Genomic DNA, 144179 nt, shown 5'->3' with positions numbered 1-144179 from the left:
GATATTTCATCATGGGATAGATGATACTTTGTTTCTCATTTCCATCTTGTGGCATATTTAGATTGTTTCTGGGTTTTCACTGTAACAAACAATTCTGCAGTGCTCATCCTAGCCTTGGATCTCTGGGGCTAACAGGACATTTTCTGTGGGGGCATCTCACTGAGAATGAAATCACTACATTGTATAGTATGCACACTTCCAATTTTTCTAGTATTTCCAATTATTCCCCCAAAATGGTTCTAGTGATTTACGTTCCCACCAGCAGAATCAAAGAGTACAATTTTCTCACTTCCTCTCTATCACTTGATGGTGTCAGATTTTTTTTTTTGTTGCCAGCTACCCTGGAGAAAAATAGTATACTTGTGTGGTTTTAATTTACTAGGGCTTTCTTTTGGTTGGAAGAGGTCTTGGCAGGGTAGGATGAGGTCAGTTGACTTAGAGCCTTATCCAGTTCTTCTGTCAACTTGAATGAGAGATTGGACATGCCTCTTGCCCTCTCTGGTATTCTACTGGCTGCTTGGGTCTAACGAGCTCTGAGGGCTATACAGTGAAATGGACAGGACACTTCTGACCTATGATGTTCAGTCTGCAATGACAAAACCTGCAGGTCCTTTGGCTTGGCACCTGTGCTGAGGGTTGGGGGTTACTTCCTGGCAAGGGCTTCATGAATGAATGAGGAGGCTCTGGGCCTGGGAATCAGGTGTGGGTTTTAGTCTCTGTGGTATGGTTGTGGATGGTCAGGTTCTAGCATGAATCTGCCTCAAGGGCTAGGAGGCTCACAGCAGAGGAACGTATGAAGAAGGTCACTTTCCTTAGAGAGACAAACACTGGACTAGCTGTAAGACTGGGTTTGAAGTGTGACTCAGGCAAAATGTATTTCCCAAGGCTGACTCTTGGTTTTAGCCAGAACGGTTTTTGTCTGTGAGGCAGAAAATGTATCTTTGCTTGAGATGGCTGCCTTGGTTTTGGCAGGAACTTGGTTTGAACCCCTGGAAACTTTGTGGACAGGATTGTTGGTAGCAAATAGAAATAATTTCTTTTCTTTTCTTTTTTTTTTGTCAGTCATGGGGCCTGAACTCTGGGCCTGGATGCTGTCCTTCAGCTCTTCAGCTGTAGACTAGCGCTCTACCACTTGACCCTCAGCCCCACTTCCAGCCTTTTCTGCTTATGTGGTGCTGAGGAATTGAACCCAGAGCCTCATGCATGCAAGGAAGCACTCTACCACTGAGCCACCTTCCCAGCCCCTAGAAACAATTTCTTGCTAAAAAGGATCCATTATTTAGGCAAACTTAAAATTTAATTAAGCATCCTGTATTTTATCTTGCCTCTAGTAAGAGGTGAGAGTCACTCACTGTAAGAAATAACTAAGGCTCTTGGTGCTGGTGTTTTTTGCTAGTAATCCTAGCTATTCAGGAGGCTGAGATCTGAGGATCATGGTTCAAAGCCAAGCTGAGCAGGAAAGTCTGTGAGATTCTCATCTCCAATTAACCACCCACACAAAGCCTGAAGTAGAGCTGTAGCTAGCACAAGTGGTAGAATGCTAGACTTGAGCAAAAGAAGCTCAAGGACAGCGTCCAGGCCCAGAGTCAAGCCCCAGGACAGGCAAAACGATGACGACGACAACAACAACAACACAACAAAAAGGATTTTTTTCCTATTTGAGTCAGACATTAAGGAGAAAATCCAGTTTGTATGTTTCACAGCACTAATAGTTAAGTAGGGGCAGAAGTGCAGACAGACAGCAGCTCATACTACAGAAAAGGGTCAGGGACATCAACACTGGGGCAGAGTTTGATGGGGGACCCTGAGCAGTGGTAAACAGCAGGGGGCTTCATTGAAGAACATCTGTGAAAGACCTTCATCCAGAGCTGTGGCCAGAGTAAGAAGACACAGGCAGCAGGCAGGCCTTCATGAGCCCTGGGCAACCTCCCCCCCCCCCCCCCAGGAGATGTCTGATTTGAGCAGCAGTGACTGTCCCATCCTTGGGGGCAGGCAGAAGCTGCAAGGCCCTTCTCGCCAGATGGAGGGATGACCTGCGTGATCTTCCAGGAGGAATTCCCTTTGGGACTGGTAAGCTGCTCCTAGGGTCCTCTATGGGTCTCAACACCAGTCTTCTTTGTGGCAGCCTTTTTACCCCTCCAGATGAGTAACTGTCTAGACATGTCTCATGACTGGGCAGGAAAGAGATTTTAGGAGTGTGTATTAAAGAAGGGAAAGATAAGGGGAAAGATGGAAACATCTAGCCCAAACCCTTTGTGCTCAGTAAATGGGAAGAACAACTTGAGTCTCTGTTCTCAGCCTTTATTGGCGAGGTTCATGAGTTTCACAGAACACACCTTGTTCTTGGCCTACAGGTCTCAGTGGGCATCTCTGTGCATTCATCTGTGTGAATGTCTCTCACATTTCTCTACCAACAGTTCCCGAGTTGCCTGGCTCTGAGGCAGTGTGTAGGGTCTGCTGGCTTTCCCAAAGGCTGCAAATATCAAGGCCATTTTTCTGAAATGGTATGATTGTCTCAGTGCAACCATGAGCTGAGACACTTTTCTAATAGCTCTCTGTTTGGCATCAGGAAACACGGCCACACCAGTTGGCTGTCTTCACGGGCTCCACTTTGGTAACATAACGTTGGCACTGTTGAATCTGGCAGCAGTATTTTGTCCAGGTTGTTAAAAGCCACATAAACATCTACCTTCCTTTTTCTCCCTCATGTTTCTGGTCTCTTGTTGTGACTAAACACATTAAATCTTCACTGTCATCACTGCTAGCTACAGTAATATTTGTATTGTACTTATAGCTTACAAAGTACAATCAACCCTTGGTATATCCATGGGACATTAGTTCCAGAACCTTTCAAGGATATCAAGATTCTTGGATGTACAAGTCCTTTGTATCAACTGATGTCACAGTTGGATATTATCTATGCAGTCCTTCTGAATGCTTCAAATCATAGATTACTTATGATGCCAAACACAGTATAAACACTACACGAACAGTTGCTCTACTACAGTTTTTAGGGCATAATAATGGTGAGTAAAAGGTCTGCACATGCTCAGTTGTGATTAAAAACCAATTAATCCAAGGTTGGTTGAATCCTGGAATCTGGAAGCCTGGATATGGAAGGTCCACTTACTTGCACAGAAACCAGAAACAACTGAAGGCATTAATTTTCTTCCTTGTAAAGGAAGTAATTATGGTAACCACCTACCCCTTACAGTGAACAACACTGCTTGTAGTATGAATTAAATGAGCAAATACATATAAAATTCTGAAATGGGTGTCTGGCATGTGGCTCACATTTAGTAAATGTGAACTATTTTCACATTTTTGGAGTAGGAATGCTTTCTCTTGAATGGAAAAGGTCAGACATAAATAGGATGCAGTACATCTATATGTGTAGATACTTGTGATCATTGTAAAAGGAAGTTTCTAAATGATTCAGAATTATTGAAGTGTATTTTTGTCTCTTTTCTGGTCTCTAAGCCCTGTGGCTTAGTCTTAGATGTAAACAGTTTATCCAGTATCAGCAGTCATAAGAGGACAATTAAACAGTGCAGAAGTTGAAAATGAAACATTTGGATTCTATCATTCTATCTGATAATTTGGAGTTTTCAGATATGCTCAAAATATATATAGATTTTTTTCGCTGCCAAACCCAGTGCCTTGTGGCTGTTAGGCAAGGGCTTGACCAATGAACCACACCCCCAAGCCCTATTATGTGCTTACAATTTCAAACAGAGAAATGGAATGTGGATTGGGAGCTAGGATATTTTTGTATGGTAAAGTGCAAATTGTAGTTTCTAAATTAAATGTTTTACTGAACCTGAATAATATATTTGACATCAAAATTTCTGTTTTGTAACTGCAAGCTGTTTTAAGACTATAAAAGAATGGATCAGAAAAAGTATGATTATTGCTGATTTATTTCATGATTATTACTGGAAATAGTTTGGCTGTGTAGCAGAAGGGGTGTGAAACTAGCCCTTCATTGGTAGATGTGCTGACTGTTGACCTTGATGGGCTTTTTTAAAAAAAATGCAAATTGGACACACAGGGTGGCCCAAAGAGGCGGGGAGGGCTTACTCTTTCTCACTGGTGCTTTGATTATCTAATTCTGTTAATGATACAAAACTCTAAGTACTGTTTATACTTGCACTCAAATTTACTCCCATTTTATTTCTACCTCATAAAATGTCTTACTACGGATGAAATCTGCAGCCTTCTTACTGTATGCAAAGCTCTCCACATCTCACCTGTGATGAAATCCTCTGGCTTCAGCCTCTTCTGGGGACAAAGTCCCCTTTGGGTTGCCTCTACTACTCAGAGGTTTCCAGTTAACCTTTCTGTGAGGGGAGAGGGGTGCAGTAGGTCTTCCATCCCTGTGCCAAACTGCTGCTAGTGACCCAGCTCTGGAGACAAGGATGTCTGTGCTAATTGTCCCCTTTGGTTGAGTGGACTCCATCCAAGAGCAACTAGGGCCACCTCAGAGCTGCTGAGGAACTACTGGCTGGACTCCATAGGAACAGTGCCAGCTCAGTCCCTAGCAGCTGGTACTTCCAGGCCTCTGTATGGCCTGGCATCCCAGCCACATGCCATCTTAGGCACTTTGGGGAGAAGAAGTCCTTTGGTTGTCCTGTCCTAGACCTTTTACTTTTTGCCTTGGGATTATGATGGAGACACTCATGCCCTGAAGGGCCAGTGGGTTTGGTCTTAGCTCCAAAGCTTGGATAGAAATCATGATGGCAGGGCTGGGAAGGTGGCTCAGTGGTAGAGTGCTTGCCTTGCATGCCTGAGGCCCTGGGTTCGATTCCTCAACACCACATAAGCAAAAAGAAAAAAGCCGGAAGTGGTGCTATGGCTCAAGTGGTAGAGCGCTAGCCTTGAGCTGAAGAGCTGAGGGACAGCGCCCAGGCCCAGAGTTCAGGCCCCATGACTGGACCCAAAAAAAAAAAAAAAAAAAAAAAAAAGAAATCATGATGGCAGCCATGTCTTTCTCCAAACTATGGCTGGTTTGATCTACCCCTACCCCCCAGTCCCCTAAGCACTAGGGATTAAATTTGGGGCTGCGTACATGTGAAGTAAGCACTTGCCACTTGACCCCACGTCCTAGCCCTGGGTTGGTCTTAAATGTATCACATATGAGATGCCAAGCTCTGTAGGTTCTTTGGTCCCATGGGCTTGGTCTCCCTGATTCAGCTTCTTCTTTGTAGATTCTTGCTGCCTCCCTGAGGTTCAGACCCATTTCTTACTGACTCTCCAGGTCTCCTCTCAGTCCTGGCTCAGGGTGGGTGGAGACCACACACAGACCATATTCTCCTCAGACACGTGAATGTTCCCTGGTGGAGAGCTATGCCACCAAGATGACTTTGTTTTGGCTGTTCTTCCACATTACATCCTGCACACGCTCACAGGAAATGAATTCAGAGACTTGGTGGCTTGAATTGGAGTGGGTGGAGAAAGTAGAGATAGCAAAGAGGTACTACAGAGAGGAAAAGGAAGACATCACTAGCAGGATGAGCATCCTTGATCTTAAATGCTCCAGAGTTTCTAGGCACTGAAGTTTCTTCAATTTGGGAATATGTGCATGGACTTCTCTCATTGAGAAGTACTAATAGAAAAGAAAATCCCTTCACCCTAAATCCTCCAACATCTGAGACCTTTTTTTTTTTTTAAAGACTTGTACTTTGAATTACTAATACCTTGTGTGTTTGTATTTGTATGGATATATGTGACTGAATTTGATCATTTTCCTTTAGTAAGTCTATTCTTTTTTTTTTTTTTTTTTTTGTTCCGTTGTGGGGCCTGAACTCTGGGCCTGGGAACTGTCCCTCAGCTCTTCAGCTCAGGGCTAGTGCTCTACCACTTGAGCCACAGCACCACTTGTGGCTTTTTCTGCTTATGCAGTGCTAAGGAATCGAACTCAGGACCTCATGAATGCAAGGCAAGCATTCTCTACCACTGAGCCATCTTCCCAGCCTCCGTCTGAGACCTTTTGAGAATCATGTTGACATTGAAAAATTTCAGATTTTGGATTTTCAGATTAAAGATGCTTAAAGTGTAATATCTCAGAAACACTATCTTATGACATAGGAAAAAAATTTGAGTGTGGGGAAGGTTCTGGTAATACTTTCCATCCTAATCTCTCTGTCTCTGTCTCTCTCTCTCTGTCTATCTGTCTATCTATCTCTCTGTTTCTTTTATTGGTGGTACTGGGGTTTCCCCTTAGGACCTTGTGCTGGCTAGGCAGGTACTTTACCACTTGAACCACACTGCCAAGCTTATTTTGCTTTCATTATTTTTCTAATAGAGTCTTGTGTTTATGCCCAGACCAGCCTACTATGATCCTCCTTTTTATGCTTCCTGTGTAGCGGGGATGACAGATGTGTACCACCTTGTTCAGCTGTTTTCTTTTGGTCATGGGAGTAGAACTCAGTGCCTGCCACTGTCCCTGAGCTGTTTTATTCAAGCATTCACTGTGCCACTTTGAGCCACTACTAGTTTTCTGGAGTTTAATTGAAGATAACTGCCTAGGCTGGCTTTGAACTGCAAAACTCAGATCTCAGCCTCCTGAGTAGTTAGGATTACAGGCGTGAGCCACCAGCACCCTGCCCCATGCTTAACTTTTATTGGATGAGAGAGGGCTGGGCAGTTCTCATGAACTTTTTGCCTGGGTTGGATTCTGACAGGAGTCTTGATCGCCACCTCTCAGTAGCTAGAACTACAGGTGTGAGCCACTGTGCCTGGCTTCCTAATTTCATTTTTTAAAAATTAAGTTTGCAGAATATATTAGTTTCTTATTGCTGCTGAAACAAATAGCTACTAATAAATCATATGGCACTCTGCTCCAAACACAGGTGTCTTTCTGCTTGAGGCCCTCTATGGCAGTAAGCCTTGGCTTGTGGCATTGGCTGGAAATACTTGGAGGCTGATGACTCTGAGAGTAGCTCTTAGTCAAGAAGGGATGGGAATTGGGAGATGTTTTATTGTCCTGTGGCTGTCAAAACAAATTGCCACAGAGAGGATGGCTTAAAAATGTATTCTTGGGCTGGGAAGGTGGCTCAGTGGTAGAGTGCTTGCCTTGCAATGCATGAGGCCCTGGGTTCGATTCCTCAGCACCACATAAGCAAAAAGAAAAAAGCGAAAATGGCACTGTAGCTCAAGTGGTAGAGCGCTAGCCTTGAGCTGAAGAACTGAGGGACAGCGTCCAGGCCCAGAGTTCAGGCCCCACAACCACCAAAAAAAAAAAAAAAAAGTATTCTCTCACTAGGTGCTGGTGGTTCACATCTGTAATTCTAGCTACTCAGGAGGCTGAGATGTGAGGATCACAGTTCAAAGCCAGCCTGAGTAGGGAGGTCTGTGACTCTTTTTTTTTTAAATTGTGAAAATACCATACAATTACATGAGCAAGGTAATGAGTACATTTCTTATCAAGCATTGTTGCCTCCTCCTTTGTTTCCCCTTTCCATCCCTTTCCATCTCCTCCACTCTTCCCCACACCACCCCCCTCCAGCCAAAGTTGTAAAGTTCGTTTTTCAACATAACAATTTGTATATCTCATTGTTGCAATGGGTCCACCTGTATCCCTATTTAAATGATTTGTTTTTTCCCTCCCCCTACACAAATTACACCAACATCAAATACAGTCAAAGAGGGGTAATACCGTGGGGGAGGGACATACAAAGCAACAAAGAAATCATCTTATAAATAAATATGTGAGAATCTTATCTCCAATTAACCACCAGAAAATAAAAAATGGAGCTGTGGCTCAAAGTGGTAAAGTACCAACCTTGAGTAAAAAGAGCTCATGGACACCCAGGCCCTGAGTTCAAACCCTATGACCTACTCCTACCCCCACCAAAAGTAGTCTGCTCTCATAGTTCTTAAGGCCAGAAGTCTAACATCAAAGGCTATACTTTTCATAGGGTTTTAAGGAAGGAGAATCCTTTCTTGCTTCCTGCCTTATGACTGCACAGCTCCATTCTTTGTCCTTTAACTGTTCAAGGTCTGCTTTTCTCTGTGTGTCTCTTGTAAGGACACTTGTCACTGTTTTAGAGCCTGCTTGGATAATCCACAATGATCTAATTTCAAGATCTGTAATTATATAGACCCTTTGTAATTATAAAATATAATTATAAAATTTAATAAAAATCATAACCCCGTTGTAATGATAAAAAACCCCTCCCCAAATAAAGGTAAATTCTGGGGGTTAGGACACAAACATATCTTTTTAAGGGTGCCATTCTGTTTGTATGGCAAACAAACACCTGGATTTTGGTCCTTGGGGACATATACAGGCATGCTCCGTACAACATCCCAAAGTGCTCCAAGTGGGTTGAGCCTGGCTGGGCCTGGTGACCAGTGTCATTAATGTATCCTGGATTGGCGGTCTCCACTCCCCCCATCTTCTACTCCTTCACTGTGCTTCATGGCTCTAGATCTGCCTGTCTGTAGATCTGTTCTTAAGAAACTCAAATCAAGATATACCTTCTGTAGCTAAGGCCCTTGTAGGTAGCTAGAAAGTCACATCTCAAGCTGGGTGCTGGTGGCTCACACCTGTAATCCTAACTACTCAGGAGTCTGAGATCTGAGCATTGAGGTTCAAAGCCAGCCCGGGCAGGAAAGTCCGTGAGATTCTTATCTCCAATAAATGACTCAGAAATCCAGAAGTGGCACTGTGGCTCAAGTAGAGAGTGCTTGCCTTGAGCTGAAGAGCTGAGGGATGGTGCCCAAGCCCAGAGTTCAAGCCCCATGACTGACCAGAAAAAAACGTAAGTCACATCTCAAGGGCCATCATGATGCTGTTGCACTCCTGGCTGATCTTTTTCTCAGATACTCCCTGGCCAGTCCTCTGGTCTCCGTGGCCCATGCCACCTCCCTGTCACATTGCCCTTGTGATTTCACAACCTCATCCCTCTCTCTTGCAGACCCCAGGCGACATGCAGCCTCAGCAGAGGGGAAGTAATTGCAAAGGCACCTGCTGCCTTAGATAGTGGAGAAAGTATCACAGTCAGCATGTGGCTTAATTGAATTAAAGGGAAAAAGCCCTGCTTCTATCTCCACAGTAACTCATTGCCCTTGACGGGCTGCAGACAGAGCTCATCCCAGAAGCAAGAGTCCAGGTCAAGAGGAAGCTGGGCTGAAGGATTGGCTTTAGGGAGCTTCCGGGTCTAGAGAAGGTGAGAGTCACTGCCCAGACCTCAGAAGCCTAAGAAGGCCTTGGTCCTGGGTGTGGAGGAAGAAGGATGTTGGAGGTGAGGAGAGGAGTGCTTTGAGCCTGAGTTGGAGAATATCACCCAGGATCCTAGAGGATAATGTGTGCTCAGGGAGACAGAGGTAGAAAGAGCTGGAGAAGAATGGCTGGAGGTGATGAACGTTGCTCTCCCTCCCTCTAGGTGGTCCACTCCCTCTGACCATCTGATTGCTCGCAGGCTAGGATGATGACTGGATCCCAGGGGCCTGGGAACTAGGCCATGGGGCCAGGCCATTGCATCTGTGAGGTGAGCATGTGCTCGTAGGCCAGCACCTCTCACTTGCTGATGCACTCCCCTAGGAATTTTCAGGAGAAAGAGGGCTCCAGGCTTGGGTCCTCCAAGTTCTGTACTGCGTAGGCCATCCCAGGGGCCCAGCTCATCTTAGCAGAATGGGGTGTTTGCATTCTGGAACTCTCCTGTGATAGAGTCCTCCAGGAATCCGGCAGGCAGGCAGGATTCAGGCATTTCAGGTATCCAGATGAGTAGCATCAGTACCCCCACTTCCATCCTTAATGTAAAGGTGGCCTGGAGGCTCCGTCTCCATTGAAAGATTGGGAGGTGTGGGACGGGTCCAGAGTGGTGAAGGTGAAGTGGTCTGGTTGGATGGAGGGAGCTCCAGGGCTAACTGAAGGCCCAGAAAACAGTCAAGGCATGTCATTGACTTGGGAAATAAACATACCAAAATTTACCCTGTGTATCCTGATCCCTTAAGGTCCTTGTGGTAGAGTAAGGCAAACCAGCTAGATGTTAGTCCAGTTAGAGTTTTTTTTTTTTCCTTCCTCAGTACTTGGTACTCAGTACTTCCTGGGTGGTCTTCCCTTGGTCTCTGCAAGAATCTGTGAGAAGCCCTTCCCCTGTCACACACCTGAAGGCCATTATCATCTTTTCTCAGTGGAGTTGGAGAGGTGAGAAGGAGCCAAGCTGAACAGAAACTTGACCTCCAGAGTCCGGAATGTCAGAGTGCTGGGCTTCATTTCAGTCAGCACAGCATTGCTTTACTTGCTTTTAGTAGGGACTCAGTAGGTACTTTCTTTCTAGTAAGAAAAAGGAAGGGGAAGGGAGGAAGGAAGGGGGAAAGGAAGGAAGGAAAGATAAGAGAAAGACAAAGGAGGAAAGGATGGGGATGAAGGTGGGGGCTTCCACAGGGACAGGCCGGGGGTGGTGATGTGGGTGAGAATGGTATCCAGGCTAAGGCCTGTAAGAACTTGGAGGTACCCCTAGCCTTTGGAGTCTGTGAGGAAGATGATTAAGAAGCACTGTGGGAGCCTGGGAAGAGAGCTACCTGGGCAGATTACACCTCTCACCTGGCCTCTGTTTGATTTCTAACAAGCCATGATGATCCTGGGATCCTGGGAGAAATAACAACGTATGCTCTTTTGAGTTTATTTAGAAGACAGAGCTGTGTGGAGGTGAGGCTCCCTCCTTCTGGGCCACCCCATGGGCAGATGGATGCTGGCGCATGTAATTACTTTCGGGGTCAAAGCCACGCAATCAGCTCTTTTGTCGGCAGCCGCTTTCATTGAGTAGTTTTATCGAGCGCCTGTGGGTGATTTGTTCCAGTGCTGGAGTAATTGTCCAATCAACCGTGGCTCCCTCGAGGGAAGGTGGTTTGAAGGAAGCATCTTGAATGTTTGTGATTAAGACTGGACAGCCTCTTTAATTATAATTCAACAAACATTCATTGAACACCTACTGTGTGCCGGGCTTGGGGCCAGGCCTCATGGGAGGTGCTGTGAAGGACGTCTGGATTGTTCACAGGGATCTACGAAATCACTCTGTCTCCCCTCATCCCAAGATCTCCAAGGCTGCCTTGCGATGGATAAGGCCGTCAAGGGGGGATGGGAGACATGGTGAGCAGGAGTGAGTAAGGGTGGGTGTGTGGGCTTGGCAAAGGGTGATTCTTCAAAAACTAAAAAAGTAAAGTGGAAAAGTGACCTACACAACTGACCACAGCAGGAGGAATAGTACGGGAAGGGACTGTGTGGGGAAGGACAGCAGATAAACATGGTCTCATGATTGACTTATGCAGAATTTGGGGTTTGACCCCAAGCACCATGGAAAGCCAGTGGAAGATGGAGGAATGGTAGGATCCCACAGTACCTAGCAGAGTGGGAAGTCACTAAATACTAGTTGGTGCTGTCATTACCCACAGTTCAAAGGCACAGTTCCTTTGGCTGTAAACTGGGGAGCCAAGCTGGATATGGGACAGCAGGCAGGAAGCTACTCCAATGGTCCCAGCCAGAGATGGAGAGATGGTCTTGCTTGGCTCAGAGGTAACAGCAATGAAGAGCAGTGTGACTGATTCCAGGAGAGCTGAAGGATATAAACTTGGCAGGTGATGAGAAGTAGCCAGGAAGATGGAAGAAGAAAGAAAAAAACAAGGAGGATGTCCAGGATCTGGGCTTGGGGTGATGAGCTGTGCCTGTAGAGAGGCAGGGGTTGCGGGGCAGATAAGGAGATAGTTTCTCACATGAATTAAAAAACAAGATGGGCAGTCAGTGTGCCATTGGGATATAGGGCTGGAGATCTGGAGGCCCTACCTCAGGGATTAGGAGCTATTTTCATTCCCTCCCTCTCTCCCTGCCTCCCCCCTCTGTTTCTTCCCTTCCCTCCCCCCTTCCCCCTTCCCTCCCTCCCTCCCTCCCTCCCTTCCTTCCTTCCTTCCCTTCCCTCCTCCTTCCCTTCCCTTCCCTCCTCCTTCCCTTCCTCTCCTCCTTCCCTCCCTCCCTCCCTTCCCTCCCTCCCTCCCTCCCTCCTTCCTTCCCTCCCTCCCTTCTTCCTTCCTTCCTTCCTTCCTTCCTTCCTTCCTTCCTTCCTTCCTTCCTTCCTCCCTCCCTCTCTCCCTTCCTCCCTCCCTTCCTTCCTTCCTTCATTCCTTCCTTCCTTCCTTCCTCCCTCCCTCCCTCCCATCCTTCCTTCCTTCCTTCCTTCCTTCCTTCCTTCCTTCCTTCCTTCCTTCCTTCCTTTCCTCCTTCCCTTCCCTTCCCCTCCTCCTTCCCTTCCCTTCCCCTCCTCCTTCCCTCCCTCCCTCCCTTCTTCCCTCCCTCCCTCCCTTCTTCCCTCCCTCCCTCATTCCTCCCTCCCTCCCTCCCTCCCTCCCTCCCTTCCTTCCTTGTACTAAGGTTGGTCCCCAGGACCTTATACCTTCTCAGCTTGCTTGCTCAGCTGGCACTCTAGTACTCCCTCCCTCCCTCCCTTCCTTGTACTAAGGTTGGTACCCAGGACCTTATACCTTCTCAGCTTGCTTGCTCAGCTGGCACTCTAGTACTTGAGCTATGCCTCCAGCACTTCTCTTTGCTGGTTATTTTGGAGATGGAGTCTCACTGTTCTGACTGGGTTAGCCTCAAACCAGCATCTTCTGGATCTCAGCTTCCTGAGAAACCAGGATTACTGTGTAGCTCTCAGCCAGAAATGTCTTCATGTGTGCAGTGATCATGGATTTGGGAGACTGTGATGGATAACTGAGGGTGGTTAGAGTTTGGAGTTGGTGTTGCATCCTAACAAAGAACCATTAATCTGTAGGAAAGTGATGGGACAAAGAGAAAGGAGTTTGAGCTTCCAGGGGCTGGAAGTTATGGGGAGGTCTTACTTATGGGGTAGCTAATGGTAGACCCGGGCTGGCTCACAGGTTTGTGTGCACTCTTTCCTGGCGCCATCTCATTTCTCGGTATAAAGCTGCGTCTCCTTCCTTGCCTAGGAATGAGGATTTTTCTACAGTGGGGTTTGTGCCCTTCTTTAAGGTAACTTGAGGGGAGGGGGTGGGCAAAAACCTCATCTTATGTCTAGTTTTTATCCAAGGCTTTCAGCTCAAAAAGGATCCTTGCTGGCAGAGTGGTGTATTTTGGAACAGCAAACCCTGAATCCCTTCACAGCCACACAAATCTGGAAGTGTAAGAAGGATGGAGAGGAGCCAGCAAAGTGTGTCACTGAGCCAGCAGCCACGATGGCTGAGTCCTCTGGGGGAATGGGAGTGGGGGTATGCCACGTGTGCCACAGACCCAGCGCACCCAAGAAGGGAGGCAATCGCATATGTATTTATGTAGTCACTGGATGAGGGAGCTCCTGGCAGTTCTTTGTCCTGGCCTGCCATGCACTGACAAGGCAGCTCTCCACTGCCCTTAGCAGAAAGGTCTCCAGGAGCAGAGACATAGGTGCTGGAACAGTGCAGGTCACTGGAACACAGTGACACACCCCAGGGTATAAACAAGACATTGAAAGAGCCAGTGACAAAGTAGTCCAATATATATGAACATGTAGATTTATAACTTAAGCTACCTACAAACGACTCTTCTCCTTATGTTATATTAGTGGAGTCAACTATAAACTCCAAGTAAAATGGCTCCAGATTAGGAAAACTGTATTCATGGTCCAGGGGGGTAGTAATGGGTACAGCTGTGATCAATCTACGAGCCTATACTTTATGCATCACTCAGGGTTCATTTGTTTGTTAGAAATGACAGTCTTTCTTTTCTTTCTTCCTTCCTTCCTTCCTTCCTTCCTTCCTTCCTTCCTTCCTTCCTTCCTTCCTTCCTTCCTTCCTTTCTTTCTTTCTTTCTTTCTGTCTGTCTGTCTGTCTGTCTGTCTTTCTTTCTTTTCTTTCTTTCTTTCTTTCTTTCTTTCTTTCTTTCTTTCTTTCTTTCTTTCTTTCTTTCTTTCTTTCTTTCTTTCTTTCTTTCTTTCTTTCTGCCTTTCTTTCTTTCTGCCTTTCCTTTCCTTTCCTTTCTTTCTGGTCTCACTATGAAACCTGGGCTGGCCTTTTACCTCTGTTTCCTGCAGTCTAGGATTACAGGTGTGTACCACATGCCAATCTAGAAATGAACATTTATTGCTCATCTATTGCCTCATGCTGAGTCCTTTACACATAGAATCTCATTTGATCTTTGTAACAAAAATTATGAGATAGCTATAGCTTATACCAATTTGATGGATGAGAAGAACTCAGGTTTTGTTTGCTCTTATTGAAACTGTTTACAATGGACTGAGCCAAGATTCGACCCATTTTCTTTCCTCCACCTTTGCTGCCTCCTGGCAGGTAGAAATTACAAGAGCAATCTGTGCTCAGGCTTTTGGCATATACTTGCATTCAATATTTATTGAAGTGCCTAGGCCCATCAAGTACTTACTGTCAGAGCTTAATAAGTTCTAAATAATAATGATTTTTCCCCTGGATGAGTATAGATGCTTCTGTCAGCAGAGGCTGATTTCTACCTAATTTGCTGGGAATTTGTGCTGCACAGCGATGAGCTAAATATTTATGCAGGAAGGATGTATGTACAAATCACATTTCCATAAGAAACACAAGGCAGATGAGTTCTCCACAAAAAAGTTTATTGATGGGGAAAGACTCTTTAGAGAATGAAACATTAGCCAGGATTAACCAGCATTATCGAAGAGTTAGCCATATTTAGGCAATTTAGCTTTGATGCTAGAGTAATGTCTCTAAAAAAGAGTTGTCAAAGATTAGTGGAGGAGAAATTGTTTTTGGTCCTCTGTGTTGAGGGAAACACTTGGAAATATGGAAGAGTTCTGTTTCTGAATGACCACGTTATCTTGTGGGTGACCCTGGACAGGTTGTTACCTCAGTTTCCCCAACTGTTGTCTACTAGGCAAGATTGGATGTTCCTTAAGGGTACTCTGTCTGCAGTTGTGTGTGTGTGTGTGTGTGTGTGTGTGTGTGTGTGTGTGTGTGTGTGTGTGTGTGTGTGTGTGTGTGTGTGTGTGTGTGTGTGTGTGTGTGTTGGTACTGGGGGTTGAATCTCAGGGCCTTGGAGCTATCACCTAGCTTTTTTGCTCAAGGCTGATGCTCTACCACTTGAACCATACTTTTACTTCTGGCTTTTTGATTGGAGATAAAGAGTCTCATGGACTTCCCTACCCAGGATGACTTCAAACCTTGATCCTCAGATCTCAGCCTCCTGAGTAACTAGGATTATGGTTGTAAACCACAGTGTTTGGCTCTCTATCTTTTTATTTGCATTGAGAAGCAAACTGTTGATATTGGACTATCAGCCCTGTTACTGAAGGAAAAGAAATAATGCTTAGATTACCTACTATTTCCTACTCCTAAAGCACTTAGCAGTTGCTTTATGTAAACCAAGTCAATACTCATAGCAGCTGAACACATGGAAATAAGGTTTCATTTCCATTTTATAGCTAAAAACAAATAGGTTGTAAACTAGAGAGCAATGTTACTTTGAGGGCTATGTTTCAGTTCTTCCTACTCTGCCTTACTAGAACAACACAGAGTTTTTTGTGCTTTTCTTTTTCTTTTTCTTTTTTTTTGGAAAAATCTTATAAAGGTGATGTATAGAGCAGTTATAATTACATAAGTTAGGTAATGAGTGCATCTCTTTTTGGACAATGTCAGTCTTTCCCTTGCTCTCCCAGTTTTCCCCTCCTGTCTCCACCCACAAATTGTATAGTTCATTTTTTAACAGTGTCTAGTGAGTACCACGGCAGCATTTGTTTACCCTTCATCCCTCCATTTCTATGCCCCCCTTACCCTCCCAAAGTTCATTCATTATATGAATGAACAAGACAAAAAGAAAACAAAAGCTCTTGTTTCCATTTTGATAAATATTGTTCCATGTGATTAGAGGCACAAAGGCATTGTATCTTTAACACAAATATTTTTAAAGGTATTTTTGTTTTGAGTTGTCTTCTAGATGAGTACCAAGAGGTAAAGAGCAAAGGACTTAGTGTTGGATAGGCCTGAGTTTGAATTCTGAGTGGATCATAATACTTCTCTAGTCATGTTTCCTGGTTGACCACTTACCCATGATCTCTAAGGAGCAGGGAAAGTGTGTGGACCTATGAGAAAGGTTGAATTCTTTGGTATCAAATTGAATGGTTGGTCATCCTAGGTTTCTATCCAGGGCCATCTGAGATAGCCATGCTCACTGGCTCTCCGGTAGAGGAAGGAGCTCTAGGTGAAGCTTGACCTTTCTCTCCATCCTAGCTCCCTTGAATTTCTCAGTCCTTCTCCAAGGATAGCCAGGTCTTACCTGACTTCTGCGTGTGTGTGTGGGGCGGGGGGGTGTATAGCAGGAGAGGTTGGGTCCCTACTTCTCAGCCACAACAATTTTACTTGTGTGACTTTGAATTGAGCATTCAAATGAGATAACTTGATTAGATTACTGGAGGAGAAATTTTCCAGGTACAACTTGTGGAGGGCATAGAAAGCAGCCAAGCAATTGTGCTGAGGAGCAGAGCCAGCCCTGATCTTGTTCTTCCACAGGTGAAGCTGAAGTAAGGAGACTGGCTCTAGGCAAAAGGCCTTGATAATAGAGGACATTCCTTAGTTTACAAATGTGTTTTGAATTGGTAAGTTCCAGGAAAGTCTTACTCTCCTTAGATGACTGGTTCTTTATGTCCCTTGATTGTGTCCACATTTGATTTATTTTGGCTTATATTTAACATCTTAGTTAGATTTGAGTGTTCACTGGTTTTTTATTTACTTTGACTGTGTTCACATCTGATTTGCTTTATACTTGGTTAAGATTAATTCCATGCACCTTGTGCAGTTTGGGGGCTATGTAAGCTGTGTGTTAGTTGTATTCAGGGTGATAGGGCTATGTGACAGGAATCCCCCTGCTGTCTGCCAGCGCTCCAATGAAGACTTCAAACCTGGCCTTTTAAGTGGTGGTTTCTCTGTTCTCATGACTGGATCTACCATACAACAGGCCAGGCCCAACCTCTGCTTGGAATTCAGCTTTGCCATAGCCAGACTATAGCGGGAGTCTAGAGCTACTTTCTTTTGAGGCCATTATGTAGAGTTCAGAAAAGTTGAAGAGTTACAGGAAGTTTATAGGTATGGCTTTCTGAGGGAATCCAGAAACATAGATATTTTCCATCTTCCCTTTTCTTTCTCTTAATCTCTCCTCCTTCTCCTCCCCTTTCTTTCTCTTTCTCTCATTCTATCTCTAAAACAACAATTTAATTGAGATAGAATTTACCTGTGATAAAATTCACCTGTAAAAATCATTCAGTATGTTCCAAAAAGTTGCATAAGTACCACCATTGTCTAATTTTATGAGATTTTAATCAACCCATTTCCAAGAAATCCTGTATCACTCCTTACTTTATACATCCCTGGCAACCATCAACTTACTATTTTTGTTGCTATGAATTTGCCTGTTGTGAACATTTCATCTGAATGGAATCATGGAATATGTGGTATGTGTGCTTAGTTTCTCTGCGTATGATGTTTTCAAGCGTCATCCTTTTATACCAGAGTCTACTGTGTGGATATACTACATTTTAGCTGATGGATATTTAGGTCCTTTCTACTCTCTTGGCTGTTACAAATACTGTTGTTATGACCTTTCATGTATAAGTTTTTGTGTGGGCATGGTGTACATTTTCAGTGATCTTGGGTATAGACCTAGGAGTAAAGCTGTTGGGTCTTATGATCACTTTATGTTTAACCTTCCCCACCTCCCCCTAAGTCCTGGGGCTTGAACTCAGGGTCTGGGCACTGTCCCTGAGCTCCTTTGCTCAAGGCTAGCACTCTACCACTTTGAGCCACTTTGAACCTCTTCCAGTTTTCTGGTGTTTAATTGGAGATAAGGTCTCATGGTCTTTCCTGTGAGGGATGGATTTGAATGGCAGTTCTCAGATCTCAGCCTCTTGAGTAGCTAGGATTACAGGAGTGAGCCACCAGAGCCCAGCTTGTGTTTAACCTTTGGAGAAACTGTCATACTGTTTTCCAGACTATTTCACAATACTGCCTTCAAATTCTCTATTTTTGTTGGTTGAAATTGTAGATGCTGACAATTTATTTGTACTTCAAGCTCAATTTAGTCCCAAGTCTCAAAGGAGCAGTGTTTGACTGATAGGATTGGATCGACATGATCAGGAAAGGCCTTCTAATGTTGCATCTACAATGTGGCACCCTAAATATTCTACAGTATAACCCAGAATCTGAGAGAATCAGGTCTGTGGTCTAGCACAGAGGAACACTTTAGATGTGTGCCTATCTTACCTAGATTTCCCTCAGAAGAGATCCCTAAGATAAAGATTGGAGTTTAAGTAATTTTACTGGGCCATGATTCCAGGAAATACCAGTCATATGGAGAAAGTGAGGCAGAGCAGGTAAGGAAGAGGGTAAGGGTGTGTTGTGAAGAGAGTCCTTACTGTTAGAACCAGGTTAAATTAAACAAATAGAGTATTAATTAGACCAAGGAAAAATGAAATTTAACTGGGGCAGACAAGTCCCAGGTAACCTGAGAAACGTAAGTACAGACCCTAGGAATGGGGCAAATTGAGGCCTGGCCTTTACTGAAATTTGCAAAGTGAGGAAGAATAAGGCCAAACTGGAAAGGCAGAATCTCTAGGTTAGTCAAAGATAAAGGTTTGAAGTGAATTAGTGAGTTAAACACCAGGCTACTGGAATTTGGAAAATAACAGTGAAACTCAGAAAGAGCCAGAAAACCTGGAAGGTGGTTTGATTTTGAGGTGTGATAAGTAAGAAGTTTGGAATGTGGTTTTTGCTTCAAGGACTTATTACTTTGCGTATAGAGACTGTAATTTTCTATATCACTAACTTGCTTCTTTGATGGGAAGCTTTGGGATAAGGACTTTGCCTTGTGACTTATGGCCTTGGTTATTGGAATGACTGGAATTGTAATCGCCATTTTGGAATCACTAGCTCTGCATCTGTAACTTGCTTCTTTGCTGATCACAAACCTGCCACTGGCCACTTTTGAGTGGCGCCCCCCTCCCCCATGGATCTTGCCTTTAAATATCTTCAGCTATTTGATGTTATAGCTGGTCTTTACTGTCTTGGTATAGTGGAGAGCAGACACCATGGCCATTAAATTATTCCTAGCCCGATTGACTGAGTGTTGGTGACTCCTTTTGCTGATTGTGGGTTTGAGTCCCACCAGCCCTGGAAAGCTGGGATATTTCACTTATCACTGGCAGCTAGAGCTTAATCATTTTGTGGAGTATGGGACCCATTGGACAACTTACCTTGGATGTATCTTCTAACTTAGACACAAGGAATCTAGGGCATTTATATTGAAGTAAGGAGGCCAGGTCTGGCCGGTGCCATATTGGCCACATGGTGGATGGTAGGGTCTGGTATCTTCATGCTGGGGGAAAGAACCCTGCCCTCCCTTCCCCCCACCCCCAATCACCTGCTTCCCAGGTAATGGGCATACCTGGTCCCCTGGAGGCAGGGGCAGGCACTTGGCTGATAGGTTACTAAATCTGTCAGTCCAGTGCCTGGGACTGGGAATTTCCTGAGGATCTGCCCCCTGCACCAACATATTTAGACCTGGACCAGCCTAGCCACTGGACTCCATGCTACGTGTGTCTCTGTGATGGTGTCCTGTGTCCTGTCTCGTCTCCAGTCATCATGGAGTCCCAATTCAGCTCTCCATTGGAGCTGAGTTGGCTTGTTGGTATTGTTTCTGTTATTTCTTTCCTCTTTAGCATGTTTCCTAGCTGTGTTTTGTGTATTTGTGTGCTGCAGGCCTTTGTAACAACTGGCGGCCTGCAGCCTGCTAACTGTATAATAAAGACTTCAATATTCTATATTTTAAAATGTGGCTTCTGGGATGATTTACCTTACAACAATATAACAGTCCTATTGAGCTACTTCTGGGGGTATGAACTCACCAGGATTTCTGGATTTCTCCATGAGCATGTGGAGGACTTAGGCACATAGAACCACATTGGCCAGAGAAAGATGGTTCACATGTCTAGTCTACCCACACCAAAAAGTTTGGATCAAAGCCAGGCGCTGGGGCTGGGAAGTTGGCTCAGTAGTAGAGCGCTTGCCTTGCATGCATGAGGCCCTGGGTTCGATTCCTCAGCACCACATAAGCAGGAAAAAAAAGCCAGAAGTGGCGCTGTGGCTCAAGTGGTAGAGGGCTAGCCTTGAGCCAAAGAGCTGAGGGACAGCGCCCAGGCCCAGAGTTCAGGCCCCACGACCGGTCCAAAAAAAAAAAAAACAAAGCCAGGCACTGGTAAGTCATGCCTGTAGTTTTAGCTACCCAGGAAGCTAAGATCTGAGGATGGTGGTTCAAAGCCAGCCTAGGCAGAAAAGTCTATGGGATTAACTCCAGTTAACCACCAAAAAGCTGGAAGTAAAGATGTGGATCAAATGGTAGAGCACCAGCCTTGAGCAAAAAAAGCTAAGCAAGAGTATAAGGCCTTTAGTTCAAGCCCTAGTAATCACATTAAAAAAAGTTCTCATCAAAATGTGCCATAAAGCTATGCTTGCTTACTTAAAGCAATGAAAATATGAAAAGCAATGAAAAATATGACAAATAAAATCTTTTCCTCCATCCTTCCCTGAGGTAGAAAGCACAAAGTCTCTCAAACATGGGATATAACACACACACACACACACACACACACACACACACACACACACACACACACACACACACACACACACACACACACACACACACACACACACTTACTTTTTTCCCCAAAAGATTGGAGTTTGAGGCATTTCTGTATGAAAGGGAAGAATGGGGCAATTGAAAGGCACTTGCTGAAGTAATCAGAGTTGAGAGGCAGGAATAGAAATGGAAATGAGAATTTGCCTTGAGACAAACTTAAGAGGATAATCAAGGGCTAGGAATGGTGCCAGTTCCCCACAGACCTAGCAGTTGGGTTCCATAGAGCCCCAAGCACAGGTTTAATCTTAGGCCCAATAGAAGAGAGGCCTGTGGAGCAGCGGCTTCCAGATGCCACTGGAGGCTTCACCCAGGGCACAAGGATAAAAATAGCCATTCGGGGTCTTGCCCCAGCATCTTGGGGGGGGGCGGGGATGTGGGAACAGGGAAGGTAGATTTTAATAAAGACCCCAAGATGTGGAAACTTCTGAAAGGAGGCAAGACTATTGCAGATAAAATCCCAGACATTGTTTTGGAAAGAGACAGGAACATAAGCAACCTACTGAGCACCCTTCCTGGCATTTCGCTGCAGTCCTATTAGATTGCATTGGTTCTTTTATTTCATTTTATTTTTGTAGATCCTTGGAAACCATGGGAGGTCAGACTCTGTGAGGCCCCACCTCAAATAATCAAGAGAACAAATAATCACAGACAGGGAGAGCCTACTCAGTTTTGAAAGGGCTACAGGAGGAGTGCTAATGTGTGTCCTCAGAAAATATGACCGTCCTTCCATCTCCCTTCACTCCCTGCCAGTCTTTTCTTGGTCAGTGTGATGGGTTGAATTATACCCCTCACCCCAGACTCTTGTGTTGAAGTCCTACCTTCTCTAGGCCCTCTGAATGGGGACCTCATTTGGAGAGAGGGTCTTCACAGAGGTTGTAGAGTTAAAATGAAGTCTTTGGGATGGATTCTAAGACAGTATGACCAGTGTCCCTAGGAAAAGGGGAAATCTGGAAGCCGGTACTGTTTGTAGAGAATGCCATGGGAAGTTGAAGCTGGCAGTTTGTGGGCCAAGGACAGAGCCCTTATAGAAGGAACCATGTCCACTGACACCTTGCTTTCTGACTACCAGGACTGTGAGGTGAAGTTCTCTAGTTGTAGAAGGCTAGTCTGTGGTATTCTGCTACACAGCTGCCAAATGCACCATTACAGTTAGGGCCAACAGTTAGTAGGGCCAACTTCTGGAGTTCCTCTCCATCCATTTTGATCTCTCCACCTCCATAGCTTTCATTGTGCTCCAAATCTCCACCATCTCCCAGGACTTAGGCTGTGATTCCCAGTTTTCTTTGTGTTCTCACCATTGCTCCCCCCATCTTTCATAGACCCGTGTCTGATTGTTCCATGCCCCTGCTTAAAGCCCCATCTGCTTTGAGGACAACGCCTGAAATCCTCCAGGCACTGTCTCTGGGAAGCTGAGCTTTGCCTCTCCTGCCCCTGCATGGTGAGCTGCTTCCTTCTTCTCCTCCGTTCCCTCACGGGGTCTTCTTTCTGTTCTGAGTGGGCCTGTCTTCCATGTCAAGAACACACCTCCCTCCCCTCCCTTCTCTTAGACCAGTCACCTTCACCAGTCAAGTCTCAGTTCACACAGCTCCTGTTAGAGCTTTTCTGTTCTACAGGGCACGATCCAACAGCACACATTTGCAATGAACAATTTGTGTCATGGCTGATTTCATTCTCTCTAGCAAGCATACCCTGCCAGGGTGCTGATCTGTGACTTGCTTTTCACTTCTGTGTGCCTAATCCCTGGAATAGTTGCCTCTGGCACACAGTAGGTGCTCAACAAAGGTTTGTAGAATGACACAATGAACAGTGTATCATCTCCAGAAGGGGACTAGCTGGCTTATCCTGTTCATTCCTCTTTCTCTAGTACCCAGAGTCAATGCTCTGCCAGGATTCGGGGAAGATGAAGGGGAAAGGGCAAGGGAGAAGGAGAGGGAGCACAGTGGGATGGAAGGGCTGAATCTTACCAGGCAGACATTCCCCGGGGGCATAGTCTATGTCCCTGGGGAATGGCCAGTTCCATGGACTAGAACCTCTTGTGAATGGCCCATGGTTTGGCTTTCCCAAACCAAGTGCCTAGGAGCTGAGAGTGTTCACCTGTGTGAGGCATATACTTCAGAAAGCAAATGCCTTCTCTGTCTCTGTCTCGGTCTCTGTCTTTGTCTTGGTCTCTGTCTGTCTCTCTTTCTCTCTTTCTCTCTCTCTGACAGTCATGGGGCTTGAACTCTGGGCCTGGGCACTGTCCCTGAGCTCTTTAGCTCAAGGCGAGCACTCTACCACTTGAGCCACAGTGCCACTTCCAGTTTTCTGGTATTTAATTGGAGATAAGAGTCTCATGGACTTTCCTGCCCTGGCTGGCTTTGAATCACGATCCTCAGCTCTCAGCCTCCTGAGTAACTATGATTATAGGCATAAGCCACTGGCGCCCGGATAAATGCCTTCTCTTTTAAGGCAGCCGAAAAGTACTAGGAATCTCTCTAGCCAGGCAGGCTTATTGTCCAGAGAGCCTAACACTCCCTGGCAACATCTTGATGAAGGACTCCCTTCCCTAGGTCACTGTTAGTCCCTCCTCCCCAGATTTCAAGGAGTGCCATTGCAATCCCAGGCTGCTTGAGTGTGGATCACAAAACAGTTAAAAATGTTTCAAGGGAGAAATGGGAAAGTAATCTCATCTCTCCCCCCACCCCTCATCCCACCAGAGCTTTCTTGGGGTGGGGGTGGGGGTTCCTGCAAACATGGCTCCGTCTCCAGGTGGGAGCCAGCCCATGCTGGCAAAGAAGTCTCAGCTGTTTCCCTAGCAGTTTTTTTTTAAAAAATATAATTTTATTGTTATTATGGAGGTGTTGTACAGAGGGGTTTCATTTTCCACATAGTGTCTACTGGGTCTCATGACTGCATTTGTTCATCTTTCCTCTCTTCATTTCTGTGTCCCTTTTCCCTCTCTCAAAGGACAAAAAGGAGCCACAACAATAACAAGAAAAACCCCAAAGCAAAAAACAAGCAACACCTCCACCACTACCACTAAAACAAACAAACAAAAATCCCCCCATGTTTCCATTTCCTGGAATTCATTTCCTAGCAGGTTCTTTTAACATCGTGGGGTAGTTCTGCTTCTCTGGAGGTCTCTAGCATCTTCTCTGGCCCTCTCCTGCAGTCATAGGTCTGCTTGATTCGTCAGGGTTAGGGGAGGGCTCTGAATTAGTAATTTCTCAGGCACAATGCCAATAAAATAAACTAGGAAGGAAAGTGTAAATGAGAAAATGGGAAGATTTACTTTATATTAAAATGCTTACTGTGGTGTAACAGAGACAGGTAGGGGAATTGAGTAGAATTCCTTTGGGCTTTAGTGAGGCTGCTACAGAAGAATCAGAAAGATCCAGCATTCTCTCCTTTGGTTTTTTGCTGTTTCTCCCCCTGCCCCTTTCCAACTATGTATCTTCTTGCCTGTGGCAGGAGCAGAGACCTGCCTTCCATTACAAAGAAGGAGCAAATACCTTTTATTGCACTTGTTCCCAGGCTCCATCTGTTCCAGGCTCACAAGAGATCTCATCTCCCCTGTGCCTCTGTTTCTTCATCCGTAAGATGGGCCAGTATTAGTACCTTCCCTCCTGGGACTGGTGTGAGGGCCATGGCACTTAGTAAGCACTCAGTATATGTTGGGACTATGGTTAATTGTCATTATCACAAATGTATAGAGGCAGAAGGGGAAGACATACCAAGGATCTGTTGTCAATCAGGGTTATCTAGAGGAAGAGAACCAGGAGAAGATGGTTGTTGAGTAGCGTGCTGTACTGTGATGTCTTGGTGAGCATGGACTACAGAGAGAACAGTGCTCTTAAAAGATGACATGAGGGGCTGGGAAGGTGGCTCAGTGGTGGAGCGCTTGCCTTGCATGCATGAGGCCCTGGGTTCGATTCCTCAGCACCACATAAGCAGAAAAAGCTGGAAGTGGCGCTGTGGCTCAAGTGGTAGAGCACTAGCCTTGAGCTGAAGAGCTGAGGGACAGCACCCAGGCCCAGAGTTCAGGCCCCATGACCAAAAAAAAAAAAAAATGACATAACTAGTGAGAAGTAAGCATTCTTTAAGATGTTCCCACAACAAAATCACCTAAGGGCATCCTGCTCATGAGGTATCCCTATTGCTAGGGACACGTGACTGCAGGGATATTTCATCTGATTGTGGAGCCTAGCAGGCGTGAACTCTACCGGGCATGCTGAGTCCTGGAACCCCCTGGGCTAAAGTGGATGCTGCCATCCTGAATAGAAGTCCTTATTCCTCTGGGAACTCTTATCTTTCCTCTTACTGCCTTGGGATTGATTGGATATGGTTCACCTACATTATAGAGGGTCATCTCTGTTATTCAAAGTCCACTGATGGTGACAGTTGTCTGTCTTCTAAAAAAAGTGACTCTACAGAAACAACTAGATTAGTGCACTTGAAAGGCTGAGGCAGGAGGATCACCAAGTTCAAGACCAAGCTTTGTTATAAAAGACCCTGGGTCCAACACCAAAACCTGCTGACCAACCAAAAAACCATGAATACTGAAGATTGAACTTCATATAGTTTTCACATGTCATGTTGCTTCTTCTGGTTTTGAAGCTGCATTTAAAAATAGAAACATTTTAAAACATAGCTTGGATGTTACAAGAACAAATGGCAGGCAGGGTTCAGCCAGTATGGAGGGCTTCACCGACCTCTGTTTTAGATGATAGTTTAACCAAGTGCCACTGGCCAACAAACCTATTGGACCTTCCAGGATAGATTTGTTTGCTTGAATAACTGGAGAAGAAAACTTGCTGTCCTTTCTGTATATGTTAACTAAACAGACATGAGCTAAAACAAAGCAGAACCCCAAGCCAATGATAGCTTGTGCTGATTGAAAAAGAATCAAATAAGGAGATATGACAAAAATACCAAAGAGTATGTGCCAAGTGAGTGAGGAGTGGAAGGATGGAGAGAGGCAGGTGCTGGCTTTGATGGCGAGGGGTCACAGCCTTTGTTTAGGTTTGGGCCCAGCTACAAAGACTGACTTGTGACACCCAGTTCAAGTCTGGCATTGGCCATTGAAGGACAAGCCAGATGGCTGAGTATTGGACCCCAGGCTGTGCAGGGTCCTCTTCACCTCCCTCCCCACCCTCCTGACTCTTGGAAAGAAGTAGAACCATGGCTGCTGGCCACTATTTAGTGCTGGTTGATGTGAGAAAGAAGAAAGCATAGCAAGCAACCTGGACAGCAGCCTGCTGGGGGGAGGGGGTCCAGCAGTGTCCACGCTAATGCCCAGTGTTTGTTCTGACTTCCTTGGCCTGCTTCCTTACATGACAGCAAACACCACTCCAGCCATATTGATTTCAGACCTTTTCCAAGTTCTAATAATTAGTTTCTTGGCCATTACGCTGGACTGAAGCAGGAATGCTTTAATGTGCTTATTTATATCTCATTGAGTGCATATATTCCTATGTAAATAAGGTCTATGGTCCCTGAAAGTATCAGCGCGGAAACTTTAATTGACCTATGAATTTCTTAGCTTGTCCCCCTGAAGGTCAGCCTCGAAGCTGATTGCATCTGTGTCACCACCTGGTTCATGGCCCTTTTACCATTGTGCTTTGGAGGATGAGGATTTTAGGCTCCTAAGTGACAGTGTTGGAATCAATTTGTGATAGCTTGTTGGTGAATGGAGGGCCTGTTCGTGCTGGGGTGGGGTTCCCTGTATTCTGGCCTCCAAGGGGAACTGTAGCCATGGGGTGGGGTGGGGTGGGGTGGGGAGCAATGAGTGAGAGTCGCAGGAGATGGCACGGTCAGGTTACACGGGAGGAAGATCGCTTTCCCTGCATGCTAGAGGTTGGTGGAGGGAAGCAGGGAGAACAGTGATCATGCTGGTATCTCCAAACCAGCTATGGGCCATCTTCATCACCGCAGAGCCTAGGGCAATGATGGGCAAAACATGGAGCATCTCATTAAAGGAGGAAGTACGATGGTATAGTATTCAGCACTATAAAAAAAGAAAGTATTGAACACTACAGACTGAGTCCCACGGGTGGCCCTTACCTCCTGTGACTGGTATCTTTGCAATTGTTGAGAGCAGGACACAGTATGTGTGTGCCCTCAGGAGAGATCGTGTGCAGACACATAAGATGACCCTCAGAAGCCAAGGAGAGAGGGTTCTGAAGAAAACAAACTGGGCCATCTCACTGACCTTGGACTTCCAATCTCAGAGGCATGAGTTATTCAGTTGTTGAAGTCACCTGGTCTGTGGGTCCCACCCAATCCTGGGTCTTTGCCAGGTATCCACTTCTTCATTCACGAGGACCTATTCCCTACGGGGTCCCAGTGTCCCAGCAGGCAAGACTATAGAAGGTGACTTCTAGTTGAAGCAAAAAAAAATATATATGGTTAAGTTCCTACCAGGTTTCCTACCAGATAGCCACCATGCTGGGGTCTGGCAGCAACTTTATTTACCCAGAGAGTTGGGTTATAAATTTAGTGGTGTTTATTGATTCCCCCTGGTTCCTGTGGAGTTACTGTCCCTGGGATCCCAGGGCCGCTGCTCCGATTCTTAGTTCCAGTAAAGGACAGTGGATTCACTAAGACGACTGGAAGGGCCATTCATAGGCCACTCCAATTCTTCCTACCCAGCAGTGCTTCTAGATGGTTGGGGTTGAGTGTGATGTGGTGGTTTCTCTGTCAGCACTGGACAGTGGCTTGAGGGTCTGAGTGGTGTCTGATTCCCAAAATACAGCTGGAAGCCAAGGCAAGTTTGGAGTCCTGAAAGCTTGGAGTTCCCACTCCAGCTGTGTGGCCATTCAGGGTCTTAAGTGCCTTCATGGGGATCAATACTGTCAAGATGCAGGGGTTTGAAGCTCACAATTAACACAATGCCCTGAGCTGTGCTAAAAGCAGAATGAAGCCCATCCCTTTCTGTGGGTTCAGCCCAGATGATGTGTCAAGCCTGGAAGTGATTATAGATGTTTCAGAAAGGCCAGTGCCAGAAACTGACTCAGCCCTCTGATTGGCTGAGCTGGGTAACTAGGAGCCAAGAAGACAGATGGAAGGGGAGGCAGGGGTCTAGGAGGGAAGGTCCCAGGATGGACCCATATCAATGACAGCTAGCTTCTCTCCAGGTTCTTCTTCTCTAGGCCAAAATTAGTTGTCTTGGTTACAACAGCCCATGTTCTTATAAGAGCAGAGGGCAGACACGTTAATATATATCCATGTCAAATGCAAGGGATAGGAAGGAAAGGGAAGGATTCTAATGGCTGGAGGTAGAGATTTTTAACTTAGTGGGGGTAGAGTGAGTCCCTGTATAATTAGGGAATTTGGCTTGGTCTTCATTGGTGTGTATATTAGAATAAAAGACACAGCTGCTCTAACAAAACAACCTGGCTCATAGAATAAACAACTTGTTTACATTAGCAGGTAGCTCTGCTCCACAGTTATTCAGAAGCCTGGGTTGGTGGTGATCACCATCTTCACCAAATTCTGGGGTTACATTGAATCCAGCCCATAGAAGGGGAAAAATGTGCAAACCCACGGCAGTCAGGTCTATAAGTTTTTGCATTTGACACATTAAAAAATAATTTTTTGGGGGGAGTCCGGTTGTGGGGCCTGAACTCTGGGCCTGGGCGCTGTCCCTCAGCTCTTCAGCTCAAGGCTAGCGCTCTACCACTTGAGCCACAGTGCCACTTCCGGCTTTTTTCTTTTTGCTTATGTGGTGCTGGGGAATCGAACCCAGGGCCTCATACATGCAAGGCAAGCGCTCTACCACTGAGCCACCTTCCCAGCCCCTAAAAAATAATTTTATTGTCAAGGTGATGTACAGACAGGTTACAGTTACATAATAAGGTGGCGAGTACATTTCTTATAGAACTTGCTATCCCTTTCCTTATTTTTCTCCCACTTTCCCTCTCCTCACCTCTCCCCTGCCCCCAAGTCAAACAGTTCATTTCCAACATATTGTCTTGTGAGGTGGTTTTGTTTTGTTTTTTTTTTTGTTTTGTTTTTTGTCCAAGGCTAGTACTCTACCATTTGAGCCACATCTCCACATCTGGATTTTTTGGTGGTTAATTAAAGATAAGAGTTTCACAGACTTTCCTACCCAGGCTAGCTTTGAACCATAATCCTTAGATCTCAGCCTCCAGAGCAGCTAGGATGACAGGCATGAGCCACTAAGGTTTTATGAGCTTTTTTTTGGGGGGGGGAGTAAACAAGTGAGACAGAAATGGTCTGGGTCATAGTCAGCCACCCACCCCACATCACCAGAGAAGCTGGAGAATACAGACTGTCTCAGGCCAGCCATGTGCCAATCAAAATTACAAGAAATAGTTATAGCACCAGCACTAGTCAGAGCAATGCTAACAGTAGCAGTAATAGTAACATTAGTAGTGATAGGAGAGTTATTAGTATTATTATTACTAGTAGTAGTGGTAGTAATAGAGGGAACTTGGGTGGGAAGCTCACAGTCTCAATAAGAAGCAACTTGCCACAGATGTAGAGACACAGAACCTGGCATCAGAGGATCTTGGTTCAAGTCTTGGCTTCCTTTCCTCCTAGCTGATCTCTGAGTACTTTTGCACTTGGAGCTTCCCCTTCTCCATGTGTGCAGTCACAACCTTCGCTCTGAAAACTTCATCGAGCTGTTTTGAATTTGAAAGGAGGTGACATGCGAACTCCAAAGTGTTGACATTTTTTGCCCCCTTATAGTCTGAACTGTCTGCACCCTGTCTGCCTTGATGTCCCTGTTTCCTGGGAGGCTGGATTCCCAGTGCTGGAGGTTTGCTAGGAACCAGAGAATCAGCTGGGATGAGGGAGGGAGGGTAATGTAATGCTCAGTGAGTACTCATCTGCTGCCAGCAAGTCGCCAGCCTCCACCTACAGAACTTTCCTCTAGTGGTGTGGAAAGGATTTGGGAAGGAAGATTTGGAGGAAAAGAGCTGGACAGACAAGAATCAGAGCGGGGATTTTTCAAGCTTGGGTCTCCAGACATTTGGAACAGTTTACATGTAGACAGGGTAACAATACCTAGAGAGTTATTGGGGGCAAACACTGGAGCTAACCATTCTATCTGTTCATTCTTTCTTTTGCTCATTCATTAAATAACAATCTACGTTGATCTCCTGCTAGTGATGCACCAGGCACTGGGTTGAGCACTGTCCAAAAGCAGAATAGGTACTGATGGTCCCATCACAGGGACTTTCCAGGTAGATGCAGAATGACTTCTTTGTGGGACAGATCTGCAAGGGCTTCATGAATCAGACTAGGATTTTGGTCACGTGGCGCTTTGCATTCTTTCCAGTCCATCCATATGGCCTTCCATGATTCATCTGTGTCTTGGCAAAGCTTCTCACGTGGTTAATTGCCTGTATTCCATGGCACGCCACTCCCCAAAGCTGCAAATCAAGGTTTTTGTGACATCTCTTCAGCAGTGACTTGTGATTAGGTTGTTGTTCCTAAAAAAAAAAAAAAAAAAAAAAAAAAAGGCCCATCCCTCATCATCTTTGCAATTTCCCCTTGATTTTCTTGTTTGGCAAATTGCAGTTCTCAAGATAAAGACTGGTTTGGAGTCTACTCACTTTCCCCCTTTCATTACTGAGCCAGAAAACACCTAACTCTCCTGTTGCAGGAAGGGACCTCAGAGACAATGTGGCCCAGTGATTTCACTCAAGAGATGGGGTCTGGGAAGAAGGAGAAATTGCTTGCTCAAAGTGACATGCTTAAAAAAAAAAACAACCTGTACCAGACTCTAACTCAGAGGTTCAGCCCAGCCCAGGCCATTGCTGAACTCTGTAACAGTTCACTGCCTGGAAGGAGGCAGTGTGCTTGGAAGGAACTATTTTCTTCTATAAGAGGACAGAATGTTTGGGTTCTGAATGACCGGAGGTGATTGGAAGTGACTACACAGTGGTAAGCACCAGTCAGAATTCCAGCTCCTTCCCTGATTGCTGTGGACCTGTAAATGTGTATGCCTGCTTCGCAGAGCACCAATTTCCACTTCTTCAAAGTGGGAATGATAGCCACAATAACTGTGTCATATCAGCAGGCTCTAGTGACAGAGGACAAATATATCCTTGTCACAGTCCTGAGGTTTGACTTCACTGCAACTCAGCGATCTCCTCTCCCTCCAAGTGGTCCCTTGGTCTTTCTGACATTTTCTTAGTCCTCCAATCATGCTCTGGTTTTCCTGTCCTAGAGCTTTGTCTACACTGATTCCTCTGCTATCAGTGTCCTTCTTACCTTATTTGTCATTGCTCATCTGCATAGTGCTTGGTCATCTTCAGATGGTAATTCAAGAGTGAGTTTTTTTTTTTTTTTTTTTCCTGTGCAGGTCCTGGGGTTGGAACTCATACCTTGAAGCTCTGTCTCTGAGCTGCTTTACTCAAGCTAGTGCTCTACCACTGGTGCTACAACACCACTTCTGGCTTTTTTTGAGTAGTTTATTAGGGGTAACTCTCATGGACGTTCCTGCTCAGGTTGACTTTGAACTGGGATCCTCCGATCTCAGACTCCTGAGTAGCTGGGATTACAGGCATGAGCCAGCAACCAGCACTTGGCTAGAGTGAACTCTTGTTAAACCTTCCCAGATGCCTTAATGTGATCAGGTTCCCCATTCTATCACTACATATCTCTGTAGAGCTTGTGTTTCAACATCCCAGAATAAGCAAAGAAAGTTGTCTTGTCATACATTTCATGGCTCTTGTGGAGGTAGGCAGTGCCAGGTGACTAGTTCTGGCTAATAAAATGTGTGTGCGTCATGTGACATTTCTGAGATAGCTAGAAGTTTACTAGAAATTCTTTCCTTGCCATGTGACTCTGGAGACCTCAGGCTCCAGGCCATGTATCTAGAAGATGGTAGAGACTCTGGCAGCCTGTCTGGCTGTGTAACAGCAGAGCCTTCATAGACTCACTTTGGATATCTGTCATGAACATGATCATGATGGTTAATCTTGACTGTAAGCATGACCACATTGAGGGCTAGATCCCTAGGGTGTGCCTTTCTAGAGAGGAGTGGATCATGAAGGCTCTGACCTGATCAATGGTTGAATCCATTGGTAGATTCAAAACTGGAATAGACTCTTAGGAGGTGGTAGAACTGTGGAATGAGCAGGTATGTTTGGAGGAGGTAAGTGTTTGAGTTGTTCCCAAGAAGGGCCTGTCTTCGCTTGGCCTTTCTTGTTCATCTTCTTAGCTTCTTGGCCTCCATGAGGTAAGAGGCCTCTGACACTCTCTCCCACCACTATATGCTGCTTTGCCTCAGGCCTAAAGCAATGGGTCTAGTTAACTATGGACTGAAACCTCTGAATCAATGAACCAAAAGAAACCTTTCTCTTTCAAACTGTTTCTCTCAGGTTATTTGTCATAGTCATGAAAAGTCTGACCAACACAGAGAGATAACTGTTTTAGGCTTAAAGCATCAAATTTGTGCTTGCTTGTTACAAAGCATCACTTACTTTAACCTGACAAATACACTTCCATTTGAAAATAAGAAAACTGAGCCCCAGAGAGGAGAAGTGACATGCTCAAAGTCCCATGGAGTTATGGTCAGTGCTGTGATTCTGCTTCTGTTGGGCTCATGGGGTGGTGAGGACAGAGGTCTATTGAAAACTACAAAAAGTGCTATATAAAAGATGAGATTTCCAATGTATTGTTCTAGGGGTTTCATGTATTGGCTCTGTGCCACACACAGAGGTGGAAGTAAGTCTGTGGAGATGTCACCATGGGCTGCTGTTCTAGAGGACTTCTACCTTCCCGCCTCAGGTCATTACCTCATAGAGATCGCTAGGTAGCAACTGGTGGTTATTACCAGTGTTTCTGCCAATTAGAGCAAACATTGGCCTATTCCCCCTCCCTTACCATGGAACTCTTTATCCTGAATGTTGCAGAATTTGAGATTTTGAGCTAGCAAGTCCAATAATTTACTGGCCATGCTATCTCCTAGGCCACATGCCGGGTCAGTGGCCATCCAGTTCATATGTGAACACCTGACTTGAGGTGAGTCACCCTATTGAAAATAGAGCTTTGATTTCCTGCTCACTCAGAGCAGAGGTCAGTCCAACCAGAAAGTTTCTCAAAACAAGTCAAGTGTATCCAGGCAGAAGAAACAGTATGAGCAAAAGCAGGGAGATGTCAGAGGGCCCGGGGTAACAGGGACATTAATTATGAATGAGTGTTTTTACATCTCCCCTGATTCTATGGGGGAAGAAATGGACCCAGCTTAGATGGCTTCTGGGCTTATCTTTGTTCTATAGACATAACCCAGGTAATGCATGAGATGGAGAGAGAGCACTAAAGATGTCAGAAGGTTAAACCTATCCATCTAATGAAGAGCTAGTATGGCAGCCTATTGGGGGTAAGCAAGGAAAAGCTTCAAAGCCTGAGGATTGAGAAAGGGTGAAGGAGACAGAGTCTGAGGCAAATGTTATTGAAAACCAGGATGAGAAGATCTTAAAGATGTTTGTTGCTGGCTATGAAGAAAGTACTTCTTTGAGAGACTGAGTAAATAGTTAAGTGGAGATGCTTCTGGATTTAGGATGAGGTTACAATCTGATAATCTCATCATTAAGTTGAGAATACCAAGAACCAAAAACACATTTATACCTAACCTGCTGAACTTCATAGCTCAGCAAACCTAGTGACTATAGCAGTTGGGGTATTCCCTTGATGATAGCACGCCTGCCTGAGAGCTAAATCTCGCTGTCACTTCCCCCCTCAATTAGGAGAGAAAATTAAATTGAATATGGCTCACCCAGGAAAACACAAGAACTTAAAAATCTAGGGTTTCTACTGAACGTGTGTCACTTTTACCACACCAGAAAGACAAAAGGCTGTGAGTCAAGCCATTGAAAGTCAAGGGCTGTCGGTATTTGAGTTACTTTTTGGTTGCTGGGCATTTCTTTCAACATAACATCTTGTGGAGACTGGTCCACATCCATATTAGGATGTCACAATATTTGGTGTTGGATTATTAGGATGATTGGGATGAAGACTATCAGTAGGTGAGGGTATAGAGGAGGATTTAAGTATTAACACCAGCACCAGACCTATTCACATTGTCTAGTTCACCCAGCCACTGGGACTGTTTGCATTACATGTAAGCGTGGGTGGGGTGATGGTAATTGCTCATACTTACCTCACTTACCATGTGTCGGCTGGATTCCTTAGAGCTCTACCTCAATAATCCTCACTTCTGTGAAGTAGGTAGCATTCCACTCAGAACTGGTGGAATCTGCATTTGAATCTTAACTGAGCTTTAATAATCCTCCCAAGGATCAAAGCAATTGTGTTTTTTTTTTAAGGTAGGAATGCCTTTGGAAATCTTTGCCTAAAATTTCTTATCTTTTTTCCCCATCATTCTTCCTTCCTTAGTTTCTTTTGTGAGGGATTTACCCTAGCATTATGTGAATTTATTGGATTTATAATATGGGTTACAGAGGCAACAGTTTCAGTTAAAGAAAATTGCTTTCCCTTTCAAAATGTCATGTATCTCATTTTCTCTTAGTATCTCGGTCTTTTTCAAGCTCCTCTCAGCTCCTAAGTCATTCAGAAGCATGCTCCACAATTAGAATGTGAGAAACCCTCACGCACCAATTTTGAGTTTTGCTGTTTGTTCAAAGGGACACTTAAAATAAACCCAGGAGTTGATTGTGAAAGGAGAGACATGAGCATTAGAGAGAATTGAAAAGGAAGCCAGAGGCAGGCAGTTGGACACCCCAGCCAAAAAGTGTTCTGTTCATTCGTCAATAAGCCATCCACTCCTCTGACCCCTTCCATGAGTACAGTTGTGCTATCTGTGCCTCCATCTATTCATCTAATCGCCCACCTAAATTCTCTTGTCCCTTCTCTCCTTTGTTCTTTCTCTCTCTGTCTTTATCCTTCCCCCTCTTCTATTTCTTTATTGATTTGCGGACTTATTCATTGACTGTTTGATTGAGTCATTCTTTTATTAATCATCAATGGAACACACACTTTGTTCCAGGGGCTGTGCTAAAGACTGAGGACACAAAAAATGAGTAAGTCCTGATTCTTGCCTATGAAGAAAGGGACTCTCTAGCAGAGAATACAGAACAAAATTTGACATAGCACAGCAGGCTGCACAGGACAATAAGGGATGCTGAGAATGAGGAAAAAATGAAGCCCAAGGAAGGAAGGAAGGGAAATATGAAATGGGGGTTCCAGCTTGGGTCACATGCCTCAAAGGAGTGAGATTGTCTATCTTATTTATCCTTATTATCCATTTAATCTATCTATCTATCTATCATCTATCTATCTATCATCTATCTATCTATCTATCTATCTATCTATCTATCTATCTATCTATCAATCATCTATCTATTCTCAGGTATCACCCTGGAATAGTTGACTTATTACATATTCTATATGCCTATAATTGTACAAATGACTTTTTTCACCTCAAAGGAGTGAAAATCACAGAAGTTAAGTATTTCTCTCCCCCACAAGTAATGAGAAGCAAAACAGGAGCAGAGAAAGTGAAAAGAGAGTTGGTGACTGGAACAAGTATTGCACAGCTCCTTTTGTCCTGAGGATACGTTGACCTTTCTTGGTCTTGCGGTGTGTGCTTTGCCAGAGTTTTGGTACTTTGGTGTTCAGAGTTTTTACTGGGGCTTCATTACATTGGCTTGGTTGTCTGATTACCTGAAAGATTGAATTGTCTCCACTGCTCCTCCCTAGAGTGGCCCACTGTGGGTCATCTTGTTAACGTAAAAGATCAGGAATGGTCAGAGAGATGAATACATCCATTCTATCACACAGGATATTTCAGGGAGTCAGAGGCTACCTCGTAGAATACAGGAACAAAAGCTAGATTTGTCTTTAGGAAAGACTGAATTCTTTACTATATAATAGTAGTTTGAAAGGTATTGACTTTAGGGAGAGAGGTGGATGCTGATTACTTTCATCTTCAGAAGAGAACTGCACATAAATGATCTGTTTATCTGGTTATTAAATTTCTTCCCTCCTCTTGATTCTCCCCCTGAAGGCAGGATTCTTTTCCTTTTTCTTCTGTATAAGTCTATGCAGTTATCAGTTTGGTAAGGCCCACCAAACTCTAGTAAATGTAACATTTAAAAAATATACAACAAATATATTGGACTCTGAAAGAAAGCAATTACGTTAAAATACAGTTATCTGAATGCTAAGAAAATTAATTTGTAATATTGTAATAAGTGTGCCTCTTTACTGACATTTTAAATATCAAGCTGGCAGAGGGTTTAATAATCACTGATTTCCAAGTAGTGTTGAATGTAAATACTTAAAATAATAAGACATAGGCAGTAATGGTTAGGAAAATGAACATATCCACATATCTTAATGATGAAAACTGTAGATCCCGCTACTGCTACTGTGGTTTGTTGTCTATATTCATAATGGAGGAAAAGGCTACATTTCAGTCAATGGAATGAAAAATGAAGATAGAACATTTTTCTTGTCTAGTGAATGGCTTACTCAATCCATCTGTAGACCTGTAAACTCCAGGTTAAGAACCTTTACTTCAGAGACTTGTATGACATATATACTTACTATTTTTTAATTGGATACTGAAAGACAATTCGATTTGTTTTGAGGCATTTTTGAGAAGTTTCAAAGAGCCATTGAGATAATTGGAGGCACCTTAGAATTGCACAGAACTTGAAGTGGGACTTGGTGTGCTGGTGTCTGAGGGATTTATGGGTAAGTGTGAATAGGGTTGTGATGTCCTGTAACTACCCGCCCCCCCCCCCCCCAATCTGCATTTTATGACATAGCTCAAAGGTAGGGTTGGCTTTTCCAATTACCAGTAATGGGATTTAAACATATTCAACCCAAAGCCCTGGCCTAATGCCAGGATGAGGATGTGAGAAAAATAAATGAAAATTAAGAAAAACGGAAAGACAACCAACTGTGTACAAGCTTTGGGAAATCCATTTGCAGTCACCAAGTCAGTGAGTCCATCTGGATCAAGCCAACGTTTCTACACTGTTCAGGACAAGGGATTAAAAAAAAAAAAAGGACAAATCCCAGGAGCAAGACTAATGTTTGAGGAAAAGGCACTTTGAGCATGACCTATAAAGACTGTGATTATGTTCATTATTTTTTGAATAATTCTCACTGGCACTTACAGAAGGACATTCCTCTCTGTTCCCTTTTTAAGGGTATGAAGGCAGATGCTGACTATTGGGTTTGGGCCAATTCTGTCAGAGCAACATTCCCTGGAAAGGAAGGGGTCAGGACCCTTTCTTATTTCTATGTAAGCTCCCAGGTGACAGATAGGTACTTGGTATGGGTCTCCTGTGGGTGTTGGGATGAAAGCTTGGTGGGTTTGCTCTGAAGCAATACACACTCCAGGGAGCTAAGGACTCCCAGAGCATTACTTAATCCCTTGTGATGGGCAGCTGCCCCATTAACCTGAAGTCTTCCATTTTCTAACACAGTCACATTGAAGACCAAGCTTCTAGCACACAAGACTTTGGGGGCTATACTAAACTCGATCCAACCTATAGCCCCACACAAAATCAATCCCAGGGAGTGTTTAATCGCATTTGCTCACCTGTATCAGTAAAACGCTATGCCTCCTGCTGAAGTCTTCTTTGTTCTCTGTCCTCCAACCTCTCCCTCAGGTTGATGGGTTCTTCCTATTGGTGTCTAAGTACTGAAATCATGTATGCTTCCATTGACAATCTTTCCATCTCTTTGATTTGTTAAATTTAAGAATCAACCTAAACAATATCATGCTGTAAATATTCTTTTTAAAATTTGAACATTATGCTTTTGAAATTGATCCATGCTGCTAACTTAGATCAAGTGCATTCCTTTAATCTGTTGCATAACATTTCTTGCATCACAATTTGCAAGAGTCTTTAGATTGGCAGATACCCTTCCTCCCTCCCTCCCTCCCTCCCTCCCTCCCTCTCTTCCTTCCTTCCTTCCTTCCTTCCTTCCTTCCTTCCTTCTTCCTTCTTTCCTTTTTGGTTGCAGCATTTTACTTTTATTGCAATTACTGTGTGACAGCAAAGATTATAGGAAGACCAAGACACATTTTTTTGGGGGGGGGGTCCGGTTGTGGGGCCTGAACTCTGGGCCTGAGCGCTGTCCCTCAGCTCTTCAGCTCAAGGCTAGCGCTCTACCACTTGAGCCACAACGTCACTTCCGGCTTTTTTCTTTTTGCTTATGTGGTGCTGAGGAATCGAACCCAGGGCCTCATGCCTGCAAGGCAAGCACTCTACCACTGAGCCACCTTCCCAGCCCCCAAGACACATTTAAGGCCCAGGTATAATAGCATATCATGCATCACAATTTGCAAGAGTAGTTAGGTTGGCAGATACTCTTCCTTCCTTCCTTCCTTCCTTCCTTCCTTCCTGTGAAGCAAAGTTTTGCTGAATGTTAAGCTTGGAAATGTAATACTCCAGAATGTTAGAATATTGTCCGCTAACTAGTTCAGATTTTAAATACAAGATACTTCACAGTGTTAAAACTATATGTAGAAAAATCCCATCGAATTGCAATTAAAAGAAAATGTTAAAATACTAAAATGAAAATAAAAGTAATACTTGCAAAAAAGAACAAAAAAGATGAAGGCCTAGGAGTGGATATAGCGGTTCCCACCTATAAGAGGCAGAGATTGGGAGAATCTCAGTTTAAAGGGTATCCAGGGCCCAAAAGCTACCAATATTCCACCTCAACAAACAAAGCTGAGTGTAGCACATGTGACTGTGATCCTAGCTATCAGGAAGGCCTTAGAGAACACACGGTCTGAGGCTCCACCAAAAAGGAACAGGAGATCCCATCTAAAACAATGCATTGCCTACAGCAAAGAGAGCTGAAGGTATGGCTCAAGTAGAATACCTGCCTAGCAATACAAGGTCTGTAGTTCTAATCCTTAGTATCACACACACAAAAAAGAGATAAAACATTCCTTTCTCTTCAGCAACAGAAATGTTTGTTAAAACAACAACAACAACAACAACTCCCCCTTGGGAATGAAACGTGGCCCCCAGAGGGGTGCTTGCTGGGAGCTTGCAGAAGGGTTATCTCAGAGGGCTGATATGCTGAGCTCTCGCCAAGCTTGGGGCCTGATCATTCTGCATTTATATGACTCAGGGAGATTAACTGGCTTTCTAAAGACCATGGCACTGTCAAGTCTCAGAAGTAGGACTTGAACTTTAACCTGAGGTAGTTCAAGGTTGCCCTTCTATGTGTCATACTAACAGCTCCTGCTCTGTCCGAGGACAGTGTCCCCAACACCTCTGCCTGGGTCATAACCTGGGAGCTCTCAATGCACAGGCCCCGTCATGTCCAGCCCTGCCCCAAACACAGAACGCTGAGCTGCTAAGCCATGATGACAAGGAATGAATGGGACGGAGGACCTCACAAAGGCTGAACTCGGCAGCATTTATCCTCCACCCACAGCTAATGAACCAGCGAGGAAATGGCATCAATAAGAAGCAAATTAAACACCAGCTCTAGTTAATTCGTTAGCACAGCTGCCAGCCTTCCTGTGCTCAATTTCAGACTCACATTATGAATTGCCTCCCTGGAGAAACGCACCCCTCCCTGTCAGAGAAGGCCTCTAGCCAATACCCCAACTTTTAATGGAGCTGCATCAAAGGACAGCAACTCATCTCTGGTCTTAGCTTGGTGGTGGCACAAACTCTCTGAGCTGCCCAATCTCACTCAAGGTTAGTAATTAAGGTATAATTGAAATGAAATTAATTGCAATAAATGTGTAATTAGTGCAGTCATTGATTTAGGACGTTTGAAATGCAGTCTGTGCATGAGACATTGATTGCCATGCTTTTTTGATAAATGTAATGGCAATTGGGGCTGGGAAGATGGCTCAATGGTAGAGCGCTTGCCTTGCATGTCTGAGGCCCTGGGTTTGATTCCTCAGCACCACATAAGTAAAAAGAAAAAAGCTGGAAGTGGCACTGTGGCTCAAGTGGTAGAGCGCTAGCCTTGAGCTGAAGAGCTGAGGGACAGTGCCCAGGCAGAGTTCAGGCCCCATGACCGGACCCCCCCCCCAAAAAAATGTAATGGCAATGATATCTTTTGTTAAATTCAGGTCTTTTTTTTCTCTCTCTTTTTTTTTTTTTTGATAATAAATTTCCACAGGAAAGGATTGCCCTTGAAGTCATCTGACTTCCTGGAAATCAGAAATAAAAAGAATATTCCATGGCCCAGTGACGGTGGGTATGCACTCTTTTTTTTTTTGCTGGTTGTGGGGCCTGAACTCTGGGCCTGGGCGCTGTCCCTCAGCTCTTCATCTGTAGACCAGTGCTCTACCACCTGAGCCTCATCCCCACTTCCAGCTTTTGCTAATTATGTGGTGCTGAGGAATCAAATCGAGGGCCTTATGCATACAAGGCAAGCACTCTACCGCTGAGCCACCTTCCCAGCCCTGGGTATGCACTCTCTTACCCACATTTCATGTAGAAATTATTTCAGGGTGGCCCTTTTGGCCCATATGACAAAAGATTAGGAAAAAGTATTCCTAAAGCTAAGCAGGGTGGTACATGCCTGTAATCCCAGACTTCAGAAATCAGATACAAGAGGATCTTAGATTCAAAGCCAGCCTGGACTACACAGTAAAATCTTATCTCAAAGATTAAAAAAAAGAAAATTAAAATAAAAAGAAAAGGTATTCCTACTGAGAAGATCAAATCCATGCTAGAATGAACACCTGGACAAATAAAGCATGGGCTAGATTTGAGCTCTCATTGTTCCACTCCACTGAACATCTCTGTACAGTGGACAACTTTTGCAACCGTGCATAGCAGACCTGGTATATTTGTTCACATAGAAGCAGGTGATAAGAAAGTAAATTCAGACCCAGTCATCTCAAATCTCACAGGAGTGTGGGTACACAGGTCTATGGGTTCACAGGTCTATAGATACCTTGATGGGCTAGATGCCATGTGGGAAGTGTTACCTACAGTTCTGGGACTTGTTGTCACCATAAGAAAAGAATGAGATTGAGCTGGGTGGAGCCTGAGGGAGTGGGCCTCAGCCCTTCAGCCTGATTGTGTTTTTCATCTGGGGATCAAACTGGTAGATGTACAGGGACCAGAAGGAGCAGTAGGGATCTCTGGCATGATCTGGGATGTGTGTGTGTGTGTGTGTGTGTGTGTGTGTGTGTGTGTGTGTGTGTGTGTGTGTGTGTGTGTGTGTGTGTGTGTGTGTGTGTGTGTGTGTGTGTGTGTGTGTGTGTCTGTGTGTCTGTGTGATTTGTGTACACATGCCAGTGTGTATGTGTGGACAGGATTGCCTCTGTGTGGTTGGATCTGAAGTGAAGCAGGAAGGTGAGAGGAAAGAAGGATTTTCCTACAGAGGCAAAGCCAGTCCCAAGGCCCTGGAATGGACAGGCCTTTCCTGTCTAGGGCTTTGGCAAAGTCTCCCAGGCTGCCAGCAGGAGTCCCCCTTTGCACTTTGTGGATTTGGTGTAAGGTGGAGGGAGGATGAGCTCCCTGTCTTCCCAGGAAGTGCTTCAGCTCCCTTTCCACGTGTAAAACCTACGTTCTCAGAACTCCTGCAAGATCCCTGCCTCTCTGAGCCTTCTTTACTTACCTGTAAGTGAGGGGAGGAATTAGGAAATCTGATTCCACGAGGCCCCCGCAGCAGCTTCTCCTCCACCCAGCCCCTCACTCACAGCTCTTAAGAGTCTCAGCATCTCTCATCTGGCTACTGCAACAGGTTTAATCCCACATCTCCCCTCTGCCCCCTTGGTTTTGGAGATACACTGGGCAAAGTTTTCTGTCTTTTATTTTAATAATCGACAAGATGTGTAGCATAAACTTGTAAGCATTCAGCTCAGCAGTGTGGACTGAATACACAGAATGTGGTAAATCTACTGGGCTCTTCATCTTGCTAAACAATCTCAATACTTACAGAAAGATACCTCCCTTCTTCCCCTCTTCCCTCTGCCTGCCTTTCCAACCCTTACCCCACCCCTTCTTTATTTTCTTTATCATCATCATCATCATCATCATCATCATCATCATCATCATCATCATCATCATCATCTTATGTGGTACTGAGAAATTGAACCCAGGGCCTCATGCATGCTAGGAAAGCACTCTACCACTGAGCAACATTCCCAGCCCCTTCTTTATTTTCTGTGTCTATGTATTGGATTGCTGTAAGTACTTCATATAAGTGGAATCAAACATTATTTTTTTTCATGACTGTCTCATTTCACTTGGCATAATATTCCTTGACTCAATTCATGTTATGCGTCAGAATTTCCTTCCTGTTTTTTTCTTTCTTTTTTTCTTCTTCAGTACTAGGGATTGAATCCAGGACCTAATGCTTTCTAGGCAGGCACTCTACCAGCTGAACTATGCTTTCAGCCCATTTGTTTTTGAGTTATAGTCTTGGCAACTCAAAATTGTGATTCTCTTTCCTCTGAGTAGTACTTGGAATTATGTAGGCTTGAATCAGCGTAGTACGCTTCCTTCCTTCCTTCCTTCCCTCCTTCCTTCCTTTCTTCTTTTTGAAGGATGACTACTATTTCATTGCATGTTTATAACGTGTTTTAAATATCCATTTGTGTTGCTTCTACCTCTAATGCTGCTTGATCATGGATGTGAAAACATCCCTTTACCACTTTACTTGATATGTGGCCAGAAGTGGTGTTACTAGATCATATAATAGTTCTATTTTTTTTAAGTTTTTGAGGAACGACCACACTGTTGGAAAGGTTTTGAAAGTATACATGCCCTGGTAGATACTACTCCATCAATCTGGGGAGGGGGAGAAGCTGAGCCCTGGGACCCCATGGGAGTCCTTCTCCCCTTCCTGTGGGTCTGCAGACCCAAGTCTGAATTCCTGAGCTTGGCATGCACATGCCTGGTGGTTCTTCTCTGATCGACCTCCTGAGTTTCCTCACCTGCCTCTGTTACCTCTCCACACTGAAGCCAGGGAAATGCCCATCTGCTTCTCCACTTGGGAAGCCTCAATTCATCTTGCAAAATTCAGCCTAGCAACTGCCACCTCCTCCAGGAAAGCCCTTCCATTCCTGGTCTTGGCTCTTCAGGCTAAGTCAGACCCCGGCAGAGGACAGAGCAGAAGCATGCTGGGACCTCCAAGGGCTACGCAAGAGCCTTTTCTTCATCTTCATCTGCAGATTTAGAACAAAGTTTGAACCTCACACATGCCATCGTTGCCATGGTTACGTTCTAAATGTAGATGATTATATAATCAGCCGGGATGACTCTTTTTTGAAAAAAAAAAAGAAAAAGTTTTGCCCCATCTTTTACAACGAACAATTCTTTTCCTCCCTAGGTACTTGAAAAAATTTTATTTTTGTCCCTGTAAGATTTGAAATAGTGGAACTGACTTCCCAATATTATATAGTAATATCAGTAGATTCTCTTATTTCCCACATTAGTGCTTCCCCCCACCCCCCATGGATGACTCTTTGACCCCTGGCAGGTGGTGACTGTGAAATGCGTGGATGACAGCACAATCAGATTTGCTGTCAGAGCATCCCAGGCCTCCACCCACCCAGGACAGAACTCTCATCCACAAGTGAGAAAACGGACCCAGAGAGGGAGAGCAACATTTCCTGAATACACAGAGAGTTAGAGCAGGTCCACAATGGTAGAGTGCCATGCAGAAGGAGCCCCAAACCTGACATGAGGTAAACTTGAACTTGAACCTGAATTTGAACTTGAATTTTAAAACTGTGCTATAACTGGCCTTCTTAAATGTAACAAATGATGATTGTTGTATTACACAATTCCACAATCACCATCACTTTTCAATAATAAAAGATTTGTTTATGGTTCAAGATGCAGTGCAACTGAGCATTTTGTTGGCTGATCTTGCCATGGGGACTCAAGGCCTGGGCTCCTTGGCTTTCATGACTCTGCTAACTCTAAGGATCTTGAAGTCTTCTAGGGGATTATTAGCATCTGAAGTGTAGATGGTGAATGATCTCCTTCTGTTAGGTAGATTTATATGATGACAAGGTTGGTGGACCAAAGAAGGAACAAGAGATAAAAGCTGTCCTTGCCAGGCACTGTAATCCTAGCTACTCAGGATGCTGAGTAGCTTTCCTGAGCAGGAAAGTCTGTGAGACTCTTATCTCCAGTTAACTACCAGAAAACCAGAAATGGTGTTGTAGCTCAAAGTGATAGAGTCATCAAGCCTGATGACTGACAAAACAAAACAGAACAGAAGCTGTTCCCAAGCAAGGAATACTGCTTGGGTTAATATGTTTTGGGGGCTATTTGTTATCATAGCCAAACTTGACTTGTTGTAATTAATATATAGGCTGATAGTGTCTGGAACATAGCAAGGACTTGCTCCTTATCTTTTGGGGTTGTTAAAGCCTTTATATACACATGGTTCTGCTCCTAGCAGGAGGTTGGAATTCATGTTTTAGAGAAGCCATAAAACATAGGGAAAGATCGGAAGCCTTGAAATCATATAAATCTGAATTTTATATTTCTTTCCACTTCTTATTTGCCATGGCATCTTGGGCAAAGTATTTATTCTATCAGAACCTGTGCTTCTTTACTAAAAATAGAAATAATAAAGATGTCAAGATTAGATGGGATGTGTGTGTGTGTGTGTGTGTGTGTGTGTGTGTGTGTGTGTGTGTGTGTGTATGTGTATGTGTATATGTGTTTTGTTAGTTGTGGGGCTTGAACTCAGGGCCTGAGCACTGTCCCTGAGCTCTTTTTGCTCAAGGCTTACACTCTATCACTTGAGATACAGCACCACTCCCAGTTTTCTGGGGGTTAATAGTAGATAAAAGTATCAAGGACCTTCCTGCCAGGCTGACTTCAAAGCATGATCCTCAGATCGCAGCCTCCTTGAGTTTCACAAGTGTGAAACCACTGGCACCTAGCTAGGTAGGATATATTTGTAAAGCATCTGGAATAATATTTTTCCCCTAGTAATGGTACTCAGTAACTATAACTCTTATCAACTCCCTGGTCTCACACAAAAATGTTTTTAGAATCCAGAGTCTGCTTCTTCAAGGCATACCTATGGCCTTGTTCCTGTGTCTTCACTTCTTTTCAGCTTGTCCTGGCTACTGTGGCAGGGTTTAAATAGAAGCTCCATTTCCTTAGGATTTTTTTTTTTTTTTTTTTACCTTTCTAAGCCATAGATTCATCTTTGAATGCTGCCAGTTTGAACAGGCCAGGGTAGGGAAGACGGATGATCAAGTCTTAAGACCCAGAGTGTTAAACGTTTCAGTTTCATTGGTCATCACAGATGACTTCATTTTATTCTAATCAGGACTAACTGAAAGGTGTTAACGGCAGGAGAGAAGGGTGGCAATTTACATTTTAGAACAGAAGAACTTTTTTTTTTCTGTTCTGCAGTGGAATGGTCTATAGAGTTACAGGAATAGAAGCAGGAAGACAACTTGAGGGACAGTTGAGATGGAAAGACTAGAGAGGTCTAAGAACTATTTAGAAGAAGGAATTGCAGAGACCCAGTGACGGGGAAGTTCTCAGGAGGAGCTGAGCGTCAGAGGGAGTGGGGCCGATAAGGCAGTGTCTTATAGTTTGGCTCTTTGCTGTCTTTCACAGGGCCAGGTGTTGGAGGTTGGGAAGCTGTGGAAACTTTTAAGAGGTTGAGCCTAGGGAAAGGGCTCTTGATTATTGGGGTTGTGTCGGGTCTTTCCTTTTTCTCTGTCTTTTACATCCTAACCATGAGTTGAGCAGACATGCGTCTTCCATGACCCAAAAGCAACTGATCTCATTGATGGTGGGCTGAAACAAAGTCAAAAGAAACCTTTTCTTTTCATAAGCTGATCATCTTGGTTCTTTTATTTGTGCAGGTCTTAGGGCTTGAACTCAGGGCCTGGGTGCTGTCTCTGAGCTTCTTTTGTTCAAGGCTAGCACTCTACCACTTAAGCCACAGCTCCACTTCTGCCTTTTTCTGAGTAGTTTACTGGAGATAAGAGTCTCATTGACTTTCTTGCCTGGGCTTTAAACTGTGAGCACTCAGATTGCAGCCTCCTGAGTAGCTAGGATTATAGGTATGAGCCACCAACTTTTCTTCTTTCTTCTTTCTTTCTCCCTCCTTCTTCTCCTCCCTCCTCCTCCCTCCACTTTCTCTTCCTCTTCTTCCTTCTTCTCGAAGCTAGCACTCTACTACTTGACTAAACTCCAATTCTGTCTTTTTGATAGTTACTTGGAGATAAGAATTTCACAAACTTTCCTTCCTGGGTTGGCTTTGAATCTTGATCCTCAGCCTCCTGAGTAGATAGGATTACAGGTGGGAGTCACCGATGCCGGCTTCACCTTGGGTATTTCTTACAGTGACAGCTGACTGACACAGAAAGAGGGAGATTCAAAAAATGTCAACTATTTCTCCTTTTGAGCAAGAGACAAGAATAGCAGCAATATTTAATGGTGCAGTGACAGCAAGGTTAGTTGAGTCAGAAAAAGACTGCAATCTGCAGCTCTGAAGCATTACATCGTAACTAAGGAAAAGAAACAATCCCCTAGTCACTGCTAGAGAAGATTTTATATTTTAAGGATAAAGAAACAATCCTACAAGTATCCTTCAAGGCAAGCATTCTAAAAAGAAACAAAGGAAGAAAAATCAGACGACTTGACAGTGAATTTCTCCACAATGTTGAATATAGAAAGAAATAGAACATCAGAGTCAAAGCTTTGAAGGAGAAGGTAACAGCCTCAAAATTCTGAGTTTGGGAAAGAGGTTATTTGTATTAGAAGACAATTAGAGACATTTGCATGTATGTAGAGATGAGATTGTAACATGTTATTAAAAAAATCTACAAGAAATGCATTCCAACACATCAAGGTATAAGACAACCACTTTAAAAATGGAAAATTGAGCATATCCATGGTTGTCAGTGGGAAAGGAGATTGTTTTTCACATAGCACAAATCAGATAGATTTTTTTGAATGCAAAGAAAATGCCATGAATAATTCTAGAAGGAATAAAATTAGTACTGCTTATGGAAGACTGCCTTATGACAAGGATGAAGTACTTGACCATATTGATTCAGCCAATTCTTGTCTATTTGCGTTGCAGGAGTATCTATCTATCTATCTATCTATCTATCTATCTATCTATCTATCTATCTATCTATCTATCTATCTATCTATCATCTATCTATCTGTGTATCAATCATTTATGGTACTAGTCCTGGGGCTTAAACTTAGAGCCTGAACACTATCCCGTAGCTTTTTTTGCTTATGGCTGTCCCTCTACTGCTTAAGTCACAGCTCCACTTCTGGCTTTTTAGTGGTTAATTGGAAATAAGAGTCTTAAGGACTTTCCTGCCTGGGCTGGCTTTGAACCTCAATCCTCAGATCTTAGCCTCCAGGGTAGCTTGGATGACAGGCATGAGCTACCTGTACCCACTGGCTTGGAACCTTTAAAACCGCTGTTTTATAAATGAAGAAAGTGAGTAAGAGAAGTTAATTTCCACAGGGTCACACATACATGAATTCAGGAAAGAGGATTGCCAGTCTTCATGACTGATTACGTATGCTCCTTCCCGCATAAAAGGAGGGAGAGGCAATAAAAGGAGTGTAAGGCTCACTCTGCAATTTGGGCAAATGAAAATTTGCATATGAAGATGTTCAAGTGAGAATTGAAGCAGGCTACCTGCTTACAACAAATGTATAATACTCTTGAAAGAAAAAAAAAGAATTAAAGTGTATTATTTGACCCAACAATGTTACTTCTATAAATGGATCTAAAGAAACAACCAGAAATACATCCAAAGAATAGATTTGCACAAGAATATTCATTGCAAGGGTATTTATGAAAGTAACACCAGTGACCGTTAATGCACTACAAATAGACAATGCCTTATACTTAATTAAATTGACAGTTTGGGGTTGCACTTGGGATTAAACCCAGGGCTTTCGGATTACTCATCAGGAGCTCTACTATTTGAGCCACACCCCTGGCCCCTTTTTGTGCTGGCTATTTTTGAAGTGGGGTCTTGCTTTATGTTCAGGCAGGTTTGAGCTGTAGGCATCCTGCAGGCACAGGACTGGTAGGCACATGTTAGTGTGTTTAGCCAGTGCCCTATCCTCCTATAGCTGGGTACAGGTATCACCATGCCCATCAATTGGCTGAGATGAAGTCTCACATACTTTTATGCTCAGGCTACCCTCAAACACTGATCCCCCAATTTCCACCTCCTAAGTAGCTAGAATTACAGTCATTAACCAGCTAAATTAAAACATTTTTACATTGAATACTCATGATGCAAGAACATATAGTCATTAAAATTATATTGTAGAGGAAGACTTAGAGTACTAGGATATTATTATTAGGATGTATTAAGGTATTGCTTCAGATGTTGTTAGGAAATCTCAAATTAGCTTGGTGCCAGTGGCTCATGATTGTAATCCTACCTATTCAGGAGGCTGGGATCTAGAGGATTTCAGTTAAAGGCCAGTCTAGGCAGAAAGATCCCCTAGATTCCATCTCCAAAATAACTAGGCAAAAGTAGCGCTATAGATGTGGCTCAAGTGGCAGAACACCAACTAAACAAGCAATCATGCTAGCTACCATGAACCTCTGAGTCCAAATCTCAGTAAAAAGAATGAAACTAACAATGAATTAAATAAGATGGAAGTTTATTCTGTCTTTCTATCTTGTTGCTCTACTTTCTGTCTTGTTACAAGTCTATTTATCTTGTTAAATCAGCTGTATGTCTCATGAGAGTCAGACTTGCTTTTGTGTATGTATGAGACTATTTGCTTAGTCTCCTGTGTTGTTCTCATGTAGAGTATGGTCCAAGATGGTATACTCATTTTCATTCCTGTTAGCTGGCAGTAGCAGAAGAGGGAAAGTCCCTCCCTCCCATCCTTCTTTCCTTCCTTCCTTCCTTCCTTCCTTCCTTCCTTCCTCCCTCTCTCTTTTTAGCCTTCTCTCTTTCTCTTTTTCTTTCTTTCTTTCCAACATCTGGGAATAGTGAACCCCTCATTTTACTAGAACTTGGCACATGGTTGCACCTAGTTACAAAGGAGGCTGGAAATGTAATGGTAAAAACTTAAAGACAATAACACAAAGCATTCATGGATGCTGTCACTAAGGGAGAACAAAAGAACCCTGCTCTCCACAGCAGACTTTAATTATGCACAATATTTTGGGGGGAAAAAAAACAGGGAACAGAGCTGGGAAGGTGGCTCAGTGGTAGAGCGCTTGCCTTGCATGCATGAGGCCCTAGGTTCAATTCCTCAACACCACATAAACAGAAAAAGCCAGAAGTAGTGCTATGGCTCAAGTGGTAGAGTGCTAGCCTTGAACTGAAGAGCTGAGGGACAGCATCCAGGCCCAGAGTTCAGGCCCCATGGCCTGAACTAAACTAAACCAAACTAAACTACATAAAAAATAAAAAATAAAATAAACAGGAAACAGATTAGGATTAACTTTACATGTGTCTGTGTAGCCACACATACAATTCATTAACTTTTCTATATAAACAGGGGTCATCATTGGGCATTGATCACCCTCAAAGTTGACCACTTGGAGAGGGATCATGGAGCATTCACATTTTCTTCATTGACTTTTTTGAGTGTTTCCTCAAATTTGTACAAATTAATGGGTTCTATTTATTTATTTATTTATTTAAGCTAGTTGTGGGGCTTGAACTCAGAGCCCAAGTGCTGCTCTTGAGCTTTTCTACTCAAGGCTAGCACTCTACCACTTTGAGTCACAGTGCCACTTCTGGTTTTCTGATGGTTTATTGGAGATAAAAGTCTTATGGATTTTCTTGCCTGGGCTAACTTTGAACCGTGATCCTCAGATCTCAGCCTGCTGAGTAGCTAGGATGACAGGCGTGAGCCACTGGCTTAATGTTTTTCTTGTAATCAGAAAAACAAACTTCACTATCTATGATTCAAAAAGAATTAATTTTGGAAGAATGTAATATGTGTTGACGTGTGTAACCAGCACATAGGGATGGTTTGGTATTGTCCGTGTGTACCTCAGATATGGAAGTGTGGCAGCTGTCAGTGAGTTTATTTGAATGTTACACAAACATTTTTCTTCAGGAACAAAAGCTAGCTTGCAACATGGCCCTACCTCTTCAGGGGGAAAATTAAGAGCAGGTTTTGGGGTTCTCTCAGGAGGGAGAGGCCCTTGCTCTAACATGGAGAGAGAAGGAGGGCTGTTTAATAAAGACGGGGTACTGGGAGGGGCAGAATAGAAGCAGAACCAGAAAGTACTTAAAGAGGCTATGTTTCCAGGTCCAGTTTGTATCCTAGAGCCTGAGTCAGAAAGAGCTTAGGCACGCACTGCTTCTTCTTAGAGTTTACCTCCTTAGCTGAAATTGTCCAGTTCTGAGTCCTCAAGTCTGGAATGGGCATCAGCTTGGCTTTTAGTCAATGACGGTGTCTCAAAAGAGAGGCAGAATAAGCACAGAAACAAGCGGTGAATGCTTCTATGTACCAGGTCAGTGTCTTCCAGACACCGAGTGAATACCGCCTGTATAGTGGGTATGTCTCCCATGTACCAGGCATTGTTCAGACCAATGATGGTCTAAGGTTCAAATCTTCCTTCTAGTTGTTGCAGGTGGAGTCCTTGCCTGTGTTATGCTTCAGTTTTCTGTCAGCTGTGGGGCAGAGGGGAGTGTTACCTCCATCTCTCAGGGTATGTTTGGATGGTTTGAACTCAGGGTGCTTGTGCTGGCTAGGCAGGTGCTCCACTACTTGAGTCATTTTACCTGCACCTATCTCTAGCTCTCAGGATGGATGAGAGAATAATTGAACTAAGGCCTGTGAAATGTCTTGCATGGTGCCAGGTACAGTCTAAAGCACCAGGTTCTTCTCTAGGGCCGCATAACAGGGAACCACAGATGGTGCCTTTTCTTGTATTTATTGTACAATTTTTTTGGTACAAGGTACAATATAATACAATGTATCTATATACCTGGAATTTATTGTCTCCCAGTCCTGAATGCCAAAAGTCAGACCAAGGTGTTGGTCAGATTCCTCTTGAGGGTGAAGAGGAGAGTAGCGAGAAGGAATATGTTCCAGGCCATCTTCTCGAATCTTCCACATCATCTTCCCTCCAGATGTGTTGTGTCCATGTCTAGATTTCTCCTTGTACAGACACTAGTCCCTTTGGGTTAGAAGCCTTCTCAATGGCTGCATTTTAACTTGGCTACCTCATGAAGATCCTGACTCCAAATGAGGTTACATTCTGAGGGACTCCAGGTTAGGACTTCTGGTCCTCATTATGGCCAGGGATTCTGTGAGTTTTGACAAGGAAGGCTGCTCCAGGCTACTTGGAGTTGCCATGGCACTGATTTCCTAGAAAAGGGACAGCACCCTTTGTTGCCTGAGCCCCAGTGCGGGCATTCCTGTCATTCTTGCCTGTCTCCCAGGGCTTTGTTCCAGACAGCAGGACCAGTGTGCTGTTTCTGCATCCCTGACTCGTTTCTCCTCCACAGGTCCTTGCGGTTCAGCTTGTCCTGAGGGCTGAAAAGTCCATTTGTTGAAAATGGAAAAATCCATTTGCCATGTTTAAATTAGCAACCACTTGACTGTTATGCTTACTTATATCTAGGCATTCTTTTTTTTTTTTTTTTTGTCGGTCGTGGGGCTTGAACTCTGGGCTTAGGCACTGTCCCTGCGCTCTTCAGCTCAGGCTAGCGCTCTACCACTTGAGCTACAGAACCACTTCTGGTTTTCTAGTGGTTTATTGGAGATTAGAGACTCACGGACTTTCCTTCCCCGGGCTGGCTTTGAACGGAGATCCTCAGATCTCAGCCTCCTGAGTAGCTAGGATGACAGGCGTGAGCCACTAGCACCCAGCTTAGTCATTTATTCTTTAAAAAATGTAATTTCATTGTTACTATTAAGGGGTTGTACAAAGGGGCTACCATTTCATAAGTCAGGTAATGAGTACATTTTTTGGGGGAACAAATGTGACCCCTTCCTTTGCTTTCCCCTAGTTTCCTCCTCCCATCTCTGCCCACAAATTAAGTAGTTCATTTATCACGTAGTGTTTACTGAGTACCATGTCTACGATTGTTTATCCTTCTTCCCTCCATTTTTGTGCTGCCCCTTTGCCTCTCCATGAGGCAGAAAAAAGAATAAACAAAATAAAACAATACAGAAAAACATAAACAAACACCATCACCACTACCAACATTACCAATAGCAGTAACAAAAACCCATGTTTCCATTTTCTGAAATTCATTTTGATAAATGGTAATTAATTAATTATTTTGCTGGTCCCAGGGCTTAAAGTCACGGCCTGGGTGTTGTCCCTGAGCCTCTGTGCTCAAGGGTAGTGCTCTACCACTTGAGCCATAGTGCCACTTCTGGATTTTTCTGAGTAGTTTATTGGAGATAAGAGTATCACAGACTTTCTTGCCCAAGGTGGCTTTAAACTGCGATCCTCAGATATCAGCCTCCTGAGATAGTAGGATTACAGGTGTGAGCGACTGGTGTCCAGCAATAAATAGTATTTTAATTGTTCAGAGACCTTTGGGTTCTTCCCGTAAGAGGATCTTCCTTTTGTCTTACTGTTGTGTGTGAGTACTTAGAGTCCTGTAGAACTTATCATGCCCCAGTGTATTTTAGCTCTAGCTTCTGCATATAAAAGAAAACGTGCTGTTTTTCTCTCTGAGCTTGCCTTACCTCACTTACCATAATTTGTTCTAGGTCCATCCATTTCTTTGTAAATGACATAATCTTATTCTTTCTAATAGATAGGTAAAATTCCATTGTGTATAAGTACCACATTTTTTGGATCCACTTATCTACTGTAGAACATCTGGGCATTAGGCATTATTCTAAGTGATTCATAAATATTAACTCATTTCATCCTCCTAATGACCCTGTGAAGCAGGTAATATTATTGTCTCTTGGACATGGAAACTGAGGCCCAGAGAAATTAAGGAAAGGGCCCTAAGATTTCATAACTTAGCAAATGACAGAGCCTGGATTTGACCCAGATGTTTTTCTCTGAATAATTACCTAATGAAGCGAGGAGAAACATAGACTTTGGAGTTTGGATTCTGATTAGGGGGCAGTACTAGACATATCCATGACTGCTTGTTCACTTCAATTGTATTTATCCCCACTAAGCTTTCTTCTTTCCCTTTCTTGTCGGACTCTATCCTCTCTCTTTCTCTTTAGAGCCCCTTTTGGTAAATTACTTGCATAAGAGTCCTCATCTCAAAGGCAAGTTGGCGTCCCAAGAAACAGAGACAGATGCCTGGACTCAACTGCTGCCCACTTTTAGGTTCTGTAAGATTTGCCTTGGGCTTCCTACCCTTGGATCAGGGGTGATGTATTTTCTTCACAGTAAAATAAAAATAGCTCAAGTTAGCATGAAGTCTATCTGTTTCTTGCAGCTAACCGAGGTTCTAATTACATGATCTCGGTATGGTTACTAAACCATGTCGATTCCACTCCATCTGAGAATGGTGTTCAGTGCTTGCTCTGGTGCTGTCCTAAGAGATCACATGTCATGCTTGCTTTCCAGCATTGTGTTTGGCTTAGTGCAAGCGTTCTGTTAATGAGCTCAACTTTCCTTCACAATATTTCCTCCTATTTTTCTTCTTCTCTTGCTCAAGTCAATTCAGGATAGGGAAACAAAGAGAAACTATATCACAGTGCAGGTTAACTTTCTTTGAAAGTTACCTGGAAATGAGGGAGTTCAAAGAGGATGGAGTTTAGAATCCCAAAGATTCAGGTTCATGTCCCCAGCTTATTGTCCCTCAAGTGATAACAATGTACAAAATCATCCAAGGATCTTGTTAACATGCTGACCCTGATTCAGAAGGTCTGGGTGGAGCTAGACATTCTGCCTTTGTTATAAAGCTCCAGGTGATTCTGCTGGTTCACAGAAGAGCAAAATCAGCAGTAAGACTGGGGGAATCTTTTTTGGTTTCAGAATGACTTTCCCTCTTCAAATGGTGTGTGTGTGTGTGTGTGTGTGTGTGTGTGTGTGTGTGTGTGTGTGTGTGTGTGTGTGTGTGTGTGTGTGTGTGTGTGTGTGTGTGTGTGTGTGTGTGTGTGTGTGTGTGTGTGTGTGTGTGTGTGTGTGTGTGTGTGTGTGTGTGTGTGTGTGTGTGTGTGTGTGTGTGCAGTTCCTGGAGCTTGAGCTTGAGGCCTGGGTACTGTCCCTGAGCTTTTTTCCTCAGGACTAGCATCCTACCACTTAAGCTACAGCTCTATGTCTGGCTTTTTGGTAGTTAATTGGAGATAAGCATCTCATAGACTTTCCTGCCCAGGCTGGCTTTGAACTGTTATCCTTAAACATTCTATATGTGTGGTAAGATCCTCCTTTCCTATTACACTTGGCACAGTCTCTGAGATGTAATTCCTGTTATTAAGGAGATCTCAGAGCTGGGAAGGTGGCTTAGTGGTAGAGTGCTTGTCTGGCATGCATGAGGCCCTAGGTTCGATTCCTCAGCATCACATCCACAGAACAAGCCGGAAGTGGCACTGTGGCTCAAGTAGTAGAGTGCTAGCCTTGAGCTGAAAGTTCAAGCCCTATGACAGACCAGAGAAAAAAAGGAGATCTTAGTGGTTAAAGCAACTGGGCAAGCCATCACTGGCCAACTGTGGTATTTCAAAAATAGACCTAATTGGAAGGGATGAGAAAGGCTTGAGAGTCTTCTTGGAGGCTCTATTGGTCTGTCATGCTGTTTAGATATCTCATGCTCTCTACCTCTGCTCCTTGAAGCAAAGATCACACACCTCGAACCCCAGGGATGCTGATTGTTTGGCATCTTATCTGTTATTCTCTGGGCCAGGGTCTAGATATGCTTCCTTCTGGATGAGAGCACCCACTCCTGAACCCAGCGTGTCCTGTTGGCTGTGGCCTTCCATCTCCAGCTCCTAACCCATTAGAAATCCTTGCCTGCTTTTCACTGATGCAGGGCTTGTTTTGACATTGCACGACTATAATGAAAGGGACAAATAGTACCAGCTATGAGCAAAAGGTTGGTGTTATTTCCACAACATTTAATAAATTTCATCTCATTAGAATCCTGGCCAAGTCCCTACAGTCATTCCCCTTTCCAAACCGAGATTGTTTTCCTTGTTCATTGCTGCCAGCAGCTGGGATAGGTTTCCTCCATCTGCTTGTTTGCTCCTTTGCTCTTCTCCATTTATAAAAAAATATTAACATCAATTAGTTGTACAAAGAGGTTTTATTTTAACATGTTTATTTATGTCTACAATGTATCTTGATTGGAATCACCTCTCTGTCGTTTCCCACCTCATCCCAGACCAGTCTCAGTGAGCTTTGTAGTTACATTTTCACACATTTTTGACCATCTTTGCCTCCTTCAACCTCACTGTTCTCCTAACCCCTTCCCACTAGCACCCACTTCCCAGCCAGGACATGTTTTAATTTCCTAATACTCACTTTCATTAAAGTGCATGCTAATTGTTAAAAGGGGTTTCACCACAGTGGTCTCATACATGCATATGACATACTTTAATCAGGCCACAAATATATATCTTATATGTATAATATATATGTATAAACTTACACACATGTTTATCATTTAGATCTAGCATCTTTATATGAGTGAAAACCTGTGACCTTTGTCCTTCTGAACTTCATTTACTTCAGTTAATATGGTAGTTTCTATATACAACCTGCAAATGGCATAATTTCATTCTGTATTTAAAAACAACTCAATAAAATCCAAGAGAACACAAACTGAATTCAATGATCCAAATATCAAGCTAAATAAATACCAAGGAAATGCAAATAAACAGCTAAATGAGCTCCAGGAGAATACAGCTAAATAGCTAAAAGAGATGAAAGAAGACATACACATGCAAACAAATAAAGAAGTTGATGAAAGATATGAAAAGGATCCCAATATGACAGAGAAATACTAAAAAAAAAATCAAACTGATATAGAAAAATACTGTGGATGGCCCATCTAGCACAGTAGATGATAAAGCAGACAGAATTTCAGGGTTTGGAGGTAGAGTACACATGGTAGAAAAAGTGGACAAAAAGACAGAAAAAATGAAAGTGATCTTAAAGAATTTGCAAGAACTTCAGGTCTCTAATTGTTTTTAAAAAGACCAAACTTATAAATGATGGGCATAGAGCAAAGGAAGGAGGGGATAGCTAAAGGAGTAGGAAACATACTCAACAAAGTAGCGACAAAAATCTTCCCAAATACTGAAAAGTCTACCTATGCAAAGGAGGCTTTCAGAAGACTCAACAGAGTAGGACCTCCTCACACTATATTATAGTGTAAACACTAAGTGCAGAGGAAAACAAGGAAAGAATACTGAAAGCTGCAAGAGAATAAAAGCATGTCACCCACAATGGGGAACACAGCAAACAATGCAGATTTCTCAATAGAAGCTTAAATGCTCACGGCACGTTCTCATTGCTTAGAGCTCAGTATATGTATGGGGTTCCCTCTACTTTGCTATCATCCTGATCCTTTGTTGTGTACTTATTGTTTTTTTTTGTGGTTATATTTGCTTGTCTTTTCATACTTCTTGTATTTTTATATTGACATTTACTCATTTGCAGACAATTTGTGGTTTGGGATTTTATTCACCTGAAGTATTTCCATCAGATTATTCTCTCTGATCTCACAGGTCTGGGTTTTAGCTGGATTGATGTACCATTTCTCATAATGGCATAGGAGTATATCTCAGCACTAACAAACTCACCACTTTAATACCCAAACAGAAATTTGAAAACTAGCTGGGTGCCAGTGGTTCACACCTGTAATCCTAGCTACTCAGGAGGCTAAGATTGGAGGATTGCGGTTCAAAGCCAGCCCGGGCAGAAAAGTTTGTGAGACTCTTATCTTCAATAAGCTACCCAGGAAACCAGAAGTAGTACAGTAGCTCAAGTGGTAGGGCACTAGCCTTGAGCTGAAGAACTGAGGGACAGCGTTCAGGCCCAGAGTTCAAGCCCTATGACTGACCAAAAAACCCAAAAAACTAAAAATGCCAAATACGTCAATAACATTACATACATAGCAGACATGATAAACATGCAGGGACTAACATTTTTACATGTTACAGTAGGGAGCTAGAAGAATAAGAATACTGTATAGAAGGCTTAGAACATAGTCATTAAAAATAAGGAGTGTTGTTGGGTGCCAGTCTATTATGCCTGTAATCTTAGCTACTCAGGGTGTTGAGCTCAGAGGATCACAGTTTGAGGCCAGTCTGGTCAGAAAAATCTGTGAGACTTGTATCTCCAATTACATATAAAAAAACTAGGTTAGAGCCATGGCTCAAATAGTTGAGTGCCAGTCATGAGTAAGCAAGCTGAACAAGAGTGTGAGGCACTGAATTCAAGTGCTAGAAATGTCAAAAAAAAGGCAAGGAAAGGGCTACAGAAGATGGGGAGACAGGGAGTGAAGTGTAAAGTCTGCAGGTTCATGTAATACTCTTTTTTTTTTTTTTGGGTCCAGTCGTGGGGCCTGAACTCTGGGCCTGGGCGCTGTCCCTCAGCTCTTCAGCTCAAGGCTAGCGCTCTACCACTTGAGCCACAGCGCCACTTCCGGCTTCTTTCTTTTTGCTTATGTGGTGCTGAGGAATCGAACCCAGGGCCTCAGGCGTGCAAGGCAAGCGCTCTACCACTGAGCCACCTTCCCAGCCCATGTAATACTCTTGAATAGGTATTTAATTCAAGTGTGGTGGAGAAAGTTAGGGTTTAGTAAAGGTAAAGGGATAGAAAAGTTATGAATAAGGGAATAAGGAAAAGAGGAGGCACTTGATCCTCAACTTCAGCCTCTTGAGTAGCTGTGATTATGCTTTTCTGTCTCAGCATAATTTCCAGCTATCTTTTGTTCTCCTTGGGTTCTGAGTGCTCTTCTTCAGTTTTGCTTTTCCAAATATAGTCTTTCTTTTGCTTCTCAGACTCTTATTCACAAAGTTCAATGAAAAAAAACCCCTCCACTTCTCCATTCTTTGCATCCTTCTTCCCTTAGGGTTGGAGAGTTGAGACATTGTCTCAGAAAGCCCATGGATAGCCTGAGAAGGGCTATCTGTTGGCACCCCTGTAAGTTTTCATTTACAGCCTAGAAGTAGACAAAAGAATAAGCCCTCAAATAATCCCTTGAGTGACACACTCTGAGAATCTGTATGTGCCAGGCATTGCTACGGGAAGAAGAATATAACAACTTTAGACATGGTTCCTGCCCCACTGGTCTAGGGACAATTTTCTTATTGGAGGCAGCATTTAGTGCATTGTGCACACATGTCTACACACACACACACACACACACACACACACACACACACACACACACACACACATACACAAGTGCACCCATATCCTGGTCTTATCTCCTGAGACATCTAGTCTTACTGTTGTCATGGGAATGGCTTTGGTTCTAGGCCCAAGTGATACAGAAAAGTTTGCCTCCAGCTGAGAAGAAGAGTCCTTATTTCTGTACAATTTTCAGTAGCAGCTTACAGAGAACTTTATGAGCTGATGTCTGTGTAATGACAGCTGGAATGAATTCAGCTGACAAGAGCCTGAAAACATCTCTTCACCACGTCCTGTTGTGACCTGCCTGGTCCATGTTTTTACTGTGGTCATGGCCACTATTAGAAAGCCTACAGAGGCCCCTCCGGCCTTTGGATTGGGTTTCTGCTTCATTGGTGATGGATATTGCTATGAGCTGCTGAGCAGGGAGTTCAGGAGGGTTGAGTCACAGGTTGCCTGACAAGGGAGAAATGTGCAAGGTGCCACTGGCTCTTATCTCTTGTACCACAAGGTGACATTAGCCCAAGAGCTACAAAAATGTGTCAGTCACCTTTCAAAGCTATCCAGGCCAGGAGGTATAGGCTGAGATCTGAGGAGTTCAGTTCATTTGTGCCTTTCATGCCTACAAGCCTCCTCCCCCACCATTACCCAGTCCATAGAGACCTTTGGGATGGGGTAAGCTGGCATAAGAGTTGGTAGGTGAAGGGGAGATCAAGTGTGGGAGCAGCATTCCAGAGAAAGAATGCTGCTGCTCTGGGGGGGGGGGGGGAGGGAGGGAGGCTGAAACAAGGGGAAGCAATGCATGTGGCAGAGACAGGAGGGGCCAGCAGAAGCCACAGTGTGCAGGTTAAGATACCAGAGATTTGGGGTTTTCTCTTAGGGTCAGTGAGATACGGTGCCCATGAAGAATTTTGACTGACAACATTTTGATGGATGCTTTTGAAATCACGCTCTGGTTTTTGTGCGAAGAATAGGCTTTTGGTAAAAGACAAGAAAGGATGGGGAGAACCAGTGAGCAGGCCATGTATCGCAAAGCTAGGATAGAGGCCACTGTTAGAGGCAGTTAGATTGTAGAGCTAATAGGATTTAGTACTGCATTGAATGCTAGTGGGGAGGGAATATAGGTGAGTCTGATTTGAACAGCTGCCAGGAAGAGGGTCCTCTTTGTGAACATAAGGAATGCTGGAGAAGGAAAAAGCAATTTTGGGCCCATGGATTGATGGTGAAGGTGTTTGCAAATCCACTCCCTTTCCCACTCACCTTCGGAATCTCCTGGAATTCCAGGGATGGATTACCCAATGGAAAGCTGATTTCCCATTGTGTTCAACTCTGCATTTACCTTAACTAACAAATTCTTCTGACAACTCTAACCACAAGAGACTTGGTGGTAAAAAGCTTTCTGACATCTTAAACATCACATCTAAGTTTGGAAGCTACATCAGTGCAAGTGGTGACACAAATTTGACTATTTAATAAAGCAACGTCTACACCTGATCTTAGCTAAAAGGAGGAGAAGCCATTATTCTCAAAGCTACTTCTTATTTCTTGACTTCTCCTGGTCTTGAATTCCCAGGCCTTCATTGCCTTTTAAAAAGTTCCCATATATTAAACTTTGAATATAGTCTCTTCTGACTTTTTCCATTTTCAGAGTCATGGAAAGTCAGTTTGCTTCTTTCTCCCCTTTTTTATTCAGTGGAGTGGTCACAAGCCACAGAACCCAATCAGGAAATTTGTGTGTGTGTGTGTGTGTGTTTTTAATATTGACTCATTTTTTTTAATGTTGAAGAACTGAGAGTTTGTTTTCTTGTGCTGATAATCAGGATATACTTTTATTTAAGAACCAATCTACTTTAGCTATTATTATGATTATTAATATTATTATTTTGTTGTGAGACCAGGACTCAAACTCAGTACTTGACACTTTGCTTTGAGCCACACCTCCACCTATTACTGTTGTTGTTGTTGTTATTATTATTATTATTTGCTCTGGGGGTACATTTTGAGGACAAGTAAGATGGGAATCAGAGGAAAGGTTTAGATCAGTTGTTTTAGGGAGCCAAAATATTGGGAACTTGTTTGTTGTGGAAGCTTCATCTGGAGAGTCTGAGATGGAGACGAAGGGTTTTCTAGAGAGATGGCAATGGAATCTTCCTGGGGCCACGTGCTTTAATACAGAGTAGAGAGGAGCCATCGCCCGAGACCTGATGGTGAGCAGATGATGCTGTGGTCCTTGAGGAACATGATTGTGCTCAGCTCCCTAATTCTGTGTTCCTCCATAGTTATATATGCAGTTACCCACTGAATGCCCAATGAAGGAATGCAGCTGCCAATGAATACATTTGTTGCTCATCAGATGGCACCATAAACCCAGCAATGATGGGGCTTATTAAAAACCTTCTTTCATTCTGCAAAAAAGCCCCACGTGTCCCAGTGAGACTCAATATCGAAGCTAATGAGATGGGTAACCAGTACACAAAGAGATATATTCAAGAGCAAATTAACTGCCTCAGGAATATGCATCATAAAGACTGCAGCCTGCAAAATAAATAGAAAGTGTATTGGGCAAATTGGCCTTGTGTTTAAGTGTGGATGGGTTGGACGTAATTGGTTTGGCTTCTTGATGGTGGTAGGTAGCATGGATCCTAGAAGGCAGACATGAGCAAGGTCCTTCTAGCTTCTAGAAATATGGAAAGGGATGAGAAGAAATGAACAACTATTTCTTTGTTCAGTCCTAAATGCCTGGCCTGAGTGTGTGTGTGTGTGTGTGTGTGTGTGTGTGTGTGTGTGTGTGTGTGTGTGTGTGTGTGTGTGTGTGTGTGTGTGTGTGTGTGTGTGTGTGTGTGTGTGTGTGTGTGTGTGTGTGTGGCCATCTAGTCATTAGATGAGCTTAAGACATCAGGATCCTATGTTTTTGGCCTCACTTGTATGTGATAATGTAAGGAGATTTCATCTTCTCTATATTGAAGTAGTAATATCTCACGAACTTCTGTCACTTTCTTTAAAACGAGTGACTCCCTTTTAAAGTTGTCCCAGACATTTCTTCAAGGGAGTGCTGGCTCCTGATTGCCAACGTTTCCCTGGCCCCAAATCAGCATTTGCAGGCCCTACCCACTTCCTGCCTCATTTCTCCATTTCCCTTCCAGACCAGAGGAAAACAGACACCTACAGGCTTAATGGCCATTCTTGCTCTGTGGCTTTAAAGTCCAGTCTGTCTAACTGTTGCAGCCCTCCTTCCCTCCTCATCCTAGTGACACACACACTGATGAGAAGGAAAAAGTGTGGGTACAAAGCCAAAAGGATTTGAACCATATGGACATGTCATCTCTGAGTCTCTATTGCCTCCTTTGGAGGACCTATTGGAGCACCCTCAGTTATTCTCGAGTTCTGACTATTCCCTGGGTTTCACAGGTCTTCCTTCATGAAGCAGCTGCATGGGCCTTCATGGGTATGGATAGGAAGGTCACTGTAGTTATAGCCCAGTTTCTCTGCAAAGGACCTGGCTCTGCTGATTTCACAAGCAGCAAGACCACAGAGACAGCAATCAGCAGCCGCAAGCACTGAAACACGCCCCCTGAGCTTTCTCAGCATTTTCATTAGCTTGATTATTATGATTATTTTTAAAGGAAAGCTAATGAATTGTTTGGACTTATCTCCGGACCCATTCTGGGCTAATGGACAGTAAATTTCTATTTGAATTAAATGGACTCTTAAGGGTTGCAAGGGCTGTGTACCCTCCTTATTTATTGGTGTGTTTTTCAGATGAGGCTGTCCCGGAAGCAGACCTGAAGACAGGCATGTGATTTTAAGTCTACTTGGGAGGGGGGAGTAGGATGGGGGGGGGTGTAGACTGAACAGGGTACCTTGCTGAGCAGCTTGTTGCTATTAGCAATGGAGATTCTTGTGGCGGGCAATAGAGAATACTGCAGTCATTGCACCAAAGGGTAATGGATCTGGGGTAGGTTATCTACCAATTCTGGTCAGTTACTGATTGAAAACTCTTTGGGGGGACATTTCCTTTAAATGTTTTCCCAGTACCATGGTTTGAACTTAGGACTTCATCCCTTACTTCCTCATCCAGTACTCTACCACTTTAACCATGCCTCCAGCCTGGCTTTCTATGTGCTGGTACTGGGGTTTGAACTCAGGGCTTGGGTGCTGACCCTTAGATTTTTGCTCAAGGCTGGTATTTTACCACTTGAGGTACAGCTCCACTTCCAACATTTGTGTGTGTGTGTATATGTGTGTATATAAGTAGATATAAGGGTCTTGTGGACTTTCTTGCCTTGGCTGGCTTTGAACTGTGATCCTCAGGTCTCAGCCTCTTGAGAAGGTAGAATTACAGGCATGAGCCACCAGCACCTGACTAGATATGGAATTTGGTGGGCTTTTCTGCCCAGCTGCCTTTAAACTGTGACCTTCCACACCTTACCTTCCTGAGTAGCTAGGGCTATGGGTATGAACCACCAGCAACCTTGATTTTTTTTTTTAAAGATAGGATCTCACTATGTAGCCCAGGCTGGACTTGAATCCATGATACTCCTGTGTCAGCTTCCTGAGTATCTAGGGTTGCAAGCATGTACCATTGTATCCAGTGGACATTTCCTTTTCATGCCTTCAGTCTGCATGCAGAGGATACCCAGGGAATTTGCAGTTGCTGTCAGTGGAAGCCATTACCTTGCAGAGGAAGGTATTTGCCAAGGATATGTGTCAGCTGTGATGGTTTCTACACAGACATAAAGATCTGGATCTCCAAGGACTTAATACATACAGATCACCCCACAATTACAACAACATGATTCTACATTTGTCTTTCTCTCCAAAGAGTGAGGTTCCTGACGGCTGAGGTATCTCTTGTTTTTGCTTTATTGTCAAGCATAAACCTGGCCCAGAATAGTCTCTCAGCAAATGTCTACTGACTGTATGAATGAGTGAAGGATTAAGTGGTCAAATACTTGAAAATCCAACAGGGACAGGGACTTCAAACTCAATGCATACAAGAGTCCAGGACTCTTACATGAGTAACAGGATCATTGAGAAAGAGGAAGAGAGATACCAGGTAGATAATGTTCTTTGTCTGGAGACAGTCCAGTGTTTCCAGAGGGAGATAGAAACTTCCCAGATCCCCAGACATTTCCATAGAGATGCTCCCTTGAATATTCATGGATTAATAACATAAAAAATAAGTACATGTTTCTTGCTGGGCACCAGTAGCTCACACCTATAATCCTAGCTTCTCAGGAAGCTAAGCTCTGAGGATCAAGGTTCAAGCTAGCCCAGGCAGAAAAGGTCATAGACTCTTATTTCCAATTACTCCCCCCAAAAGTTGTAAGTAGAGCTGTGGTTCAAGTGGTAGAGCATTAACCTTGAGAAAAAAAGCTGAGGGATAGTGTCCAGGTCTGAGTTCAAGGCTGGCAGATTCTTGTAGCTCCTTAGCTAAAACATTGGGGTTCTAGAGCTGGATGGCTTGGAGAAACACCCTCTTATTCCCATATGTGTAAAGTAAATACTGTGTAGTCTCTCTCCCTTGCTCCCTCCCTCTCCCTCTCCCTCTCCTTCTCCTTCCCTCCTTCTCTCCCCCACTCTCTGCCAGTCCTGGGGTTTGAACTCAGGGTCTGGGCTTTGTCCCTGAGCCTCTCTGTGCTCAAGGCTAGTGCTCTGAGCCACAGCGCCACTTCTGGCATTTTCTGTTTATGTGGTACTGAGGAAGCAAACCCAGGGCTTCATGCATGCTAGGCAAGCACTCTACCACTAAGCTACATTCCCAGCCCAGGTCTAGTCTCAAGATCCTTACCCCTTCCTAATATTCTTCCAGGCTCTTCTCCCAAGCATGTTCTAGGCTTTCTGGGTCAGCTGTGATTCTCAGTCCTCCATCTTGTGGTCTTTGTTATTTCTGCGTAAATGTTATATGCCTGGCAGCATCTTGTGTGAATCACTTAGTTAGTTGTGACTTGAGCTCTGCCTCTCAGATTACTCAGCACGATTGGCAGACTAGAGTTCATGGGTCAGAAAGGCAAGTAGGAAATCTGTTCATGTTTTTGAGGTGTTCACAGCTCAAGAGAAGCAACATGAATAGTAGTAACCCATAGGATTCCTCTTAAAAAAAAAAAAAAACAACGCCAAGTGCCAATGAGATCATGTGAGTGAGTTCTGACCAATGGTGTGGGCTGACGTGAAACAGACCAGCTCCTAGAATGGCACATTAAAATCTTCAGTGTGATCCTCAGAACTCTGTCTCTTTCCATCCAATAGCTAAGTAGAGAGAACTCCAGGCATTTAGAAGAGGATGAAGTCCTAAGATGGGTCTTTGGTTGCAAGGAGTAGAAAATTCCACTTTTCCCGCTGACCTGTGTTGTACTGTGATGTGTGAAACAAACTTCCTTAAGATATGAGATTCTGGAGTTGTTGATTATATAAATGTTTTTACTTGGACTGTTGCAGTGACCTACAGGGATATCCATGTATCTATGTATCTATCTAGTATGTATGTATGTATGTATCTATCTATCTATGTATCTATATATCTATCAATGTATCTATCCATCTAGTATCTATGTATGTATGTATGTATGTATCTATCTAGTATGTATGTATGTATCTATCTATGTATCTATATATCTATCTATCAATGTATCTATCCATCTAGTATCTATGTATCTATGTATGTATGTATGTATGTATGTATGTATGTATGTATGTATGTATGTATGTATGTATCTATCTATCTATCTATCTATCTATCTATCTATCTATCTAACCTTGGGAACCCTTGGACTTCAGTAGAGGAAGTTCAACTTCAAGTTTATTGGTGAAGGCTACAGATTCTTCACTGAGGCAAGAGCAATGTGGATCTGGGCAGCTGGGAAGGAGCAGTTTCCCATATTCTAAATTAATCACAGTCAGGCTGATTTTGTAAATAGAAAGAACTTCAGGCAGGAACAAATGTGCCAAACTATGAGTGAGAGTTACATTTTTCATCTTGCAGTCCTGTTTTTAGTGTGCTACACTTCAAGGGTGCAGCATTGACCTTCGGCTATTGCTAAAGACTGTGAGTTATCTTAGCAAAAGATTCTGAGAGTCACTTTGTTTTTGCTTATTATTTGTATAATTGATAGTAGGACTGAGCTCTGGCGGGAGACAGAGTTTACTGGGGTTGACACTCTATCAGTAACTGTCTTTCCTTTAGAGACGGAGGCAGAGTATTTATTCTCTACTGGGCACAATGGTGCCTATTTGCTCTGGGAAGTTCATTCCCACATCATTTGGGGAAAATGTGTGCATGGAGGAATCAGCCCCTTGGCTAGATGTTCACACTGTTGCTATGCAGAGACACCAATGGGGAAATCTGATGAGTGTGTTCCTCCTTTCTCCAAGAACCAGATTACAAGGTTCTCAAAGCAGCTCTGGCTAGGTTACAGCATAGAGGCTGTGGGAGTTCTCCAAATAGGGGCCGGGCCTGGAGAGGAAGTGACCAGAATCAAGGCAGCTCTGGAAGGTAGAAAGCAGGAACAGTTTGAGATTGGCAAAGATTTCCAAATTTATTGAATTTCTTTGTCCCTATACCCAAGGTTTGAGTTTGAGGAAGGGAAGCAGTTATACAATGCATGGGATGGTACAGAGCGAGATGATGGAGAGAGATGAAAAGGTTCCAGGGGCCTTAGGAGGAGGGGTACTGGCCTTTGCATCTCAAATTCATCCTCCCTCCCTCCTTCCCTCCCTCCCTCCCTTCATTCCTTCCTTCCTTCCTTTTTGCTTCCTACCTGCCAAACATCCATCTCCCTATCCATTTATCTCTCTACTTATTCAGTACTTCAGTCACTCAACAGACAAATACCTGTGTCTGTTCTGTGTCCTTGGGATAGTACAGTGAACAAGACCCTCAGATATTCTGCTCATAGGAGCTAAGTGGTATGTAAGGCAGATGATAATGGATTAATTTAAGAGACAATCATGGTAACTTTAGATTGTAACACTCTGAAGATAAATAACAGGAAGACATTATTAGAGTAGTGCCTTTCTAAGTGTGGTTCTTAGACCAGTAATATTCACACAACCTGGGAAATTGCTAGAATTGTAGATTCTCAGGTCCTGTCTTGGCCTATTTGAATTAGAAACACTGGGAGTGGAGTCTAGAGCACTTTAAGCCCTCCAGAACAATCTGGTGATATGTGTTTGAGATGAAGACTCACTGTTACAGAGATTAGCTTTGGTCCCTTGAAGTAGGGTGGTCAGGGGGGCTTCTTGGAAGGGGTAGCATTTGAGTTGGGATTTCAGGGATGATAAATGTAGCCATTCAAACCCAGAGACATGTGTTCCTGGCAGAGGCAAGAGACAGTGAAAAGGCTCCGGTGTAGAAACAAATTTGGGAGCTTTAAAAGCCTACAAACAAGGCCAGTGCGGCTGGTGTGTGGTATAAAATCATGAAATTAGCTATAAAAGAGACTGTTAGGAACATTCCTGCTGTTTCTTTGGATATTCATTCTCTATGGATGGAGGGATAATCTTTGCCTATTTGCATTGGAAGATATGTATTGGGATCTTTTTAAAGTAGAGAAATTAAGTTAATACAAATCATATAAGTAACCCATGCATACATTTTTCTTGTAAATGGATTTCGTGGCCTCTCTTATGAAGCAATGTGCTATGGAGGGAATCTTTGTGGGTTATAATTCCCTCAGAATCTGGTTACCATTCCTTTCTGAGCCTCTCTTTCCTCCTCTGTAAGGTCAGGAAGGGGAGGAGATGGACATTTTCTTAGGGGGTACAGACTCCCCTCCACCGCTCCTGATTGCTCAGAATGCCCCCTACTTCCTTTTTACATCTTGATTTGATCTTGGGTTAATGTGCCTGGGGCGGAGTAGGAGGAAAAAGGTATATTGGCTCCTATGGAATTGTCATTAGTGTTAAACGACATGTTCAAGATCTATTTTGAATATATAGTAATATTGAGAGCACAAGTCTGAGCCCCTAATGGTGCTGCTTTCTTCATAGTTATTGCCCTGCTGCTGAGCCCAACAGTTTTATTTCTTACAAATGGGCATCACAGGAAAAAGAACAATAAATAGCCTCCAATTCATGAGCATGGCATTTGCACTTGACTCTCTAGGACAGGGGAAGGAGAGAGAGGATCCAGACCAGGACCTTTTCCAGGAAGCAGAATAGTACCATGGGAAGGCCCTGGAGCCATGCCTGTAATGTGAGTGCATGAACAAGCCTCTCTGGACCTGGGTTTTCTCATCTGTAAAATGGAATCGATATCACATTGTATTAAATAGGATGGAGTTTCCAAAAGTCTGGCACACAGTAGGTGCTCAAGACACATCAACGCTTATCTTCCATCACTGCCCTGGAAGTGGGGAAATGGCTCTCCTCTTCAGTCAGGCGGCAGGCCCCACTCTGTCTCCAGCTCTTGGGCTGCTTGTGTAGTAATGAGGCACCGGCAGCTGAGGGCATCCAAACCCACGGTGTTGTCTTTTCCCCCCAGTGTTATCTTTCCCCCACGCGGCTTCAGTTGACATAGAGTTGGGTGGTAGATGACAGCTTGTTTATCCAGGGAGGCTGTGAGATATTCTGTCGAGCAAACAGACAGAAAAGCTCGTTTGTCTTTTGTCTCCACCTCCATATGGAGAGACATGAGGCTCCCCTCCCATCTTCCTAGCTGATGACTCTCCCGGCATTACTCTTGCCTCTATCTGAGATTGTCCCAGCTGTTGCAGCCCCTCACTCTTACCATGGCTGTCCTTGGTAAGCATATCTTCTCTGTGGGCCGTATGCACCGCTCTCAACATTCTGTCCCCAACCTGGGCTGCTCCCTGGGGTTTCACACTAGACACTTCCATCTGACTGTGCCCCAGGTCCCACCCACACCACATGTTACAGATAGAAACTGCCTCCCTCCTGCTGCTCCTCTTTTCTGGGTTTCAGCCTTTGGAAGCACTGAGTCAGACACATGGGAGCATCAGCTGATCTGTGGGTCCCTCGGTCACTGTCACCTCCCTACCCCAATCATCAGGGCCCAACTCGTGTTCTCTCACTGGCTGTTGACTTGGTCTCAGCCACCAAGCACATCTCTGGGGAAGGCTCTTCCCATCTCTCCCACCAGCCACCCGCTCCTCCTGCAGGATAGCAACCAGAGGGGTGGTTGTAGATAACACACGAAACGGTGCCAGTCTGCTTCCAGGACTGTTCCAAGTCCTGAGACAGGTGGAGAGAGGGATTTATGAGCCCAGTGGCCTTATGGGTCAGGAAAGGAGCTCAGGCTTTTAATTTTCCCATTTCAATGTTTTCTTCTCACTTGTAATTGACAGCTAGTAATTGTGCTTATTTATGGGAAAGCTATGAAAATTTGACACATGCACACTGCGTGTAATGATCCAAGGGGGGTAATTAGCACTTTCCCCTTCTTGAATATTGACTATTTCTGTGTGTGGAGAACTTTTGAGCTCTTCTCTGATAGTTCTTGATAAAATATGTAATGAATATTTAATTAAATAATATTAAAGCAAACCAGAAACAAGCAAATAAATCAGGACATCCTTGGTTTCCTTCTGGCATGACTCTGTACTTGTAGCATGATTTCTGAGGACATTTAAAGTCTCTCTGGAGCTCAGTTTCTTCATTTCTGAAAAGGGAACAATAAGTCCCACCTCCAAAAGTTACCAGGAAGTTTACAAACCATGTGGAGTGCTTTTCTCTTGCTGTACCTCACTTTTGAGCAATGCTTTGTAGTTTTCAGTTTTCTTGCATGGTTCTGTATACATCTCTCCCTCTCTTTCTCCCTCTCTTCTCCCCAGATTTATTGTATACCTGCTATGTGCTGGGTACTGGAACATGTCAGAGAATAAGCTAGACTTCATCCTACCTTTCCTTGAGTTTATATTTTTGGTGGGAGGACAAATAACAAATAAATAATATGATTTCAGGTTGTGTTAAATGCCACCGAGGGGTAAATAAAGCAAGATCCGGTAGAAGTGATGGAGATCAAGAAGTCTCTGAATTGGAGCTTAGAGATCAGCAGGAACAGAGTCAATAAACAAGTCAAAGAATAATTAAAACAACTTACTGACTGCGGTAAGTGCTGTGAAGGAAGTAAGCATAGTTATATGAAACCACAGAGGGGCTGAGAAAATTAAATATTAAAAGTGTTTGGGAAGAGCCTTGATGGTGGTAAGTGATGGACATTCACTGACCCATTCTTTCCCTGAATAGCTCTCTTTCCTGTATCTTTAATTTCTTCCTTGACTGGGTTTTTTTCCCAGTAGCACTTACATATGTCCAAATCTCTCTCAGCTTAGAATGCAATGGTCTACCACAAATGCCACCGTACCGCCTCTATATTCCTACCTCAACTCTTCAAAGGAAGATCTAAAAGGTTGTCTCCACATCCACTCTCTCAACACATTCTACACACTTCAGCTTGGCTCTGGTCCCTCAGAGTCCTAGAAAGTCACCAAGGACCTGCATACTCCTGAATGCTTTCAGTTCTCACATCCTCCGTCTCTTGGCCACATCAATATTACTCTGCCTCTACTTTCCAAACATCATCTATTAGCATTTTCACTTCTGCACCCCTACTTATTCCTTTTCAGGGTACTTTTCTGATTTTTCCTCGATTGGATGTCCCAAGATTCCATTCTGGGTATGATAGCTTTTCGTTGCTAGAACAAGTATCTGAGAAAACTCATCGAAAGGAGGGAAGGTTTCTTTTGGCTGGTGGTTTTCATGGGTTCATTCTGTGGTCATTAGGCTCAGTTGCTTCTTGGCCTGTGAGTGGTGAGGTAGAACATCACAATGGGGAGCATGTGATGGAGCAAAGTGGCTCACCTCTTGGAGGCCAGGAAGCAGAGAGTGAGAGATGGGAAGGGGGTCAGGAGGAGAGAGAGTAGCCTACTTCTAACCAGGTCCCACTTCTCACCACCTCCCAACAATAACATCAAATTGTGAATCCATTAATGGATCGGTTACTCTATTGATATACTTTATTGACTTTATGATCCAGTTGCCTCTCAATAATTAGATCTAGCCAAAATAATTAGATCTAGGGACCGAAGCTTCAATACATGAGCTTTTTGGAAGGGCAGTTTTTACCTAAACCTTATTACTGTGTTCTTCACCCCTGCTTCCCTCTCTTCCCTTCTCCTCCTCTCCTGTCTCCCTTCTCCTTCCCTCCCCTCCCCTTCTTTTCCTCCTCTCTTCCTTCCCTTTCCTCTTCTCTCTCCTTCCCTCCCCTTTTCCCTTCTCCCCTCTCCTCCCTTCACCTCCTCTCCTTATCCCTAGAAACTGGCTAATTTCTCTCTCATCTATGACCTCAGCCTAGCTTGCTTACTTGGAATCCTGGCCCATGTGGTCAGTCATTCTTAGATATATCCACTTAGAAGTCTCATGAGCATCTAACCTCAACCATCTAGATTGGAATTTGCCATTTTCTTCCTCCACAAATCCTGTTCTTCCCATATTCCCAATTATGGTAAGTTTTGCTGCCATCTAGCTGTTTTCCAAGCCAGAACTTTGGGTTCAGCTGTTCCCTTTGACTCTTCCATATCTGCTGGTCACCAAGGCCTATAGATTCTACCCAATGAGTGGTCTCAGATTTGTTCTTCTCTCACCACTTTTTCTGCTCAGCTTTCAGATGCCTGGGCAACTGCATAGCCTAGTCATGGGTCCTTTGTATATACCTGGTCCCTTCTGATCCTGCCTGAAAACAACAACCAGTCAGTTTTCCTGCAGTAAAAATCTGGTATTGTTCACTGTTTAAAACTTTGCATTTCTGGGCTGGGAAGGTGGCTCAGTGGTAGAGCGCTTGCCTTGAAAGCCTGAGGCCCTGGGTTCAATTCCTCAGCACCATATAAGCAAGAAGAAAAAAGCCGGGAGTGGCACTGTGGCTCAAGTGGTAGAGCGCCAGCCCTGAGCTGAAGAGCTGAGGGACAGCGCCCAGGCCCAGAGTTCAGGCCCCACAACCGGACCCAAAAAAAAAAAAAACCAAAAAAAAAACTTTGCATTTCTTTCTTGCCCCCAGGATTATACCTAGGCTTAGACACTCTCTTTTCTGCCTCTCTTGTCTGCCTTCTCTAATACTTTTGTCTAGCCACACTAAGTTTCATCCAGTTCTTTGGAGCTGCCTGGGACTTTTCTAAACACTCCTCTGCTCATCCTCCTCCCAGCTGCTGAAGGGAGACAAAGTCCAGTGTGCACTGTGCTAAGCAGACCAACCTCATTTCGCTCCTACTTTTGCCATGATGGGAGTTGACACCCTTTCGCTCCTACTTTCAGCCATGATGGGAGTTGACACCCTTTCCAAAAGATTTTGGTAATTTTTTTTCTGCCAAAACCAGAAAGATGAGTAAGTGCTAAGTTTTGCTGGGAAAGGGTTAGAAATAACACAGGATTCATGTAATTTTGCCTTTGTTTTCTGAGGCTAAGGCCCTGGATTCTCTTATCACCTTCTGGATTCTTTAATTCTACCCCTCCTCTAATACATAACATCACCTGAAGATGCTGATATCTGCTTCCTCTTACCTGAAATACCCTGAATCTCTCAGTGGCTATTCTGGGAATAGGTATGCTAATGTTTGAGGCTAGGGATGCTTTGAAAATGTATTATATTCTGGTACCCTGAACAAAAGTAAGGCCATGCCAAGCCAGGCAGTCAATGATCCTTTCACCATGGACTGGGCCATAAACCAGGCCATGGACTCAGCCCTTATCATGGCTGTAAATTTAGCCCTCATCTTGACAGTAGACTGGATTGTGAGCTAAATCCAGATACAGCTATGACTTTGCTTTCACCTATGCCTTGCACGTGCGCGCGCGCGCACACACACACACACACACACACACACACACACACACACACACACACACACACACACACACACACACACACACACACACACACACACACACACACACACACACACACACACACACACACACCATGCCCATGTCAATCCTTAGGCTTGAATTTAGTACTTGAACACTTTCTCTTAGCTTTTTCCACTCAAGGCTGGCACGTTCTACTACTTGAGCCACAACATCTCTACTTCTGACTTTTTGGTAGTTAATTGGAGATAAGAGTCAGGAAAGAGTCTCAGGGACTTTTCTGTCCAGGCTGGCTTTGAACCATGATCCTCAGTTCTTAGCTTCCTGAGTAGCTAGGATTGCAGAAATAAGCCACTGGTACCTGGCTCATGGCTTTGATTTTGGCAATAGACTAGTCCTTGACCCTCATCCCAGAATGGGCCTTTAAACTGAACTCTGCTTCTGAGCCTAGACTGAACTCTGACCCTAGATCCTCGGTGAGGTCTGATTCTACTTGCAGATTGAGCTCGGATCCTAGTCCCAGACTGAGTCCTGACAACAGACCCAGACAGACCTGTGGTTCACAGGGTAGAGCTGACTCAGGGCAAATCCATTTCTTTAAGGCACAGGCGGGAAATACTTTGCTAGAACAGAAGAAATCTTTGATGTTGCTCTCAGAAAGTTGGGGGTTCACCAGCCACAGAAAGATCAGGCTCCAAAGGTTGCCTGGGAGAGTGTCTTCAGCCAGTTCAGCACCCCAAATAATGGAGAGATTATTCCTACCAATATCCATCAAGCTGAGATTGAGAGCATTTCCATGAGATGGGGCTTTAACGACTCTTCAAGGGTTTGAGGCCTAATGAAACACACATCTGAGAATGATTTAATCTTCCCCTCATAAAATCTGCACAACAAGGAGATCAACTTCAGAATCCAAATTCACCCTGACATAAAAAATGTGCACTCAAGACAGTTGTTGCTCACTGGTAACTGTCTGGAGATAATTGCTGTGGCCTCAGGGAGTGTAGGAGAGGGCAAAGAAGGGTGGGTGTGTCATTGGGACATGCCAAGCTGTCCCTGCCAGGCCTCTTAAATGGCTGACAGTGTGACATTGGAAGATCAAGTAGAATTAAGCGAGTGGGGGATGTAGACGTTTGTCTGGCTGCCACTGGTCTGTCTTCAAGGTGCTTGAATCAATAGCAGAACCATCAATTGCTTTCTCTACAGAGGAAGACAGGTGGGCCTGGGTTGGACCACTCTTTGAGGGAGTAGTTCTCCACAGCTTCCTGTGGCTGAAAGTGGGGTGCTGAGGTAACAGGCTCCCCTTCCTTCATTCCAAATCTTGCTGCTGGCTGAGGTCTCCCACATTTCAAAGCTGAATCCACCAGAGGGGTAACACTCATCACTCCCCTTCTCTCAAATACTGTGCCTTGTCCACATGATTTTCTCTCTGCTGCCCAAACTCACTGATGACTTTATGGGAAAAGTCATGGACTTTGACTTAAACAAATAGAGCCCAGTTACTCATTTCAAAAGAGAACATATTTTATAATAATTAGATGGTAAAAAAAACTGGAAATGATGAGAAGCAAACTCACTCAAGCTTTGGATGATGCATAATATAATCATTTATACTAAATTTAGGTCAATAATGTACTCTGCAGCCAGGAAATGTATAAGATAAAGTAATGAGAGCCGTCTTTTTTTTTTCATTAGAACAAGTCAACTTTCTTAAGTAAGACACAGAAGCCTTAAAGATGAGTAGATTTTATGATAGCCTAGACATTTTTTCAGTGTTACAAAAACAACCTTCTAATAGCAAAGCAGAGCCATTAGTAGAAGAAAACAAAGGCTAGGAGACAGGATGTGTAACTTACACCATGAGGCGCCGATCCACTAAATGTATGAAGACTTTTCTTCAGATCTGTAACAAAGGGACAAAGTTCCAAGGTTACAGCCAGATAATTTGTAGAGGAGGCAACCAAGATTAGAGTAATAGCCATAGATGTCCACTGCTCAGATCTCCCTCTCGACAGAACCCTCCTGCAAGGAGAAGAGATGATTGGCCGTCTTAGATGAGAGCATCTTGGGAGCCACCATCAAGGCCATGCCAGGACATACTGTCACCATCCAATGACAAAGCGTGGCGGGGTCCTAGAGGTGGGCTTTCCTGTGAACACTCACACCCCTCCCCTACACACACACTGGTGTGGTGGAGGCCTCCTTGGAGCTGCCCTGTGCTCTGAGTGTCTTCCTACCCCCTCCCCCTCCCTATCTCCATTTCTTTGCACAAATATCCAACCTGGATCTTTCCTTGTTTCCTCCTGTTCCTTGTGTATTCATCCTCCAGAGACATTTTCTCCAGCAAATTTCTTGATTGTCTAAGCTCATCTCCGCATCGGCTTCCGAGGATCGCAACCAGAGACCCCAATGAAAAGCTACTCAACCTTATTCATCATTAAAAGAAGTACAAATTGAAGTGTGATTCTGTTGTCCATGTATCAAATTGACCAACCTTCCAGAAAGGTCTTTAATATCTCATGTAGGTATAAAATGAGCCTCAGAATACTCTGATGCCAAGAACATCAAGTCTGTCTAGGTGTTCATTAACTCTCTGTGCCTCACTTCCAGGAAAATTCTTCCATAGGAACACACACACATACACACACACACACACACACACACACACACACACACACAAACAAAATGTTCTTTGTGGCATTATTTATATTAGTAAGAAGCTAGAAAATAACCCAGGTTGTGTATTACTAAGAAATGGTTGTCTCGATTCTGGAGCAGCTGTGCAATGTTATTTGCAGCTGTTTTAAAGAATGAGGTCAAACTACATGACATAAGATGTCACGTGGAACAAAGAAACTAACCATTAAGGTGGAGAATCTGTTGTACAGACCTCTGATGGGAAGATTCTCCCTTCATTAGGTATGTTTATGTGCATACGCATTGGTGAATAGTGCACACATATGGGAAAGAAGACACTAAATTGCTCAACATTTCTTTTTTTTTTTTTTAGGTAGAGCTGAAATAAACAAATTCATTTTATAAACAAAAATTTAACTGAAAAGCCACAGTAGATGGAGAAAAGAAAGGATATTACTTGGTAAAATCCAGTGACATCTACAATAGTTTTACAGCACATTTAAGCATTCTAGGGTTTTATATCTTTACCTGCCTTCCATTTCTCAGTTGTTCTTTATAAAATTGCCAATTATGAATGTAAATGTGACCTCAAATTCATCCTGAATTTGAATGCCAGAAAAGCAAAACAATCCAATTTTCTATTTTAATATTATAGTCTTATTTTTAAAGTTTTTTAAACACAATGCCCAACAAAATGGAAAAAAGCAGCAATACGTAAATATACATAATAGTTACTCATTATACGGGAAGTATTTTATAGGATGATATCTAGAATTCACTTGCTCTGTAAGTTTCCTCGATAAGTAAATTGACTTAAGACCAACACTACCAAAAAATAACAGCACTACATAAAGGGGCACACATTTTCAACATTTCTTGTCTTCAGAGAAGAAAGTGAGATTGGAGATAGCCATTAGAGGAAGCCCTTACTCTGTCTCTTTGCTTTATTGTTTGAATGTTCCACCATGAACCTGGATTGTTATTTTTTAATTAAAATGAGCAATACAGGAGAAGAAAGAAAAGGCCCCAGAGTGTAACCACCAAAATGAGTATTGACCTCCTAAAAAGGCAGTGTCCATACTGCAATCAATCTGTTCACAGTGGTTGGAGTCTCCACTGGGAATGACCTTCAGTGGCAGGTAACATGGTTAGGAAATTGCTCTCATTCTTGTCTTTAAGTTTTAAATAATTCTTTAAAGTTATTCTTAGGAAAAAAGTTAGTAGGAAGTGGCATTGCCTACCTGCATTCCTACTTGATTAACCACATGTGACTCTGAATGTCCTTTTAACTATTTTAAAAGTTTGTCCCTGTCCTCCCTACATCCCCACCACCCCCTGTCTGCCTGAAGGCTACATAGGCTTTCACTGAAGATATTTTGGGGGCACTTTCTGGCCTCAGTTTCCCCGTATGTATTGGAAGAAGTTGAGTTGAATGGCTTGAGTGTCTGATTAACGTTTTAGGATCTAGGCCACTGGTACAGAGCAACCATCTTGGCATGCTCTGGGATGGGTAGCTGAGGTATCAGAGAAACCTACCTTTAGTTCTCAGTCTGGCCTTCAACCAACTCCCCCCATCCCTCATGCACAGGCTTAGCGAACAGGCTCCTAAATCTATGTTCTCCTTCCACTGTGTGCCCAAAAAATGCCTGCCCACAAGTGTAATAATCCTTTATTCTCAACTGATACTTTATGACTCCCTCTTAGTAACTAGTTAAAATTCCTGGTGCATTTCCTCTGTAGATCATATGGTGTGGGGAAGCCAAACCTGTCACTTTGTCTGCTTCCAATATGATTAAGCATGTCACATAATGCATTAAGGGAAAAGAGAGGCACTGAGCTGATTCAACTGTATATTCCTAAGCCCCAAGACCAACCAGATCTCTCAGGCTCTCCGAAATAATAAACCCTTGATTAATTCCCTCAAAGCTATACTCCCTAACAAAGTCAGCTTTATCCCTAATTTTACTGTGATGTTCTCTGAAGAGAAGAAATCAGGGCCTTTGCAAATATTATGATCCTGGACAAAAATGACTGTTTTCACCACCATGGTGGATAAATGTTATCCCAGCGAGTGTGGTGATTCTGCAGTTGTGTACCTTTAATAATAACTGTGTTGCCTGGTGCTGGTGGCTCATATCTGTAATCCTACAGGAGGCTGAGATCTGAGGATCATGGTTCAAAGCCATCTTGGGAAGAAAAGTCCATGAAACTCTTATCTCCAATTAGCTACCAAAAAAAAGCTGGAAGTGAAGCTGTGGTTCAAGTGGTAGAGTATGAATGGCTAGAGGTGTGGCTCAGTGGTAGAACTCCCTCCTGGCAAGCATGAAGCTGAGTTCAAACCCCAGTACTGAAAAAGAGAAAAAAAAAAAGAGATGCATTTATTCAGAAGGGGTGCGGTGGCTTAAGTGGTCCAGTGCTAGCTTTGAGCACAAAGGTTCAGGGATAGGGCCCAGACCCTGAGTACAAGGCCCAGTATTGGGGTGCATGTACGTGTGCGTGTGTGTGTTAGCATGTACACGTGCATGTGTATGTGCATGTAGGCACACACACACATTGGCACACTGGCTATGTTAGTATTTGTTGAGCCAGTCCTCTGGAAGCCCCAGTCCCTCACACTCTTTGCAAGTAAAATTTCCCTTTTAAAATTTTCTTTTCTAAATACTTCTGTTTCAAAGTCGTTCTGTGACAGATGGGATGACTTAATACACTAATTTGTGTTATGTTCCCATATTCCCTGTTCAAAGGTGGAAGGGATTTTTGTCTTTCCTTGCTAAGGGAGGCTTGTGTTGAAAGATTAAAAGGAAGTTGCCCCAAGAGAGATCTCTTTCTTGGTTCTGTTTGCCCCCAAACCTAGGCTCCCTGCTGGGGAGAGGGTGGAATTGTGCAAGGTGGAAAAGCAGGAGAGGAGATTCTGAAGGCAGGAAGGATGTGCGATTTGGGGTTCTGTGAAGAGAATTCCTGGTGATCATGCCAGGATGCCAGGAAGCATGGCTGATGATTAGGAAGGTTCTCATGATCTTAGGGCTCCAAGTGCTGGGGCTCTCAAATCTGGACTGAGTTTCTTAGCCAAACCTAGAAGCATTGTTCTCTGGCATCAAGGAGTACTGAGGACTTGGACAGTAGCCTCAGTGAAGGCGTAGACCTGCAACAACCTGGCTCCTTCAAAGTTGTTTCTGTGTCCAGACCCTTGGGACTTTTGCAGGATTGTTGTGACCGATTATTGTGACCCTTCTCACCTTTCTGGATTGATGGCATAAAAATGATTCCCATCACCATTTTTGTTATAACAAGATCTAGCACCATTGGTCCTGGGTATGAACTCGAAGGCCTCACTGCTGGCTAGACTGGTGCTCTACCATTTGAGCCACACCTCCAGTCCTGCTTTTTGCTGGTTATTTTGAAGTCTCATAGATCTTTCCTGCCCAAGGTGGCTTTGAACTGCGGTCCTTCAGATCTCATCCTCTCAAGTTGCTAGGATTCCAGGTGTGACACCAGTGCCCAGCATCTGGCACCATCAATCTTGTTGGTTTTGTCTCTGTGATCTGTACTTTGCCCTCCCCAACTTGCTGCCTTCGTGGCAGCTGCCATGTGTGTATTATACTCTTTTGTTTGTCTTTTCAGTGCTGAGGGTTAGAACCCAACTTCTAACTGTGGGGTTCCCAGTTGGTGCTGGGTGACTGATTTAAGACCAAGTTGGTCTGAGCTGTGATTGGATCCGCCATCCCATCCCTCTGCTGTGTGTCTGGTATTCAGCAAATGTTTGCAGGAAGGCAGCTGGAGTATTTCAAGGTGACCACGCTGGAGGCGACAAGATGAACCTAAACATGCCATTTTTGGCATGTTTGTTCCATTGCATGATAGTGACCCGATTTGATCACAGGAGACTGATCAGGCAGGGGCCTGAGCATCTGTGAAATGAGCCATTTTTCTGCCAACCCTCACACAGGAGCCCATGCTGCTTGATCAATTAACCCCTCGCCCTTGTCCTCCATCTGTGCTTGGGTCAGGTGACATGGCTCCGTGGTGATCCTGGAAGGTAATATCCATCCTCCAAATGCACTGATTGTGTGCATAATCGATGCGTTCTTAAGATCCATGTGCGAGAGATCTGAGATCAGTTGAGCAGCTCTGTGCCCACCCTGTACTGCACTCTCTGTGCCCTGCCCTGGCTGTACTCTTGCCAGATGGATGGAGCCTGCCAAGGGCTGTGGGATGGGCTTGTCCTGTCTTTACCACCTCTCTGTCTGTCTGTCTGTCTGTCTGACTGTCTCTGTCTGTCTCTCTCTGTTTCTCTGTCCTGATTGTGCCTGGGGCTACCCAGACACCTGTCCACTGGTAAAATTTTTACAAGCTGTTTTAAAAGATGATGTCTGGCAGCGTGAAGAAGCTGGGCTCTGTCTGAATTATTTTTTAAACATGTTTGTGGAGTTACTAAGGCTGTTGGCTACCTGGGTCCACCACAGAGGATGAATCATTGGCCAGTGGGCTGAGTGTGGCCTTGGAACCACATTGTCTGGCCTTCCCATTTGCCAATTGTGGACTCTTGGACTCACTCGAGTCTCTGAGACTCCGTTGTTCTATTTGTATGGTGGGGATGGTATTAAAGCTCACGGAGGGTTCACGATAGCCCTGGAATGATGTTTGGCTTGGCTCTGAACACTCTGCTACATGGGATAGATTAAATCGATGATTCTGGGAATGCATTGGCTCTGATTGCTTAGCGTCTGTCCCCTTTGTTAGACTTCCAGCCCCACAGGGCTATGGCTGTCTTTTTATACTGCTGGACCCTCAGAACTTGCAATCTAATTCAAAGAAAGTACCCAGTGGATGTCTAGACTAACAAGAAACTGAGGCCCTGAGAAAATAGGAGGTGGGATCTAGGGTGGCAGGAAGTAGGTCAAGGGCAGGAAGTAGGTCAAGGTCTCCAGCCACAGCCCCCTGTGAGACCCCCTGTTAGCAGAGAGCTGGAGGTTCAAGGGGCCAGTCACATGAGCTATGTGGAGAGCTATGTGGGTAGCTTTTGTGACTGTGTGGGCAGCAGCGCCTGGAGAGCTCAGCCTGAGAGTCTGCTTGGCTAGGCCAAAGCATCTCCAGATACCTTGTGGGTAGTGGGGCAGATTTGTGGTAGGCCAGGCACAGCATCAGCAACAGGTTGAACCAAAGGTGGACCAATTGCCATGATGACGTACAGGGGCTTCTGAGGGTTCACACTGGCTTTGAAGTCATACAGATCTCGAGTCTAGATCCCATGCACTGCTTTGAACCTTGGGAAAATTACATAGCTTTACTTTTCTAAACTTAGTGTCCTCATCTGTAAAGAACTTCTGTTATGCCAACTCACAAAGCACAGTGAGGTTGAAATGAAAAAATAAGCCCAGAGCGCCTGGTGTAGTGTCCTGCAGATGTCTAGTGATACTGATTCTCTTCCCTCTCCCCTTTTGGGGGGGGTCACTGAAAAAGCAACAACTCCCCTTTTTTTTGTTCCATTCAGAAGAGACAAAGTGTTTTGTAGGTGTCTTTATTTAGGCACCATGAGCAACCGACCCACAAATTCACTATAGGAATTCAGTGATTATTTTAGAATACCTGGGCTTTTTACGTTCCTGCAGCCTTCTTGACTTTTAAAGGAAAGCCAGCACCAGCCATTGACAGTGTCTGTAATTACCTCTCAGTGAACTAAGCTGAAGTTTGTCTTTGCGCCCAAGATTGGTGCGGGCTTTGCTGCCCTCACCCCACACACCCACATTTCAAGGTGGCAGTTAATTACGATTTACAATGCTGTCTGGTAAAAGCTGGCCTGCTTGCTGGGGTGTTGAGCAGTGAGCAGTAGAGGCGGCCCCTCTCTCTGTCAAACAGCAGCAAAGAAATTCAAGGATGGCATGGCCTCCACGATGGAGAGCCCAGCGACTTTATTATTAAGAATAAAGTCTGGGAATATGCACTAATGCTGGGCTCCTGACAACCTGTAATTCCCAGGGCACTGGCAAGACACGTTTTGCTTTTAGAGTTTTGTTAAGAAGTGATTTCAGTAGAGATGGGGGCTGAGTACATTTGTGACTGTAGATTAATAGGATCTTTTCACTCTGTGGAAAAAGAATGAATACCTAACTCTTCAGGTATTGATGGGACTCTGCGTATTCAGAGATTGATAGTCCTTCCAAGACCATCAGGGTGTCTAAATTTAACTCCTTCCAAGCCTCCAAAAGACTCTATACATCTATTGAACCATCCATCCCTCTGTCAATCCATTGAACTCTATCTATCTATCTATCATCCATCCAGCTATCCACCCACCTACCCATCCATCCATGCTGCCTTTCCCCTATCTTGCTCCATCTACCTTCATCATCCATCCACCTCTAACATCTACCCATCTACCCACATATCCATCCATCCATCCATCCACCCATCCATCCATCCATGATTCCAACAAGTATTTATCAAACACCTGTCTCAAAATTTTAGAGACAACAACATCAGCAGCTAATTCATACAGAGATGGACAATCTGGCACAAGTTGTGGGTCAGGCTCTAGGCTAAGCAATTTCATACCTCATTTCATCTTCACAATTATTACTATGATCCTGATCATACAGTTCAGGAAATAGAGGCTCTTGGTAGTTGAATGATTTGCTTAATATTTCATCGTAGTAAGTAGAACATCTGGTGGTTGAATTCACCCAAATGGTTCCAGGATCCAAGAACAAACATCTCCTTTTGATTTGGACCATATTTCATGAGCCAGCCTCTGAAGGGTGTCACAGATGTTATCTAGGCTCACCGCCGAAGTCTTCATCTCTGATTTAGGTTCCCTTTTGGTTTATTTGATGGGCTTTTATGTGGAAATTCTAGGAACATTTTCTCATTTTACAATAATAATATTTTTAGTTAACAGTAATAACAGTGTCAAAATCACAGCCAACATGTGTTGGGCTTTTGTAGATAAGCTGTAATATGAAGGCATTTTCAGTAGTAACTAATCAATACATCAACCTTCATCAACCTTATGATAGTCTTTATCAAATACCCGTGGTTTCTCTTCTCTTGTAGATGAACAAGCTGAGGTATAGGGAGGTTAAACAAAGTTGTCATCTTTCTGGAAGTCTCCATGACACACTTGGCTACAAATAGCAGAAAAATCTAACAATAGCTTAAAGGATTAAAAAATAATGTAACAAGAATTCCAAAGGTCAGGAGTCCAGGGCTTGGGAGACAGATCAAAGATACCTTTGAGGACTCAGGTCTGTGTTCCTGTTCTTCTATTCTTAGTATCCTGGAGTGTGTTACCTAGGGTGGTAAGATAGCTGGTCCATTTCCAGTTTCATCTTTGCATTTTCAGTCAGAAAGAATAGGGTGGGGGATATAAAAGCAAAGTTTCCCCCAGAAATGTTCATTGGCCAGAATTGTGTCCTGGTCTACCTCAAGCAACAAGACTGGATGGGAAATTTCCTTTCACCCACTCCTTTTCATCATCTCAGTAGTGGTAATTAAGAAACACTGCATTCCTTCTCTTCTACTTAACTTGTGGTTGAGCCTCTGTACTCCTCTTTCTAGATTCTACAACTTTCTCCTCTAGATTTCTTGATTATTTAAAAAAATGATATTGATGTTTTGAACAGTCTGGGCTAATTGTCTGGTGTAGACCATTTTATATCATTTCCTCTTTGTGGCTAAAACATAATTTTATTTAGATATAATCCACAGACCATAAAATGCACCACTAAGAATGGACAATTCAGGAAAATAGAATGGTGGCTCCTTAAAAAATTAAACATAGAATTACCTTAGATCAACTTCTGAGCTGAAATCAGGGACTGGAACTGGTAAACACACCAATGTCCAGAGCAGTGTTATTCACAAGAGCCAAAAGTTGAGCACGACCTAAGTGTTCACTGGAGGATGAATGGGCAACCAGAATGTTTCATACATACTAACCAGCCTCAAGAAAAAGGGATGAAATTCTGACATATGCCATGGCACGGGTGAACCTTACTGGCATTATGCTAAGCGAAATAAGCCAGATGTAAAAGGTTAACTATTGCGTGATGACTGGTATATGAGGTACCTACAACAGTCAAGTTTGAGGACATAGAAAGCAGAGTGATGGTTGCCAAGGGTTGGAAGAAGGGAAATTGGAGTTATTGTTTAATGAGGAGTTGAATTTGGGAACACGATGGCTGATTAAATGTACCAACATGTCTGGGCCATGCAGTGCCCAGATGTTTAGTCAAACACTCCTGGCCGTATCTGTGAGGATGAAATTAACATTTAAATCAGTAGGCTAAGTGAAGAATATTGTCTTCCCTAATGTGGTTGGGCCTCATATAATCAGTTGAAACCCTAAATAGAACAAAAGGCTGATCCTCCCTTGGGGTAAAAAGGAACTCCTTCTGCGTATCTTCAAGCTGGGCAGTTTCTTTTTTCCCCATGCCCTTAGATGTGAAGATAAATATTGGATTTCCCTTGGTCTTGAGTCTGTTGGCCTTTGAATAACATCTCTTCTCTCCTGGGCTTCTAGCTTGCCCACTATAAATATTGAGACTTAGCCTACTATAACCATGTGAATCAATTCCTTATAATATGTTTGTGCATTATATACTTTTCTTTGTTTTGTTTTTTAAATAAGTTTTTTATTGTGAAAAATACTGTACAGGGGGTTACAGTTACATGAGCAAGGTAATGAGTGCATTTCTTATCAAGCATTGTTGCCTCCTCCTTTGTTTTTCCCCTACCATCCCTTCATTATATACTTTCTATGTGTATTATATACTTTTCTATGATACAGAGGCAAGAAAGTTCTGGAAATGGATGGTGGCAATGGCTGCACAACAGTTATGATTGCATTTAGTGCTACCGAACAGTGCACTTGAAAATAGTGAGGATGAGATGAACATTTCAATGCACTTAAAATGGCTAAAATGGGAAGTTGTCTTTGGCCACAAATAAATTTACAACTCAGCAACTTTTAGTAAATTTACAACGTTGTGTTAGCATCCCTGCTGTCTAATTCTAGAACATTATCATCACCCATTCTCCAAGAAACCCTGTACCTGTTCACAGTTGCTGCTCATTCTCTAACATGTAGAGGATCACATATTGTAGGATTGTTAGGCAAATGCTATCTGTGTGTGTGTGTGTGTGTGTGTGTGTGTGTGTGTGTGTGTGTGTGTGTGTGTGTGTGTGTGTGTGTGTGTGTTTGAGACAGCCTTACTATACAACCTAGGCTGGCCTTCACCTTGAGATCCTTCTGCCTGAAACTCCTAATCACTGTGATCACAGACATATACTATCAATTATTTTTAGTTATTCACTTATTTTAAAAATAAGATAGCAGTGAGAATATGCATTTTTAAAAAATCTATGTGGTAAAGGGCATGGGAGTCCGTGAAGCTATCCCCATGCTTTCCTCAAATTCCCATTTAATTAGCAGTATTTGCCTGGGAAATTCCCACCGCCTGGGACCTAAGGTGGAAGAGGAGGAAGTCAAGTGTGGGAATCCAATCAGCCTGTGAACCACACTGGACATTTCCATGTGCAAGCTGGCGATGGGTTGAGACTCTGTAATGTATCAAGAACGGTGAAAAGAACTGAGATTGCTGAGCCAGATGGAAAGAAGCCTCAGGGGACAGATATTCAAAGCCATCATAGAAAGGAAATTTAGCTTCCCGAATAAAAAGAGAATTTTGGAAGCTCCCTGACCTGGATTTACATTCTGGCTCTGCCATCTCCTAGTGGTCATGTCTTGGGTGTATTAACCTTTCTGAATGTCCTCTTCTTCAGTAAAATGGATGTGATGATGGCATCGGAGGCTTGTTGAAAGAATTAAATGAGGTAACTTATAAAATGTGTGTCCCCCCTTACTTTTATGTTATTACAACAGGTTGTGCTGTAGCTGTTCATTTACAAATGTTTCTTTTTTAAAATCTTTGTTGATGTGTAAGCCTACCAAGCATGGTAACAGCCACATATAGGTAGAACCTGAGAGCGCCATCTATCGGAGGAGGCAGCTGCACTAGCAAGTAACCATGACCCAGGAGAGATGTGTTGTGGCTTTGGGAGCATCCCTAAGAACCAGCAGGCCTCTGAGGAAGCTGAGGATAACTCTAAAAGTTGTAAGGGGACCTTATGCATCTAAGAGATCTCCAAAGAAGATGAGAAAGCCCAAGCCTTGTAGCAAAGAGAACAGCATGGCCCAAGGCAAAGAAGCTGAGCCACCCAGCATGTTCAGGACCTGGGAAGAGTGTGAGGAATTTAGTGGTGGTATGAGCCTCATTAATGGTGGGAAATGAGGCTCTGAGGTAGCTCAGCTAGATAGTAAAGGAATTCAGCAATTGAGCCTTGGAATATGGCCTATTATGTCTCTTGAGAGCCTTTCATTGAATGCTATTTGGGAGAACTCTGGAGAGCAAGCACAATGAAAGAAAAGAAGAGGCTCTGGAGGTAGGGAGGCCAAAATAGGAGACCACTTCACAGTTCAGGGTAGATAACAAGATAGAGATGGCATATATAGGAAACCAGGCTGGGGTGAAGCTCAGTGGCAGGTTTATGGGATAAAGAAGTGTGGAGGGTGGCTAAGAGTTCACAGAGGACCAGAACTCAGAAGCCTTGATCCCTTGAGGGGATGCCATGGGGTCCGAGAGTACTGGACCGAAAGGCTAGCATCCACACTGTAGCTGCATGACTTTGGTTTCCTCATCTCTAGGGCAAGGTTGGTGATGCCCACTGCAGTGTGTGAAGATGAAACACAGTTGTCCAGTGCACAGCGCACACTGGAGGCCTGCTTGTCTGACAGCTGCCATGCACCGAACTGTCAGGATATTAACTGATGATGCTCTGGATACATTGGAGACCTAGTATCTCAGTGCATAAGACTTGGGTTTGATGCCAACTTAAACTGAGGGTCTTAGGTCAGAGCTTCAGGTGTTCTTGAAACACCAGAAGATCTAACTTTCAGTATCTATCTATCTTTATTATACTATATATATATATATATATATTCTATATATTCTTTATATATATATCCCATATATATATATATATATATATATATATATATATATATATATATATTCTATTCCATGGGCTGGAAGTGAGAAATGGCTATTCCCTGTCTACAGAGCTCTTGTCCACAGTCCTCATTGCTCCCTATTATAACCCTTACTCATTCCACTTACTTGCGTTGATTGCTGTGGGCATCTAAGTTTTCAACACCTGGCTTGGTCCAAGTTCTGGTCTTCAGGAGATAGCTGAGTTTCAGAGGGTAGAAGCATGGACAACACATGGAATATTGTTAAAATAGTCTAGGAGTGTAGATTTGGATTGAGGCTCTGGGGATGGAAGGGGATGAGTAAATGTGAGAGACAGTAAGAGTCAAAAGTCATCATCTGGAAATGAAGGAGTCCTGGGGGAAAGCCAGTCCAAGGTTCTAAGCTTTTCAGTCTGGATAGGGAGTGGCTGCTGGGTGTGGGGGTGGGGAATAGGCACAAGAAGGCAGGGAAATGAGAAGAAGGGAAGAGAGCATCACATGGAGAGCCAATCCTGATCCCCTGGCCTCACCTCCGAGGCCCCCATAGGGGGCCTTGGCTTTGCTGGTTTCCTGGAACTGTGCAGACTTGCTCACCTGCATTCCACCTCCGTCCCTTCTCCTCCAATGCCTGCGTACACAGTTCCCTAGAGCGACATCAGGAGCCTTACACTTCTCCTTTGCATCTCTTTTCTGCCACATCACCTGGGCAGATGCCAAGGGCTCAGGCAAGGCCTGGGGGCTGAGCTTCAGCACCTGTCCATGGTATCATTCACAGCAGCGTTTTCTGCCAGCACTCACTGGCCATTCATGGTGCTAATCCATTGTCTACAGTTGAGGGAATTTTCCTTCTGATCTTCCTCTATTATTACTTCTTGTCCATCTGTCCCTTCACTCCTTCTACAATTCCACAGGGTGCTTATTGGGCTTTGAGGATCCACTTTCTTGTCCTCTTTCTGTCTCCTTGTCATCTTTCCCTCCTTCTCTGAGTTTGGGGAGATTTCGTATGCTCATCATGAGGGTTCGGCAGCATTACTCCAGTGTTTGGCTTCTACTAGTTAAGACATTTTGATGACTATATTTGCTTTCCCTAGCCAAAGTATTTCCACTTTCAGAGCTGTTCTTTCATAGTGGCAACATTTGTCTTGCTTAGTCTCATTGTGTGTTTATATACGTATATTCACAATTATATGTATATGCACATACACATATATGCATATATGGGTACACACATGCACACATGTGTATGTGTACATCTATATACGGACCTTGATGCTTTTGGTTTGCCTCCTATGGCCAAGGCTGGCTCTGGTATTCAGAGAGCGCTCACAGGTGAAACCCACACGGACTAGAGGCTGGAAGTCATGTGACACTCAGAGAGGTGAGTCGGAGCTGAGGTGCCGTGTGCAGGCCCCAACAACCTGTGTTCACTGTGATGCTACACTGGTGGATATTCCCACACTCACTCAGAATGGGTTTAGATTGGTCTTGGTGTCACATCTCATTTTTATCTGCAGCTGCTGCTGACCCCTGAGCTGAGAATTGGTTCTATTGTATGGTGGAGGCGTGAGGGTAAGGAGTTGGTTCTACCTTGCCTATTTTCTGAAGGAATTTTTTTTCCCGTTACATTTTCTGAATTGTAGGTGGGTAGATGTCTTTCTCAATCTAGTGTGTCACTTCCATTAAGTCGTACGGACATGCTGCAGTGGTTCTGATGTGGAGAGAGCTCCTTCTGTGTTTTCTAACATGAAGATTGATCCTTTCCTTCTAACAGATTTCTACCTTTCTTTATTCATTTCCATTGGCAGGTTGGAGGAAAGGGATTTCAATATGCAGGCTCAATTGGCATCTCAAAATGAAAGCATGATTTACTCTCACAAGGCATTTCAGTACTTTATCTCAGGGGCATTTGAACTTATATATATTTAATTTAACAACAGTTACTTAAAAAAGAATAGCAGAAAGAAACGGTTGCATTATTCACTTGGTTCAAAGAGCATTTGTTGTTTCCCAACATTAACTTCCTGCACTTAAACTGACAAACTCTAGATAAACGCAATAATTTTTTCACATTTTACCACGATCAGCTCTTTACTTCAAAGAGCAACAATTGTATTTCTCATTAACTTGTCCACTGTTGATTCTTAGACTGTTTGACTCTGTAAAAAAAAATTGTAAGAAACGAAAGATGGAAAGAAAAAAAAGCTATTGTGGTTTTTCTCCTGGAGATGAGGATGCTGGGTCTGGAGGCAACATTTCATCCTGTCTTCCTTCTTTTCGGATGGTGCTAAGTTTCACATAAGCTATTTGTAGTTGATAGTGCTTGGAAGTGGGACATGAGGGGTAGAGGAAGCTTTAGTGGGAAGATTAAGAGAAGACTAGGGGCAATGGGAGGGCAAAGATCAAGTGCGTGCAGCGATCAAGTAAATATAAAAATCAGGACTTCAGGAAGTGGCGCTGTGGCTCAAGCGGTAGAGTGTTCGCCTTGAGCTGAAGAGCACAGGGACAGTGCCCAAGCCCAGAATTCAAGCCCCACGATCAACTCCCCCCCCAAAAATCAGGACTTCATCTAACTTGAGCATTGTTGGCTGATCTGAGATCAGACAGAGTAAGCTACTCAAACCACTTTGGTTTCACACTAGAGTAGAAAATTTCAGGTCTTTTTTCTTGTGTGTGCCAGTTCTGAAGTTTGAACACATCCTGGGGACTGTCTCTGAGTTGCCCCCCCCCTCCCCCCCCCTGCTTTCCTGGCTATGGTTGGCTCTCTGCCACTTGAGTCACAGCTCTACTTCAGGCTTTTTGGTGGTTAACTGGATATAAAAGTCTTGTGGACTTTCCTGCCTGGGTTGGCTTCAAACTTTGGTCCACAGTTCTCAGCCCCCTGAATAGTAGGATTCAGACATGAGTTCCTGGTGCCCGGCATATTATCGAGTTTTAAAATATTTTTATCATTCCACACAGAAATTCCATTAGCCATGATCCATTCCTTCTCTATCTCCAGTCCTTCCCCACCTCCCAGACCCTACTTTCTGTCTCTGTATGAGTCTGTTCTGGATAACATTCACAAGGGGAGGGGGGGCACACACCACATGACCTTTTGTGTCCTGCTTAGCCTGATGTATTTGAAGTTGTCCTAGATTGCAGCATGAACAATTCTTCATTTCTTGTGTGTGTGTGTGTGTGTGTGTGTGTGTGTGTGTGTGTGTGTGTGTGTGTGTGTGTGTGTGTGTGTGTGTGTGTGTGTGTGTGTGTGTGTGTGTGTGTGTATGCTGGTCCTGGGGCTTGAACTTAGGGCCTTGTACTCTCATTCAGCTCTCTGGCTCAAGGCTGGCTCTTTACCACTTGAACCAGTTCTACTTCTGGTTTTTACTCATTAATTGGAGATCAGAGTCTCATAGATTTGTCTTTTCTGAGTGGTTTCCTCAGATCTCAGCCTCCTGAGATACTAGGATGATAGCACAAGCACTAGGACCCACCCAGCGTACTTCACTGCCTTTTAATCTCATGCTGCCAACACTTGCCATTGTAGACACAGCAGAAAAAGTCGCACCTCCCTTTTTGTCCCTTCACTAATCTACATCCTGTCATGTCTAGCCACCTGTCATGTTGCAGGGTCCTCCCTGACTGAGAAGACTTGGGCCCAGCCTCAGGAATGGTTGTGTTTTGTTTCATGGGACCTTGTGTGAAATTCCCGGCTGTGGGCTGGCACTAACCCTGAGCACGGCCAGGTGGCAGCATGCCCCCACAGAGCTTGCACTCCAGCTCTGGGAGGAGCTCCTGTTTACAAGGCGATGGAACTCTGAGAACATTCCCCACCTTTCCATCATGAGAGTGGCAAATTTTGTGCTTCAGCTCAACAAATTGTCTGGGCTTAATTTTCGAGAAATCATTGTGAAGAATTGCTGAACCAGTTTAAATCCGAAAGCACATATTTATGTGGGCACTTCAAAACTCACATCCCAGTGCGTGATTGCAAACGGAAGGAGAGGAAGTTTCATCAGGAAAGAGATGAGGCTCTAGCAGGGCAGGTTTGGGCAGCAGCAGAAATGGAGTGGAGAGGTGGGTGTTTGGGGGAGACTTGATGTAAAATGGCCTCATGGAGCTGGGATGAAAGGCTGACTCCCCAGGACTGGCTGGTTTGGAAAGAGTTTGGGACAGGAGCCCAGGCTTTGTAGCTGGCTTTGAACCACCATCCTTAGATCTCAGCTTCCTGAGTAGCTGGTCCTGCCTTGACTCTGCTGATTATCCTCTGCCCCTGGCAGATGGAAGCCTGACCCATCGAGTGTCCTGTCTCTCCTCTATTCAAGAGGTGGCCTAGGCAGTAAGGACCAGTAAGCTCACACTGGCAGGAGAAGGAAGCTGGGCAGGGTCTTGCTAATGGAGGCCACCTTGTTACCCCTTCCTATCTCCACTGACCAGGCTCAGCATCTGGAGATGATGGTATACTTGCCCTGTCACATGGGATTGGGGAAGATAGAGCCATTCTGCCCTTGATTCAGAAAGGAGGGACATAGGATAAGTGGGATGGAGGAAACCTGGGGCATAGAGGCAGCCAAACTTGCTGGGTGGCCTTGGTAAATCTCTGGCCCTCTCTGAGATTCAGTATTTGTTTATTTATTTATTTATGCGGGACTGGGGCTTGAAGTGAAAGCCAGAGTGCTGTCCCTCAGCCTTTTTAATCAAGGCTGGGGTTTGCTCTACCATTTGAGTCACACCTCCACTTCTAGCTTTTTGGTGGTTAATTGGAGATAAGAATGTCTGGACTTTCCTGGCTAGGCAGGTTTTGAACCTCCACCTGCAGATATCAGCCTCCTGAATAGTTAGGATTATAGGTGTGAGTCATGGGTTCCTACCTCTTAAAGGTCTACAGCATCTCTCAACAGTACGGGGCTGGGAGTCAAACCTTTACTAATATCCAAACTGTAGTATTACCCAATGTTGATGGTCATCCACAACACACATGAAAACCCAAATCACTTATATAAACCCAACTTTAGACAGCTAAGGACTGAAAATGCTGGGGTTGGGTGGGTCTCGAGTTGGGTGTGTGTGTGTGTAATTCATTCTAGGAGTCTCAAGGCACTGGCCTTACAGATGAACAGTGATTTCTGTTGCTCTGCTCAGCAGCCTTCAACTTTATTTATTAAACCCTGCTTTCTGTTTAATCTTTCTTTTTGTGGCGACACAGCAAAACACCATAATTTTCTAATACCACCGAGTGCTAGCATCTTGGAGGATTTCAGGACGGAGCCTAATAGCCAGCAAACTCTTGTCTTGTAACGGTCAGATGCAAGAATACGACTCTCTAAAGCCAAAGACTGAAACAGTTTCTCTCTAAACATTTATTACGAATACAAGGATTATTTGTATTCAGCACAGACTAAAGAGACACTAGGCAGTTGGTCCTTTTTATTGCAGCTGAAATCTGGCCCGACCTGGCAACCCTGTTTTAGAATCTCACACACTGACTAAAGTGTGGGGAGGTGAGCCTGTTGTTGTTGGGGTGCTGGGGTGCTGACCACATCTGCCCGCCTGTGCCTGGCATGTGGCTTCCCAGGGAGCCAGCAGGATGCATGCTCTCCTCACTCAGTTGTGGATGAAGGTGAGATTAAGAATAAGGAATGCTGCAGGAAGCTTTATTTTTCACTAACCAAGAAGGCCCCAAGGTCAAGCACAAGGTCAAGTACAGCTTAAATAAGAAAAAGAAAGTTTGTAGACTTTTTCGTTGTTGTTGTTGGTTATGGGGCTTAAACTTGGGGCCTGGGTACTGTCCTTAAGCTTTTTTTTTTTAATGTTTTTTTTTTTTTAGCCAGGCACCGGTGGCTCATGTCTGTCATCCTAGCTACTCAGGAGGCTAAGATCTGAGGATCACGGTTCAAAGCCAGCCTGGGCAGCAAAGTCCATGAGACTCTGATCTCCAATAAACCACTAGAAAACCAGAAGTGGTGCTGTGGCTCAAGCAATAGAGCTCTCGCCTTGAGCTGAAGAGCTGAGGGATAGTGCCCATGCCCAGAGTTCAAGCCCCACGACCAACAAAAAAAAAAGTTTTTAAAATTTTATTTTATTGTAAAGATGCTGTACAGAGGGGTTACAGTTACATGAGTAAGGTAATGAGTACATTCCTTTCTTTGTTTTTCTCCTCCTCTTCCTCCCCCCCCCACACCTCACTCACACTCACTCCTTTTCTTACCCCCCTCCCCTCAGTTGTAAAGTTCATTTCCAATATACTGTCTTGTGGGCATCATTGTTGCAATGGGTCATCCTGTGTCCTTGTTTCAGCGTTTTGTTACCCCTGAGCTCTTTTTGCTCAAGGCTAGCATTCTACCACTCTGAGCTACCATGCCACTTCCAGTTTTCTGGTGTTTAATTGGAGATAAGAGTCTCCCAGACTTTCCTGCCCAGGCTGGCTTTCAACTGTGATCCTCTGATCTCAGCCTTCTTGATAAGCTAGGATTAAAGATGTGAGACACCAGCACCCAGCTAGTTTGTAGACATTTACGGCCAGGAAGTCTGTGATTCTTGTTTCAGGCATGTCTTGATCCACGGGTTTTTTAGATTGGATTCTCTAGGGGCAGAATTTTCCACAGAGATTCTTGTGATTTATTGAGGGTGAGGTCTCCAAAGAGCCTCAAAGATGTGAACCTGTAAGCCAAATATAACAGAAGCAGCTTGTGGAGTTTCAGGGAGAGTCTGTCTTCAGCTTGCCCTTAGGGGGCGCTCTGGAGTAGGAATAACATTGTAGAGATGTCCTACTGTAAAGCAAGATTTATTTATTTATTTATTTATTTTAACCAGTTGGCTCTAGGATGCCTCTTCAATGGGGGCATGGCCTTCTGGGAATTTCTGGGCAAAGTGGTTCTCTGGCTGAGGCAGGTCTCCAAAGAAGGGTGCAATTGTGAGCTGTTAGCTGTCAACAAGTGGAAAATACTTCCAGCTGGCCTTGAGTGGGGCTGAAGTTGGCATACCCACATGTCTACATCAAGGGGCTCAAATAATGACTTGGCTTCATTCTTGCCTCATTTCTGAGATCTGCTTCTTGGTTCACTGTACAAGTGGGAGAGAGCTGTGCCCTGAAGAGTCTATACTGAAAGTTGCCATTATTTTCTTTATGGGATAAAAAAAAAGAGGTCTGATCTCTCCTGGTGTCTACATGTAAAGTTTTCTAGATTATCACACACACTTCTGTGTTTGCCTCTCTGGAAGAAACCATGGCAGTTAATCCTTGAGGGTGAGGTTCCCCACAATGGGTTTATGTTTCTAGCAGAAGAAAGAAAGTCTAATAGGCAAAATATAACAGTTACACCCTGCTGGGCTCCAAACTTCTATTTTAAGCCAGAAGGGCATTCTGAATGTAGGGAGCAACCTGTAACAGAGCGCAGTTGTAAGATGCTAAGAAGAGACATTCAGCAGTCAGGAATGGAGTTGTATTAATTCAAGTTATACTTAATGCTATAGCAAATCGTTCCCATCATCATTGTAACCTAATATAATACCGAGTTTCTTGCTATCCTTCATCTCCACTGTTTCCCTTGGCCTATATTCAAAAAGAATATGGAGAAAACAAATAGGATTCCTAACTGCCATGACCAGGAGAGACCCCCCCCCCCGCCCACACACCATCACTTTTGTTCCTACACTATTGGTGAGAACTTGTCACATGACCTCACTTTGTTGCAAGGGTACCTGGGAAATGTAGTTCCTGGGCTGTGAGCTGTGCTAATCAGAGGCAACTCTACACTGTACCACAGTATATGAGTATGTGAATGGAGTCCAGCTGACTCAAGTCTCAAGTGAGCTCAGCTAGGGAGTGGACTTTCGTCTTTCTTTGCCTGGGGAGACTCAGTGGTCTCTGATACATGTCAGCTCCTGCCACCATCTGAATGGATATGAGTTATTTCCAACCCAACAGTCTGCCAAATTGGACAGAGGAGATAAGGACTCAGTGAAACATGGAGCTTGGCAAAGTACAGAGGAAAAATAAACAAATGCATGAGATGACAATTTCCTGCCAGTGAGACCTGGGTTCCGGGAAAAGCTCCTGAGTACACAGAGTTTGAGATAAATCCAGTTTTCCTCCTGCAGCCTCTGTTTGTGCTTGGGGTCTGTTTGATCAGCTCCCTTTCTGTTTGGAATCAAGGACCTTCTCCCACTCATTTATTCCTGGCCTTTCCTGGTTCTACTATGAATTTGTGTGTAAGGCTGAATTCATAGCCTGAGGACATTCTCACAGCAGCTCCTTGTAAGGATCTAAATATAGATGTCTCACCTCCTGTGCAGAGCCGTGGGAGGAAAGAGGCTTCCTTGAAGACTGTTTGCAGTAGCATTCTCTGTCCTAGGCCAGAGCAGAGTCTGGGCTTCACTTATTCCTTGTGTGAGCTTGATGAGCCCCAAGACTTTTAGCTCTGTCCCTTCATCTGTAAAATGGGAACAGCTGCTGTTGTCAAGGTGAAAACAGACATTCAGTGCAACTGTTTTGTGAACTAGAAGGTGCGATACCAACATTAGTGGTCATGGGTATGTATGCTTATGGGGTTTAAAGCTCAAGCTCTAGAACCAGACTATCTGAATTTGCATTCTGGCTCTTCCAGTTTCTGACATGTGACATGCATGCATGCAACTGCATGTATGTGTAAATCACTGCATGCTTCTGCTGCTCCAATCCTCATTTGGAAAAATGAGAACGTAAAAAAAATGAGAGCTACGTCATCAGGGTGCTGTGATAGAGTGAACCAATGGCGCACAGCTCCTGCCTAGAGGGGGGCTGTTGCTCCAGGTCTTTGTGCCCTTGCTTTTTCCTTCTGCTCTGTCTTTCTCTCTTTCCAATGCTTTTCCATGGGGATGGTTTTTCTCCATGGGGATGGCTCCTACCCTTCCTTAGAGCAATGCTCATTCTTCTGGAAATTCTTCCCCAAAGCCAAGGCAACAGGTCACACAAGTCCAGGGAGAGCTGCTTAAATGGAACACAAGGATATAGTTCTACGTGGCAGGACCACTCAGCATCATTGTAGAAAATATCTGGTAAGGCCTGTAGTTCCTGCAAATCATCTACTAAGATACTTAGATACAAGCCTCATCTCTATTAGCAGCAAGTTCTTCGAGGGCAGGGAGGGTTGGTTTGGGTTCTGTCTATTGCCATGACAAATAAGTCCTAGTATTTTAGCAGCTTAACACAATATGAGTTTATTATCCCAGACTAACATTTGGCACCTGGTTAGGACTATCACAAATATACTTCAAATGAGTGAAAGAATGAACAGCTGACCGGACAAAGGCCTCATCAGTATAGAAGACCTTTCTAGACCTTTTATAGCACCCAAGTTAGAAATTATTTGCACCGAAGCTCCTCTGAGCTGACTCAGAGGATGGGTTGGATAAGAGCAGAGGACAAGAATAGACCGGGTAAGTGGCAGAGAAAGCTCAGAGGTGTTTTGGGCCTTCTGTTAGCCAGGGATGCGGCCTTGGCTTGCATCATTTTCCCACCACTCTTGCAATGGTTAAAGGATGTCACAGATACTTGGGTACCTGGGGTTGCATCTCCGAGGCTTACTTGTGATTTCAGGTGTAGAGAGCAGTTTCATCCCCATCAGTTCTTCACCCCTCTCCAGTGTGCACCTCCCCACTTTCCCGCTTCAGCATTGCCAAGTTCATTTCCAGGTAGAGGGTAGAGTTAACACTCCTGTGGCGTTGGCAGTGTGGATTGGGCACGGGAGAGCCTCCTTCCTGTGGAGATGCAAGGCTGGGAGAGAGCGACACCCTTCTTGGAGTCCTGGTAGAGTAGATAGAGATCCTGTGGTCTCCAGCAGTGCTCCTTTGTTGGTTTCTCCAACTTTGTGTCTTGGCTCTTCAGTGTCCTAGCACCACCTCTCCAGTGAGTGGTGGCACCTAGGTCCTGTGTGAGGCTCTGTCTTCAGGGAAACTGAGCCTAGCACCTGAATTCTCTAAGAGGAGACATATTCCTAGAGGTTTCGGACCCAGGGCTGCACAGTTGATGAGGAACTGAGCCAGAATCCATCCCCACTTGTGAGTGTGTGATTCAAATTGGGGCTCCTCTGTGGGCCTACCCCACAAAAACAGTAAGCAAACACGAACACGCTGGAGTAGCATGCTCATGATCAAGGCCAAAGCTGGATTTGCTTTGTGTCATTTCATAGATACCTGTGTGGAACCTGAGGGAAAGAGGGAGATGGGGAGGAGGAAGAAAAGGGAAGAGAGGAGGGAGAGGCAGAGAAGGAGGAGGAGGAAGGGGAGGGGAGAACGGGGAGAAAACGGTCACAGAAATCCAAGAGATGATGAGAGAAGTAGAAAGAGCAGGGAGGGATCTTGCCTATTTGCTGCCTTTCTTTGACCCCTGTGCCTCTCCTATTTACTAGCTGTTTTTTTTGGTGTAGATAAACTAAACCACAAGTAAAACCAGCAACTGCTTGGCTGGCCTGTTCCTGTGGCCTCTCTTAAAGACATTCTTGGGGGAGGGGTGTTGTATCCATGCTGAATTTTGGGGGAGGTGACAAATGATATGAATGATGACTCTTGAAGTTGGATGCATTGTAGTGTCCTTTTAAAAAGTTTTATAAAAATATACATAGACCATACAAATAATAGTGCAATAAACCCTCATCAACCTATCACAGAGCTTCATAGTTTTAAGAAAAGCTTATTTGTGACAACTTACTTAAGGGCCAGGGTGGAGCTTGGTGGTAGAGCACTTGCTGATGGTCTCAAGCCCTGGGTTCCATCTCCAGCAATGCCATATTAGAATCTTTTTGGGGGTGCTGTGCTAGCACTTACTAGGCTGTCACTCTACCACCTGAGCCACACCTCTAGTTCTATCAGCACTGTGATATTAAGCACAACAGCTTTACCCTTTGTACACTCTTATCACCCACATTCAGCAGAGAAGGCAACTGAGACTTGGGGAGGTTAAGCTGCATACCTAGGGTTACCCTGGCAGCTGACCTCTGACCTTATGCTCTTAGCATCAGAGGGCTGAGGCTGGCTCTAATGTGGGCAGAGTATCTTGCTCACCTTCCTAGCGGGCATCATTACAAGACATGTGATCTATTTGTGCCTTTGCTCAAAATATATTGTAGAGTACAGTGATCAAAACAGGATCCAGAGTTCCAGCATCTCCCAGGACAAAAGCAGAGTCTCCAGCCCCAGCCCAATCAGTATTCCCAGGGGCAGAGGATAGCCATCTGTATCCCGCCTCCTTTCCCCTCTCCTTCCCTCCCCGGAAGATGATGCTGATGTGTAGCATCTGTCTCAAAGGCTGTGCCTCATGGTTCCAGAGAGTTCCACAGATGCCTACCCTGCAGGGCATCTTGGGAAAGTCTCCTCCCCCTGCTTCCTCCTGCTCTCAGCTACATGCTTTCATGTCCGTTTAAATGCCCCAAGCAGGAAGTCCTGGCTCACGCTGATCTCTGAAACACCATCTTCATTTCCTCACAGTAGCTGTGCTGGTTTCAGTAAACTGTGCCCCCATACTGCTGCTGAGGGATTCTGCCCATGTCACGTGGGCTTCAGAGCTGTGACTATTGACAGTCTTGAAGCCAGGCCTCCAGGTGGACCTTCCACGCCGTCCCCCCAGCCCTCGTGCCGCTGTGATTTACATCTGCAGGTGTGAGGGCAGCACCTGTCTGACGTCTACACCCGGTGAGTTTTACTCTTGCACCATAAAAATGGATAAATCTGCCACCCGTAAAACCTTATTTATTGCTAGGAGTTCATTATATATGCATGAAAACCCCAACTAATTTAACTCCTTGGCAGTAACGTGCTTAAGGCTGGGTTCAGGACTGTATTTGAGGCTGAGGTAGGGGGTGACTGAAGGGAGGTTGGCAGGGTGGGGAGTGCAGCCCGTGCTGGGGGTCTGGAGGTGCAAGCCTGGGCTGCCCTGTGACTCTGGATATGCCCTTATCCTCCCTTGGTCTCAGTGTCTTGCCTGTGACCTGGGGACATTTGTACTTCCTGCCTCAAATTATTTTGGAAATTCAAGTAATTCCATGCCAACCACTAAGAAAGATGCACTTTAATTTCACATGTTACTAAGAAAGAAAGAAAGAAAAAAGATGACACCACCCAAATTGGACTTTGTACTTAAACAAGTTTAGTTTTAAATTTTTATTATCCTTCAGTAGTTGTACAAAGGGGTTTCAATTCAACACGTCAGTTTTATGAATACAATGCATCTTGATCCATGTCACCTCTTCCATCACTCTCCCCCTCCTAACCCCACCCATCCCCTCAATTTACCTAGTTCCATTGTCACGCATATACAATGAATATTATGACTGCGTTCATCCTGCATCACTTACAATTTATATTTCATGATTCTTGAAAGGACTCTTTAAAATTCATCAAGACAGATTCTATCAGAGTTCACACATTTACATACATTCGAAGAACCGTGAGCAAATCAATGGATGGAAAGACTCCTAAACCTTTTCTGTGTTTGGAATGGAAGTTCTCTGAGTCACTTCTGGCACAGTCTGCACTTAGAAATCAAGGAGTCCTTTCCCCCCCTGAGATTTCTTCCTTTTGGCTTGCAGATGGGCACATTCGTGTCTGCAAGGACATGGTCTTTCTATTGGCCCTGACTGTGTCCCAATCTATTTTTTTCTTACTAGGGAGGACACGAGGCATATTGGATTTGGGCTCTCCCCAGTGACATCATTTTAACTCTCCTCCAAACATAGTCACATTGTGAAGAACTGGGAGTGAGGACTTTAGCGTAAGAATTTTTTTGGAGGTAGGGGAACAGAGTCATCCCAGGGCCCATGGTGGGGGCTTCACAAATAGAGTCTCCTCTTGGCATACAGTGGCTTCATTTGGTGAGTGGCTTTGTCTGCATCTCAACAGCTGAAGAAACTGAGGCTCTGAGAGGTGAAGTGATAACTTCATCCATAGGTCAGAGGCTCAGGGATCATGGGGAAGAGCTCTGAATGACAACTCCAGGTCTTGCTGTTGCTTGTCTGCTAAATCCTCATGCTATCTGAAGGATGGCTGTCAGACATGCTCCCTCCTCCCCTCAGTCCCCTCCAGCTGCAAGGGAGAGAGGAGGCCTGAGTTCCTGCCTGTCCTTCCCTACCCATTAATTCAAGTCCTTCTCATATCTTCTTGAGCTCCCTTGTAAACTTTTATTTGTGATGGTGGCTGAACAGAGAAGTTGGAGCACACCTGTAAAACATGGTTTATTAATTTCCTAGGGCCTCGGTATGCATGCTCACAAGCTGGATGTCTTCATATGTTGGCTCATAGTCCTGGTGCCTGGGAGACTGAAACTGGTGTGACCTGAGGGCCATGCTTCTTATCTGAAGGCTCTAGGGGAGGGTTTTGCTGATGGCCTGTGCTCCTTGACTGGCTCATGCCTCACTCTACTCCTGCCTGTTACCTCCATTGGAGTTCCTCCTGTGTGGGTATCTATGTCCTATCTTCTCAGGAGCCATATTGAATTCAGAGCCACCTAAATTCCACATCCTAACTAATGCCATTTGAAAAATCCTTTTTTTTTTTTCCCCACAAAGATGATCCCACTCATGAAGATCTGGAATTAGGACCCCTAACTCCACAATGATTTTTTTTTTTACACAATGATGCAGAATGGTGGCAGAGTTGAGTAGGAGCACACCTCGGAAAAGAGCTACAATTCCCCAATGGGGTATTGAAGTAGAACCTGCAAGTGATGGATGGATGTTGGGAATGGCCACCAGAGTAGGGAATGAAGGAGGAAGGTCCAGGAATGAGCAGGGCTGACTCCACTTAAGGGGTTGAATATAACCTACTGTCTGATGGAATGGGGAGAGGGGGCTTCTCAATGGTCCTTCCCTGCCTGCAAACCTTTCTCCTGCATTATCTGCTTCCTTGAGCCCAGCATTAGTGAAAAAAAGGCAAGTTGGGGGGGGGGGAACAGTTGGTAAATACCAGGACACTTTCCCCTTATGGAGGAGGCAGAGTCTTTGAAGACAGCAGGGGGCCTCTGCTTTGAATCCGTGACATCACAGTTTAATTCATTCATAATCCTTTGCAAGGGGCTTCCAAAATATACCTTATCCGTAAGCAGTTTTCATTATGGATATGAGGCGCGCAAAGCTTAGATCCCAGTGGAGTTTTTCTTTCTTTCTCCTGGCATCCTCTGATGTCAGGCCAAACAAAAATCCGCATGGAGGATGTGAGTCCTGCACTTCTCCAGGCGTTTTTTTTTTTTTTTTTAATCAGAACAGCCCTGGGAGTATATTAATAGCCTGGAGTCAAGGTACAAATGGTTATTTATATGTGTCGGTGGTGGCTAAAGTATACCCTCCAGTAATTATTCACAATTAACAAGCACTTCTGCAAATGAGCAGAATCTGTTCTTAACCCATCCAGGTAGCAATTCTTTATCCAGAATTCACGTACCTGAAACTTCTTAACCAGCCCTCTCTCCCAGCTCCAGAACAAAGCTAATTAGAGATTATAATCCTGACCTTCAGGCTCCTTTCCGAGCCTGAAGGATACTTGAGTCATCCATAAAATATAATGTGATCAGCAGAGTTTCAGTTGACAAGAAGAATAGAGTCTGCATATCGGCAGGGCCCTGTCCTCCTGAGAACTCACTTGTAGCTGGAAAGGAGATGGTAGTAAGCTCTTACAGTGCACCAGGCTGGCCGGAAAACAGGTCTTATCTTTTCATTTTTACTTATTTATTCTTTTTATGTGTGTTAGTATTGGGTCTTGAACTCAAGGGCCTGGGCTCTGTCCCTTAGCTATTTCATTCATGTCTAATTCTCTACCACTGGACTTTTGCTAGTTAGAGAAAAGAATCTTACAGTCTGGGCTGATTTTGATCTGTGAGCCTCAGATTTCAGCCTCCTGAGTAGCTGGGATTACAGGAGTGAGCTACCAGCACCCAGCTCTCTTTATAAAATATTTTGATAATGAGCAGTTTGTCAGTAATATAAAACCTTTATGTGGAGCTGGGAAGGTGGCTCAGTGGTAGAGCACTTGCCTTGCATGCCAGAGGGCCTGGGTTTGATTCCTCAGCATCACATAAGCAAAAAGAAAAAAGCCAGAAGTGGTACTGTAGCTCAAGTGGTAGAGTGCTAGCCTTGAGCTGAAGAGCTGAGGGACAGCGCCCAGGCCCAGAGTTCAGGCCCCACGACCGGACCCAAAAAACAAAACAAAACAAAACAAAACAAAAAACCTTTATGTGCCAATCATGGGAGTATGTTGGCTGAGTCTGAATCGTTGTAGATCAGCGTGAGATGCCTGAGCTTTACATTTCCCTTACTCCCCCATTCCTTCTATTAGCCAACCCATGGTGCTAGTTTTAAAATATATAGACCATCGGACTGCTTCTGACCATTCACAGCTCCCACTCAGGTCCCAGCAATGACTTTCTTTCTCTCATCTGAATTTCTATAGCTGCTTCACTGGAGTCCCTCTTTCTACACATCTTTCCTGGGCCTCAGAACTTCATATGCCTTGACCTATACCAGCCTCTCCTACCTTGTCTCCTTATATGGCTTGTCAGTACCAGCCATCCTGGCCTTACTATGCCTTCAATATGCCAAATTCATTCCTGCTACAGGCCTTTTGCACAAGTTTTTTTTTTTTGACTGTAATGTTCTTTGACTATGTGGTTTCTTGGTTCACTCTTCCATTTTATTCAGCTGTTTTTAAATATTACTCCTTTGAGAGGCTTCCCAGATGCAATTAATAAAGTGCTGCCTACCTTTTCATTTTACATTTCCTTATGCTATGTTATTGTTGCCTTGAACATTTAACATTGCATTATTAGAACTAATCCTCTTTGTAAATTTTACCTTTTTAACTCTCTGTTAACTATCAATGCTCCAGGCTGATCACAGGAACTGTACAGGTGTTATATCATCTAAACCTCTGTTATGATTTGAATATGAAATGGCCCATACAGACTCAAGTAGTGAGGCCTTGGTGGTGCTATTTTGGGAAGTTGTGGAAACTTTAGAAGGTAGAGAAAGTGGTTCATTGGGCATGTGCTTTCCAGCCGTATCTTGTCCCCGCCCCTTCCTGTCTCCTCGCTGCTTCCTGGCTGCCATGAAATGAGCAGCTCTCCTCCATCATGCCCTTTTATGGCCACACCATGACCCAGAACTAGCACAGAGACAGCAATGACCATGGACTGCCCCTCTGAAATGGTGAGTTTACTCCTCCCTGAAGTTGCTTGTGTCAGATACTGTGTCACAGAGAGGAGGAGTCTGGCTCACCCATCCTCCCAACCCTGCCTTGGGAGGAGGGTGTGTGTGTGTGTGTGTGTGTGTGTGTGTGTGTGTGTGTGTGTGTGTGTGTGTGTGTGTGTGTGTGTGTGTGTGTGTGTGTGTGTGTGTGTGTGTGTGTGTGTGTGTGTGTGCTCTGAACCATGGATGGGGACCAGGCCTTTTTTTTTTTTTTTTTTCCCACTATGGATTAAATTTTATTCCTGGAATTTCATATAAGGAAACTTATCCTTCCTTATTTCTCTAAAATAAACATTCCTACACATGCATATATAATGATACTTTATAAAAATATATGTGAATTCTACATGGAAACAGATCTACATCTAGATAATATATCTGAGCATATATGTGCATATGCATAAACCTGTGTATAATCTTAGAACATGTAGTTCTTTATAGATGTTTACTCAGCCCCTGAGTTTCACTCCTGTAGTACACATTGTTTTTTCTTTATTCTTATTGTTTTTTTTTAATTTAATTTAATTTTATTTGAGAACATACTGTACAGAGGGGCTACAATTACATGGGCAGGATAATGCATACATTTCTTACCAAGCATTGCAGCCTCCTCCTTTGTTTACCCTTCACCTCCCTTCCCAGCCTCCCCCCTCCCCCCACCCAATTATACCCCCCTCCCCCCCCCCACACCGACATTGTAAAGTTGGTTTTGACATGACATTTTGTACTTCTCATTGTTGCAACAGGTCCACCTGAATCCTTAAACGACTTGTTTGTCCCCATCTCCTCCACATGTTATACTGACATCAAATATAGTGAAAGCAGGGGTTACACTGTGGGGGAGGGACATACAAAGCAACAAAGAAATAATCTTATAAATGCGTTAGAAACACATGCATGAAAGAAATGAAAAAATTAAAATACATATTTAAGGGTTCATTTTCCTAACATCACATTATCTGACCTTTTCCGCTTGACTCATACCTATACTAGATATTGCAAATAAGGGAAACCATGGGACCTATGCTTCTTTGGGCCTGGCTTACTTCACTTAATATAATTTTTTCCAAGCCTTTCCATTTCCTAACAAATGGGGAAATGTCATTCTTTCTGATGGAGGCATAGAATTCCATTGTGTATATATACCACATTTTCTTGATCCATTCATCTACTGAGGGGCATCTGGGTTGGTTCCATATCTTAGCTATGGTAAATAATGCTGCAATAAACATAGTTGTGCTGGTAGCTTTAGTGTGGTCTTGTTTGTAAACATTTGGGTAAATGCCCAAAAGTGGGATTGCTGGATCATAGGGGAGATCTATGTGAAGTCTTTTGAGGAACCTCCATACTGCTTTCCAAAGTGGTTGAACAAGTTTACATTCCCACCAACAATGAAGTAAGGTTCCTTTCTGTCCACATCCCCTCCAGCATCTGTTGTTGTTAGAGTTCTTGATTTTTGCTGTTCTAACTGGAGTGAGGTGATATCTCAATGTTGTTTTGATTTGCATTTCTTTTATGGCTAGGGATGTTGAACATTTCTTCATGTGTCTATTGGCCATCCTTCTTTCTTCTTCAGAGAAGCTTCTCTTTAAGTCTTTCGCCCACTTATTTATTGGGCAGTTGTTTCTTTGAGGATTTGTTGTTGGGTGGTTTAATTTTTTGAGTTCCAAGTATATTTTAGATATGAGACCCTTGTCCGTTGTATGGCTGGTAAAGATCTTCTCCCAATCCGTGGGCTTTCTATTGATCTTGCTAGCTATGTCATTTGCCCTGCAGAAGCTCTGCAACCTTATGCAATCCCATTTGTCCAACCTTTCTTTGATTTGTTGTGCTTCCGGGTCTCTATTCAGAAAATTTCGGCCTGAGCCAAGGAGACCTAGGGTTTCTCCTATTCCATCCTGTAATGTTTTCAGAGTGTCTGCTTTGAGTTCAAGGTCTTTGATCCATTTGGAGTTGATTCTGGTGCAGGGTGATATATAAGGATCTAGCTTTAGTTTTCTACATGTAGTTAACCAATTTTGCCAGCACCATTTACTGAAGAGGCTGTCTTTCTTCCATTCTATTGTTTTAGCTTCCTTATCGAAGATTAGATGGCTATAGGTCTGTAGGTTCATTTCTGGGTTTTCAATTCTATTCCATTGGTCCTGAGGTCTGTTCTGGGGACCAGGCCTTTTATCTCCCACTTCTCCTTCTGCAGTGTCATGTGTCTCACTGAGTGGCTTCAATTCACAGTCTGTGGGAGACAGAATGCAGTCTAGTCCCCATTTCCTGCAACTGTGCCTGGCACAGGGTAAGTGCTCGGTAAATAACTGTGGACTAAATAAATAAGCTAAAAATTTTAGATCCAGCATGACAGCTCAGGAAGGTGTCTGGTTAAAAAAATCCTAGGTGGAAAATGATTCTAAGGATTTTTTCTTCCAACCAGGAAGGTACAGTGCTTATGTGAAATAAATAGTAAAATTTCATAGGGGCATATGAAAGCTGGTAGGAGAGGCACATCATGTTTTTGGATGGGGAGATTTAATATTTTAAAGAAAACAATTTTCCCCAAGTAAGTTCATAAATTGAATGCAATTTCAAACCAATGCCCTTAGGAATTTATGGTGTAAATTGACAAAAAATTATTCAGAAACTCATCTGGAAAGATAAATAGGGGAAAGTCACTGAGGATTTGTTTTGAAAAATAGTTACAATGAAGACAGACCTTTGAGGTCCAGATTCTACTATATATTGTAAAGTTGTAATGATTAAGACAGTATATTGCTAGGATGGGAATATCTAAACATATCAATGAAAAGTACATTTAGAAAGAGAAAATATGGTGTTTTAGAATTTATTATTAAGAATTGGATTATAATCCCTGGAGTAAAATACACCTTCATGAATCCATAGTGATATAAGTAAATAATTATTTTTGTTGGTGGCGAAGGGACAGCTCCTCCTGGCAGAGAAACTCTGATTAATACGTGTGGAGTGACAGTGGGAACAAAAAAATTTCTGTCTAGGCAGGCACTGCAGTAGACATTTTCAGAGACAGGTACCACTGATAGAGACTCAAATTAGAAATGGGAAATGAGATATTCATGGGCTCTCCCAATATTCCCTATGAGGTTAGAGGTGTGGCTCAGATGGCAGAATGCTGTCCATGAGATGTTTACTAATGACTAAGAGAAAACATGATCGCATCACAACAATGAGGAAACATGGCAGGCAGCACCTTACCCAAGCCATCAAGGTTGGTGTGACACCAACCTTGCTTAGACCTCACATGCTCTGATATGAGGCACCAAGAGAACCATAACATGGCATCTAGGATGTGCGTGCCAAAAATGCACGACCTCATTCTCACCATGAGAAAACACGTAGGCAAACCAAAATAAGGGCTATTCCACAGAACAGCTGGCCAGCACCCTTCTCCAAGGGTTCAGCTCAGCAAATGTAAGGAAGGACAGAAGAACTGTCAGCTTGGAGGCAGCTAAGAAGATCCCATGAGCACATGCCAGCCCAGAATCTTGGAAGATATCCCTAGTTCAGGAAAAAATAAACCAATACATACAAATGGGAAAATAGGCAATAATCAAGTGAAAGTACTGCTTGGCTGTTAATGTTCCATTTTAATGGTTGCCTGGTGGTTAAACAAGTTCTTAGCATTAGGGGCAGATGGAAGAATGGCATCTTACAACTCTCAGATCTGCTTTTGCAAATTTTCTGAAGTCTGGAAGCATCTCAGATTAAAAGCTAAAACATCTCAATTTACGGCAAGAGTAAGGCGGGAAAAGAATGGCTTATTCAGTTAACGGTAGGGGGATAATTAGCTGATCATTTGAAGAAATATGTAATTTTGTTAGCGATTGTATGTTTTACTTACAAAAACATAAAATTCATACTATATACCAAAAACGAATTCCCTATGATTCAAGTAACAGATAATGATAAAAAGTTACATGTGCTCTTTATAATTATTTAAGAATGATTGGGATTGGGGGGGAGGGGGGAGTCTGGGAAGGGATGTGAAGGGTAAACCAAAGGAGGAGGCTGCAATGCTTGGTAAGAAATGTACGCATTATCCTGCCCATGAAATTGTAACTCCTCTGTACAGTATGTTCACAAATAAAATTAAATTAAATAAAAAAAAAAGAATGATTAAGTTGATGAACTATGTTTGAATCAGTGGATTTCTCATTGATCTTCAGTAACTAGAAATCAGTCAATAAATATACTCCTCACTTAATATTTATGTTTATAGTTGAGTGCATTCTGTTTATGTGAATTATCCTTTCTCTGGAATAAACTCTGGCTCGTACTCTTCTAAGAGCCTTTTTAGGAATTTCCTACCCAGTTTTCATATGAAGGTCAGAGAGATTTGGGGGGAATGGTCACTTTTGGGTCCCATTGCAAATTAGCATGTGTCTCTGAGTCTATGCTGAGACACTAATTAATCAACTTGATTACTATTTCTTGTGACCTCCATCTGCCAATCGTGGGGCTGGGGATTCTGTTATTTGCTCTCGGAGTCTCTGGGCATTATGGTCTGTCTCCTGTGGTTGTTGATGCTCACTGAAGCCTTGGAATAAAGCCTGATATATCGTAGGTGCCTACAGGATGCTGGTCCTTGTTGCTCCCCTAAAGTAGACACTCCTTGTAAGCAACCGTTAAAGTTTCCTAAGTAATAAAAAGGAACATTTAAGTGTATAATGTAGTGCCCAAGAAAGCACAGACTCTGGAAGCAGGCCAAGTTGATATTCTGGCTTTTCTAAATACTAGACAATTACTTAAGCAGTCTGGGCTTGCTTTCCTTACCCACAAATAATGGGATCTGCCTCATAAGGCACTAGGAAGATTAAATAAGTTAAGGTTTGAAATGCATTTGGGAAAATACCTGGCACATACTAAGTACCATGTAAAGGTTTGCTAAATAGAATACAAATTCGACTGGCCTTTCAAAATAGATCATGAGATCAAAAACACACTTTGCTGTCTGTACTGAGGTTGGGAAATGGTTCTCCCCACCCCTCTCTCTTAAAGCTCTGCAGAAGTCTAGCCAGCTCCTGGGAGTCAGCCCATTGCCTTTGGCCTTGGGCATAGAGATCAAAACTCTCACTCGCAAGAAATACACGGCAAAGCCATGGGCTGGCGAGGGAGACAAGGAAAACCCTGAAAAATCACATTAGAATTGGAGCACATACAAGGATAAGGAGGTCAGGCAGATTTGCCAATGAATTATTAACCTTAACCCTTCTGACATTATAGCTACAGAATAAATCATGTTGCAGTAAAAGAACACAAACTTGCTCAGAAACTAAGAAGAAGACAGGAGACTGTCCCAGAGTTCATGAAGCGTTTCACAAAGATGCTCACAGAGTGCTTTCCTGTGGAGAAGCGAGACTGGCCCAGCAGTGACAAAGCACCTGGGAAACTTCAGGGGAGACCCACACATGTGCCCCAGACCCCACGTTGATATTCAGCTAACCAGGACCTGGTCTGCTCACTCCCACCACATCATGTTTGCTATTTAATATTTTAAATATTACTTCTGTGTGGGACTATGATAACTTCGTTACATAATGAGACGATTTCCATGTCCTGGTAGGTAAATAGTTGAAGTTCAAGAGACATCAAAGTCAAATCTGCTTATTTTGGCAAGGACTTTCTCCAATACTTTAGTTGCCAAGTTACCATGTAGCTTTCAAACTCTGACCCATGTAAGTGGCAATAACTTAACCCTTTCTTAGTTATCTGCACAGTTCATTCAGATATAGTATATGTTTAGCTTAATTTTATGGGAAGTTAGGATGTCATCTTAAGCAATGAAGATATTATGGAATCTTTTCTAAAAGAGTACCAATTAAGAATTTGTAATTACAAATTAAGAAATATTAAGTGACAAGCTGGGGGCTAGGGGCTTACATCTGTAATCCAAGCTTACTCAGGAGGCTGAGATCTGAAGGTCATCGTTCGAAGCCAGCAGGGGCTTGAGCATGAAAGCTCAGGGACAGTGCCCAGGCCCAGAATAAGAGCCGCAGGATCAGGAAAAAATGTGTATAATAACACACAAGATTGCATGATGCAGGATTTAGGAGGTGTAATGAAGGCATTGTGATGGGAAAATCTAATAGCAGAAGAAAGATGAGGGAATGAGTCAAGCTCCAGTACTGGTGCTTGACCTGTGACCTTCTCTGTGAAGGAAGTCTCTATTATCCTCTGGCCAATAGCCGTCTCATCCCTGCTCTGCTCTCCCCACCCCCTTTGCCAGGTGAGCTTGGATGCAGGTCCTTCCCCAGCTATGCCTTTTGATGAAACTACAGCCTCGTTGAGGACAACCTCATGAGACGCCATAAACCAGTGGCTCCAGAGACACTACACCGTGCCCAGACTCCTCATAGTTCCCCAGGAACTATGAGAAAACCCATGTGTGTTATTTTTAAGCTGCTAGTTTTTGAGGGAAATTCATCACAGAACATCAGACAGATAATGCACCATTTGTCTTTCCTACTTTCCTGCTGGCATTTTTGTTTCCCGAATAAACCATTTGCCTGTAAGTCTTTGATTCTAGGTCTATACCTGGGGAAGATAGAGTTCAAATGAAAACACACAAAGAAATGGAGACCCAGACAGAGGCAGGAAGTTCTCTCTGTGTGTGTGTGTGTGTGTGTGTGTGTGTGTGTGTGTGTGTGTGTGTGTGTGTGTGTGTGTGTGTGTGTGTGTGTGTGTGTGTGTGTGTGTGTGTGTGTGTGTGTGTATGTGATTTAAAGGGTCTATGGTGAATAACCAGGACACACATGACTTTCCTGAAAATGAGAGTCAGAATTAGGGGCCAAGAGGTATAAAATCACTGATTGCAGGACCTTGTAACCATTGAGTGCCTGGAGGCTTTGGATTACAGAGCCCCATGGCTTCTTGAGCAAGTTCTTTTTGTCTGTTTTGAATGACTGCTGACTGAGTCTCTTGGAAGGAGACGGGAGAGATGCAGCCCAGCCTGCTCTGTGTGAGCACGCCCGCGCGCTTTCCAACAGAAGCATTGTGTCCCAAGGTCCTTTTAAAATAATCCTATTTTGCTATGTTTATATACAAACCATGGAAAGAATGGGGGTATTATGCCCATAATGAAAAAGTTCTCATAAATAAAAAGATGCCATTTATAGTCCATTTCCAAGGCTGCTCTGTGGGCTGCAGTAGTCAGAGCTGGGCCAGAGCCATGGTGGGACTGGCTGGCTGAGCTTTTCTTGGTTTTTGTTGGGCCTTGTCAATCAAGCTTGCTTGCTGCAGGAAGAACTGAGCTTTGTGCTTCAGATTGTTTGCAAGTTCTAGAAGTTTCTCTGTAGTACCGCTTATCTTCCTTGTCCATGGGGTTTGGCTACCTGACATAGATGGAAATCCATGTTAGGAAAATTGCTTGTTTCTGTGCAATCAAGATTTACAACATGTTCCAGTGAATTGTTCCAGAATCACGTATAATCATTGTTGAGAGCCATGGTAGCAGCAGCAGGGGGCTATGTGTGCAGTAGATCTCTCTCCTCTCTCTCTTCCTTCTCCTTCCCTTTCCCTCTCTCTCCCTCCCTCGCTCTCCTTCCCTCCCTCTCCCCCTCTCCCCCTCTCTCTCACACACACACAGAGGTATGCACAAGAGGAGGGTATGCTCATGCGCACTCACAGCCCATGCCGATGACTGTCAGCTCTGTCTCCATCAACAATGCTCACCTGCCCAGTGCTTCCCCACTGAATCCCAGTAGCTGTGTATCAGGAAGGCACCCAAGAGGGTAGAGGAATGAACATAGTTTTGAGCACTGACTTTGTGCCAGACACAGTTTTAAGGACTCTTACCCCTCCATGGTCCCATTTTACCACCCATTTTACCAGTCTCCTAGCCTAAAAAGTAAACACCTTCATTTGACAGGTGAGAAAACTGAAGCTTCAAGAGGCATTGTTGACCAACCTCAGATCACTGGTAAATACTAGGAAAAAGGGGCTTCAAACCATTGCTTTATGCTGCCATCATACTTCCAAATGATTCCTTCATCCTAGCAGATAGTCCCAGAGAAATGCGTTTGTGACTATGGCTCTTTACCCTCTCTCCAGCTACCAGCACTGCATATATAGTCTTCAGTGTGTGATCTCTTTGTCCTCTTGGTCATTGGGTTGATCCTGGGTGGGTCAGGAGCAGAGATTTGAGAAGTCTTTGCACAGGGTGTGTACCTTTTGCAGCACTAGTTCAAGTGGGATGGGAGACATTTTTAAAAGAGGATCTAAATCTACCCCAAGTTGGGAGCCAAGCCTGGTAGAACTCACTTCAAATCCAGCGGACACTGCATATGACTGAATAAGAAGAAATACTTATGGTTGTTTGCCTTGGTGCTTGTGATTGCTTGTTATGCAGCAAAAATGGACTAATACAAAATGTGGGAACCACAAATACAAAATCATTTAGTTAAGCCTCAAAAGTATCCTCGTATATTCATCTGTCCACCCAAATACTTATCAGTCAGCTAGTATATGCCAGCCCGTGTAACTGTTGCCTGTGTTAGTATAATTGTGACCACAATGAAGTCCCACACATGTACCGATTTAAAATGACCTCATAGTTCTGCGGGTCACAAGTCTGGGGAGAGCCTGGTCCTGCTATGTTGCTGCAGAGTTCTATGAGGCTGAGGTCCAAGTGTCTGTAGGGCTATGGTCCCTTCTGGAAGCTCTAGAACTGAATCAGTTTCCAAGGTCATCCAGGCTATGGGTAGAATTCAGCTCCTTGCAGAAATGTGTCTGAGGTCCCTGTTTCCCTGCTGGAGGCCAGCTGAGGACTGTTCTTGGCCCCCAAAGGCAAGTAGCAGTGGTCTGAGTCCCATTCATGTTTTCCTCCCTCCAGCTTTCCCTTCATTGCATCTGTGGGATTCTCAGGACTAGGTAGACTGATGAGAGATGCTCTCTGGAGATGACCTTGTAGAAGGAGTCAGATAATTAATGAATATCCCAATTAAGAGATTGTATACCTATTGGGGAAAATTCTGGCAAGGAAACCAGGAGAGAAATGTGGTAGAGTTGAGCGAGCGTCTCGAGGTGGGGGCCATCTGCTGGCCAGTTCAAAGATTCCATGAGACACAAAGAAGGGTGGACTTCGCTAGTTCATGGACTGGTTCCGCTAATAGATGGAGAAACAGAGATTTCAACAAGGATTTGAAACACCCTCCCATCCCCCGCCACGGCTGACTATTGTATCTGCCAACCTAGTGAGTGTTATGGCCACAGCACTGGACCCAAAGACCTGACTCAAGTCTCTTCTCTTATGTTCACTAGCTCTACGATTGGTAATCAGGAAGAAGGCAAGAAACCTTGTGAGCCTCAGTCTTCTGAAACCTGAAAAATGGGTATGATTCCTTCCCTGCTAACTTTCAAGCCCAGATAAAAGGTAAGGAAGCACAGTGGCCATGTGGCCATGTGGCCATGTGGCCATGTGGTGTGGTTTTCCAAAGGTGGTAATGGTAGAATGGCTATGTGCAGGAGATAGCTGGAGTAAGGATGACTTTGCTGTTCGGGTGGGATGTGATTTCTCCATGCTGCTGGAAGGGAACTGAGACAGTGCCTGGCTATTGTCTGAAATATGCCAAACAAGGGTTGTGACCTGCAGGGCGGCGCTCTTTCTCCCTAGTAACAGAAGGAAGGCTTCCACATGGCAACAGAAAGTCACCTTTGGTGATGACAGAGCTGTCACTCTGCGCTGCTGTGTATCCTTCTACTTCAGGGTAACAAAAGCCCCATTCTTTACCATAAATTTTTGTTCTGTGAGCTTTGAGAGATGCATGGAAACTATGTAGGATTTGGTGTTTCAAAAGGAAGTCAGAAAGATAGAGACTTACAGGTGGTTACCAAGAGGAGAGAGACTGGTCAAAGGATTTTAATGAGCAACAGGAGGACAATGGTTAATAGTATTGTATCATACTTGGGATTTTTTTGTGTGTGTGTGAAAACAGTAGATTTTAGGTGGCTCTTGCCCCATACGAGAGAGGGGTTTTATGCTAAGTTACTTAAATAGCATCTCACCATGCATATCAAAACACCATCACAGGCTTTAAATATGTCAATACAAAGCAAGTAAATAAGGGAGGTAAGGATGTTTCGGAGCTGGATGACTGCCTCCTGTTGGATGGACACAGAAAGGTACTGGCTGGTCACTTCTCAGGAGAGGAGATTGAGTAGCCCCAGGCCTTATACCCTGGATCTCATCTGGCTACTTGACTTGTGTGTGCGCCCCAGCTGCCAGGTCTATGACCTTGACTACCTTCACCATTTTGCTAAGACTCAGACTCACTTTTCTCAACTGTGAAAGGGGCACAAGAATGGTCCCTATGTTATGGAGCTAGTTTGAGACAGTCATGGGAGGGCCTGGATCACATGGATGGGCCTTTCTGAAATCCATGTCCCCTCTGACACTCTGCAGGTTTTCCAGGCTATTGTAAAATATGACTGCTAGCCCCCACTCTCAAGCCCCTCTTAAGTTTTCTGTGCCCAAGGCTTCCTCTGGTCACAGTGTTGTACAGGAACTCAGAGGAGCCACATTTTGAGAGGTCAAATTGGGAGTCTTTATTGGAAAGCCCACTACTGCAAGTAGACTCCTGTCTCAAAGACCTGTAGCCCCTTTAATACACATAACACTGTTAGAAAACTGAGCCATGAGAGTAGGGGAAGAAAGAAAGAGCAGAAAAACAATACTAACGAACCAGATCAACTCCAGTGGAGAGCTGAAATGGGATGCCATGAAGTGATTGAGGAGAGCCAGGAGACATGAGGCATGGGGTAATGGTGACTGAGCTGGTGGGTGCCTAATTAGGGTCAGAGCCAGGGGGTAGGATCACAGGAAACTGGAGAGTCTCCTGAGTTCAAGGCACAAGACTGACAGGTTCAGTAACCTATCATCCAAATCCCTGCCCCTGCCTCTAGGAATTCAGGCACACCCATCACCTGGAAGTGGAACTTCCCTGCTTCTACCATGAAAACAAGATGGCGCCAGTTAGATCCAGTATCCTTATTTTATCAGGAGAGGACAGAGACCCCATGTTGGACATTTGGATGTGTTGGAGAGTTAATGTCCCTGCAGTGACTCTCCACCAGTGGGGTCTGGGAGCTGGCAGTTAAAGATCCTGGGTTCCTCACTCAGGGAAACTGTTCTCATGGGTGTAGCACAGACCTTCATTGGAGGTCCCTAGTTGTTTGCAGAAGTATATTATTCTTGTACCTCTTGTTGTCTGTCTTCTCTGCCCTGTCTCATGAACCCTCTCTCACTGTGCTTCTTGGGGTCTCCTCTCAAATAAACTGATTTATGCCCCTCCTCCCAGATCTCTGTTCCAAGATGTGAATCTAGCCAGGACAGGACTACAAAGGCACGTATTTGTTGTCCTTAGTGGGTGGCACATGCTTGTAGTGTGAGATCTATTGTCCTGGCTGTGCAGCATTGTGGAGTCACTCACAGGGTATGTTGTGTCCTCTCTTGCTTGGGGTCTAATGAGCTTTGGAGAACATGAGCTTTGGCTGTGAGTCTGGAGTGTCTTTTTCCTGGGTTCTGGCTGAAGCACCAGTGTATAAGTGTATCCTGGAATCTCTGGGAGCTGAGATAGTATGTCTGCTCTGCTGGAGATGGCTGGTGCTTGAGAGGAAGAGTGTCTACCTCTGAGTTCCTCCTCTGTACAGTGGAGAGTGAGGGGGTGAGTGGAGAACAATGATGTGAGGTAATGCCTATGGAAGGTTCAGTTGAGTACCTGGCACAGACAGAGGACTCCATAAGCAGTGCACAGAGGTTTTTTTTTTTTTTCCTCTAGATTAATTTCTGCCTTTGGTCTGCCTAGAAATCTGAGGCTCGGAGATGGACTTGTCAGAACTCTCCAGCATGTAATTCTACCTGCCCTGTGAGGCAGATTGAGTGAAAGGATCTGCGTGGGGCCCTAGCTTTCACAGCGAGCTTCCTTGTGAAGTTTCTGGCCATGGTAGCCTCCACTGATCAAATATTGATCAGTCCAACAATATGCCCATAGCAGTGTGCAAAGATGAAATGGCGCATGCCTGGCTTCTAGGAAGCTCATGGCCAATGATGCCATACAGGCGAGTGTGGAATGTGGGCTGTGTACAGGATCCTTTCAGGACTGGGAGGGCGAGAGAAGATGCTGACTTGAGCAGTTTCATGTTTAAAGACCCTGCACCTCTCCTCTCTCCCTTTCCCTCCCTCCCTCCCTCTCTCTCTCTCTCTTTCTCCTTTCTTTTACTGTTTTTGTGCCAGTACTGGGGATTGAAATCAGGGCCTGAGAGCTGTCCTTTAGGTTTTTGGCTCAAGGCTGGTGCCCTACCACTTGAGCCACAACTCCACTTCTGGCGTTTTGGTAGTTAATTGGAGGTAAGAGTCTCATAGACTTTCCTGCCTGGGCTGTCTTTGAGGTTCCAAGATGGTCTTGGATCTCGGTCTCCTGAGTAGCTAGGATTGCAGAAATGGGCCACCAGCACCTGGTAAAAGCCACAGTGTCTTTATTTATTTATTTATTTATTTATTTTTTGGGTCCGGTCGTGGGGCCTGAACTCTGGGCCTGGGTGCTGTCCCTCAGTAATTCAGCTCAAGGCTAGCGCTCTACCACTTGAGCCACAGCGCCACTTCCGGCTTTTTTCGTTTTGCTTATGTGGTGCTGAGGAATCGAACCCAGGGCCTCATGCATACAAGGCAAGCACTCTACCACTGAGCCACCTTCCCAGACCCTCTTTTTTTTTTTTTTAAATAACCTAATCTTGCTAATGACATTTCATCACTTCTGCCTCTAGAGTTGAGTCCCCAAGGCTGACCCAACCACACTCAAAGGAAGAGGAATTCAGCGTCCCCTTATGGGATGTACATCAAAGAGTTTGTGAATATTCCCTGAAAACCAGCAGAGTCAGTCTTCACAGTTGTAATCTGCCCTTTACCTTGTGCAATTACTGGATTCCTATCTGTGTGGGTTGCAAACTTCAAAAAAGGAAGAGTCGCTTCTTCGTTTCCTTTTCCTCACAATGTATCCCAGTACCCCACATATAGTTAGCACTGAATAAATATTTCCTTAATGAGTGAGTGATCTTAATTTTTCCTGTCAGTATAGCTCAAGAAAAAGAAAGCTTTGGCAAAGAAGTCATGAGCAATTTTTAGAATGTCGCAGTATATATGAAAGGCCTTTCAACCTGTCTTTCCATTTCAGTTGGAAGGGGGAGCAGAATAGCCTGTGGGCTTTTTTTTGTTGTTTATTTTGCTTCATTCATTACATAATCACTTACTGTACACATATTACTTGCTAGAAAGTGCTGGGGTCTGAGGATGCTGGGTTTAACAGGATGCAATGCACAATGGCTTTTTGTAAATTAAGACAGGCACATGTGGATGTAGAAAGCAACCCGGCGCTTTTTGAACAATCTTCAAACGCAGACGACAATAGACAGCTGTATTAGACAGAGACCCCTTGATACTGAGTTTACAGAAGCCGTTTTATCAGCCCAGCGTGCTGCCCACGTGAAGAACACTATTTACCTTGCATTCCAAAGTGCTTGGGCCAACATCAATCCCCTGGTTTTCATACTTTTTTTTTTGGGTTACTGTTTGCAGATGAATAAAAAGGTTTTGTCAAAGGAGCTGGATAGAGATGGGAAGAGAATGGCATTATCTGTGTCTAGCGGAGATCTTAGAGTGGCTGATGCTGGGGAAGTGTCCTCGAAGGTCACGGGGGCAGACGTGGAGAGCGAGCATAATGTGAAGAGATGGAATGGGGAAACATGAAATAGCAACAGAAATGGGCTCTGGCTGGAAATGGGTGCAATGTAGGAGGAGCTCTGATGTGAGGCTCGGGAGATTTCAGGCCTGCTCCCCACACAGTCATTGTGTGGTTCTCTGTCCATGTTTGACAATCAATGCATTGAATCACCCAAGAGATTTTACAACCTTTCAAGTTTTTGATAGTGTATCTCAGGTACAGGTAGCACTCACAGCCCGAAACCCAGACAGGTAAAACAAGTAAGATTTGAGTCTTCTTGTTTAGAGGAGGAAGAATGGCAGGCTGTATTCCTCTTCTGTCTTTGAGCTCTGTAAAATTTCATTCCATTGAAGTTCAGGGTCTGTCTGCCGCTTCATTGGCAGGATGGAAATATGGGGGATTATAATCCTTCAAAGATGCCTTCAACCAATGGAAAATGTGAGTCAGCGTGTTTATTTATATGCCAGCAACCCCACATCTCAAGAAGAGACGATAATGTGTATGTGTGTGTGTTTCCTGGTGTGTGTGTGTGTGTAGGGCCTGGATGATTTCCCTGAGCTTTTCTGGCTCAAGACAAGTGCTCTACCACTTGAGCCACAGCTCCTCTTCTGGATTTTTTTTTTTGGTGGTTAATTGGAGATAAGAGTCTCATAGACTTTCCTACCTGGGGTTGCCTTTGAACCACAATCCTTAGATCTCAGCTTCCTGAGTAATTAGGATTACAGGTGCCAGTCACTGGCTGATACATGTGTTTTTTTTTTTTTTTTTGACTAGCTTGCCAAGTTCCCTAGGAGAAACAGCTCAATGCGTTGATAATACACCAATTTTATTTTGTTGTTAATATTATTTTGCAATGCTGGCTTTGAACTCAAGGCCTCGTGCTTGCTAGGCAAACACTTTTCCACTTGAACCATATCTCTAACCCTTTGGCGTTTCAAGGGTTATTTTGAAATAGTGCTTAGGCTTCCGTGTCACCCCCTAGGCTAGCCTTGGGACCAGGTCTTCTTATCTTTGCCTCCTAAGTAGCTAGTGTTCTAACTATGCCTTATTAATCCTGGCCAGAGAATGGACTTTCAATTGGCTGCCTTCTCTTCTTTTTCTTACACCCTTCTCTCCCACCCCCACTAGTGATTCTTGGGGTCAGCTGACAAATATACCACTTTCAGTTATATCTTTATCTCTAGGGCATCTTCCAGGAGGACTCAAATGAAAACAGGGACTGGGAACAGAAAACCTCTCTTCCATACTACCCCTTGGCTTCAGACACTTGTGCAGAGCTCCTAGGGCCCAGAGAAGTTTACAGATCCCTGGAACAGGAAAAAGATCTCTGTGCTTCCCGTAAGCTGTCGGTCTGAAAATGAGTCACCACCACGTCGCACTGGCAGGCGCATTAAAAGCCACTTTACACGGATGTTTTCAGGTAGAAAGAACCAGGAGATTCTTTAGAAACCCCAAGTTAGATTATGCTTTGACTTTGTCCAAGAGCTATTACGAGCTTTCTTTCTTTTTCTTTTCTTTTTTTTTTTTGCCACTTGCTTTATGGAGTGAGGAAATGAATTGGTGCCAGTTGGCAGATACACTGTCCCCAAATAGGTTAGGGACAATGAAGCCTGAATGGCTTTTGGATATAGGTCTCCTCCTCCCCACCTTTTGATGGGCGATTACCTTTCCAACTCTTCTTCTAGCCTTCACGTGGAGGAAAAAGAAAGGCTGGTGCTCAGAGACATTTCTTCTCCACAGCTGGGCACGAAAGTAATAAGCACAAATTGTGGCACATCCCCTCATGCTGAGTGCTTGTGTGTGAGCAGGTGGGCACGGAGGCCTGACTTCTAACTCTGTGTACTGCCCTTTTATGTTCGTTGGTTGTGGGGCTTGAACTCAGGATCTAGGCGCTGTCCCTGTGCTCTTTTTGCTCAAGGCTAGCACTCTACCACTTTGAGCCACACTGCCATTTACAGATTTCTGGTCATTAATTGAAGATAAGAGTCTTGAGGACTTTCCCGCCTGGGCTGGCTCTGTGCCTTGATCCTCAGATCTCAGCTTCTTGAGTGGCTAGGATTACAGGTGTAAGTACCTAGCTTACCTGCTTGTCTTGCTGGTGACTTGTTGTGTTCCAAGGATCCAGCACTTCCTGGGAGCAGCTCTCTGCCAGCGATGGGTGAGACTGAGGGGCAGGGTTAGGAAACCACAAATCTGTGCGTGTGAGACAGCATTTCCCAGAGGCCTCTGCAGTTCCTTTCCCGCCGCCGCCGCTGCTGTATTTTCTTATACAACTCAGGCTCCCAAACCCTCATTTCAGAGTCTTCTTTGGGGAGACCCCAAAACTAAAATAAGCTTTCCCTGACATCACAGGATACTCCCAGTTCCTGGGAGCCTGGTGCGTCAGGCAGAGCTGCAGTGATGAGAGAAAGGTCATGACTTCCAGCAGGTGTAGTGAATGCTGGCTCCCAGGAGACCATGGGGGACTGGGAGCCAGGTTGAAGGACATGTGTCCTTCTTCTGTAAGCAGATCTAGGGCCACTTCTGCAGGGGCTGGTCCTGAGCCTCCTGCTTGGATCGTGTCTATCAAGTGGCTTTCATGTCACTGGTAACTGGTGATTGTATTTGTATGCTCCAGTCTGGCAAAGTCCTAGGCTTCCCCCCACAATCCCTTTCCTGCCTGTTTACATACTAGTCCTCTACCTGTTCCTTGGCAAACTCCTATTCGTCTTAAAGGGCTAGTTCAAGAGAATTAGCTCCTTGATGAAGCCTTCCTGGTCTGTCTCAGATGGAGAGAGAAAGAGTGCACAACCTTGGCTTCATGCCTCCCTCTCCATCCCCAGCACCGCCATCCCCCACCGCAGCTTCATGCCCTGTACTGAAATCGGCCACGCACACACCGGTCTCTCTACCAGACCCTGAGCTCCTTGGAAACCAAGCTATATCTTAGTAAGGTTTGACTCCCCAGTGTCCTTCAAAGGGCCTGGTACACTGTGGTGCTGGGCCATCGGTTGGGATCCCCAGAAATAGACCTGGAAATGGGGGATTGTTTGCAAGTCTGTGCTAAGGAACTGCTTCTAGAACTCGTTGAGATTGGTTTGGTGAAGGGTGGAGTGAGGGTTTGAGGGTATGATGGAATGTGTGAGTCTGATCAAGTGACATTGTATGCATCTGTGCACATGTCAAAGTGGATACCCTTGTGCACTAACTGAAGCCAATAGAAATGAGGGAAAGAAACAGACATTGCTTCTAGGAGGCACCAGTAAGGGTGTGAGTGCAGAAGGCCCGGGGTGGGAATGAAAGAGAAGGGGAGGGAAGAAGACCAAAATCCCGTGGAGGGAGTTCCAGTCTGTCCACACTCAATAGCCCTGGCAGAGGATGATCTAGGGAGACCGGTCTGCCAGGGCTTTGTTCCTCTTGTATCTACATGTCAAAGCAGCTTCAGAACCCCAGTCCCGCTTTTCTGAGTCACCCCCACTTTATGGGAGACAATGGGCTAAGGGATGCTCCACCTGCAAGGGCCAGGGCCACAACTTATTTGGGAACAGTAGGTAACGGTTGAGGGACTCAGGGCTTGGTACCAAGAGTGTCCACTAGAGGGCTCACAACCGTCTTTCCCAGGACCCGAATGGCCATGCTGGTGGGAGACCCGCAGGAGGTGCTTTGCTTAACCGCAGCGTATTTTAAACCCACGCGTCCCTTTTGTCCTGCATCCGTAAGCTACCCGTGTGCTCCCATTCTTTCCATGTTTCGGGCACCAGGCGCCAACATTCCCCGATTCGGCATCAACTTTGGCTCCAGCCCCCATCTAAACTTCCTTTCCATGAATTTGCCCCAAATTTCTTTCAAAGTCTTTTTGTTTGTTGCAGTTATTCTCTTCTTCCATTCACATTTCTTTTTTCTTTCTTTTTTCTTTCTTTCTTCTTTCTTTCTTTCTTTCTTTCTTTCTTTCTTTCTTTCTTTCTTTCTTTCTTCCTTCCTTCCTTCCTTCCTTCCTTCCTTCCTTCCTTCCTTTCTTTCTTTCTTTCTTTCTTTCTTTCTTTCTTTCTTTCTTTCTTTCTTTCTTTTCCTCCCTTCATTTCCTACCCTCCTTCCTCCCTCTCTCCCTTCCTTCCTTTCTCTCTCTATCCCCCCCCTCTTTCCTTTTTTTTTTCTTTCATTGATTGTGGGGCTTTTACTCTGGGCCTGGGTGCTGTCCCTCAGCTCTTCAGCTCAAGGCAAGTACTCTACCACTTGAGCCACAGCACCACTTCTGGTTTTCTGGTGGTCAATTGGAGATAAGAGTCTTCCTGGGCTGGCTTTGAACTTGGATCCTCAGATGTCATACTCCTGAGTAGCTAGGATTACAGGTGTGAGCCACCAGTGCCGGGCCACATTTCTTTGTGGTTAATTCTCAGTCTGTTAAGGGACTTGTGTGTATTTGTTTAATGAATGAATGATGCCCCAACCTTCTTAAAGAGCCAGCATAACCCGGCAGGCAATTTTCCCCTGAGCTTATCCCACCCCCTTTCTCAGTTCTTAGCCACCCATAGGCACATATTTAACTTGGGACAAAGCAGCCACAGTATATGTAGGTTCCACAGCCCAGGATTGGACCAACCATGAATGGAAAATATTGGTTAAAAAAATTGTGCCTGCACTGAACAAGTAAAGACTCTTGTCATTTTCCCTGAAACTATATAGTATAACAACTATTTACACAGCCTTTGCCTAAAATGAGGCATTACAGAAGCGATTAGAGATGATTTAAATAGTATGTGGGATGGAGGAAGTGCATAGGTTATATGCAAACACTATACTATTTTATATGAGGGGACTTGAACTTCTGTGGGTTTGGAATCCTTGGGGGTCCTGAAACCAATCCACAGGGAAACTGAGCAACAACTCCTCATTCTCCCACAGTGTGACTCTTGCCTTTGCTCTTGTCTTCTTTCAACCTAAAGATCACCAATTCCTCATCACTACCTGCAAAAAAATCCCACTCATTTTTCCAGGGTTCCATTCCTCAGGTGAATTCTGCCTTCTTTGAACTTGTGATTTTAGTTTGTCTCTCTGCTACTACTCAGGAAGAGCTGGAAGTAGCGCTGTGGCTTAAGTGGTAGACCTCTAGCCTTCAGCACAAAGAGGCTCAGGGACAGTGCCCAAGTCCTGAGTTCAAGCCCCAGGACCAGCAAACAAACAAACACAAACCTCATATGAAAGGCAGGGGAAAAACAGTTTCCTGATTTCTAAAATTTCTATACTGAAGAACGGAAAACCTTTGCCATTTGGAACATTACTCTTTAGGACAGCAAAGGCAGTTGGGATCACAACTTTGATTGCCCTATATTTTCTATATTCTCATCCTCAGATTTTACCACCAAAGCAAAATGAATGTTTTTCCTAAAGACAAATCAGATACTAAAATTTTGCATCAGACTTTTCTTACTTTCTGAATTTTTTCCCGTCATCATGGTACAAGATCTTTGAAATATTTTGAAGGAAAAAATACTTTTTTTTTCATCAGTGCTAGCAACAAATGAATCACACAGACAATTTGCTACAATGGACTTTTTCTTTTTGTGTGATGGCAAGAAATCTCAGAGAAGCTCAGATTTCACTAACCTTGTGGGTCTGAAATTACTCATCCAGACATGAAACAAAATTGAACAATCAGAAAGATCTAGTTTGGAAGAAAAAAATGGTTGATGGTCAGGGAATCAAGTAAGTACTCATTTTGCTCTGTGTCTGTGTGTGTGTGTGTGTGTGTGTGTGTGTGCGCGCGTGCGTGCGTGCACGCGCCAGTCCTGGGGCTTGAACTCAGGGCCTGGATGCTCTGTTAGCATTTTTTGCTCAAGACTGGTGCTCTACCACTAGAGCCACACCCTACTTCTTGTTTTCAGTGGTTGATTGGAGAAAAGCATCTCTCAGATTTGTCTGCCTGGGCTGGCTTCAAACAGTGATCCTCAGATCTCAGCTTCCTGGGTAGCTAGGATTATAGGCATGAGCCATCAGAGCCCAGTTCATTCTGCCTTAGTGCTATTGGATGAAGATAGTTCGAGCAGAAAGGACTTGGAAAGATCAAGGAGTTAACAGGCGATGCTCAAAGACTGGCACAGTGTGCTTAGTATACCAATGTAGCCTCCCCAAATCACAACAAACAAGTGACTACCAAAAAACCCCAAACAAAAACCAAGAAAAAAGAAAAGGTAAGGGTGTATCTCTTGAGAGCAGTGCCAGCATCTGAGCAGCGCACTGCACACGCACCAGCATCTGAGCAGCGCACTGCACACGCACCAGCATCTGAGGAGTGCACTGCACACGCACCAGCATCTGAGCAGCGCACTGCACACGCACCAGCATCTTGAAGAGTGCACTGCACACGCACCAGCATCTGAGGAGCGCACTGCACACACACCAGCATCTGAGCAGTGCACTGCACACACACCAGCATCTGAGGAGCGCACTGCACACGCACCAGCATCTGAGCAGCACACTGCACACGCACCAGCATCTGAGGAGCGCACTGCACACGCACCAGCATCTGAGGAGCGCACTGCACACGCACCAGCATCTGAGCAGTGCACTGCACACGCACCAGCATCTGAGGAGCGCACTGCACACACACCAGCATCTGAGGAGCGCACTGCACACGCACCAGCATCTGAGGAGCGCACTGCACACACACCAGCATCTGAGCAGCGCACTGCACACACACCAGCATCTGAGCAGCAAACTGCACACGCACCAGCATCTGAGGAGCGCACTGCACACACACCAGCATCTGAGCAGTGCACTGCACATACACCAGCATCTGAGGAGTGCACTGCACACGCACCAGCATCTGAGGAGCGCACTGCACACGCACCAGCATCTGAGCAGCGCACTGCACACACACCAGCATCTGAGGAGTGCACTGCACACACACCAGCATCTGAGCAGCGCACTGCACACACACCAGCATCTGAGCAGCACACTGCACACGCACCAGCATCTGAGCAGCGCACTGCACACACACCAGCATCTGAGCAGCACACTGCACACACACCAGCATCTTGAAGAGTGCACTGCACACACACCAGCATCTGAGCAGTGCACTGCACACACACCAGCATCTGAGCAGCGCACTGCACACACACCAGCATCTGAGCAGCGCACTGCACACACACCAGCATCTGAGCAGCGCACTGCACACACACCAGCATCTGAGCAGCGCACTGCACATGCACCAGCATCTTGAAGAGTGCACTGCACACGCACCAGCATCTGAGGAGTGCACTGCACACGCACCAGCATCTGAGGAGTGCACTGCACACGCACCAGCATCTCCCCTCTTGCCGTCACAAACTCCTTGACAAGAACTGTCATGGACTGTGCTTTATCTTCCCTGTGCTACTCAGAGGGCGCATGCCAGGTGCATCCAACGTAAATGGAGGTTTGCTTCCTGACCTGGGAGATCAATGCTCTGTCAGAGAGAGTCGGCTGATGGATCACCTTGTGGCCGCTACTGCATTGAAAAATCACATCAAATACCTTTGGAAACAGACTTCGGAATGGCACACTGGAAATCTCCTCAGGGGAGGTCACAGATGAAGCTGGGAAAATGTGTTCATCCATGTTGCTCCCACAAGCGAGGTATCTCGTGAAACCAGTCAATGTGGCTGTGGCTTTGTGGTTAGCGTTGCTGTTCTGGCCACAGACAGCCATGGTAGGTTAAGAGACCAGATTTCAGAGCCTGGTGGCTGAGTTTACAGCCAGGATTTACCACTTCCAAGCTCTGATGATCTTAGACAAATGATCTAACCTCTCTTTGATTCAGTTTATATTTTTGGGGGGGGTTGTTGCAAACTAAAAGTGGTAATAGTGGTTCCTGTTCCCCTGTTGCTCACTTTACTCCAGCCAGAGGCCTCATAGATTTCTTGCACTTCTCATGCGTGATCCTACCTCAGGCCCTTTACACCTGCTGTTCTCTGTGACAGGAATTACCCCTCTGCCTCAAATCACTTGGTTGGTTGATTTAGATCACTGCCCAAATGTCATTATCTCAGAAAGGCCTTCCCTGGCCCCTGTATCTACCAGAGCACACCACACCACATCAATCTGCTTTGTGATTTTTTTCCCCCACTTCACACATTTATTTGACTGTCCTGACTCCATCCACAGACAACAGGGATCTGGCTTCTGTTTCTCGTGTCCTCTTTAGCTCCCCCCACAGTGACTGGCATTTATTAGGCGTTCCACACACAGTTGTCAAATGGATGCATAAGGATATTATCCCATTTGAGTCCCAGGGTGGCCGAGCCCTGTGGAATTGAAGCAAATGGCACAAAATGACACGGCCACTCATCAGCGAGATCATACCTAGTGATATTAATGTGGCATAAGTACAGGCGAGTCTCAGTCAGTTCAGACTGATACTCCAAGCATCACGGATAGTCTTATAAGTGACAAAAACCCAGTCCTCACAGCTGTGGAGGCTGATGCCAGAGGCGAGCTGCAGCAGGTGAAGTTCCTCCTCCCGGCTGCAGAGCGCCTGCTTCTCATTGTACTGTCACACGTCTTAGGGTTGCGCTCTCTCTCTCTCTCTCTCTCTCTCTCTCTCTCTCTCTCTCTCTCTCTCTCTCTCTCTCTCTCTTGGTCTTGGGGCTTGAACTCTGGGCCTGGCCTCTGTCCCTGAGTTTCTTTTGCTTCAGACTAGTGCTCTATCTCGTTGAGCCACAGCACTACTTCTGGTTTGTCTGGTGGTTAATTAGAGATAAGAGTCTCCCAGACTTTCCTGCCCAGGCTGACTTTAACCGTGATCCTCAGAATCGCAGCCTCCTGAGTAGGTAGGATCACTAGCACCCAGCTTTGGTCTCGTCTTATAAGGGCAGGAATCCCATCTAGGAAGGCTCCACCCTCACCCCCTGATCATCTCCTCCATGCTTCACCTCTAAACACCGCCAGCCCATTGGAATGAATGTTTCCCCATATGGATTTTGGAGGAGGCACAGCTATTTAGTCTGCTTTATGCCTCATACCCATAGGTTTTGTTACACAGAGGAAAACAGAGGTAGAGGGAGGCTTTGGGACTTACCCAAGGTCACCGAGCCAGAGGGTGGTAGAGTGGAGAACAGAGCCATGGATCTGTCTCCACAGGAATCGGGATCTTTGCCCTGTGCTTTGTGTGAGGATTCAGTTACCAGGGAGCTCACCATGTGCGGCTGGAGGAACCAGCCAGAGAAGCAAGTTGAAACGCTCACTGGCTATCTCGGTGTTGACTGAGACTTTCTCATCTGGGAACCAGACCTGGGATCCCTATCTGAACCTGGACCACAGCGAGGCCTGGATGTCAGGAGCTATGCAGAGCCATCACAAGGATGGTCATCCAGCCCCACAGGGCACCAGCATGCTCTGCAAGACGGTCTGGTTGCTGATCTGCAAGGGTTGTACACAGGCTCTAGGCCTAGTGTCCCGAGTCACTACAAATGGATGATTTGTAGCTCCACTCCAGAATAGTCTGACATTGTCATCCAAACAGACCCCTCAGTAGGCTACGACTATCTGGGCAATAAGGATGTCCTTCCACAAAGTCCTGAAGGTGGAGCCTGCATCTTTGCCATCCTTCATCCTGAGTCACAGGTATATGCAAGGTGCTCAGTGGATGCTCGGTGAATGGGAGATGGCCTTTCTGATTTTGTGCTAGTACTGGGGCTTGGACAAAGGGCCCTAGCTCTAGCTTGGCTTTTCTTTTGTTGGTCAAGGCTGGTGCTCTACCTCTTGAGCCATACTAGCTTTTTTTGCTGGTTAATTTGGAGATAAGAATCTCCTGGATTTGTCTGCCCAGGCTGGCTTTGAATCTAGATCCTCAGATCTCAGCCTCCTAAGGAGCTAGGATGACAGGGCTGAGCCACCAGTGAGTGCCCAGATGGGAATGGCCTTTTTTAAAAATCCTATCTTTCATCCCCTCACCCATTTTTTGCCACACAAGTCATGCTCTCCTCTGCCAGCCTCCCTCGATATTAATTCACTCTAAATAGGATCATTGCCCTTCCAAGCCCAGAAGACTTCTTTATTCAAGACAATTTTTTAAATTGTCTGTCCTTAAAAAACAAAAACAAAAACAAAAAAAACCCCCAGAGCCTGGCACCAGTGACTCACGCTTACAATCCTATCTACTCAGGAGGCTGAGCTCTGAGGATCGCAGTTCAAAGCCAGCCCGGGCAGAAAAGGTTGTGAGACTTTTATCTCCAATAAACCACTCAGAAAACTGGAAGTGGTGCTGGGGCTCAAGTGGTAGAGCGCTCGCTCGCCTTGAGCTGAAGAACTGAGGGATAGCGCCCAGGCCCAGAGTTCAAGCACCATGACCGACAAAAAGAAAAGAAAAAGAAAAACGAAGACCCACCAGAGACATAGAATGTGGGTCTCTAGTGGAGAAACAGAGACCGTGTATTTTACTCCTGATCCTTTCCCCTCCCCCCATGCTACCTTTACAGAGTCCTGGTGAGGGACAGGGGACTAGACTAGGAAGCCCTGGGCTGGTGATGGAGCTGAGGCCTGGGACCCAGGACACAGAATGTAACCACAGTCACAGAGAGCAGCTTCCTGTTAGAAGACAGCTGAATTCTCCCCTCACCCTGGCATGGTTACGGTTTTCACACCATCTTATCCCCCTTTGGCCTCTGATCCACGGACTAGATAATTAATCAGTCTTCTGAATAATTAAAACGGTTAAAAATGCCTTGGTACCTGCTAAAATTGCTCCAGTAATTACTGTCTTATCAAGAAACGGTCCCCTAGAACAGAATGCTATTCCAGAGGATAGAAAGTGTGTTCGCTTGAGGCTTCATGGATTTAGAAGTGGAGGGAGGAGGGAATGTGATGCAGCAAGTCTTTTTGAAGTTGAACAGCACCCCGACTTGACTTGGAAATCTCCCTAGACCTTCCTCTCATTCGAATACACTGTGTGTCTCACGCTTCGACTTCAGAGCCTACCGTAAAATGTGATCATTAATTAAAATGTTGAACCGACCTGTTGGCTACCTGATTCTATATGTGGATCTTTCTGGGTTGTTTTCCAGTTCCACCTGGAAAATTTTACACTGCTTGTGTAAACTTCTGGGAGCAAAGAGAATGGTTATACCCCAATTCTTCAAGTATTACCTGGTTCCTTCCTGAGTTGCCCCCAAACCTGGGCAGAACCCTAAGACAGAGAAATTTTCAGAATGAGAGAACACTTCTGTGTCTTACCTCCCCATGGATGGATGTTTTTGTAATCCAGCCCTAGTGCCCATAGCTTTCCACTTCATGCTGGATTTAGAGGAACCCTGGTGGACATTTCTAGGAAGTCAAATATAACAGGAGATCATGGATTCTCCAAGGCAGATGGACTGAAGTTCTGTTTCCAGCATGGAAAAGTCTAACTTTCCCATTCTTACTTCCTCCTCTGTGGGATGGAGAGAGAGTGAGGTTGTATACAACAGGCAATCATGTGTGTTCAGGGCACAGGGATTTCCCTCCAACCTGTGCCAGCTGCAAAGAGACTAAATTTTTGTTGCAGGATTTGATACTATATAGTTGTCATAACTTGTGTAACTTCCTCACATGCTTCTTTCCCTCTCTCTTACCCTCATATCCCGTCATCTTGGCTTCTGAAATATTTCTTAGATTCCTTTCTCTTGTCTCTGTTCCAACAATTATTTGTCCTTGAATGACTGATATATAAGAATGGAGGCAACTTACTCTTGGGTTATGTGGCGGTATAGACTGTCACTCTGTGGGATTGCTATCCACCTCTACCAGTGAATTGGTGAAGAGTAAACATCTGGAAATGATCAGGCAACCAAGAAACTTCTATAATAGTGTACATTATGATCTATTGTAATCACTTTCCCTTTGTGTGACTTTGTCATTCAAAAGTAAGTTCCTAAAAGCAGCGGGTGTCTATTTTTTTTAACCAATTTATATCCAGTACCTAATCAAAGATGGGGACTTGATATAATAAAAAAAACCCTAGCACTTGGGATTACAAGATCAAGACCAGCCTGAGCTACAGCGTATGACCAAATTTTTAAGCCAAAAATAAAAACAATTTTTGTTAAAATCAATATGGGCAAGAATCTCATTTATTTCAAGGAATCCATCCAAAGTAAATCTGAAGCCAGATGCCTAGGATGAGATCTGAGGATTGTGGTTCAAAGCCATCCTGGGCAGGAAAGTCTATGAAACTGTGATCTCAGAAAAGGCTGGAAGTGGTGCTGTGGCACAAATGGTAGAGTGCTAGCCTTGAGCAAAAGACACACAGGGCCAGTGCCCAGGCCTTGAGTTCAAACACCAGGATCAGCAAAAAATAAAATAATCTGGTTTGTTATGAGAGGGGTGAAAGTAACTACAGTGCCATCAGACAAGCTGGGGTCCCAGAGGTGATTACATATAATCCACTACAAAGTAGCCTATTCTCAGTGGCATAAGGCTGGAGTAGTGGCTCAGACACAGAACGTTAGTCACAAAATGAGTCAGAGGTCGAGGAAACAAGGCAAGAACTTGGTCAGAAGGATCCAGACAAACGTGCTGTCTGCAGAGTCAGAATCAAAGCTCTCATGGGACCAGCAATCAGAGGAGAACAAATCACCAGTGCACCCAAGCAGGAGCCCTTGAATCCTTTGTGACCAAATGCAGGTCTCAGCGCAGCATCTGGGGGAGAATGCCGCTGCAGGTATATTCCAGAGGGGGCAGGTTGTTTTGGATGGGGTGATGTTTGTGGGGTTGTGTGAAGGAGATGTTGGTTTACAGTGGTTGAGAACCCAGGCAGAATTCCAGCTCCATTCCTTCCTTCATTTATGGATATGTTTAGTTATCACTGTGAAAACTTGGTTTGCACACTGGAAGTCTAGGGACAAGAATGCCTACCATGTAGGCCTGCTGTAGGGATAGCATGGTGGAAGAGGCTTTCTAAGGTATATGACATGTGACGAATGATCAATACATGGTAATTTTGAAAACTACAGCTGTTGTCATCAAGCTGGGCAAATATGTTAGTGTGAGGGAGCTGGGGAGAGTGACTGAGCAGTTTATAATATGGAGAATAATATCTTTAGCTGAGAGGAGTGTAGTGCTGTTTGGATGGGCAGATGGTCTGAAACAAAGCTTAGAAGAATCAGTGCTTTGAGTAGCTTCCTCATAGAACCAGTCAGGATAGTTCCGGTTACACTGCTATAACAATCAGCCCCCAAACTGCATGGACTCAAAATACAAAGGCTGGGCTGGGGATATGGCTTAGTGGTGTAGCTCTTGCCTTGCTTGTGCTAGGCTCTGGGTTTGATAGGTAGGACTATGAAAGAGAACAAGCAGGAGAGAAAGAGAGGAAGAAGGAATAGGAAGGAAGGGAGAGAGAGTGAAGAGGCAGGAAGGGAGACCAAAACACTACTGTTTCTTTATTGGATCCCCCTTCTGATTGACAGGAAGCTGTGTCCCATGCCCTCTGCATTCTGGGGTGCAGACTGATGGACCAGCCACCCTGGAATGTGGTAGAGCAGATAGAAAGGCACATCACTGCTTGAAAAGTAGCCTCTTGAATGTGAAGTGAGTGCTCAGAGCTAGAATGTTGAGATGAGCGATGATGAGCTGAGAGGAAGGAAGTGGGGGCAGAGCCATGTGGAAGGCTGGCTGGTCTCTAAGGCTGGTCATATAGCTCCCTTTCCTATCTGAGCTGGTTCTGAGCCTGCCAGCCTTCTTCCCATGCTTACTTTCTCCTGCTTGGGTCTGTGCTCTAACTCTCCAGATTCCTGTTTCGGTAGGGTTCCAAGGGTTTAGCCAATAGCAAGTCTTGATTAGGCCCTAGGGCCCACAGAAAAGGAGAAGAGAGGGCATTTCCTGCCCTCTTTGTGCTGTGAATGATTTTTCCAGCAGCAAAGGAAGGTCCTCAGTATCTTCAGCTTGCCCAGGGCAGACACACCGTTGAAGTGCGGATTTTGATGTATTAACCCGACTCCTGGGTCCTAGACCTTTGTTAGGGTTGATAGTAGCTTGTTGTTGTTGTTGTTGTTGTTGTTGTTGGGCTTGAACTCTGGGCCTAAGCGCTGTCCCTCAGCTCTTTAGCTCTCAAGGTGAGCACTCTACCATTTGAGCTGCAGCACCTCTTCTGGTTTTCTGGTATTTTACTGGAGATAAGAGTTTCATGGTCTTTCTTGCCTGGGCTGGCTTTGAACCACAATCCTCAGATCTCAGCCTTCTGAGTAGCTAGGATTACAAACCTGGCTGAAAGTAGCTTCTTGTACTCATGAAATTCCTAGTTCCCTTCCTGCCCCTTGTAGATTTCTCAACAGTCTCATCATCTATAGAACCAGACTCCTGCTTTTTATTTTCCAAGTTATACCTTGAATGGCCAACTGCTGTTTGATTAGGTAAATCAAAACATTTCTCTTTCATTTAGGTGATTTTTTTTTGTAGGTGTGGGGCTTGAACTCAAGGCCTGGGCACTGTCCCAGAGCCTCTTTGTGCTCAAGGCTAGCACTCTACCAACTTGGGCCACAGTGCCACTTCTGGTTTTTGAGTGGTAAATTAGAAATGAATCTCACAGGGACTTTTCTGCCTCCTGAGTAGCTAGGATTACAGGCATGATCCACAGGTGCCTGGCTTAGGTGAATTTTTTTGCTGTTGTTGGTTGTGGGACTTGAACTCAAGGCCTAGGTGCTATCCCTGAGCTTTTCTGCTCAAGGCTAGTACTCTATCACTTGAGCCACAGTTCCACTTCTGGTTTTCTGGCGCTTATTCACAGATAAGAATCTCATGGACTTTTCCTTTTTGGATTGGCTTTGAACCTCGATCCTCAGATCTCAGCCTTCTGAGTAGCGAGGATTAACAGGCATGAGCCACTAAGCCACTGGCTTGGTTTAGGTGAATTTTAAGATGAATACAGTCACTTACACCTCAGAGAATCTGGACCAATGCAATAGTCCATGGGGGTGGGGATGGGAGTAGGGGGAGGGAATAGCTATCAGTCTCTGAAACGAGGCAGAACTGTGCCCAACATTCTCTTTTCATTTGCTAGTCCAGGATTCCATTGTGACTACCCCCTACTTTATAGATGAGGAAGTGGAAGTTCAGACAGGTTAAGACATTTTGTCCTAATCGTAATCAAATGGAAATTCACAGAGAACTGGGAAGGGATTCTCACCAGTATGCAGAAGCTCAGGGATGGCCAGACAAGAAAGGTGGTGGAGAATGACTGAAGATGGGAACACATGGTATGGGGACACGCCTAGAAACCAAACATGCTTCACTCCAGGCAGGAGTGTGCGCAGGTAAGAGAGCTCCTTGTAAATAAGCTACTGGCCGACCTACTAACGGTGATTCAAGTCTACTTCTTGCTGCTGATTGTCACACGTTTTTGCTAAAGGTTGTAAATAGGAATCATTCATGTGTCCTTAGAGACCGCAGCTCTATTCAGTATTCATGGCAAATATATCACTGAGCTTCATAAGAGAATCATTTTAAAACAAAGCTTGGTCAGCTGTTTAATAATTTACTGAGAGTGACAGCGGGGAGAATATCTAATAACCAGCGAGATTGGCTTAAATAGAAGATAAATTCATGTGAGAAGAGTTAGAGGAAAGAAGCAACGGAGAAGTGAGAGGGAATGTTAGTAGTAATCAGGAAATAACATTTGTCAATTGCTAATTAAAAAAAATCCCTATCAGGTTGGAGAATCCTACTATTAAGAGGTTGCAAGATCACATGCTTTTTATTTAATACATTCCTGGGGCCTTAATATTCTCCTCAATGGAATTAAGAATTATGCAGAGTTCCAAATTCCAGAAGGAATGACTTGGATCACAACTGGACACTGTGGTCACACTGACTTTCGTCAATTTGGGGACTTGTGGGTGGGGACAATGGGATGTTGTTTTTCACATCTCAACTGTTTCTAGGATGGGAAAGGCCTTAGAGATTCAGAAAGCAAAATCAACCTAAACAACAACTGTACTTTCTTCTGCTCTGGGGGAATCTAGCCCCAAACTTATGACAGGCGATCTGGTAAACCAGAACTTGGCTAGCACAGAAGAGGATTTTCAGATGGACAGCCTCAGACTTCCCCGCTGATTCTAACATTCTTGGCTCATGATTGGAAGATACGATTAAGGAGACTTTAAAGGGTAAAAGGAAGTTGGGTCACAGTGGCTCACACCTGTAATACTAGCTACTCAGGAGGCTGCAATCTGAGGATCAAGGTTTGAAGCTAGCCTGGGCAGACAAATCCAGGACACTATTATCTCCAAATAACCAGCCAAAAGATAGAAGTAGAGGTATGGCTCAAGTGTTAGAATGCTGGGGTGGGGGGTGGGGTATAGGGGGAAGGCTGGGAAGAGGGAGAGCGAGGAAAAAGCTTAAAACCAGTATCAATCCTAAATTACCTCCTCTTACCTCAGTTTCCTCTGCTGATACATGCATGCATGGCTCAGTGTGAGTGCATAGTAACTTCAGATTCAAACAGTCTAAGGTGGAGGCAAAAACTCTCCAAGATGATAATCTTTTAAGCCATGGTGACACACAGTGATACACTCGGTTTTCCGGTAAAGCGGCATCTCAGACCTCTTGCCCTTCCCTTCCTGTCTTCCCCTCCCCGAAGCACAGGACGCTTTGTCCTCAAACCAATCCCTAATTGTGCCTGAGGCTTACAGCTAAGTCAGATGATTACTGTGTTTCCTGGTGGTATTTTTTGTGGCTTTGCATGCCAGGTTTGTACCCTCAATTCTTCACATTTGTTTCAACAAATTCACTCATTCTGCCTTGAATTATTACATTTTCTTTTAGCCTGTGGAAATAATGATTTGTTGTTGTTTTATTGGATGGGAGAATGGCCTGAATGAACATGTGCAGGCCTGTGACCCATCTCTGTGTTCTGGGGAGTCCTTGGCTGTCATCCCAGCCTGGATCCCTGGAAGGGGGTGAAGGAGATTCTGAGACTGAAGTTGGCTGCTAGTATTTCGGGTGCAATGTGTTTCTTTGTAATATAATGAAGTAATTCTTAAACAGATGCTGTTTTCTGAAACTTAAAGAACTATATTTATCCATGGAATTAGCTGTGGAGTTGCTGGCTAGCTGAAAATATTTTGAGACTGTAATTCATGCTTTGGTATAGAGGAAAGGGAGGTGGAGGAAAAGCGCGGGGTCTCTGTATGGGTGTATGGGATTGGCATACGAGTCAGTGACATGGAAAGGAAGAGGAGGGAGATGAAGAGCAGACCCAAGTAACCGCTTAGACTCCAGATCAATTACTAAAGGGTCAGGAACATTTTGACTCAAAAATGAAGTGGACAGATATTTCTGGATTTCCCACAATCATTGGAGGAATGCCTCTTTTCATTCCAGTCTGTGGGGCTGCCATGAATGGTCATTATGCTCAATATGCTGGCATAGGTTGGCCAATTCTAGCATGCTCCCCCATCCCTAGTCACATTGATTGATTCAGGAAATGGAATGTGAATCAAAGGAACCAATCAGTGTCTTTTTTTTTTTTGGTCCAGCCTATGTAGACTGGCCCAAAGTTCCACCTTGAAGGGTAAAGGTTTGGATGCCTGGATAAAGATGAGAAAAGGATAAAGGTTTTGTTTCTGGTATTTCAGAGAGAAAGGAGACTACACAGACAAAGGTCCAGAGGGAGATGATGGGAGTTCGTTGTCCTGCGTGGCTTGGAACAGGGGTATGCATGAATGAAGCCGGGAGGAAAGACCTCAATCTTTGGGACATGTCCTCTCCTGTTCAAACCCAGGCTGTTACAACCACCCTGAGATGCCCTTTTCTTTTTTTTTTTCTACTTCGCCACAAGGAGAGTTGGATGTGAGTTAGGACAGGAATGGGCTTAAGAAGGAAAGCCAGGCCTAACCATTGGAGGGTCTTGTTGGCCATGGTAAGGGTTGTCGATCTTACAATGTGTGTGTGTGGGGGGGCAGGAAGTGTGGACACTAAGCTGATTTGAGGGACAGGCTGTGGAGTAACTACCTTCATGAACAACCGGTCAGGCTTCTGTGTATGGGGAAGGGTTGGAAGGGGTGAGAATGGAGGCAGTGAGGAGTGAAGAGGAAACTTGGGTTCCTTCAGGGGCCAGAGGGGCAGCCCAGTTTCTCCTCATGGCATGTTGAGGAATCCATCCCTATTTGGTACCTTCAGGAATCCAAGGTTAGAGCTGAGAACCAGGAGAAAAGCTTGGAGAACCTTAGTGGTAAAACAACAACAACAACAAATGAACAAAAACAACAACAACAACAAATGAACAAAAACAACATGTTCCATTCCAGGGCATCAGGCTGTTCTCTTGTTTTGCTGGAGAAGCCGCTGAGCTGGAAGCAAGAAGCAAAAATCTGAGGCTCTTGCTCAATCATACCTGATGGTAATGATTTCAAGACGGACACCACCCTGTCCCTCATGGGCTGGTGTGATCTTCCCTGTGGCTTGGATGTGGGTTTCTTGTGGATAGGGTCATTTTAACTTGAGATCCCACTGTCCAGCACAAGGCTAGGCACACATTAGAGGTGCCAACCTCCATAGCAGGTGCTTTGTTTGCTTTTTAATGAGAAGAAACAGCTGCTTGACAGATTCCATTCGGGCTAGATGCAGTCCTAGCAGTAAATTCAGGACATCCAGATACGGGTTTCTGCCAATGCTCTGGACCCTGTGCTGGTATTTTCGCCCAAGGAGGAAGCAGCTGGCTCTCCATGCTATGATGCTGTCCAGGTGTCTGGGAGAGCTGGCTGCGAGTCAAAACTGGGGTGGGATGGCAAGTCTAAGACTTGGAAGTGGGAAGGAAGGACTGGAAATAATACCTTGAATGGGCCAAGTCTTATTCTAGGTGTGTTTACATCCATTAACTCACTTAATTCTCTCATCAGCTCAGTGAGGTGGGAATAATCACTCCAATTTCACAGACAAGAGAAGCAGATTTGGAGAGGCACAGAGAGTTGTTTGGGTGGTAAATGGAGGTATGAAGAATGAACAGATATTAAGCTGCCCTGCAAAAGGAGCATGCCCAAAATGGAGCATGGTGGAGAAAAGTAATCAGGGGTTGTGAGCCTGAAAACCGTGGACAAAGTGGATTAGGAGGGGGCATAAAGAATAGAGGATGCAGGAGGCATTAGTGGTTCACGTTCATAACACTAGCTCCTCAGGAGGCTGAGATCTGAGGATTGCAGTTCAAAGCCAGTCCAGGCAGCAAAGTCTGTGAGACTCTTTTCTCCAATTAACTAGTGACAAAACGGGAAGTGGAGCTGAGGGTCAAGCGGTAAAGCACCAGCCTTGAGCAAAAAAGCTTAAGGATAGCACCCAGGCTCTGAATTCAAGCCCCAGGATCAGCAGGAAGAAAAAGACAGACAAGGAATTGGGAATACTTAGCTGGGACACACCCAACATCCAGACACAGGTCACCTGGGAGTGTGTACAGGCTCCTTCAGAGTGTCTCCAGAGAGAAGAGCCAGCTTTCTAGGGAGGAAATGTATAGAGATACAATATTAGTTGTGTATAAAGGAAATCTTTCTAACCACTAGAGCCTCAAACCAAAAATGGATTTCTCTGGAAAGTCTTACATTTGGACGGTGCCATGTTAACTGAAGAATATGTGTTTTTAAAGATAATGAAGATATACTCGACACATACTTCTGATTTCTAAGTTGCATCTGGGTTATTTATATTTGCAGGTCCTGGCAGACATCATGAATACCTATTAATATTCCCGTGACTGAAACATTACTCAAGCCAGGACTCCTGGCTCTGAAAAAGTGTGTGGTGTGTGCACAGTCACTCTACTAATACAAAGGTTAACTTGTATTTCTGAATTATTGATGGTTGCTTGTTACTAATTTTTTTTCCTTAGAAAGGAGGAAATTATTAATGAAGAGATCATTGCCAATGTGTCTGACATCTATTAATGGTTTCATCTTGCAACCAGATTAAAAGAGACAGCTGGTCCATGAATTTATGCGTGGAACCAGCCCCAACTGCTCTGACAGCTCTGCAGGAGGGTGGGACCCACAGGTGGTGGCGGAGCCTGGGCACCCACACGGGCACCTCTTCTTTGGCACAGCCTTTGTGTTAGGGCTGTGAAAGGGCTCCCTGCTGAGAGTGGGCAGTGGATGGCCTATCATCTGTCTGACATCTTTTCAAACTCTTCTGTTATCCATAAGGTCCTATCACCTGTTTGCTGCGAGAGTCACTTATTTCCCCTTCCTCCACAATTGCTTTAAAGCGCTCATCAGAATTACCTGGAAGGCTGGCTAAAACACAGGTTCTTGGGCCTCGCCTCTGTCATCTCCCATTCTGATGGAGCCCAAGACCCTTATATTCTAACATATTCCCATAGAGGTGCAGAAACTCCTAGTCCTCTGACCATACTTTGGGAACTGGTTTTCAGTCTACATTGGCAAACAGTAATGTGAAGCTTTTTCTAGTGGAAAGGGGTCAGCCAATCCTTTCTGCAAAGGGCAAGACAGTAAAACATTTTCAGCTTTGCGGCCAGACATCCTTTGGAGAGCAATACTATAAGGAATAAATGGGGTTGTGTTCCAATAAAACTTTATTTATAAGAACAAGTAATGGGGCAGATTTGGCCTGTGGGCTGTAGTTTGTGGACAGCTGTGTGTAAACACAGAGATTTCTGCAAAAAAAAAAAAAAAGCAGCCAAAAGCAGTATATAAAAGAATATGTATGGCTGTGCTGCAATAAAACTTTATTTATAAAGTAGACACTGGGCCAGATTTGGCAGACACTCACTGATCTCTGCCCTAGAGCAGTATTAATAGAACTTTCCGAATGAAGAGGAAAAGAGGGGAAGAATGCAGTCAAGAATTCAATGTATATATTATAAAATTAAGGAAAGTGAAGGAAAAGGGTAGGTAGGGGAGGGATGGGCGAGAATGTTGAAAGGGGTGACATTGATCAAGATGCAATGTAGTCTTAAACTGCTTTGTTAAATAGCAACTCTTTTGTACAACTACTTAAAAGACAATAAAACATGTTTTAAAAAGAAACAGAACTTCCTGATACTGGACAGCTGTTCCATAGGGCAGCCATGAGATACACAAGGCCTCCGATCACTTGAAATATGGCTAGTGCGACGGAAATTTGGAAGTCTAAATTTTAAGCTCCAGTGGCTGGCACTGGCCTGTGTTCCAAGGGAATGGCTATGCCACGGCAAGAAGAGCTAAGGGACCCAAGGAACAGCCAGTCTGGCTTGTGAAGTCACTTTTACCAGTTCTCTAGGCAGGCCCTAGAGCCAAAATTTCCCCACGTGCCAGCCATAGATGAAAGAACAGATACCACTGGCTTTTCCCCATGAAAAGGATGCATGGGATCTTGGCTCAAAGCATCCTCCTTTAGTGTTCTGTCTCCCCACTGGATGGCTGACCAGCACTGGGACAGAAAGACAGAGCCCTATCTTTTACCATGTCCTTTACCCTCTTCTCTTTGTCCACCAGACTGGAAGCTCTAGGAGGGTTTACATCTCCCTGGCTCAAGCAGCAGTCCTGTGTGGCTCCTGGTCTTTGGGCAGTGTTGCAGCCCTCCTCCCTCCTTACTGGAAGATAGGACATATATATGTGTGTGTGTGTGTGTGTGTGTGTGTGTGTGTGTGTGTGTGTGTGTGTGTGTGTGTGTGTGTGTGTGTGTGTGTGTGTGTGTGTGTGTGTGTGCGTGTGTGTGTGTGTGTGTGTGTAGATATAAATAGATAATTTTTGTAGCTATAGCAGCTGAACACTCCTGTCTTGGTACCTACCAAGGCTGGAAGGGAAGCCATTGTGAGGGAGAGAAGCCCAGGGAGGAGGTTTTGGGTTCGGTTCGGGGCAGAGTGGCCCCGAGGGCATGAGGCCTGCTAGTTGACTATTACTGTAGGGTGCTATAGAGCCCTGGTTCCCCTCCAGACAGTCACAAAGCTCCCGCAGGAGCTGCCCTTCCCTTTAGCAGCACTGATGAGTCTGTCTGGAGTTGAGGCCAGGAGGCCCCTTTGGAGAGCTGCCCACTGGAGGAGTAGCAGGGGAGGGGATGGCTCGCCCTTCTAACTGGCACCTGTATCCTGGAGATGCTGGAGGCCTCGTGAACCCCCCTCCCTTTGAAGCCAGCTTAGAGGGGCTTTAAGAAGCATGGTGTCAGGGCCTGTGCTGGCCCTGTCTCTCCGGCCTTCTAAGCCCCTTTGCACAGCAGCTCCGTATGAAGTGCCAGACACCCTTTGGGAACTTAAGACTTTGTAGAACAGACCAGCCAGTGGGGGCTTGGTAACATCCTTTGGGCAGGAAGTACCTGCTGGCCAAGATGTCAAAGGCTAAGGATAGGTGTGAGTTAAAGAGGGAAATGAGTTGGGATGGGCCTTCTGGGTACTGGGAAAGCATGGTGGTGAGGCAGAATGCCAGAGCCCTGCCCAGCAGCAGACAGGTGCACAGGGCAGCGTAGGAGCCCATACCCGGCAGGTAAGCCTGGTTTGGGGGATCAGGTTCCTTTCCACCAGTTGTCACCAAAACATGGAACCTTTCCTGGGGGCTCACACGGACCCCCTTTCAGACCTGGGAATTCTGCCTGCAGAGAGACATCAGCCAGGGAGCGTGGGTGCAGGAGGCTGCTGGGGGGCCAGGACTGGCAAGATGCTGTGAGCATTGCTATTTTCTACTTTTCCAGAAAGCCTGGGAGAGGGAATGAACTGGCCGGGTCCCAAGGCAACTGGGACAAGTTACAAGTGTGACACCAAGCTCCTGGGTGGCTTAGGAGTATATAGGCTTCCTCCTTGCCTGTGATCTGAGGCTCTCTCACAAGTTGGGGTTGGGGGTGAGGGAAATAGGGGAGGGGGCTCCGTGCCAGAGAATTGCTCTACTCCATCTACTGGGAACTGGGCGATGATAGAGGCAACCCCAATCTTGACTGAAAGCCCCTGCATAATCTGTCCAAGCCAGTCCCTGGGACCCCAACAGGCCAGGAGGCTCGGCTTGGTTGACATGGAAGAGCCTGGGCCAGGTAGCCAAGTGTTCACAAAGTGGCCATCTCTTGAGCATCCCAGGCTGGCTCCCCCCCCCATCCCTGGCTTTTCGATCCGATCCGAGCGCCCCCCCTCTCCTCCCGTGTGAGATACGGGTTCTCTTCCTGGGGGAGCTCTGGCCTGTGGACTGACTGACAGCGCCGGGCTTCTCATCTATGGTTTTAAGGCGTTTAGGTCTTTGTTCAGACCTGGAAGAAAAAGGAGAAAGCTTCTTGGTGCTGTCTTATGAAAAAGAAAAAGGTGGTGTGTGTATGTGTGTGTTGGGGGGACGGTTAGAGGCCACCAGAGAAAGGGGGGAAGATGCAGGTGAAGGAGGAGGAGGTATATGGTAGCGCTGGTGGGGAGGGGGCTTACAAGGTGTCTATGGAAGGGGGGGAGAGGGAAACTCTTAGAGGGAATTGACATCTTGGGATGTGTGCCTGAGCCCCCTCCCCACCCCCACGAGCACCTGCCCCCCCTCACTGCCCCCTCCACTCACCTGTCCCCCCTCCCTCCTCGAGTTCGCCTGGCTGCTCCCTCCCTCTCTCCCTCCCTCCTCCCTTGCCCTGCCCCCTCCCTCCCCCCAGTACCTGCCACCCCGCAGGCCGGCCGGGGATGCTGGGCTGCTTGGCGTGGCGTCGTGGCGCGGGGCGCAGAGGCCAGGTCCCCGCCGGCGGGTCGGCGGGTCTCGTGGGGTGCAGGGGCGAGGTGTGACCCCGCGTGACTGGCGCGCACCGCTGGGAGCCGGCCCGGCCCGGAGCGGGCGCGGGCGCCGGCGAGGGTGCGCGGGGCTGGGCTGGGGGGGAAGCCGGCGAGTGGCAGCCGCGGGCGTGCGGCGGGCGCGGGCGTGCGCGCGAGGGTGTGTGCGCGGCCGAGGCGGAGCGCCGGGCGGGCGGGCGGCGGCGGCGGCGTTAGGACTCGGGGGACGCCGCCCCCTCCCCGCCAGGCCCCCGCGTCCCGCCCCCGCCCCGCCGCCCGCCCGCCCGCCCGCCTCAGTTCGCGCCGCGCCTCGGCTCGCAGCGCAGCGGCGCCGGCTTCCCCAGCCCCGCGCCCAGCCAGCCCCGGGGGCGCCCAGCGCCGGGCACAGCCTGCGGCCGCCGCGGGCGATGCAGAGCCGCCCCGCGCCCGCCCCCGTCCCGGCGCCGGCTCCGGCCCGGGCCCCCGTGGGAAGGGGCTGAGCCGCCCGCCCGCCCGCCCGGATGGCGAGCTTCGCAGCGCTCGCCCTTAGCCTGCTCCTGCGGCTGCAGCTGCCGCCGCTGCCCGGCGCCCGGGCGCAGAGCGCCGCAGGTGAGTGCGCCCTCGGGGTTCGCACCCCTTCCCGGGGTGTGTGTGTGTGTGTGTGCCCCGGTCCCCGCCCCCTCTCCCCGCCACGGGCGGGGGGCCCCCTCGGAGGAGAAAGTTGTCGGGGCATCCCGGGAGGGTGGGATCGCAGGTCTCCACGCACGGCCTGAGCCCCCCACGCATCCCAGACTCTAGACGCGGGGCTGCCGGGGGGCGGGCGCGCCCTAGCCGGGGTGCCGGGACCCCGCCCTCCCCGGGCAGCCTCGCGGGTCTCCAAGTTCCTCTCTCTACTTCGCTGCGGGGGGCGGGGGGGGGGCTGGGCTGGGGTAACTTTCCGCGGTTGTTGCGAATATGTTCCACTTGTCGGAATCTGTCACTTGATGCTTGGGGCGGCGAGGTGGGGACGCGGAGCGCCCGGGGGACCCCGCGTGTGTGTGTGTGGGGCGTCCTCTCCCCGCAGGCGCCCGGGCAGCGCGCGCTCCTCCGTGGGGAGGCCAGGTCCCCGGCAGGCCCGGGCTGCCTGCGCGGCCGCCTTCCTCCTCCTCCTCCGAAGCACGGGAAGCTCGGGTCTGGGGCCACACACGCTGCGCCCCTCAGCTGGTGTGGAAACCACGCGGCACCCGGAGAGAGCTTGGTGTTTGATGACAGATCAGGAAACGAATCGCTCTACCCTACTCCCCCCTGCCCCCTTTAAAAACAACCAGAGTAATAGGTACCCCCTGTTAAGGCCATCCAAGAAGAGTAGCTTTTACCCCTATGCCTGTCTGCTCTGGAAAAGTTCTAGGCACCTGTGTTCGGGTTGGACCATAGAAGGGGGCGTGTGTATGTGTGTGCCCCGGTGTGTGTCCTTGGTGGACAGTGCAGGGCAGGGCACTGTGTGTGCGCGCTCACGTGTGTGTGTGTGTGTGTGTGTGTGTGTGTGTGTGTGTGTGTGTAGCATCGTCAGACCACACTGCAGACAGCTTCCATCCCTGAGTGCCCACAGTGGGCACCCTGGAAGGAAGGAAAGTAGGGAGATGCGGGTGCACTTCCAAGTTCAACGTCACCTTGAAGTTTCCCAGCACCCATGGGACTGGACACCCACAAACAAGTGGGACATAGGACCCGTGCTTAGAAGGGCTGTGCCCTTATAAGAAAGAGGAAGAAAGAAGAAAGAAGGGAGGAAGAAAAGGACGGAAGGGAAAGGAGAAAGGGAAGACAGAGGAAACGAAAATAGGAAAAGAAAGAAGAGACAGACTCTGGAAGGGAGGGAAGGAGGGAGAGAGAAAAAAAGGATTAAAAGAAAGGATAGGCAGGAAGGAAAGGAGGGAGGAAGGGAAGGAGGAAGGGATGGAGGGACGGAAGGCACTGAGCAGCTGGGAAGTACAAGGTCTTTAAACAAGCTGCCTTAGAGGTGAAGAACCACTAAGGTGACAGTCAATTGGAAATGCTTTAGATTTCCCCTGGCTTGATACTAAAATGGAAACTACACATTGGGCTCCGGGGAAGGGACAGAGTTTCTGTGGCTGGAAAGTTGGACGATGCCTTTTGAGACGTGTGTAGCTGCAAGTCTAAAATAGCCAGGGAGGAAGGAGAGACAGCCGTGACAACACGTTAAAAATAGTGCAACATTCTTATCTTCCTCATTTTGGGGTGTCTGTTGGTGGATGGCTTGAGGATGCCTGGAGCTGTCCTGTGCACCAGGTATGGTTTGAGACTCTGGATATATACATATATATATCCCTTAAAGCCTGGGCTGGATGAGCCTATGGTAACAGTACTCATATTTCCTCTGCAGAAGCAAGATACATTAAAAAAAATTGCACCACAGGTCTCAGACCATTCTTGAGTTAGTAGCAAGCTGTCAAACCCCCAAACTGGCTCCTTCCTGGAAGCTTAGCAGGTTTTGGGCTGGACACAGCGCGCCCGTTCCCCATAGTGTCGCCAGGTGGCACTCGCCCCCAACAGTTAACATGCAAATCGAGTCGCTTTCCATCTCGGGAGGACAGAACTTTTCAATTTTTAAATGAGTAATGTGTTTATTCAGCCGCCTTTTGTTAAAACATTTAGAGAGGTGTGAAGAGCAGGCACCTTTTCTTTGTTTGCTCTTTGGAAACGCAATGGGAAGGCAAGCATTCCTACCGTACAGTTTGGGAAGAAATCGGCTGTGAAGGCACCATATGTTTCTTCTGCTTCTCCTACCTGAGCTGGGTGGAATCTGCAACTCCACTAGCGCATATATTTAGCAAGTGGTTACATTTGTTCCTGGGGTTCCTTAAAGAAATGAGATTAGCTTGGGTTGGGGATTTGATGCATTTTAAGCCTCACTCCTCCTGGATAGAAATGGAGATTTCCCCCCCACCCCCTCATGTAGATATCTATTCTCCTCTCTTGTGGTTTAATATTAACTAGATTATTTAAATTAGATTTCCCTGGCTTTCCGTGTGTACATCTGTATTTGCAGATTGAGGAAGGACGCGAATGTTGACTTTTGAAATGGACTTATCTTCTTGCTGGATTCCTGTGTAGCCTGGGGACTCCAAATCTACTTTAAATATGATAGCTTGATTTTTTTTTCCTTTTTCTTTTAGCTGTAAAGTATCTTGGTTTCAAACTTTTGGCAAAGATGGGTAAATAATGCATTTTAAAAACCCAATGAGGTGTTTCTCTAAATTCCTTTGATCTGAAGATTCCAGGCCTTGAAAGCAATTTTCAATTTGTAAGCGAACATCCAAAACATAGTTGGATGATAGCATTTGTTGTAACACATTGGTCATGGTGTCCAAAAGTCAGAGGTAGAAGCTTGTCATCAAAAAGGCAATTTCCTTCTTCCTTACTCTAACATGTGTTTGATGAGCCACAACAGTGTTTGGAGGAATAATAGTAAATTTTTTTTTTCTTTTAAGAAATGGTCTGTTCCCATGGTTGTAAAACCTGCTTTGGGATGAGGGAAAAGGTAGAGGTTTGAAGAAGCAGATAAGAGGATAATTAGTTCATTTATTAATGGGTTTCAGCATATCATGAGCGAAAACAGATCTTCCAGAAGACAGATGTGAGGCAGCAATTGTTGGCAATGTAGTCATTTAACTTAGTAATCACTGCCAGACACCTCTGGGGAACTGTTAGCAGTACAGTTAGATTTTACTTTCTGTCCTGGATTGCTTGATTTGTCTCCTAATAAAAGAACAATTAATGTACAAACCTGGCTTGGCTTCTGTTCCAGCAACAATCACAAACATGATAAAGGCAGACCACCTCTTGGGTTACAATCCCATTATCTTGCTCCCTCACTTTAATTCCTTCTTGCTGGTCCTCCCTCAGCATCGTTCCCACAGGCTCTAGCCTGCCAGCCGAGATGGTTTCCCCTGTAGTAATGTAACTGTCACCTTTCAGAGCCATGATCAGAGGGTATTACAGCCTCGTTCTCTCAAGCCTGGGATACTCCCATGACTCCCTGACAGTGTGTTGCTGTGGAAACAAGAGTGATGCTGTGTAGGCAGTGGTCCTTGATAAATATTTATTGATGATGATGAAGAGATGGTGTGAGTCTCGTGGCAACCCAGATAGGGAGTGGAGGAATTTAATTCAGCAGGCAGCATGGGTTAGAGAAAGAACTTCTGAGTCTGATGTCTGTGGTTTGAATCCTGCCTTTGCCTCTTGCTTAGCTATGCCAGCCTTGGCGAGTCATTTATCTTCCCCGGATCTTTAACTTCTCATCTGTAAAGAGAGGATAATTATAGCTGCTTTACTGGATTTTGTGACTGAGTAAGATGATGTATGCAGAGTGAATAGAAGCCTTGCCTGGTGCACAGTGTGGGCATTGTGTTCACCACGGAGTTCTCTCTGTCTCTAATCTTGACATTGCTGTGCATACAGGGGTTGGGCTGGGGGTGGGGATGGACTGATGGAATGCTAAATGATGAAGAATCGGTCCAGGAGATGGTTGCATTTTGGTGATGGTGTTTAGTTTATCCTTCCTTCCTTCCTTCCTTCCTTCCTTCCTTCCTTCCTTCCTTCCTTTCTTTCTTTCTTTCTTTCTTTCTTTCTTTCTTTCTTTCTTTCTTTCTTTCTTTCTTTCTTTCTTTCTTTCGGTGGGACATCAGGGGTGGATGGGTGGGTAGGTGTTTTGATTTCCTGGAATTGTTTATAGAAAGATTTCAAAGAAAAATTTCTGATATTGGACATTAGCAAGATTTCATGATTGTAGGGTTTAGATAGGGAATGTTCAGTTTTTAGCATATTTCAACTTTTTTTTTTTTTTTTTGCCAGTCCTGGGGTTTGAACTCTGGGCTTGGGTACTGTCCCTGAGCTTCTTTTGCTGAAGTGTGTTACCACTTGAGCCACGGCACTACTTCCTTTTTTTTTTGAATAGTTTGTTAAAGAGTCTCATGGGGACTTTTCTGCCTGGGCTGGCTTTGAACCATGATCATCAGATCTCAACCTCCTGAGTAGCTAGGATTACAGGGGTAAGCTACCAGCACCCAACATATTTTAACTTTTTGAAAAACTAGCAAACAATGTTGTCGGTTGTCTATCATAATAAGAAAATACTGAGCATTTCCTTTGTTCCTTCATCACCAATCTCTTGCTGATATTCCTGCCATTGTCCCTGGTGTCATTCTCATCTCTTATCTGGTCGAGAAATCAAGTGCGTGACATTCTGGAGTGAACTGGGAGCAGAGGAAGATGTTCTGTGCATGCAATAAACAAGCAAAAAATAAAAAAAAAAGAAAAAGAAAACCATATAGTGAATGGTGGCATTCCA

The 144179-nt window shown here is 44.9% G+C and overlaps 1 protein-coding gene and 2 long non-coding RNA genes across 5 annotated transcripts in view; 2 read left to right on the top strand and 1 right to left on the bottom strand.

Annotated features, from left to right (window-relative positions):
• Positions 1-32495: 32495 nt before the first annotated feature.
• On the top strand, positions 32496-130404 carry LOC138805179 (uncharacterized). Of its 3 annotated transcripts, none has more exons than XR_011365458.1 (4): positions 32496-32644; positions 68746-68893; positions 110777-110888; positions 130321-130404. It is a non-coding gene; the product is annotated as an uncharacterized lncRNA (long non-coding RNA). The 3 variants fall into 3 exon arrangements; XR_011365459.1 differs by lacking the exon at positions 130321-130404 and adding an exon at positions 114278-114513; XR_011365460.1 differs by lacking the exons at positions 110777-110888; positions 130321-130404 and adding an exon at positions 73971-74082.
• On the bottom strand, positions 65564-74016 carry LOC138805180 (uncharacterized). Its single transcript, XR_011365461.1, has 3 exons — positions 73923-74016; positions 73498-73544; positions 65564-67393 (listed from the first exon to the last, which is right to left on the bottom strand). It is a non-coding gene; the product is annotated as an uncharacterized lncRNA (long non-coding RNA).
• An 8968-nt stretch (positions 130405-139372) lies between the features above and the next one.
• Positions 139373-144179, top strand: part of Ptprt (protein tyrosine phosphatase receptor type T) — a 992204-nt gene continuing 987397 nt past the window's right edge. The window contains exon 1 of the mRNA XM_069989779.1: positions 139373-139441. The gene's annotated coding sequence lies outside the window, so the exon portion shown is untranslated. The remainder of the gene's footprint in view (positions 139442-144179) is intronic.

This window comes from Dipodomys merriami, unplaced genomic scaffold (genome assembly GCF_024711535.1).
Source record: "Dipodomys merriami isolate MVZ:Mamm:240054 unplaced genomic scaffold, mDipMer1.0.p SCAF_39, whole genome shotgun sequence".
NCBI classification, from domain to species: Eukaryota; Metazoa; Chordata; class Mammalia; order Rodentia; family Heteromyidae; genus Dipodomys; species Dipodomys merriami.
The sequence above is the reverse complement of the archived record's forward strand: the minus strand, read 5'-3'. Positions and strand labels throughout refer to the sequence as shown.